At 41.6% G+C, this 113,139-nt stretch overlaps 1 protein-coding gene and 1 long non-coding RNA gene across 4 annotated transcripts; one reads left to right on the top strand and one right to left on the bottom strand.

Annotated features, from left to right (window-relative positions):
* Positions 1-34,845: 34,845 nt before the first annotated feature.
* HAPLN1 (hyaluronan and proteoglycan link protein 1) lies at positions 34,846-106,024 on the bottom strand. Of its 3 annotated transcripts, none has more exons than XM_063129645.1 (5): positions 105,996-106,024; positions 60,822-60,947; positions 47,950-48,318; positions 38,632-38,934; positions 34,846-36,212 (listed from the first exon to the last, which is right to left on the bottom strand). In XM_063129645.1, exons 2-5 carry the CDS (start codon positions 60,919-60,921, stop codon positions 35,923-35,925), a joined length of 1,062 nt encoding a protein of 353 aa, XP_062985715.1. In that variant the 5' UTR covers positions 60,922-60,947; positions 105,996-106,024; the 3' UTR covers positions 34,846-35,922. The 3 variants fall into 3 exon arrangements, with proteins under 3 accessions (XP_062985715.1, XP_062985716.1, XP_062985714.1); XM_063129646.1 differs by lacking the exon at positions 105,996-106,024 and adding an exon at positions 105,557-105,612 and having other exon boundaries at positions 60,822-60,939; XM_063129644.1 differs by lacking the exon at positions 105,996-106,024 and adding an exon at positions 61,515-61,646.
* On the top strand, positions 60,415-69,568 carry LOC134400939 (uncharacterized). The gene is made up of 3 exons (XR_010025603.1): positions 60,415-60,434; positions 64,307-64,483; positions 68,578-69,568. It is a non-coding gene; the product is annotated as an uncharacterized LOC134400939 (long non-coding RNA).
* Positions 106,025-113,139: the final 7,115 nt, after the last annotated feature.

Here is a 113,139-nt window from a genome sequence, read left to right as displayed (position 1 = left end):
TTGACCAAAAGGGACTTTCCTGGAGGACTTTTTTTTTTCTAATGACAAGGAGGGCCTGTAGGAATAATTTTTAAAAGCGCTAATACAATAAATCTCAACCAGGGCCAGTTTTTTTTTTTTTTAAATGACTTTTACAACACTAACCATGGGTCTATGTTACAGCTCTCTGCATTTTAAGATGGCGATAGATAGACCTACCTTTTTTGTAAAAAAGACAAAAAGTTAAAAAAGTAAAATAAAATTAAAAAGTAAATAATTTTGTATATATAAATCTATATAACCATTTTTAATCCTTTTATAAAGTAATGAATGTTTGTGTATGAATGCTGCAGCTGTGAAGCGTACATAAATAAATGAAGTAAGCCATACTGATATAATTTATTGGATGTTCTTTTTGATCTTGAAATAGCTTGGTAACTTATTGAGTGCTACCAAGCTCACCTGATGCATTTGGAAGAACCAGAGTTGGCTTCAAACATTTTTGACTTGAGGAAGAAAAAATATAATAAATGGGATCATTTGTCTGTGGTTACATGAATGAGAGTTGTGACTTGTATACAATCAACATCTTTACCTGTGAATAATATTTATGTGCCCATAGGAATATTGTGGATTTTTCTTCATAGTAGCCACAATTGAGCGGGGTGGGGTGGGGTGGACAGATTGTTTTCTACTGTAATCAACTCTGAAACAGACTGGAGGGGTACAGTAGCAGCAGAAAGTGGTACTGCAAAAGGGCTGATGTGGATATCTGTCTCTGGACCCATCCTCTATGTGGATGGGTCCAGAGGCATATGGGATTGATCTAGGAACAGGTATCGTCCAATCCATCCCAAACCATCTTCTCTTACAATCCTCTGTTTGTTTTTAACATCACTGGGGAGAGAAGGAAAGATTTTAAATGTTCTGAGTATTGAATTTTAAAACAATATTATGAAGAAAAATATTCTAGTTGTATCAATGCATGCGACGTTTGGGAGGAAAGTAGAAGATAACAAGGGCTAGCTCATAGACTGAATCCTTCATAATTGAATCCTGGTATGTGTTTTTGTACGTGTCATAGCTTTAGTTGTGAACAGGCTCTGTTTGTACTCTTACATGCCAGGCACCGGGCCCTGGACTGGGGCAACGAGCTGATTTTACACAACTATTTTGTGTGGCAAGAATTTTGAATACAGCCTCAAGTGGTGTGAATTTGTATTTACTGAGTCAGGGTTAACTCTTATTATGGCAGGTGTCCCTTATGTAGTGTATAAATTTGTACCACCTGAAGCCTGATTCAGATGAATTAATTCACTCTGATTACTTATGATATTCTAAGAGTTAATAGATTTAATTATATGTGTAATTATGATAGATTCATATGATCTGTTTCCCCTCTGTGTGGTTTTTTGTTTTGTTTTTTGCAAACAAACATGGAATCTCCACAGATCTGGGTCATATAAAGTGGCTGCATCTATAAATTTGCTTCAAGTCTGTGATGCAAAAAGTCTGTTTTGCCGAAAGGCAGAGCCTAAGTAGATAATTGATGTCACGTTTCAATTGTCCCATTGTGAGATACCAGGATTCTTTCACTGTATTGTGTGGAAAATCTGAACTAGTAGTCTTCCATGTTAAAATATAATGGTGTTCAGTGGAAGTTGGAGAATATACATGCTCAGCAAAGATCTAGAATAAATATATACATGTCTCTACCTTGCCATTTTACTGCACGTTCACTAAATTGCAAAAATGGACCCAAAGTTTTCTAGGTTGAGACAGTTTGTAAAATGTGAAATCACAGAATTAGGCTGTGCCTGATCATTTTGGCCTGTCATGGTCTCTCATATGGGGCTACCACAGTTTTGATCTGTACATTTCCCTGCTTTCCTAGACACAGAGTACTTTTTCACTATTTATATTCTATTTTGTATAGTGTGTACTGTGAATGTTTTGTTTTTGTGAAAGAAAGTTTAGAAACATTGTTAACTTTTTATATATCGGCTTCTGGCTCACCAAAGAAACCTTGTGTTTGCTCTACTGTGACTGATTTGTCCTGTTTCTTGCATGTCTTAGTTTTACGTCTCTGTAATGTCAAGTTCTACTGATAAGTCAAGATAATGGAGAACAACAAATACTGAGAGATGCAAACAGTTTCATATTTTTTTTACATTTTTAAAAATAACTTTTTAACTGATTAACCAGGGTCAATTTTTGATAGACTTTTAATGGGAAATTGATTTGACCGTAGTCCATTAGATACAGATGAGTTATGAAATCTGTTTTATAATATACCATATATTATATAATAAATCTTGTGTAAACTGAGATTATTCTCAATAAACAGTATATACACATTGTTTTGTACAAAAATACACTAGCATAGGTTTTATCACTGTTTCTTACCATTTGTACTGAAATATACATTTCAAACTTTCTGATACCAGCTCATGGTCCACTCCTGTTATTTTCGTGTCTCGTTGACCAGGAGTCAAGTCAAGGTAAGTGAGAGAAAGGGAACCGAAGAATTGCTGAATAAAGACTCAAAGGTTTTGAAAATAGGGATACTCTTTACAAAATAGAAATGATCTATTTGTATCATATTAAAAATACAATAAAATCAATTGGCCTTGTGCTAAATGAGAAAGTGCATTTTCAGAAGCTTGACTGCCCTCTTTTGTAGCTGTTTTCTTTGTAAGGTCTGGAGCACTTTTCCAGATACATGACCCAAGTACATTTTACCATTTGCACAATAATCCTATGTTCCAATTCCCAAAGTCAGTTGCCTGAAGCAGAGGTTATAATCTGCACCATAGTTATTGGACCAAAGCCTTGTGGTAATACGTCCCGTTCCACATTCCTTTGCACATCCAGCTTCAAGGAAGATATTAGGGATTCATGATCATCCCTCTGCTCTCCCCAAAAAAGGCTAGATCTGTTTTGCACATTCCAAGTGTCCACACTCCAAGTGCACCCAGTCCAAGTGCAAAATATTACTGTGTTATGCACCTTCGGAGTGAGCATGTTCCTGCCTTCATTGTTGCCTGCTCTTTTCCTTCAAGACTCCAAACTTACCTAGCGTTGAAGAAGGGGGAGACTTCAGGAGTGGGTGCAGGACTCCAGTTCTATGATGAAGTGTCCTTTCCAATTTTCCCAAGAGACAGCCTAGAAGTCGCACATTGTGTCACGTTCTGCTGGATCCTTGTGCGGCTATACTTGACCCATATGTGCCTCATCCCCAAGGCTGTTGTCAATAACACAGTAGGTTAAAATTAAGCTCCAACTTACACCAGTGCAATCAATGCTCAAGTTCATTAAGAAAACCTCTGCATCCTCGATTTCCCCTCAAAACAGGCCATTGTTTATATCTCAACACTAATCCCCAACAACAAATTGCTAAAACTGAAGTCCACATTCCTCCACCAAGGGTGGACTACTCACATTTTATACCATCCTCCTGATCAGTACATGCACATCGTGTCACACTGTGCAGACACACACACACACACCAGTCAAGGAATCGATTTCTTGAACCATGAGCCTTATATTTGGAGCTAAGCTCTAGCCTAGTGAGCTGCACAGAGCTGTATGTTCAGTTTCCAAATCCTCTTCTGGTTCAGCAAGGACAGGGCATGTGCAACATTAGGTCCTGTGGTTTAGCAAACAGTAGAAAACATCTGGATTGGCCAGGTATAAATACTAGGAACGCGGCCTTCTGCCTTTTCCTGGTCAATGGAGCAGAGCCTCCAAGTTGGGGGCGATGAGTACAAAGACACTGAAATCATGAGTTTGGAGATGTGGTTTGGGCATTCTGAAAGAGAGAATGTGGGGACAAAGAGACTTCCCTGACTGTCTAATTAAGACCCAGTTTGTGCAGCATTAGTATCATGTGCAAGGCCCTGACTCATGGAAGTGTTCCATGTGCATCAGGTCATGTTCAATGCACTAAGCACATGTGCTGCTGGCCTATTTGCATAAAACTAGGGCTGTGCATGGACCCCCTGATCCTTTTCGCGGCCCGATCTGCAACTTCTGTATCTGGCCGATCTGCCCTGCCATGATCCGCCTGTGGCCTGATCTGCTTCGTTACAGAGCTCCAGATCTGAATCGGAGCTCTGTTTCCCCTATCCCACCCAAAGACTTACCTGTTTGCACCACCGTCACCACACAAACTGTGGCAGCGGGGCCAGGTAAGCCCCCCCTCGTGCACACCACTTACCTGGTCCATCGCGGCCCATCGCCACCTTCACTTCAGCCCACAGCTCAACCCGGAACTGTAGGCACCGCTTGGGGCCTACACTTCCAGATTGAGCCCGAGCTCAAGTGAAGCTGGCGACGGGCCGCAATGGAGCAGGTAAGATCTGCCTTCCCCCTGCCCCCTTACCTGGCTCTGCTGCCATCGCCGCACGGGTGGTGGTGGCAGCAGCAGGGCCAGGTAACCCCCCCCTCGCGCACACCACTTACCTGGTCCGTTGCGGCCTGTCACCAGCTCCACTTTAGCCCACGGCTCAACCCGGAACTATAGGCCTCGCTTGGGGCCTACACTTCCAGGTTGAGCTGCGAGCTCAAGAAGCCCGCGACGGACCAGGTAAGACCCCCTGCCCCCTTACCTTGCCCTGCCACTGTCACCGCACAGGTGGCGGCAGCGCCAGGTAAGGCCCCCTTACCTTTTTTTCAAAGCTCTGGATCGAGGCGAAGGATCCACCTTCATCTCGATCCACTCCGTGATGCTCCGCTGCCCCCCTGATCCTCTTCACCTCCGCCTTAAGGGGAGGCGAAGCACCCCGATCTGCTTCTGCTTCTCCGACCCAAAGAGAAGCGGAGCATAGCCCTACATGAAACGTTAGCTCACTGGTGATCGGTGCCCCAGGTGAGTGCGCTGAATGCCAGTGCTCCACATGAACAGGCCAGCGCACATGATGCGTACATTTAAGCATGAGATAATGGACATGGAATGCTTACAGACATAAGCTTTAGCCATAGTTCATGTCATCTATCAATCAGGTCTATGTGGAAAGAAGTGACGAGAAAGGAAAAGGCGAGCCTGGAATAATAAGGTATGTATATTGCAAGGGGTATTTCTTGCTTGTATTTTTTGCCATTAAACACGTCTACTCTAGGGATTTGGACAAATCCCAAATCCTGAACTAAACGTGATTCAGACAGATACTGAAAAGATTTAGTGGAATCTATGGGACCTAGGAGGGTACACCATTGGATGCTTGCTTGCAAAATACTGAATTTTCTGCCTCTGCCACTATATCCTCCACATCCATCATTTATCCCTGTCGTATTGTGATTTTGGTGCCAACTAATCAGAAAACAAAAGAGCCTTAAGCTGCTTTTCATTCATCGTAACTCGCCAATCCCTACACCTATTCTTCTGGATTTGTGCAGGTTTCTTGTCCCCATGATATATGCAGGCCCAACATAGCTTGCCACCTCAAGCGAGGCAGGAGTGCCATCTGCCTACCCGCTTCTTATTGCCAAGGCCATCACAGCCACCATAGTTGTGGCACCCAACCAACCAGCTTGGCTGGCTGCTCACTCCGCCTCATGCCCCAGGCCCAGGGCTCCTGCAAGAGGCCAGCAAAACTAGCATGAGAAGTCGGCTGGCCTCTCACGATAGTTTGGTCAGCCTCTTGCAGGAGTCCCATGGCTGAGGCACAAGGTGGGAACAGCAACCAGGCAGGCAGGAGCAAGTGGTCAGCTGAGCTGGCTGGCTGGCTGGCTGGCTGGCTGAGCAAGTGAGGAAGCAGCTAACTGACTGGCTGACCAAGCACATAGCATGGGCCGGCTATGGCCACCCACACTAAAAAAGTGACAAGCCCTCCTGGTAGGAGCAGTGGAGGAGAGCAGCATAATTTACCTCTCCTCCTGTTCAACCATCTGATGCAAGCCCATCAGCCAAGCTAAGGGTAAGGCCAGCCCTCTATATATGCCATTTTCATATCCCTTGCCAAAAATCCCCCCCAACCCCCCCAATTTAAACACTCCCCTTCCACAGAAATGCTACTCCGTTCTTCTAAAAATGTTGCAGATTTCTTAGGAGGACATCTATGTGGTATGGCTTTTTATAATCATTGCCTACCAAAAACACAGAAGGATAAATGCATCATTTCCCCCTTTTTTTCTTTTTGGAAACCTCCAAACTGTAAGGACTGCTCTTACACAAAGTTCCCTGCATGTATTTAGCTGAAACTTGTCCATCTTGCTCCCCTGAGAAGGGGCAACTATCCATGCAAATTTTATCCAATTCTGTCATGAAATCATCATCATCATCATCCAATAGACATGCACTCATTGCCAAATGCTTTCCAGGCTCAATTCAAGATGTTGGTTTTTAATAGGGATGTGCTTCGCTTCTCTTCGGTTCAGAGAAGCAGGAGCGAGGCGGCCTAATTCGCCTCCGGAAAAGGCGGAGGTGAAGAGAGTCAGGGGGGCTGCGGATCGAGGCGAAGAGGATCGCCTCAATCCGGAGCTTCGCCTGAAGGTAAGTGGGGGGGGGGGACTCATCTGGCGCTGCCGGTGCCGCCGTCCATGCAGCGGCGGCGGCCCAAGGTAAGGGAGCAGGGAAGAGGGACGCTTACCTTCCTCCATCGCGGGCTTCAATTGAGGCCCCGGTTGAAGGTGGAAGTGAAGGCCGAGGCCTCTTCCGGCTTCAACCGGGGCCTCAATTGAAGCCCGCGACGGAGGAAGTTAAGGGGGCAGGGGTAGGGGCGGGGGCCTGGCCTACCTGGCGCCGGCGCCGGTGCCATCCATGCAGCAACAGCGGTGGTGCCAGGTAAGGGCGCAGGGAGGAGGGACGCTTACCTTCCTCCATCGCGGGCTTCAATTGAGGCCCCGGTTGAAGGTGGAAGTGAAGGCCGAGGCCTCTTCCGGCTTCAACCGGGGCCTCAATTGAAGCCCGCGACAGAGGAAGTTAAGGGGGCGGGGGCAGGGGCCTGGCCTACCTGGCGCCACCGGCGCCGCCATCCATGCGGCGGCGGCGCTGGCGCCAGGTAAGGGAGCAGGGAGGAGGGACGCTTACCTTCCTCTGTCGCGGGCTTCAATTGAGGCCCCGGTTGAAGGCGGAAGTGAAGGCCGAGGCCACTCAATTTCCTAAATCTCTTACTTACTTTCACCTACGTTGATGCAACTGTAAGGCATTTGCTGGAGTTTCTGCTCCACACAGTGAACTAATTTCCTCTGCAATAGCCTATTGCCCACCAGTTAAAAAGCCAAGTGGATGTTTCTTCTTTTGGTTAAAGATATGCTTGAAAAATATCAGCACTGTTCAGAAATTCTTTGAATGCACATATTATTATTATTATTATTATTATTTATTTATATAGCACCATCAATGTACATGGTGCTGTACAGAGTAAAACAGTAAATAGCAAGACTCTGCCGCATAGGCTTACAATCTAATAAAATCATAGTAAAACAATAAGGAGGGGAAGAGAATGCCAACAGGTACAGGGAAGGGTAAGCAGGCACAGGGTAGGGAAAAACTAACAGTAGAAAGTAACAGTAGAAGTCTGCACAACATCAAGTTTTAAAAGCTTTAGGAAAAAGAAAAGTTTTTAGTTGAGCTTTAAAAGCTGCGGTTGAACTTGTAGTTCTCAAATGTTCTGGAAGAGCGTTCCAGGCGTAAGGGGCAGCAGACATAGAAGAGGGAGCAGGATTGTAACTTCTTGCTCGTTCTGGCCCTGATCTCTTCTCAAGTGTCCACATGCATTTTTGGTGTAATGTTTGAAAGAGTATATGGTCATTGAAATTGTACAAGTAATGGGCTCTGTCTCTGTAACTGAGGACTCTTCAATAGGCAGGGACCAGTCCAAAATTGCATGGACAGTCATAGATACTTTGTACACACAGAGGTACTTTCAGGCAAACATGTACAACACAGAGACATGTCATATTATTATTTATTATGTATTACATTTATATACTGCCTCATAGCTGAAGCTCTCTTAACTGTCCCACTGGAGTCAAAGTTAAGCTGTAGTTTGTTCAATATGTTGATCAAGATTTTAGAATTTATTTTCTCAGGATCCTTCAAAACTGAACTAAATTTAATGGTTGTATAAAATCAGATCAGGGCAAGCCAAGCTAGTCTTAATAATGTGATAGTCTATTAAAAATAAAAGTTGGTTTGTGAGATCCATTGTGTTGACATCGGATATGATGATGACATTCAAGATGCTGTCCGTAGGCCAACACACACCATCTGTACACATTGGCAGGAGTGATCCAAACTCTCTCCATTAATGGGCATTTTCATTTGCTTTTTCTACATTTATGTTTTAAATCATGGGAGAAATCCAACACCACCTCTTTGTTTAAATATACAGCCAGGAAAGATTTTATACACATAAGTATATCCATGAAAGATATAAATGCCAAGAATGCTGGGATTTGCCAAGTAGCACCTGGGTTCTCAGTATGCATAAATCTTTCTAGGAAGTGGGCAGATGCATAAGCCCTTATGTTTTGAGACTTGCAGGAAGAATGTTCCTTTGACTTATAAATATATGAGATCTGAAAGCTGTAGAAAACTCTTGCTTTTCCAGTAGCATGCAGTGAATTTCATTTGTTCTCTCTGCCCACCCCACTCTCTTATACACACAGGCCCTTTCTACACCTAAGGATTATCCCAGGCAAATGGAGGGATCATCCCTGCCTGATCGTGGGATCCCCTGTGTGTCATTTGGATGCACAGGGATGATCCCGGGATATAGGCATGGTGTAGACATGCCCACAGACATGCCAGAGCTCAGTTTTAGAGCACATTCATTGCATGCATCTGGTCCCTGGTTCAATTTCCCTGAAATACTGTAAAGAAAATTTAGACTATAGTAGATTTAATGTCCCACTGTCTGACTCAGTAAAAGAAAGTTTCATATATACAGAGAAAAGTCATACAACTAGGATAATCCTGTAGTCTGAATTCAGAGCTGGTGTCAAGGGTAGGCATGGTTGTGCATTTGTCAAGGGCCCATGTCCCAACAGGGACTCACTGATAAAAGGTCCCTGAGTTGCTCTTCCTCTTCACCTTTGCAACCTGCTTGCTTGCCTGCTTCTTGCTCTAGCTTTCTTACTGGGAGTTGTGCAATCACTGCGAATTGCATGCAAAGGACTAAGAAGTTTTCCACCTTATAATCTGCTTTGATTGTGAACTACTCCCATACATCCTGCCTTAATTGGGCTATAAAGCCAAAAGATTCGCTGTATTTAGCCCCTACTTTTTGAGCATATCTTCTGAGCCGCCACTGGGGCGCAGGAGCAGGATTTTAAAGAAATGCTTACATCTGCGGAAGCTTTAAAGATAAAGAAACCAAAACAGTAATAGATATTAGGGAGAGCTTTAAGCATAGCAAATGTGAATTGAATTCAGTCATCCATTGCTTTTTAATGATTTTTTTAACGCTTCCCCCCTTAAATTCACTTCCTGGTATGCAAAGGATCACTGTCGCCCAGTAGCAAAAACAACAACAAACACGAAAGCTTAGCGCTATGGGGATAATCTGAGGGAAGCAGGTACGTGGGATGAAGCTCTGGATCTCTGCCTGTCAAGCAAGCAAGTGGTAGCAATAAAGAGAAAGAGGAGGAGGAGGAGCCATAACTGCTGGTGACAATGGCAGTGAGAAGGAAGACTCGCACAGAGAGGGGCCCACTGAGGGTGTCTGGCCCAAGGGCACTCAAACACTTGGAGCTGGCATCGTCTAAAAGGAAAGGGAATTAGATAAAGATGTATTTTATTGTTGTAAGCCGCCTTGTGTGGGCTTCTGCCCTGAAGGTGGCCAAGAAGTGTTTTAAACAACTAACTAAATTAATAACTAGATGGCTGCTGGTCATAATAGCTATATAATCCCTCCAAGATAAGAAGCAGCATGCCTGTATACCAGTCCTGGGGAACAGCAATAGTAAATGGCTGTTGCCCTCATGTTCTGCTTGTAGGTTTCCCATGGACATCTAGTTAGCCATGGTGGGAAACAAACAAGATGATGGAATTTGGTATGACAACACAAGGCTCTTCTAATGTTCTAATGTTATATTCTTAATTTTGAGATTAACGATACATTCTAGAAATGCATGTGACAAAGCCCCAACAGGGTTTTGTTTTGTTTTTTAAAAAAGAAAAGCAGTCTTGAGGGGCTGCAGTGTTGAGCAAGGGAACAGCAATGGAGACAGTTGGTTAAACCTTTCTCCACCAGCCCTTTTGCCAACCAAAATCATCACCCACCAGTAGCTTAGAATCATAGAATCATAGAATAGCAGAGTTGGAAGGGACCTACAAGGCCATCGAGTCCAACCCCCTGCACAATGCAGGAATCCACCCTCTTGTGAAACACCTCTTCAGCTCTCCAAAGAGGAGAGGTAGGGTGTGGGGGGGATGGAGGTGATTTTGAAAGATAAAAAGGAACATAAGTAGGGCCATTCTAAATCAGACCCAGGGTCCATCTAGTCCAGCACTTGGTTTACACAGTGGCCAAACTGCTGTCAAGCTACAAGCATGATACAGGTTTAACAACACCCTGCCGCTCATGTTCCTCAGCAACCCATGTACATAGTCTTACTACCATAGAAATCTACCTTATACCAAGTCAGACTATATGTCCCTTGACTAATAGTGTTTCTCCAAGGAAAAGACAAGAGTCCTATCTAATGTGCCAGAGATGGAACCTGGGATGTTCTCCATGCAAAACATGTGCTCTGTCATTGAACTACAGCTCTTTTATGCTCCCCTCTACTCAAAATCACAGTCTTCAAAGGCTCTTTCAATTTTTTTAAAAAAAAACAACCCCCCAAAGCACCATCAAGGATTTATTACATTTATTACTTTACCCCTTAAGCTAAAATCCTCCAAATTCTATCATATAAACTGCTATAGCTTCATTTAAGAAGGCTGTGACTTTGTTTTTCACTCATAGTATAAAGTGTTGGGAAAATAAACTATAATATTTCTATACATACCCCTTTTTGTTTCAAAGTTAACTGCATTGCAATGTAGGAAAAAAGCCAAAATTAATAAGGAAGTTTTCAAAGAACTTGATGGCTCAGGATAGGTTTTTGGTTTATGGTGCCAAAGCCTCTTCCAAATGTCATCTCTTTGCATCCAAGAAAAAGAGTGAAAGCCAAAAAAAACAATGCAGCATATGGATGTCATTAGTGTTTAAAGAACTGGGATGTAGGAGTGATGCCTCAGACAAAACTCATTTGGACCAGCAGTAGAATAACAGCTATCAGAAGAATTGTCATAAAGGCCACCCCCTATCCAGGACTTGCCCATGAAGCAACCTTTATTTCTGTAGCCTGCAGGCACAAACAGAGAAATGTTTACTATCTCTTCCCCAACCCAGGGTTAGAAAAACAAAACATTGCTTCTTATACCTCTACTACAGCTGCTCTCTCTCTCTCTCTCTCTCTCTCTCTCTCTCTCTCTCTCTCTCTCTCTCTCAGTTTCTGCCTAAGTTGGGGGTGTGTGTGTGTGAATTCTCCAGGGTGCTAGTGAGATGTTTTATGGGAGTTTGAAGTGATCTCAGCAGTTTATTAGATGGAAAGGAGTGTTGCTCTTTTTGTGGTTGTGTATAGGAAGGAATTTTTTGCAAAAGCAGCTTGTCATACAGAATGAAGAAGCCTGCACCTGCAGAAATTGCACAGGTCTTAGAGGTATGATAACAATACTTTGCACCTGGGCATCAACCTAGATCCCATTTGGGCACGTTAGTGCAAAAATGGAAGAGCAAGAAGAAGCAGGCCCTTCCGGGGGCAGGGGGAGACAATATGATATTGCGCACACCAACTTCCCCTCTTCCCAGACCTGTACAGTAGTGCCCATATACACCCTGAAATTTTTGCTATACAGGAAACAATTGTATTAATGAGAACAAAGGGAACCCTAAAAATGTGGTCTCTGAAAGTCCTGTTTCCCATACTTATCTGCTTTTTAATTTTTTAAAATAAATTTCAACAAAACAAAACAAATAAAAGTGCAAGTGTAACTACTTTAAAGGCCTCAGTTTCAAGTATTACAACATTCTAAAAAAAAGGAAAAAGGAGTAAATTACACATAAACTTCAGTAAAGCTAGACCAAATATCCAAATATAAGTCTATTCATGAATGGAGCCTATATACCACTCATTCAAATGTTGTTAGTCTGGTTTGGTCTTCGATCCCTTGCATTATAGGTGGTGAGCTCTTATTTTTCAAATATTGTAGTATCAGTATTTTAGCAGTCAAGAGGGCACAGAAAATCCATTTATACTGACCCTGTGTTGCATTCCAAGAAGCAGGTACATAATTTAAGAAAGTGTGTACATCAGAAAATATTAAAGAGCTTTCCAATACAAAGTTTATATGTCTGATGACTTCCTCCCAGAAGGAAGGAACTACAGGGCATTTCTAAAACATGAATAAAAGAAGCATTAACTGTATGACATCTACAACAATTAGCCGAGTTAGACAAAGCTTTGTCAAAGAGATGTTGTGGCACCCAATAGACCTGAAACAAAAGGTTTTGCTGAAAGACATAACTGGAGGAACATAGACACATCAGATACCCACACCATTTTGATGGTCCATTGATTAGACAGAATAGGACATTCCAGTTCCCTGTTCCATTCCTGCTGAAGACCCCATGTATCATATTTATTCACTGATAATAAGTATTTATAAACATTAATCACAGGTCAATATACTTTTCTCCTAGGGTATCATGCACAATGTACCATGATGGTTAAGAGTGTGAGCTATGAGCCACCAAGGCCATCCTACAAATATCACCTCAGCCATGTATTCCAAGCAAGCCATTCTCTGTCAATTTCTCTATAATTTGAGGGTCTTCCCTCAGGCTTGCTTATAAAAAAACTGGCCACGCTTCCTTTTCAAAATATTCTGAAGTTATGTATGGAGAATGGAAAACAACTATATAAACAAGTAGGTGTGATAGCGGTGGTAGTTCTCATCATGGATTCTGTTCCTCCAAGGTATGCTGTTGTATTGAGCTATCCCAAATACATGCCGATCACTGTTCTGGTGAAAATGTAGATTTTAATTTTTTTATTTTTTTATTTGTAACAATTATTCTGTACTGCCGATTATAATAGAATCTCTCGGCGGATCTATGATGAAAGCACAGTGAAAGTACTGTTATTGCAGCGAGTTGATTTCCTATTGCATCTACATAGAGGGCTCATCTACACCAAGCAGGATATTCCACTATGAAAGCAGTATACAAAAGGCAGGAGCCACACTACTACTTTAGAGTGGTATTGCAGGAGTATGTGTCAATGGGCCCCAACAGTTGTCAGTGCACTTCAGTACCTCTATAAAGCAGTAGTGTGGCTCCTGCCTTTCATATACCGCTTTCATACCGCTTTCAGACTGCTTTCATAGTGGAATATCCTGCTTGGTGTAGATGAGCCCATAGTTTATCTCCCCACCCCCACCCCTTCTAGAAATGTGGTTTAGAATACATTACTTTTATTCCACAAACTGTAATTTGAACACACTACCACTAGATGTCAGACACAGGTGGCTTATTGCACCAGATCTATTAAGAGATCTACTTTGAGAAGGGCGAGTTTTGAACATTTTTTTTTTCTGCTGAATGGAGAATGGTAACATTTATCCATACTACTACTTGTCGGGTGGCATTTATCTCCCTTTAAAGTGCATGGAAAACCTTCCACTAGTTATCATGGAGCTGAATTGTAGCCCTAACACCCAAGGAATGCAATGAACAGAGTACTCCACTGAATTAGAAGCAGCCACAGCCAGACCCTCTCTTGGTACAAAAGGTTTCAAAATAATATTGGTAAAGGCTCTCGTTTGCAGCATGGAATCAGAAGGGAAACCGACAAGTTTACATTCGAATAGAAGAACCCCTCCTGGCTGATTTAAGAGGGGTAGGCGACCCCCACTTTGTTACACTGATAATAATATGGTAATGGAGGCAGGACTTTTTATTTTTCATTTTTCTTGCTTTGGCATGATAGAATCTCCATAGCCATCTCTAATTCCAGCGGTCAATGCTGAACATAACACATCATTTTCCAAAGTGAAATATGTCTTAGAACAACAACAGCTAAGTCAAAACTAATTTAGTGACTGGAATTAGAATTTATATGTATACAAATGAAAAGGACAAGTTCAAAATGTTTTAAGATTTTACTCTGACATGATTAATTTCATATTGTAATTAATATGAAAATGTGTTTAACCTATAAATTTGATTTTATGTGGATCTACGCAGTCTTGACATAAATATGTAAAAAAGAAGAAGAACATACTGCTCCATTACTGATGGCTATAACCTTTAGGAATAAGTCTTTATGCCTGAATATTAAAAGGTTATGTATAAATTATCTGATTGTGGAAAGTAGAGTGAGGCATTAATAGCCTTCGCCTGAGGGCACTGCAAAACAGTTTCTCTGTCAAGCAAACTTATTAAATAGCCTTTTAATCAAATCAATAATTCACAACTGCTGGATAATGTTACAAGGAGCTGGGAGCCAGACATGCTAAGAAAATGAATAATACCAAATGGTTAGTGTTGGGGGGCGGGGAGGGGAGCCGCGCTACATTACAGCTGGCGCTTCAGATATCACCTTAGAAAGCGAAATATCTTCCTGGGAAAGCTCCTTATTTTCATCCAGGTCCAGTCAAGGCCAGATTCTAAGAACATTAGCTTATTATATAATGATAATATAGATAGAATGCAGTATCTGACGACACAGCTGTAGCATGAGAAACTATTGGTACAATTCTATATATGTTTACTCAGAAGTAAATGCCACTGAATTCAATGGGGATTGTTTCCAGGCTTCATGGGATTGCAGCTTATGTTGTGAAATTTAGGCTAGATCTATACCAAGCAGGATATAGCACTATGAAAGGAGTATGAAAGCAGTATATAAGAGGCAGGAGAAGCCACACTACTGCTTTATAGTGGTATTGAAGTGCACTGACAACTGTTGGGGTGAATGACACATACCATATGCTGCTTTCATAGTGCTATATCCTGCTTGGTGTGGCTCCTGCCTCTTATATACTGCTTTCATACCACTTTCATAGTGCAATATCCTGCTTGGTGTAGATCTGGCCTAAGGTTATGTTCCTACCTCACATTTCCCTCAGTTACACTTTAGCTTTTTTTAGGCTTCAATTACGGTGTTCAGGAGAAATGGTTGCCTATTGTGAAACTAAACTTATATTTCTAAATTACATTTCCCTCAGTTACGCTTCAGCTTTTCGTTGGCCTTGGTTCTGGCATTGATGAAAAATGGTTGCCCTTGTTCTTACCTCAGGTTGAGGTTCTGAATATCTAGCTCTGATAACATGTGCCAGACTCTATAGGTTCAGAACTTAGTAAGAAGGAACACATGCCATACATTGGGTTCATAAGGGGAGAAAATGGGGCCTCCCTGTTCAGCTATAGGCAGGCAAAGTAGACACAGCTCAAACCTCTTAGGAGAAAAAAAGAAAACACTCTGGTGATGGATTTCTTTCTCCATTAACCAACAGGAAAACCTGTCACTGGTTTATAACATTTGAAATAGCTTATGACTACACAACTGCATGATCAATAGATATGTGGAAGGTGTTTTAGATGTCAAATTGGGCACTTCGCCCTACTTCCTTGACACAGGCATCTTCTTTAGCTGTTGAAGGGCAGTCTTGTGCAAGAGCTAAAAGCCCTGCATAGAACTAACCTGCCAGTATGTTATATATGTAATTTATGAGAAAATAAAGAATTGTAGACACATCAAGAAGTGTTTCCAGTGTAAAGTTTTATTTTCCCCTCCCTCACTTGCAGCATGTTCTGTATTTTCCGTTAGTTACAGAATTTTCCTCTCTATCCCAATCATTTTTGGATAGGCATACAAGTAAGGCAAGGAGACTCATTTAAGACAGCTTCCAGGGCTTGAAATCTTATCTTACTTTACTCTTCTGACTTATCCTAGTGAAGAGACATAGAAGTACATTGTGAAGACAAAGTAATTTTTGATTAATTGGTTTTGCTGTGTGGCCATGTACATGTGGTATAAACCCAGCTGCAAATCCCAGGCCAAACCAAGGTGATCACAGCCAAAAATGTCAAGGAAAGTGTTTCAGGTCTTCCCCCCCTCCCCCACCCACCGCAGCAGGTCTGAAATAGTCATAGAAAATTCCTCTTGAAGGTAACTGCAGAAATGTTCTCTGTAAATGTTTTATTTAAGGGTGTGGAGAGGGAATCACCTTCCTCACACACCCTAGAAATATGTTGGGGAAAGTGGTACGTTATTTTGGATGTTTTGCTTGAAAACTGAGGACAAAGACACACTGTAATTTTATTTTGCTTTTTGACTAAGTTGCTTGAATGGTTTTGCCAAGGACAAGCATTTGTAGTGTATTCATTTTGTGCAAGAAAGAATGTGCTTAGCTTTTCCCATTGAAATCAATGGGGCTTCAAAATGTTTAACTTTGCCTGAATCACACCCATTGAAAGAAAGGAAAAACAGACAGATAGAATCCTTCTTTTGGGTTCCCCCCCCCCACAAAAAAAAATTAAGCCTCTTTTAATCATATTGTGCTTGGTTGTTTGAATATAAGCTGCATCCAACAAGCATTTTACTGCACGCTCATTACTGGCCACTCTGAATTACTCACATGATGTTGTCTGCCTCTCACCCATCTTCCACCCCTTCTGGCCATTATTGCACCCCCAAAAAACCCCTCATTAAGTCCGGTTGCTGCTCTCTCCTACCGGACTAAACGGGGCTAATTACTTTCTGTTTTCAAGAAGCAATGTGAGAGTGGTGACAGAAGAAGCGATGGGAGCTGCACATCTGACTAGTTGTGATGGAGCTTTATGTTTGCCAAGTGTGGAGACTGTGGGCTCCATCACACCAGCGATTCATCGCATACTCTCCCCATGCCTGGTATGCAGTTTTGCAGCCCAATACCCACATGACGTTGTCCTGCACACATTTCAGCTCTCCTCCTCCATGTTTCATTTCTTCTTGGAGTGCAGAAAGTCTGGATTATTTTCCCTCCCTGCAAAATAAATGCTTTCCTCCCTCCCAAGTATTTCTGTGGTTGTGTTCTATCGACCTTCCCATTCTTTGTTGGGGGCGTGTGTGCCTCGCTAACAAAAGAGGAGGGTGGTGTGATTCTCCACTCAACCGTGAAGGGGGAGGGAGAGACGTCCCATTTAATCCTATGTTCTGAGTAGGCATGACCAGGGGTACATTTTCACCTTAAAAGAAATGTGGAAAATGCACCCTCCTTGCCCACAGTTACCTCATTTTTAAAGATAAAGAGATCAAAATTGCCACAGTGATAGCTCTTAAGTAGAGTTTTCAGCATGCCAACATTGAATGAGATCAGTCCGTCCCTTGATTTTTTAGGATTTTTAAAATCCCCATCCCTTCAACCCTTTTCCTGGTAGTCCGCAAGTGCAAACGGTTGATCCTTTGATCATGCTAAGCTGTGCATTTCCAAGTTTATAAAATAGTGATCTGCTGGTTTCCTTACTCAAGAGTAAATCCCATTGATTTCAACTGCATTTACATCCAATTCATATTAAAATCCCATGCATGTTTATCTTTGAATAAACCCCATTGAACAGAGACGGACTTACTAAAATGGGGTAAGAGTGCACTTTATGTAATCTTGGACAAATTCTAAGTCCAGCTTATGTCACGTGACTGTTGTGGAAAGATAAAATGGGACAAGCCCATATATGCCAGTATTTAACAACGCTAAGTTTGTTTTCTAACGGACCCCAGAACTGTTGTTTTTTAAATGGATACTGTTGTTTTTATACTGTTGTTTTTATGTTTCTGATGGTTTTAAAATTTTGTATACTTTTTAATGTTTACTTTTTTAACTTTTGTGAACCGCCCAGGGAGCTTCAGCTGTGGGGCGGTATATAAATGTAATAAAATAAATAAATAAATAAATTAATGAGCTACATGAAGGAAGTGTAGAATACAAATGTGATAAATCAAGTCCCTTTAAAAAGGAGTTGGAAGTCAGCTGTCACGTGCAGCTAACGGTCCCAGAAGTGGATGCAAAAGAAGAAAAGGAGCCTGTTCAGATGACATGCTAAGCCACGGTGGTTAAGCATTTTGAGCTAAACATTATGGCTTACCATGTTGTGTGAACCATGACTTAGCATTTAGTACAAACCATTCCTAACTGTGGTGGCTACATAACCATGGTTTAAACATGCTCACTAACATAGGGTGACCATATGAAAAGGAGGACAGGGCTCCTGTATCTTTAACAGTTGCATAGAAAAGGGAATTTCAGCAGGTGTCATTTATATATATGGAGAACCTGGTGAAATTCCCTCTTCATCACCACAGTTAAAGCTGCAGGAGCTATACTAGAGTGACCAGATTTAAAAGAGGGCAGGGCACCTGCAGCTTTAACTGTTGTGATGCAGAGGAAATTTCACCAGGTTCTCCATACATACAAATGAAACCTGCTGAAATTACCTTTTCAATACAACTGTTAAAGATACAGGAGCCCTGTCCTCCTTTTCATATGGTCACCCTACACTAACACTTTGCTGCAAAAGGGTTAGTGGCCTAACCACGGCTTATCGTGTTGTCTGAACATGCTCACTGAGTCCTGTGGGTGAAGTTGTACAACATACAGATAAGTTTTGTTTTGAAAGGCTGTAATTGCTGAATAGAACTGGACATGGAGTAATTGACTCTGGGACTATATGAAAAATGTGGCATCCTCTATGATGAGACAGCTATCTATTGTTTAAAGCCAAGCTGAAAAATATTGGGCTTTCTCAAATTGTTCAGAGAGCCTAAACTAATTCTGATAGGCATTATATTTAATAGCTTAGCACAAATACCTGTGGACATTTCAGAGAAGGATTCCTCGAGGGCTACATCTTGTACACTCCCCCGCCTCCCACAGAGAGAGGTAAAATTAATGAGGTTGGTTGTACAGTGTGGTCCCCCCTCCCACAGCATTCTTCCATCTCATGCCCTTTTAGAATACTTTAAAAAAGCAGAACACAGTTTTCCCTGACGACTCTAATGGAACACTTAAATAAAGGCAGGGCCATGATTGGAAACAATGACCTGTGTTGAGCATGCTGTGTGCCACAAGCATGAAATGGATAGGTAATGGGATATTCTGGTAACAAGATTCTTGGATGTCATTAAGATTTCTAGGGCACCAAAAGGATGTTTTGTTGGGTAAAGGATATCTGTAAAACATGTGAGGAGGATGAGGACGAGACTTAGAATGTAATTATGGAGAAATACAAAGCAATGTACTAAGTCTGGTGGAATGTAGAGTTAAGGGCAGAATTTCACAGGAATAATGTGTGTACTAGTCTCCATAGTCACTGAACTGGCATTGGTCTGAAGCACATTTTAATCATTTATAGGCCAATCTTACAGCCTTGTCTTATTCATCTTTACCCAGAAGTAAATATCACGGCATTCAATAGGGCTTATGCAAAGTCCTTTACTGCCCTTCTTTTCGTTTGACAACAAACACATCATGACTATGTGGGTTTCATTTTACCCATAGATAGGTCCGGCCTAAGACATTCCCCCCCCCCTCCACACCAAAGTTATTTTGAAGAAAATTCTACAAAGGGTTCTTTCTGAAAGTAAAAATACAATCTGAAATCTGCTGCCTGAGGAAGTTGTCTCAGTCTGCCTAATAGCAGGGCTGGCCCTGCACATGGGGAACTAAGGCAGAGAAATAGAGATTTGGCCATGCCCCTTTTGGAGTAATTTGGGCTTGATCTCCAGTCTCTCAGGAACATTGTGGTACTGTATTCACTAAACAACACAGCAATTCTGACTTACTGAACTTCAGAAAAAACTTGCGGTCTCAACCTATCTTGGACTTCAGCATTACCCAAGATCACTGAAACTCCTTGGGTGCAACTTCCTGGCACACCATATAAAGGAAGAAGGAATCTGCTAATCCATCAATTCCAATTAGAGTTTCCTGGATGTTCTTGATGCCTTGAGTGTTGTGCTTTCTACTGATCCTTGCAGTGCTCTGCTTTTGAAGCCTCTTTATTCTTCCTGTCTGCTTTTCCTGGCTCCAACTCCCTTCCCTTCAATCACCAGTTGATTGGTGACTTCCCAGCTTGTGCATGTGTTCCCCCCCCATTCTAAAGGGTAGAAATGCCTTTCCTGAGGCTTAAGAGCTTTAAGCAGCATTAGGAAGCATTTTGGGTCTGCCACCCATCAAGAGCAACTTTTCAGGGGGGTGCAAAAGCCTGCAGTCAGAAGGAGTGAAACCAAACACTTTGGATCCTAGCCTTGTCGAATAAAGATGATCAGATGACCATAATGGAAATACTATTTTAAAAGTTGGGCAGAAAGAAAGAAACAAATACAGTTAGGAGGGTCTAGACAGACGGCCCTAGCACTACCTATCCAAAGACAACAGGCAGCTATCCTTTCTTTCCCTTAGTGGGAAACTGGAGTGGGAATAGAGCTTCGGCTATTGGGCGGTATAAAAATGTAATAAGTAAATAAATAATAAATAAAACACAGAGGGCTGCAAATGGAAGATGACAACATCTGGACCCTCCCCCAATGAATTTCTGTGAATGAGGCAGGGCAGTACTAAAGGCCTCCTCTGGAAGCACCAGGAGACTTGCCAATAAAATGAGGAAAACAGAATTTCGGTTAATGATGTTGTTATTAGTTGAAACCCTGCTGAAAACTGTATTTTTCTTATCCAGCATTAGGAAGTCCTACATACATCGACAAGTGCTACGTAGTCTCATGATATTAGCATTTTAACCCAAACCAGCTGTATTCTCAGGCTATGTTAAGCTCCTCGATGGCAAAAAAGGAACTAGGTGCCTTGTGGCACCATAAAGACTAGCAGAGCAATTGTAGCATCAGCTTTTGTGCATTAACATCTGCTTCATCAGGTATATTCGTGTTGTTCTTTGTTTGGACATCAGAATGTAGTCTGGCTAAAGTAATTGCCTTTTTGCCAATGTGTGGAGAGGAATCCCATCATTTGTGTCATTTTCAAAGGAGCCACATTCTCTGGCAGAATGTCCGGTAAAAATAGTATTGGAAACCTGTTTCAGAAATTATGCAAAACCTATGGAATATTAAAGATATCCGGAGCACTTTTTTTATTCAATATCATTACATTGGGTTGGATACAGAGGAGAGGCTTTCCCACCCCCTCCTGGCTATCCCCAAAGCCCCGCCTCCAAAAGGGACATGGCTGAATGGAGTGACCAATGGCACAAGGTCCTGAGAAAGATGGTTTAGACCCTAGATTTAAAATAATAATAATAAAATTGTGGCACTTTCAGCAAACTTCCTCCTCCTGAATCTCTCTCGTCCCCCTCTTCCCTTGTGCCACAGCACAGCCCATCCAGTAGGGTCCTCTGACTCCCAGAAGATGCTTTGTGGGGGACTTGAGGGGTGCCAGAGAAAGGATGGAACAGGAAAGTCAGCTTCTGCCCACTCCCTTCTGTGGGTGGATCTCTGGGTCCAATCCATTATATGTAGGGTGACCATATGGAAAGAAGGTCAGGGCTCCTGTATCTTTAACAGTTGTAGAGAAAAGGGAATTTCAGCAGGTATTTATTTTATTATTATTATTATTATTATTATTATTATTATTATTTATTTATTTATTTATTTATATAGCACCATCAATGTACATGGTGCTGTACAGAGTAAAACAGTAAATAGCGAGACCCTGCCGCATAGGCTTACATTCTAATAAAACCATAATAAAACAATATGGAGGGGAAGAGAAAGCAGACAGGCACAGGGTAAACAGGCAATGGGTAGGGTAAAACTAACAGTATAAAGTCAGAACAAAATCAAGTTTTAAAAGCTTTAGGAAAAAGAAAAGTTTTTAGCTGAGCTTTAAGAGCTGCGGTTGAACTTGTAGTTCTCAAATGTTCTGGAAGAGCGTTCCAGGCATAAGGGGCAGCAGAAGAAAATGGACAAAGCCGAGCAAGGGAAGTGGAGACCCTTGGGCAGGCGAGAAACATGGCATCAGAGGAGCGAAGAGCACGAGCAGGGCAATAGTGTGAGATGAGAGAGGAGAGATAGGAAGGAGCTATTTATTTATTACACTTATATACCACCCCCAATAGCCAGAGCTCTCTGGGAGGTTTACAGAAATTCTAAAATTGAGATAAAAACAAGTATACAAAATTTAAAATTTTAAAACACAGAACATACACACATAAAGCATTAAAAACCATTAAAAAACAAAACATGTGGGTGATTAAGATATGCTGCCATATGCCTGGGCAAAGAGGAAAGTCTTAACCTGGCGCCAGAAAGATAGCAGTGTTAGTGCCAGGCGAGCCTCATCAAGGAGATCGTTCCATAGTCTGGGGGCCACCACCGAAAAGGGTATCACTTGTATGCATGCAGCACCTGGTGAAATTCCCTCTTCATCACAATTAAAGCTGCAGGAGTATAGCTAGAGAGACCAGATTCAAAAGAGGGCAGAGCTCCTAAAGCTTTAACTTGTGATGAAGAGAGAATTTCACCAGGTGCTGCATGCATATAAATAACACCTGCAGAAATTCCCTTTTCTCTACAACTGTTAAAGATACAGGAGACCTGTCCTCCTTTCCATATGGTCACCCTAATTATTATGAAGCTGCACTGAGAACACAATCAGTATGGGTGTGTAGTTTTGGATGCAGAATTTTCCACTGCATTGTTTAGAACATTGCCTTACATTGAATGAGTATATGCAAAAGGGGAAAAGTGGGCAGGGTTGAGATAGTTAAGCTAGTCACATCATCCTTGTGTCATTTATGGCATGTTTGAAATTGCATTGTTGAATCTAGATTTAGTCATACTTTGAGTAGAATCACTGAAATGACTAATTTAAGCCTTATTGATTTCAATGGATGTACTCTATGACTAAATCTGGATCGACTTTATTTCTCTTGCTGGTAAAACAAGTCAATCCCAGCTCTTCATCTCCAAGACAGAAAGTGGTGTCGAATGTGAAGACCGACAAATTATACTTTTATATTGGCAAAACTGGAAGACTGCCCTTAAAATATTATGAGCACTTGGCTGATATTCTGCATAATGAAAACATGACAAACCTTGGCACCTTCGTACGAGGGAGAAACACGCTGAAGATCTCTTTAGGCCTCTGTGCAAGCAGTTGAATGGAGCCTCTAAAGGAGAAAGATTAAGGAGGCAATGTTTATTGATCAGCTGAAACCTGATATCAATCAGATGAGATGAAACAAGCCCTAATGTTTATTAATACAGTTTGACTGTCTGTTGAATACAGGTGCTGATTGTTAATCTATGTTCCCTCACTGCTCCGGATTAGTTCTTGCTCAGTTTATAAGTGGTATTGTAACATACTCTTAATTGTCACTGAAGCTGGTGTTTTTAATACCGAAACATTTCACAATTTAAAATCTCTCTGTGTGTACACACACACATAATTTTTAAAAAACTATAAATTATTATTTTTGAAAACACACACACCTATAAATGTATAAACTGGATGTGCTACTTGTGGTCATTTTTTGTTTTGTTTTAGAATGCTGTATTATGTGCATCATATTTCCTACATACTAACTGATTCAGAGATATAAATTTGCCATTTTTTTAATGCTAGGAAAATAAAAAAAGAGTGTGAACTTCACATCAGTGACTCTGTGTGTCTGGGCCAGGTGCCAGCATCATTTAATTGACTAGCTGCCTGGCCTGTGTCTTAGATGCTCATTTATTTATTTCAGTTCACAATTAAAACCATAATACACAGAGGTCAAAATTTAAAACTATTTTTTTTTAAAAAAAGTGTCATATAAAACCAAAAAAAGTTATAATCAAGGGAAAGCTTGTCTAAAAATACTTTTTTTCAGGAAGCGTTTGAAAGACGTTATATTTTTCGCCTCCCGTACCGCATGCGGGAGAGTTTTCCAGAGGGTGGGTGCCACTACCGAGAAGGCCCGCTGTCAAGGTTCTTTATAACAACATTCTGTTCATCTTGGAATGACGAGGACTTTCTCTGATGTTCATAACTGTCATTGTTTTCATTTGATCCTTTCTTAAAGTATTGCCTAACTGTTAACCTTCTTATTGGTTCCAAGGTTATTATTCTGTGGAAACGATTATTCCTTATTCTGAAGAAACCATGTTTAGGACTGTTTAAATCCTACTTTTGTACAGATGCTATCCTGTTTGGTTTCACACCTCGACATGCAGTGGAGATGGCATTGCTTTCTACATTGCTGATATCATTTTAGGAATTGACAAAAGGTTGGATCCAGGATCTGTCTTCCTCACAAGGAAGAGAGCATCCACAAGAGGAAGGACTGCACTAGTAGAAGGTCCTTCCTCCTGGTTTTGGAGGGTCCCCCTCTCCCTCAACACAACACACCCTATTCAGTGGGGGAGGGGTGTCCTGAGGGGGAGGAGTGGGGGAGGAATGTCCTGTGCAGCATTTTCAGGGGACTGGAGGTGCTGCCGTGGGAAGGAAGGAAGGGAAAGTCCACTTCCACCAGCACAGTTGATCCAAGGATACTGAAATAAGTGGGGGAAACCCTTGAAGATGCTGGAGCTACATCTATGTTCTGGAGCTCCTTCGGTTTTGTTAGAAGTATGGGTGAAATTCCATTCTATTAAAATTGAATGGGAGTTGAAGAACCAACAACTTCAGTGAAACTGAGACTGTACCTTAATTAGGTAAGGTAGATCAGGTTCGGTCCTGTTGCACATTCTCACTCACAGATGATAATCTCAGAAAGGCCATTGCTTTTCCTACTTCACCAGACTTATATTGACAGTCATAGGCACATTACAAGGTCTTTTTATTTATTTTTTGAACACTGAAGTTTTGTGCTAAAGATATTTTTTGTTTAATGAAAAGTTTCTAGCTTGAAAATATTTATAAACTGTGAATCCATAAAAAATAAATAAAAATAAAATAAAATGCAGTGTGTGAAAGAAATGGAGTAAAGGAATAACCGAGGACTGCATTCTTCTGTGATGGTTTCTTCCTTCTGCAGCGACAAGTGGAAAATGAACAAACAAACAAAGCAGCCTGACTGGACCAGTTGCTAGAAAAACAAGGGAAAAGGCTGGTTTTGCCCCTGTAGGTGTTTTCAAGCTGTACACCTTAGGTAAAGAGATCATTTTGTTTTGTTTTCATTTTTGTATGGAGCCCTGACTTGGCCCTGCCAAAAATTACTGGACTGTTTACCTTCATTCTGCCACTAGTTCTGCTCTGGATTCTTCTCCCCAAACCACTACTTTATTCCCAAGAGTTGGCAATTCTATCTCCCTTCAGACTGATATAGATTTACAAATATCCCTCTAGAATAATAATAATAATAATAATAATAATAATAATAATAATAATAATAATAATTCTCCTCCTCCTCCTTTTATTTTTAGTAGGAAATTAGCTGATTAATAAATCTGTATTCACTTTGAAATGGAGGTTCATGGAAAATAGAAAATATTGTAGACAAACAAGGGTTAAGAATAGACTGGTTACAGTAATAACTAACACTCAGTAGAAAATGTAAGAGCCAGAAGCCTCCTTTGAAGCAGTTTAGTACAGTAAATATTGGCCTTTTCAGTAACAATGCACACTTTGTATTTTGTAGTTATTCATTATTTTATACTGTCCTTGAATCATATTCCAAGGGTGGTTTACAAGAAGAATAAAAAAATATAATGTAAATAAATGTAAAAAATGATGAAAGTCTCAAAATAATAAAAGGGCTATGCCTTGTCTCAGTCCCGAAGCCCAAACCTGAGTCAAAGTGGGCCGATTTGGCCCCGCCTCAGCCTGAATCTGCTTCAGTACGAGATTGGGCTGCCGTTTCGGGCTGCCAATTCTGGCTGTTGTAGTTTACAACACTAAATCTATGGCAGCTGAGAAGAGGCTGGGTGGCTCACTGGTGTGCATGGAGGCCTCAGGTAAGTGCCGCAGGTTGGCGGGGGAGGGGCAGGGGCTGGGAGGGAGCGGTGGGGAGCAGCTGGGAGTGGGGAGTCCAATGGACTCCTTGTCAGCCTCGTGCCTGAGAAACTGCAGCCGCCCTTGCCTTGGATTCGGAACCAAATCTGAAATGAGGCGGCCTGAGACCAAGGCACCCTGAGTCAAACCAGGACCAATTGGGAACCCCCAAATCAGCCTCTCAGTTGAATCAAGGGGGTGGGAGCTGTGCAGCTTAAAAGAGTCAGCAAGATTAAATTTGCACATTAAAAAGCTTGGCCTTTCAGCATTTGCCTGATGCTGAAAGGCCAATAAAGTAGGTGCTAGGTGAACCTCTCTGGAAAAAGTGTTCTAGAAGTGGGATACTATCATTGAGAAGACCCTCACCTCAGATAACAGGGGCGCCCTTAGGAGGCCTCCATTCCTCACCTTGGCCTGATCAACACCAAGCAGATTATTGCACTATGAAAGGGGTGTATAAAAGGCAGGAGACACACTACTGCTTCATAGCTGTATCGAAGTGCTGGGGCCCATTGACACATAGGGCCTTGCTAGACGAGGCCTTAGCGTGTCTTGAGACCCGGTTTCCCTGCTGTGCGTCGAGATGACGCACAGGGGAATCCGGGCCCAGGCCGCACTGAGGCCTCCTCCAACGCGCCATATTCAAAGTCGCTTATGGCGCGCCTTTTTCGCAGCCCCGGCCTCAGGCCGGAGCTGCGAAACGTCTAGGAAGGTCCACGGCTTTTTGCGGTTACTCGCTTACTCGTGAGTAGCCGCGAAAAGCCGCGGACCTGGCACAGCGCTCATATGAGCACTGTGCCCATCGGCCTGGGGGGGGGGAAGAGAGGGGCAGGGGGAAGAATGGCAAGGGGGGATGGCAAGGGGGAGGGCGGGTGAGAGAGCGCCGCACGCCACCGCCCGAGCAAGCAGGCGAGCGGCGCTTGCCCGGGCAAGGCCTGGCATGGGGCGGCATTGCTCGGGCAAGCGCCACTCGCCTGCTTGCTCGGGCGGCGGTGCGCGGCGCTCTCTCACCCGCCCTCCCCCCTTGCCATCCCCCCTTGCCATCCTTCCCCCCCCCCGTTTTAAAAAAAGGACTTACCAGTCCGCAGTCTTTGGGCCGCACGCGGCCCCTTTAAACTAAAAAAAAATAAAAAATGGCGGACGCTGCAGGGATCCGACATCCCTGCGCGTCCGGCGTCTGGAAGCTGCGGCGGCGAGCGCTAACGTCAGCGCGCTGCCGCCCCGCCTCCCTGCCGGTATTAACCGGCAGGTCTAGCAAAGCCCATACTATATACCACTTACATAGTGCTAGATCCTGCTTGGTTTAGATTAGACCCTAATCTTAATGTATCTGTAGGTTTATGTGAAGAAAGAGGTGGTCCTTCAAGTTCCTAAACTGTGAAGGGCCTTACAATTCAAAATCAGCACTTTGGGGATCTGAAAATGGACTAGGAGCAAGTGGAGTTGATACAGCACGGGTGTGATATGCTGCTAATGCCCAGGCCCAGTAATTTAGCAACTTCTTCTTTACACAGTACATAGTTAAATTATGGAACTCAGTACCACAAGATGTAGTGATGACCATCAATTTGGATGGCTTTAAAAAGAGGGTTGGAGAAGCCTGGCTACTAACCCTGATGGTAGTGTGCTATCTCTGGTATTTGAGGCAGAAGCCTGTGTGCACCAGTTTCTGGAGAACATGGGTGGGAGGGTGCTGTTGCACCATGCCCTGTGTTGTTGGTACCTGGTCAACAGCTGGTTGGCCACTGTGCTGGACTAGATGGACCATTGGTCTTATCCAGCATGGCTGTTTTTATGTTACTGTGTTCTTACATGCTGCACTACCTGTAGTATCCAAACAGTCTTTAAAGGCTGCCCCACATATAGTTCATTATATTAATCCAACTGCGAGGTTATTAGAGTATGGCTAATTGAGGCCTGGCTCTCTCTGACCAGGTAGGGTTGTGCAAGGAACCCAAGACAGCTTTCCTCTCCATTTTATCCTCACAACAGGTAGGTTAGGCTAAGAATTAGTGACTGGCCCAAAGTCACCCAGTGAGCTTCATGGCCACTTGGGACTAGAACCCAGATCTCTCAAGTCCCAGTCCAACACTCTAACTACTACACCACAAAATAATATTTGTTTTGACCCTAACTGTGCCACTGAAACTTTAAAGGCCTTGTCTCTTGTGCCCACTAGCCGAAAACAGCATAATTCAGGTCAGGAGACCAGATATTAACCAGAACGCGTAGGTAAGTATAGGTGAGCATCCAGAAGCAATGCTGGATCCAGCATTACTTCTAAATTGTGAGCCTGATCTTTAAGCGGGGGTGGGGTGGGGTGGACGACCCCATCCAGAAGGGGCAGTACTCTATTGCTGTATCAGCTTGCCCTCAAGTACTGCCATCTTGTTAGAAGTTTCCCCCCCCCACTCTCATCTAGATCATTATCAATCCCAGGCAGAAGCTCCATGGTAATATTTTAAATCCATATGTAGCACCTATGTCTTTGTTTGCTCTCTCTCTCTCTCTCTCTCTCTCTCTCTCTCTCTCAACTCTAGAATTGGCACAGGTCTCCTGATCTGGATTGGGTCCCTAGTGTGGGGCTTGTGGGATTACATGATGATGGAGTTTGTTAACCATCACAGCACTACTTAAGGGACATGTTCTTAAGTTAGCCCAAGTGGGTTAGGTTCACGATGAATTTTGCTCTGGATACTGGATGAGAATAATACAATCAGGCTATTCATACAACACGACCGCCCACCATGGGCTATGAAAGCCCTGCTCATTTGTTTTAATGTTGTGCAAACTCGATGAGTGTGCGTTATATGAGGGTCGCTCAACCTTCACATAACCTTCTGCTTGCTGGGTTCACACGACATGACAACAACAAAGTGGGAGTGGATATGCAGCCTGGTGCCCACAGCCCCAGTGGCTCATTATGTGTTAAATAACCAATGACGAGCTGCAGCGTGTCCTCCTAACCTGGTCACTATCACAGCTCAACCTGGCAAGTTGGAGGGTGAAGGAGTTATTCCATCCATCCATCCATCCATCCATCCATCCATCCATCCATCCAAGCCCAGTGGGACTGGTGAGAAAAGTCGGGCAGGAGGTGGATAGAAAAGGTACTCGCTTTTGTCTAGCTGCTACTTGGTTGGTCTCAAAGAGACAGGAGGAGGGACAGAGGAAGGGAGGAAATTACTGCATTCACTATTTTCCATTCAAAGTCCCAACTTTCACAACCTCCAAGCACATAATTAATTATGCACGCATCACCCTCAACTTGCACAGTTTGAGAATAGTTTTATTTTCTTTGTTTGTATAACACTCTTGACAAATCTGGGATTTGATATCTTGCTACATAATAAAATCCATCTTGTGAAAGGAATCATTCCCTGCCATGATTGCTTGTTTCTTTGTGGTATATAAACAAATAAATTAACAAATGTTGAAGAACAAATATTTGATCTGTATGACCTTTCCCAGTATAATCTACTTTTAGCAATTGCCAATGAATTTTTTTATTGTTGTTGTTGGGATGCTGTATATGAAGCATCCCAGTGAAGAACGATTCAATTAACAGGAGCCTCTATCAGTCTAAATGTCAATGACTCACACTTGCGATGTGATATTACAATATCTCAACTTTGAGTTCAACCCAGACTCTGTAATAGCCGGAGTGAATGTTCGGTAACGAAAATAAAGGTTGCATTAATAAATTGAAGCTTGCAAATTATAAACAAACCTTAACATGGGGGGCGTGTGCGCGTGCTTGTTCTTTGTTAGAAGAATCAATCAAATCTAACAGATGATTCAACTCCTTAAGAAAATGGAACATTTGACAAGGAATTGAAGTTCTTTTGGGATTTGCTACCACTTTTGGACATGTAAGCATCTTTATCAGTTGTATTTTAGCCCAAGCTCAGATATTTTCTTTGGTCTGGGAGAAGTGGGAAGGGTAAACATGTTATGCCCTTCTATCTGCAAGGTTGACATTCTTGTATATTACTCCTTATGAAATTGACAGGTTGGCCAAAAAGTTCCAGGTTCCAGGGTCAGCCTTGCACCTAAGAGAGGTAGTAACAATAGGCAGGAGAAAGTAAAGAACAACTGAAAGATCTGAATAACAGAGGCACACAGATAATGGTGCCAGGCTCCAAAGCTTGCACCTGTTTCTGGATGTGAAGATTAGGAGTGGCATCAGACAAATACTTTATTTCACGCTCATTACTGCTCACTCATGGTTTCCCCCGCGTCCTTTAGATGATGCCATTGACCTCTCTCTCCCCCCACTCCTTCTGCTCGTTTTTCCATCACACACACACACACACACACACACACACACACACACACACAGAGAACCAGAAAAATCCAACTTATTTTTTTAATGAAATTTGCTGCCATTTCAATAATTTGCTGCCATTGCAATAAAAAATGCCCACTGAATGGGCCATGTGGTCATTGCTGCTTCCTCTTTCTCTCCCCTTGTAGAGATTGCCACTATTGTGGGACAGCAGCAGGAGGCCATAGCAACGGTAGGGAAGCACAACCCCCCCCCCCCCCCGGTCTGATGACAACCTCACATTATGTTTAGGACTCTTTCCCGCCCATGCCCCAACACCCTTGTGATTCTGGGTGTCATCGATATTAGTTTTCTTGGTGCTGAAAAAGATGAATAGTTGGGAATATATTAACTTTTATTCCTTACCTTACTCATAGGTCCTCGTGAAGGACAAGAGACACATATAAATAGTGCTTGCCCGTAAAGAAAGAGGCTCTCATTTTGAAAAGATCAACATGATTTAATTGTTGCCATTTGGGGACATTAAAATTCATATACATTGGGAAACACAAGAAAATGACAGTGTATTAATTCTTATTATGGTAGAGAGGTTTTCCCCCTTTCTTTCTTTCCTTCCTTCTTTCTTGAAGAACGATAGCTCTGACATAAACAAGTTCTGAAGCATTCCCTTAAGACACTGTCCAACCATCATTTCTTTACAAGTTCCAGTAATGATGTAAAGCTTATTATTATTATTCATATTAGTAACTGTATAAAATAAATATTACTTCTGCTTACTTTGTGTTCATTTTCTTTGTAATCATACTTTTTATTCTTTTTTCACCTAGCTACTTGCAATGTAAGAAGTTGCTTTCTGCAACCATATATATCAATGCTATTACATCTCTGGGATCTGAGGCAACTCGAATATTTATGAGAACATGAATAATACATCCTGTCTTACATAATGTGATCTTTTTTGTAGCAAAGAAACCTCAGTGGTGGTGATATTTGGAATGGGTGTGAAGTTGGAAATCCTCCGAAACCAACTAATTAACTGTATCTAAAAGGCAGAGCTCAAACAAAATGGACCACATTATTTTGGAATGGCTTACTCTTCTCTTGTCTCATAGTCCCTTTCCCATATAAAACTGGAAGACTTGATCTTCACATTTCTGTAACGATGCAGTATTGGTTTGTTTGAAGGTCCCCTCAAACAGTTTGATGTACCTTAATATAGTTGGTCAAGGGTCAATTACAGCAAAAAGCCATTTTTATGATCTTATACTGGAGTAGCCCTGAGTGTGTTCTAGAAGCTGTCTGGCTAGCTTTAGGATTTGGGAGCTTGTATGATGATACAGGTTTAAGAATGGCTGATTAGCTCCTACATGCTGCAGACATTAGCCAGACTCAAATTTCAGAGAGTCAATGTTTTTCAAAGTGTCATGTATCTCAATATTGGAAGAACTGGTTCAGATCAGACAATCCAGTGCTATAAAATAATTGTTTTGTGAGAGAAGCTGACCAAGGAAATCCATATTAATATTAACTTGGACTCAAGTTAAAGGAAGCCAGATTCCAGCTGGACATCAGGAAAAACTTCCTGACTGTTAGAGCAGTGCGACAATGGAATCAGTTATCTAGGGAGGTTGTGGGCTCTCCCACACTAAAGGCCTTCAAGAGGCAGCTGGACAAGCATCTGTCAGGGATGCTTTAGGGTGGATTCCTGCATTGAGCAGGGGGTTGGACTCAATGGCCTTGTAGGCCCCTTCCAACTCTGCTATTTTATGATTCTATGATTCTATGATCCTCAAGAGTCTAGGGCCATAGCTAGACCTAAGGTTTATCCCTGGATCATCCAGGGGTCAAACCTGTTCATCTAAGTGACACACAGGGAATCCAGTGCTCAGGCAGGGGCGATCCCTGGATGATCCCAGGATAAACCTTAGGTCTAGCTGTGGCCTAGGTAAATGTAAAAACACAACCCTGCTCAGGATTGCACCATGCTAGAATTCAGATAGGGGATCAATGTTTGAAATATGTGGGTTAGAAATATCCCATTAGAAATATGTTTGTTAGGAAACAATCACTTCAGAAAGAAGGCGATGCTAGAATTCTTTCTCTGACAATGATAGCTTTCCATGGGCAGGGAACTACAGGCATGGCAGAGTAGCCAAACGTAGAATCACCATCTGCATTCTAAAGTGGTACAATCCAGGAGATATGAATTTATGAGATGGTGCTCAGCATCTGCGTGTGCACACAGGAGCAGCAACAGAAAGCTGTCTCTTCAGTTTCACACTTACAAGACTGCATAATGTGATTTGCATTCTGTAAACTTGTAAAATAGAAATAGCCCCTAGGCACATGGGAGGGAAGGTCCTCTTTGTGCAAAATATTTGTTTTAAAACCCTATATCCACATTCATTTTCATTAAAAGTGTTTGTTAGATGCAGAGCCTTCATTTGACTGAAGTGTGTTGAAGAATCCAATGATATCCGCCTCTTAACCTTAGTTAAGCAGAGCATCCAGTTAATGCATCCAGTGCCTTAACTAAAAGGAAAATTAATGCAAGTGCACTTACAATCATATTATTAAATAAAAGGAATGCTGTTTAGGTGATTTGTTTTTCTAATGTGTTTCTGAACAGAGAATTTTCAAACGCATTAAGGTTACAATCCTATATACCCACTTATCTGGGAGTAAGCTCCACTGAATTCAGTGAGACTTACTTTCAAATAAATGTGCAAAGGATTCCAGAGTGTAAAACTGCAATGTTTTCTTTTAGCTACAAAGCAACAACAATGGTGTTTTTATGTGTACTATCATTAGTGTGCATGGCTTACCTGCAAAATTAAAACACACACACACCATGAACAAATGGAATAGAAAACGGTCAAGATCAAGATCTAAAGTCATCTTTACAAAGTACTAAAATCCATATTACAAGAATGGTGAGCCTGCTGTGCCACCCCTTTCCCTGAGCCCCTCCTGGAATGATGTGAGGAGCTGCAGTGGGGCATGGAAATTGGGAGGATTCAGTGGGATTGCTTTGTGCAAGCCTTTCTGCTAGCATAAGACATCTCTGAATCCAAACTCATAAACTCTTCTCCCACCAATCCTTATAGCTTGTTCCTGAAAAGGAAAATACATTCAACTGGATGTAAAACAGATATTTTAAAAGGTGTTTAGCTCCTTTTCCTGCTATCTCTCTACTTTCCCTTCCTGCATCTATTTTGATGTTGTCTCTCCTCTGCTCCCTCCCTCCCTAAACATCTTAGCCCAGCCAACAGACATACTAGGCAAACAAAGTTCTAAGCACAAACAAGTGACTAAACCACAGCTGTTTGGATACAACATCCATTCAACCCTGTTTTCCCCATACTCTTCCACTCAAGAAATCCTAGGGATGCTTATGAAATTTTCCTCAGACGCTAGGATTCCAAATCAGCTGATCTTGATTACAGCGTTTCACCAATGCATTAGTAATCCACCATTTTTCCAATATGATTTCCATGCGTCATTCATGACTCTGCACATGTGCAGTTTTCTGCACATGGCTATCTTTCCCTGTCTTAAAGGTAATCAATGAACACTAGCATATGCCCATTAATTAAAGCCACATAAAAAGGAATCACATTAAAGTTCCTTTTTTTCATTGTTTTTTAATCAGCACATGCCATTTTCTTTGCCTCCCCTCCCCCTTGATATATATATATATATATATATATATATATATATATATATATATATATATCCTAAAATTGCTCAGGGCTGTTGAAATGGGTTTCTACCATTACTTAGCATTTTGGGGCTTCTACCAATAGTGTAGCTAGTGTGTGTCTGTGTGTGCGCGCCGTTAGTGGTGGTGGTGAAGCGCTTCTCAGTCCTGTGCCAATATGTCTGGCTCCTTCAGTACTTTTCTGTGAAAGCAGTCAAGACTACTGTCAGTTGGCTATATGTCTCCTAAATATTCAGATAACATGCTATGAGTACCATAGCTCAAAAGTAATATTATAAACCCTTCGTACATGGCAAATAAGGAACTGTGCTCCAGAAAGAAAGATGAAGCCGATGTAACTATTGAAAATAGGATTTAGTGATCCCAGTCTAGGTAAGGGTAAGTCATGATTAAGACTGCAATCTTACACCTACTTACCCAGAAGTAAGTCCCATTGAATTGCATTGTAAGTCACACTGAAACAAATGGACTCAAGTTAATCATAACTAACTTCTTCCATTAGTTTCAGCAGGACTTAGTTATGGCTAATATTTGTTGGATCAGCGCCTCAACTCCATTCAATATATTGTATATGTTTCTTTTTATTTTCAGTTAGGGATATCATGTAACAGGTAATGCTTCCTATACAGAACTGTGAGGAAATGTCCCATAATCCCAATAGTAAGCAATCAAGGAATCACAATTAAGAATGTTGGTGCAGTTGATCATATTTTCCTGATGCAGCAGTCACTTCTGGACATGGGAACTCCAATATGCACAAAGAACTCCTTTGGTCACAAGGACTTCCTCATTCACTTCAGTGGAGGGACAGCTTCTCAAGCACAAAGGAATGTGTGCATAGAGCTGCTGTCCCCATTAAAATGAATTGGGAAACTCACGCAAGAGATTCATGTGCAGAGACATTGAATACAGAGATATTTCCCCCTTCCCTAATTGGTATCTGAGGGTATTATTTTTTAATCGTATATTTCAAGATACAGATATCAATCTCTCACATGTGTAACTAAGAAAGAAATATTAAATATTTAAATGTTTCATTTATAAAGACAATAATATTTTAAAAGCTATCATGAAATCAAGCTGCTATATTTAATACATTTTTGTGTGTGTTTCTGTCCAGCAGTTCAAATATATATAACTGCCCTGAGTAGGTGCTAAATGCTGCTTAGCAAAATGGCCTTTAGAATTTAAAATAAAACAAAGAACACCTCCATAAAGCTACTCAGAGTAATGTAATACATCTCAGGCATATTTAGTTTGTATTAAGAAGAAAGTAGAGTCCACTCTTTAATTATTCATACACACATTTCTACTGCATACATAATAAAACCAGGAATGATGTTCAGAAGATTTAACTGTGCTTGTTGGAATGTTTATGGGATTATTGAGCAGATTTTGCTAAAAGGCATGATTTTAAATAGTGAAACAATTCTCACGTTGCCAACTTCATAAAACACTCTTTTAAGTTGTGTTCACATCTTTGTTTTTAACTGCTCAGAAAAAAACATGGAATGGCAGTTAAGAAAAGATCAATGTAGTACAGACCAGCAGATCTCAGTCATTATTCCCTGGTCTGTTTTAAAGTGATGCAAATATGTAAACTTTATCCTTGGAAATGTTTCTGCTTTGAGTAGCCTTACATTCCTTAATTTAGTCCTAGCAATTATCAAGCTATTGCATGCCCCATTCAGAAAAAAAATATGCTTTGTCGGAATGATATAGTTTAAACAGTTGCACTTCAAGCACTTCCTTACCTAGAGCTTCCTTTAAATTATATTAATTTAAAATATCTATTGAATGATGGGTTTTTAAAAAAATAACCAAAACAAATTAATGGGTTGGGTCTATGAAAATGATTCTTTACAGTAAGTACAAAAGATTCATCACAGTTTTGGTAACTTGCATGAGTTCATATTGAAACAAAATCCTTCACATGTTCTTGATGGATCGGACATTGTTGTGCTCTAGGTACATTCACTGGTATGACCTGAAGCAGTAGACACCATAGAGCTTGTGCTTTTTGTCTGGAAAGCCCACAAAGCGTACTGCTGCTTCAGTAGGACTGCAGCGTTTCCTTGGCTTCGAGATAGGGTACCGGACACTGCCATCAGCCAGCCAGCCGGCATCACAGCGGTCGTATCCTAGGAGTTTCCAGGCTGCAAATATTTGGCCTACTTTAGCAATCTGTGCACCATCGTTGAGACAGGCTTGCACTGCTTCATCATAGGTCAGCTTGGTTGGGTGTATTAGGTAGTAAAAACGGCCTAATGAAAGCAGAGGAAATAATATAAAATGCATGAAAGATGAGCAAGATACAAACCAAATGCCCCTCACCCCAATCATTAAGGGATCCCTGATGTACAATCATAAAGTTAAAATTCCAGCTCTCCCTTTAGAAAAAATATTTACTATATTTTTGACAATCACGGTCACTGTATAATTATTTTGCCTAAGGTATGCAAACACAGGGGTCTGCAGCGAGGATGGGGGAATGAGGCAAGAATGAAATCTACCTCCTTCTGTTCCTCCAGAGGGGAACCACCACTGCATCTTGCTCCTTTCTGAGAACAGAAAGAGTTCTCTATTCACAGAAAGGCAAGTCTGGATCTAACCTCAATCTTGCAGTTCAAGTCTTTTGTGAAGATTTGCCCCTAATATGTTGTGGTATTCTTGCCCCTAACCCCATATATGTGCAAGCAAATGTGGCTACTCAGTAGTGAGATGGAATGAAAATGCTGTCTTCCCAAGCTTAGAAGTACTGCTACCTTTTGTAGGTGTTCATGTGGTCCAAACAGCCATGGGTCTCACTGCTTGCTGTATTACTCTTTAGCACCAAATAGTCTGGAGAGTGTGTAATTATTATTATTATTTAAATGCTAAGCTAGCATTTTCTTCTATTACATAATAGATGTGTGTGAACATACACTGCACATTTTTTAAATATATTTTTTATTATTATTTTAGATATAACAGAAAATAAATCAGTTCCCTAACAATTGGGGTTTAAACAGCTGTTACAGAAAACTTGGTTAATACAATTTTTTTGGGGGGGGGACAATATAAAAGAAATACACTGCTCATGAGAGAAACCAGGTTTTACAGGGTGGACTGAATTTTCACGATAATTAGTCTCAGGCTGGCTAGCCCTTTTTGGATCTCATGCTATTTATTTATATCCTTTCCACAGATTGCACAAAACTTCTTAAATGGCATAGGATTTATTTGAATAAATTGTTCCTCATGGAACAATTTAGCTCGATCCAGTAAACATTTGCACAATATTTTAAAACCTATTTGTTTTGAAAGGAAAATCCAAGACTGCCCAGAGCAAAAGAAATGTTTACGCTTTGCATGTTTTAAGGCAAATAAATTTCATTGTGAATAATACCCAGAGTGTGTGTAAGCAGAGAATGGGAGCATGTCTTAGCCTGTGGGCTACAGGCCAAGCATCTGCTCTCCCACATGAATACAAGTTAAGACACATGGGGAGGCTGACATCTGAGCCAGAGTCCAAGTTGTTGCTGAAGAGGGACGTCTGTTGTGTGATGCCCCCCCTTCTGATTTGTAGAGAGCAGTGATTTCCAGGCATTAGAGCTGTTCAGTTAATTTATCAGATGGTGCTTGAGGTATTATTTCATTCTAGCATTGAGCAAAAATGCAACTTCCTTGCTCTTTCATGGCCCCATTCACACCCTACTCCAGAATTTTGAGCCAAAAGTTTGCATTGGGATAAACTTTCTACTCTGCTCAGTTGCGATTAGGATGACCATGGGTCCTCTTTTACTGAAGACAGTCCTCTACTCGGAGGGCTACCAGAGGACTGTATTTGAAACTGCCTTGTATGAGGTCACACTGTTTTTTTCATTTAGCCCAGTATTGTCTACCCTGATTGGCAGCAGTTCTTGAGAGCCAGAGGCAGAGGTCTTTCCTTTCACCTACTCCCTGCTCCTTTTAACTAGAGATGCCAGGGATTGAACCTGGGACCTTTGGCATGCAAAACACGTGCTCTGACACTGAGCTACGATCCCTTCCCAAATAAGTAATAAGTGACACTATATTGTGATTCCCAATTTGCCATTGTCCTCCTATTCCCCAAAGTCAATTTGGTTGACTTTAAAAGGGAGGATACGTCTATCAATGATAAACGTTTGTCAATGATAAACGTTTATCAATGATACGTTTACCAAATATCTGGAGGATACGTTTATCAATGACTACTAGCCAGTGTGGTGTAGTGGCTAAAGTGCAGGACTGGGAGTTGGGAGATCTGAGTTCTAGTCCCCACTCAGCCATAGAAACCCACTGAGTGACTTTGGGCCAGTCACAGACTCTCAGCCCAGCCTAACTCACAGGGTTGATGCTGTGAGGATAAAATGGAGGGGATGAGGATCATGTACACCGCGTTGGGTTTCTTGGAGGAAAAAAAGGTGAGATAAAAGTGCAATAAATAAATAAATAAAAAAACCAGTCCTAATGTTTATATGCTGATGAATCTGAGGCAGTATGCCTATGTACATGAGTTGCTGGGGAACATGGGCTAGGCAGGTATTGTTGCACTCATGTTCTGCTTGTGGGTTTCCTGTAGACAGCTGGACTAGATAGACCCTTGGTCAGATCCAGCATGGCTCTGCTTATGTTTCCCCCCCTACAGACCCTTTTAAAAAGAGAGGAAGTGTTTCTTACCATTAAAATGGGATGTAAAACAGAAGACATCATATCTGCTTTGATCTTTATTGGAGAAGCCATAATTTCGGATTCCAGGCACCATGTTCTTTCCACCACAGGGCTCCCTGGGATTTGTGATGGGATATTGGACTGACCCATCGCTGAGCCAGCCTGCATTGCACCAGTCTAGACCTAGCCTCCACGCTTCGTACAGCTGGTCAAACGAAGCTATTACTGCATCCTGGTCCAGGCAGGCTTGCTGAGCCTCAAAGAAGTTTAAATTGTAGCGACCCAGTCGGGGAAAGTAAGGGAAGACAATGCCTAAAATAGAGAATGCAAGCAAAGGCTATTGATTATTTAAATACATTTTCAAAAAATGTGTGTGCATGCACATGCATGTAGTTGGAAGAGAGGGAAAGAACATTTAATGGCAGTGGAAAGAGAGAGGTTATATGTAATGCCAAAATAGCAACCTGTTAAATTTTATATCTGGAGTAGAGACAGTCAGTTGTTTAGTCTGAGAGTTTCGCCTGACTGTCTCCTGAGACAGCAGCCTTCTCTAACAGATAGAATCACACCCTTTCCCCTTGGAATGCCCTAAATCCTGCATGCTATTCTCAAGTGTGGGATTTCAACAATTAGAAACATTGCCGTCATTGTTTGGTTCTGTTCCCTACAGTACAAGCACACCCTTGCAAAGTTCAGAGAAGAGCAAGAAAACAGATTAGGAAATGGACTGATTTAGACACGACACATTTTGACAACCGCACAAGGTTGTTCTTTAGTGTAAGTCATAATGATAGTTATCAAGTAAAACATCTACTCTTACTCTTTTTTCACCACTTCCATTGTCTGGGCCAGAGTGAAAGGCAGGTGAACACACAGGCTACAATGGTGTGGAAAGGAGGGGCAAGTCCAAGGGGCTCTTGTCAGTGGGCCTCTGCTGACGTGTGGGCGAACCATGCCTATCCTTGACGCCCACCCAAGCACCAATTCTTATTTTGCAGTGCAACAGAGCATTGTATGTGGAGGAAAATCTAGCACATACCTACTTAATGAATATTTATAAGTATTTAGAATAATCTAAACCTTAGTTTCTCCAATGTAAGGAGTTAAATATATATTTCCAACTAAAACTATGCCCCAATTCTAAACTGTACAGCAGGAACATTTACATAGCAACTGTTAAAAAATTCTAGTTACATTATTTAAAGAACAGCAATACATAGTTCTTATCCAAGGCTAAAAGCCAAACTGGCGTGTTTCCCAAGCAAACAGGTTTTCTGTGGAAGATACCTTCCTCCACTTCCTTTTTCAAACTGAAAATTGAGTATCACCTAAATAAGAGCTTGTGCACTGGACTCAACCATTTAAAATAAAAACCTACCAGTTAACATGAGAATGCTGACATTAAACCATGCATATTTATTACCTGTGCATCTTCTAAAATGGAACATGTAGCAGGGTTGCAAAAGTACAGGGAAATGGCATTATTGCACCATCCCAGATTTGGCAGGATCCAGAAATATAATCTGCTTTGGTTGCATTTTGGAATTTTATGGCTAAAGTAAAATTATGATGGATGACAGACATAGCAAATTGTCTGACTTGGCTATTGATCTACACCACCTCCTGAGCTGGCACAGATGAATTCCTTCCCATTGATTTCAATGAAAGGGAATTTAAGGGAATTTAAAAAAATTAAAAAATGAGGAGAAAGTAAGTGAAATTCCCACTCCTCCCTTTCTTCTGCACTATTAGACTCATGTCAATAGGGCTTTCAAATCATTGGAGGCTTCAAGAGTGAAGCTCTCTGCTAGGGTATGGAACCATCAATGCTCTCTGCTGCAGGAGCTTGGATTGCCTAAAAGTCTTCATATTAGAAAAGGAGAAGCTATGTTGGAAAACTATTACAGTCTGGGTGCCAGGTTTGAGAGGCAAGTTTCAATGGAACTCAGTGAAATTTAGGGCCAAACCAGCTCTGACATTAGATGTATTTTTGCCTTTAATGGTCACATTTTTAAAATGCAAAAAACAGCTATTGAGGGTGATGGTGGTGGTAACCATTATCAGGATCACAGCAGGCAGAAAGGGGAACTTGAACCCTTTCTTCCACTACTTCTGGAAATACTATTTGCATACTGGTGGTATTGGCAGCAATGGGGGAATTTCCTCCCAATGCAAATAGCAGCTTGAATGGAGCAATTTTAATCAGAACTACAGCAGCAAAGGAAAGGTGTGATCTGCTAGGTGACTACTGCTAGGTGTGATCTAGCATTATTGCCCCACCCTGCAGTTGCTACTATTTGCATGTTAAAACACACACACACACACACTAAATGCAAAGATGCCAATGCCTAGTTTGGGCCTTCCGTCCAGGTAAACATGCATAGTTTTTTTTTTTTTTAGTCTTAGCTAACTTTTTTACAGGTCACTTTCAGAACAAATGAGGAAGCTGTAACACTTAATTTCAGCTAGAGCTAGTTAATAGCTGCTCCGAAACCAAGTTCTACAAGTTTCTAGCTTTTGCAATGCAAACTCGGAAAATATATCCAATTTGAAGTTTGCTACAAGTCAGTGCTAGAACACTGACCCAAATCATACTGTACTCTCACAAAAACTTGCATTTTCTAGCAAATTCATACTTCATGGTCAAATTATGCCTCCCTTCCACCCCATGTTAAGGTGACATTACAACAATTGGAGATACTGCATATTATAGTAATGACATCAGTATTCCAATTAACCCTATGCTAAAATGGTTTAGTTCAGCAGGTGCTTATTAAGAAAGTAAGTTGGTTATTACCTTCAAAGCCCTACATGGTTTGGGTTCACGTTACCTACGGGATTACCTTCCCCCGTACAATCCGCCCCACACACTCAGGTCCTCTGGGAAGAATTTACTCCAGTCAGCCAAAACTAGGCTGACAACTGTTACCCAGAGGACCTTCTCTTCTACCGCTCCCAGATGGTAGACTGGCTTGCCAAGAGAGATTGGTCAACTTAATAGTCTTTCCTAGTTTAAGAAAGCCATAAATACTGGTCTCTTTCAGCAGGCCTACCCAGATGAATTTTAAGATGTCTGATTGTTATTTTAATATTGTATCAGTTTTATGTTTTTTTAATCAGATTTATGCACTTTATGGTATTTTGGTATTTACTGTTGTTCCCCGCCTTGATCCAAAGGGAAAGGCAGGTAAGACATAAATAATAATAATAATAATAATAATAATAATAATAATAATGGGTAGAAATGTACAAATTAGAAAGAATATGTATAGCTCATAAAATGTAAATGTTTTCTCTACTGTCGCTGGTCACCTGATATATTTCGTCATCCAGTATATTGTGCAAGCTGGTGCTGCATCATTAACATGGTGCTGATGTTAATGATGAGACATTCTGTATTGTTTTTATAAGCTGAAGCCCTGTGACAGAGAAGTGCTGTTAATTACAACTGGAGAGCAATATTGAACATCTGCTTTTCACTATAGAATGAATATTGGCCTAACTCAGCCAAGCTCTTGGCTCATAAATATTCATGTGCCCCATCCAAAGCATTGCCAAGATCTGAAGAGTGAGGAACAACAGTCAACAGAAAAGGTTATTTTTCTTGTAGTCGTGTTATTCCATCTTTATTCGAGCTTCAAGTTATGAGCTGCATGCATTGACATCCATTCCCATTTTCCAGCAGCATAATGGCAGAAGAGAGCTCAGAGCTCAGGATATGATATTCATAAAGAGACATTAGATTACCATCTCCCCCTAAACATCTTCTGAATATAGATATTTTTCCATATTGATGGCTGTATTTTGAGGAGCCTGGAGGGCCAAAGAACAATGGGTTGGATCCCTGCCTTCTCCTCCCCACAGCAGTTCTCCCAGGCCACTGAAATTGCTACACGGAAGGACAGGGGAGATGAACTCTGCTGAATAGGATGAGCTGGGGTGGGAGGGGCAGATGTACTTTCTGCGAGCAGAGCTCTAACATCAAGAGAAGGCGGGTCCTGGATCCAACCCAGTATGTTTGATAGATGCATTTTTCCAATGACCAATTTTGCCTTTTATGGTGGCCAAGATTCAGATTTTAACTGTGGCATTTGCAAAGAGTACCAGAGTTTCTGAGTTAACACTGTAGTCAATTATTAATTTTAAGAGGAACAGTTCTGTATTTACAGAAAGATTTAAATTTCCTGTACCATACCTCTATGTGAAAAAAGAGGCTAGCCTCAGCCAGAGTAAAGAAATTGGCTTCCTTCAGTGCTAGTCTAAACAACAAAGTCAGGCTTCTTACAGCCAGAGTCAACATGGGATACAGTAGAACACGCTGTATACTCCACCATAGCGTAACTATCTTAACCTGGCATGAATATTTGCCCTAACAAGCATTTTTCCAACTGATGTTACTGTAATTCTGGCAAACAAAATTATCTCATTTCTTCAGAATGTCTCACTCTCCCCTATTATATGCAGTGCTCCAGCTACTTCCATGAACCAAGGTTAGGAACATAGGAAGCTGCCTTACACTGAATCAGACCATCTAGCTCAACTTATACTGAATGGCAGCAGTTCTCCGTGGTTTTAGGCAGGGATCTTTCCCAGCCTTGCCAGGAAATGCCAGGGATTCAACCTGGGACCTTCTGAATTCAAAACATGCACTCTACCACTGAGCTGTAGCCTTTTCCCATTGTCCGATCTTGTCCATAAAGGTTGTTCATTGAGCTCTGTATTGTCTACTCTGGCTTATACCAGCTCCCCAAGGCCTCCAGCTTTGCTGCTACCTGATCCTCTTAACTAAAGTTTCCAAGCAGTGGAAGCTAGTGGCTCCAATTTTAGTGGGGCTATGAATCCATTCTGGGTTTCAGTCAGAACTAGACAGAACTCTAATGGAGCTATCTAAGGTGCTGACCCTATAGGGTTCACCAGCCTATTCTGTTTGGTTCATCTTTGCTAAGAACATACACAACTGAAAAGGAGGGAAAGAATTTGAGATATTTTTAAAAAATGTGGGAAGAAGCAAATGGACAGCCTTCTCTATCCAGGCCGAAGACCTTAAGTGCCTGGCTTTGGGTTTGAATCCCTGTGTATTCAGCCATGTTTGTGGTACTGAATTAGGCTTGCACTTGCCACCTCTTTATTTCTGATAAGCTCCTTATCTCTAACAGCTACCTGGCAGGCAGTTACAACATGCTCCTCTCCATGCTAGGAATAGATGTACCTATTGAATTGCAGATGGTGAAATAAAGTATGTTTAGTTCATTGTTTGATAAAAACTTACATAATGTTCAAATTTATTGATAAATAAGAAGGAAAGGACTTGACATTTAAACACACACACACACACACACACACACACACACACACACGTGGGAGAAAGTGAAACTAGATTGAACCTGGGACCTTCTGCATGCTAAGCCAGTGTGGTGTAACGGCTAAGGTGTTGGACTGGGAGTCGGGATATCCGGGTTCTACTCCCCATTCAGCCATGGTAACCCACTGGGTGACTTTGGGCCAGTCACAGACTCTCAGACCAACCCATCTCACAGGGCTGTTGTGAGGATAAAATGGAGAGGAGGAGAATTATGTATGCCGCCTATGGTGCTGCTGTCTGTGTTCTACCTTCCCAATACAAACCTTTTGGTATTATGTTCAAGAACCTCTATCACAAATCCCATAGCAGGCATGGTGTTAATGTTCTAAAAGACAGGTAGTGGCTTGTTCTGAAGGGATTGTTTTCATTTTGTAAGTATAAACGTTCATAAGCATGGTGAGAAACTTAAAAAAATACTGAGCAACAAATATAAAAAAGGAGGACAAGCATAATGTGCCAAACTGGCTATATTTCAAGGTATTTGATTATTATTTTGACTTATTTGTTGCTATTTTAATCTCAAACACTGTGACTTAGGCAGAGTAAAAGCAGTGAGAAATATGTGTGAAGGACAGAAAAGAATAAAGATGTCTAAAAGCATGAGATAAAAGGTAATACAGTCATTTTATCAAATGTAACCTGTTGGCAAAAAGTAAAACTCATAATTCTCTGCAGCAAATGATTGAGTGAAGAGCCTTATGTGAGAAATCAAGGAACTCATCTCTGAGAATTGGGTTTCCCCTCACCCAAATGTTATCTAACTATAGGACATACTACTTCATCCATCACATATTTAAATAATAGAATTCCCTACCATAAATTGGTTGATAGTCACCAAGTTACATGTCTTACCTACATGACACCAACACTGAGATATCAGTTACTAGATGGAGCAAATATAACCAGTGACAATGCTGTAAATCAAGGCAGTAGTCCCTAGATACTAGTCTTAAAGAACAGTCCTTGGCAGATCGACAAAAACATTTCATTTTAGGAATGGCCAAAGCTGGACAGGACAGTTAATCATTCCTATGTGAGTTCACTGTCTAGATAATACAAATGTTTATAACAGAAGCCATCTTTATTGTAGTGAAAGGATAGCACTTTCCTAGCACCAACATCTGATTCCTGTGTTTTCAGCCTTTCTTCAACCTATCCGTTTCTTCATCCTAGGGATGCGCAACATTACAAATTCTATTCCGTTTAAGCATGACAGGGATTCCGCAGCATTTCTGTTCTCGTAACTGGATGCAGACTGCAGTGGATTTTTTTTACACATTTTTGGGGGCAAATCTTGAAATTTGCGCAAATGGTGTCATTATTTATTTATTTTTTAACAAATGATGATCTTGCACAGGTGTACAGAACTGCAAGTCCATCTGTCTGCTGTGTAGCCTTGCAGAGGCGTATTCCCTTCTATCATTGTCTCTCCACACACTATTTCATTTAGTCCAGGAGAGCCATATTCTGTACATGTCAAAGAACTTGTCAATTTCATCTTCAACTTTGCCCCTTCCCCAACAAGGGATGGTAGGATGGAAATTGACAGATTCTTTAACAACTGTGGAATAAAGCTCTGCTGGGCTAAATGAAGCAGTGTGTGGAGAGGACAGGGGGGATATGCCTTTATGGAGCTAGATAGCAAACAGGCGAAATTGCGACTGTGTGCACTTGTGCAAGATCACCAATGAAAAAGAAATTTTAAAATTATGAAACCATTTGTGCGCATTTCAAGATCTCCATACCCCCACAAATATGCAAATTGCTACCATTAAAAACAAAACAAATACAAAATAGTTACAGAGCAGGGTGACACTAACAGGTGAAAATGGAACAAAATCTGCAGGACTGAATTGGACAAATCCATCAGGTTCCCCCGCCCCTGTGCAAACAGAATTCTCAAACATCCCTACTCCATCCTGTTCCAGCTGGCAGCATCCCAATCCTATGATGCTGTGGCACATCCATTGTTTGGTACCATCCATTTAGTAAGTTTAGCACAGAAGTCTTCCTTTCTTTCTCACTTGTTATATGATCCCATACTACATGAGGAAAGCAGTGCAGTGTTGCATCATCATTCTTGACTCTCAGATGAAAACAAACAAAAAACAAAACATACAATATGATGTGTAGGAAGGAGGAATGTATTGGAATAACAACACAGAATTACAGCAGCAGTGGCTGTTAACTCAGCCTTTGTACTGGGTTTGATTTGAATGGATACGGGGCTGGGATTGGATTCAAAGTGCAAGAAGCATGCTTTTCTTATAGGATCAGAAAAGAGCAGTGGGGCTCTTTCCTGATCCTATAAATTGCTTCTTTGGTGTTGTTGCTCAATGTATTTTAAGTGTAGGTGGCAGCTGAGGGATCTTCTTTCTATTTTTGTTTTTCTGCAGCCCAAGAGCTCTTCCTGAATGCCTAAGAGTCTAGTGGGAGTTCAGGAAGAGGTGCTAGGGTGGATAAGCCTCTCTGCAAGTGCACAGGGCATTTTTTTAAAAAAAATTGAAAGAAAGGAGACCCCTCAATTACCTCCTAAACTTAAAAAGGTAGTTGGAAACTCTGTCCACCTTCCCGCGAAAGAGGCAGAAAAAACAATGCCTCCTTTTCAAGGAGAGAATAAATTTCTGAAAATAGAGGACAGGGTTTGGCACAGCACTACTGAAAGCCTAGACATATGCTGCCAGTCACTGCAGACAATACTGAGCTGCAGTCTATGGTCATTTGCTACAGTGTTCTTCTTTGCATCCAGGCCTCTATGTTTCGCCCTAGTTGTGTATCTACTCATAAAATAATATATACTTTTCCACGTAAGCATAATTAATTTTACCTGCTACTTGTGTTTCATGAAAAAAATGCATTACTTTGATTACAATGTAATCACCAGGCCATGCTTCTACCGCGACTCTAGAGCCGTATTAATCTCGCTCCAGAGAAAGAAGTTCGGGTAAGTCCCTGACTCCCCCCACCCCCCGGCAGCTTCACTGGAAAGCACTGAGGTGTGTGTATGGTGGGTGCTGCATTGTATAATTGACATACCCAACTCATAGATAAATGAAAATATGGCTACTGCACTGATGTATAACTAACATACAATGATGGAATTGAAAGAAAAATGTGCCACAATGTGCACGTATAAAAAACTTGCAGCTGCTTCTTTTCCCCCTTGTGTTTTTGTGGTTTCTAATTCCCTAAAACCGGGGTGGGAAACATGTAGTAGTCTTAAGATGGACTGCAACTCCCATCACCTCTAGTCAGCACAGCCCATGGTGAGGAATAATGGGAGCTGTAGTCCAACAATAGCCAAAAATCCATATGTTTCCCCATCCCTGCCTTATAGTAGATAATTTCAAAGCTAAAAGAGTCACTTGACCTTCATTTCACCTCAAATTTAATGGGGCAGAGTGGGAAAAGGGATTTCTGGGGAAGCTAATTCAAAGCTAACATTTTAGCAGAGGAAAGAAAAACATAACTTAAGACCGCAATCATATATTCACTTATCTGGGAGTGAATCCCATTGACCTCAAAAGAGCATACTACTGAGTAGCCATGTATAGGGTTGTACTGTTAGTATGACAAACATATAACAGTACATGGTTAGAAAACACTAAGACAAATAATGTTGTGGCACTTGAGAAATGTTTTGGGTTATTCTGGAATGCGTATTTAGTTAATGGCCCTATTTCAAGTGCATCTCATGAAGTAATCAGCTTCCCACTTGAACCATTTAATGAAGGTGACATCGCATTCTTTCACTTATCCAAGAGAAGATTCAAGTCCAGCTCAGCTGCAACAGAGTAGAAGAAAGATTCTTAACGTAAGAAAATGAGAAATTGTTTAATATGCCCCAGTCTTTCTCTGAAATAGTTAAAGTTGTGAAGTAATATATGTCATATTAAAATCATTTCCCCACTGCTCATGTAGCAATGATTATATTAAACTATTTCCATCATGCCAGGACTGCTTACCTTCTAAATCTAGAGATACAACAGCTGTGTCATCTTCTAAACCTTCTATCACTTCACATTTGTATTTCCCATAATCCTCCAGCATTATATTTGTGATTACAAGAGAAGCATCATTTTCAGAGCTTTTTTCCAGGAAGATCCGTCCTTGGTAATTTCCATAGCTCTTTTTGTGGTATCCCATTTCAACATAGACATCCACTTCCTTGAGGTAATCTGAGGTGAGTTTGGTCCACTTGACCCGAATTTTATGGGATCCTGAGTCAGATGATGCATGATCACGGTAAAATTTACATGGCAGTGTAATATTGCCGCCTCGACGTGAGAAGACTTTTGTCTGTTCTGCTTTCACAAGAAGGCGAGGTCCATTTTCTGATCACATAATGGGGAGAAAAGAAACACTGTTTAGCATGAAATGCTGTCCTACATTCACAGATGAAAATAGAGAGACTGCAGTGCATGGGTGGGTGAATCTTGGGACAGAGTTGGGCAGCCTAGCAGTATGTCCAACTGGACAATGGTCCGGCTAACACAATCCAGTCTCTAATGTACCACAAAGAGAAAATGGGAACTAAAAGTGTAAACAGTTGGCTCCAGATGATTAAATCAGTGAGGCAAAAAAAGAAAAGAAAAAGCGTATAGCAAGCCAAGTACATAAAATGCACAAAAATGTGCACTATAGTATATTGCATTTATACCCTTTAGAGAAGGGGCATTGAAGCAAGGACTGAACTCAATTTTGGAGAAGCTCTCAGGGGCTCTATTCCAGCAGTTGGTGAGGCAAAAAGGGCAGGGCTAACATACCAGCATATTTTAAGTTAAAGCTCTTACTGTCCCTAACTAGACCCGGCCGGATAAGCCGGCAGGGAGGTGGGGCGACGGCGCGCTAACTTTAGCGCGCGCCGCCCAGCCTCCTAGACAGCCGACGCACAGGAACTACGGAAGCCCTGCAGTGTCGGCCATTTTAAAAATTTTTTTAAAGGGGCCACGTGCGGCCCGAAGACTCCGGAGAAGGTAAGGTTTTTTTTAAATTTTTTTTAGCCCCCCACCCTTTTTTAAAGTAAGCCCCTGCCCCCTCTTTCCCTGCCCTCCCTCCCTCCCCATCCCATCCCCTGTGCCGCCCTCCGCCCTCCCTCGTCGTCCCGTGCCACCCTTCACCATACCTCGTCGTCCCGTGCCACCATGCGCCATACCTCGTCGTCCCATGCCACCCTTCGCCATACCTCCCCATCCCATCTCGCCCTCCCTCGTCGTCCCGTGCCGCCCTGCGCCCTCCCTCGTCGTCCCGTGCCACCCTTCGCTATACCTCGTTGTCCCGTGTTGCCCTCCCTCGTCGTCCCGTGTCGCCCTGCGCCCTCCCCCTCTCCTGCTGGTCCGGCCTTCCCCCCATCTCCCCCCCTGGATTCCCCCGGCCTGATGGGCACAGCGCTGAGCGCTGTGCCCAGTCCGTGGCTTTTCCTGGCTACTCGCGAGTAAGCGAGTAGCCGCAAAAAGCCACGGACCCTGCTAGACGTTATGCAGCCCCGGCCTCAGGCCGGGGCTGCGGAAAAGGTGCACCATAAGCGAATTCACTTATGGTGCGTTAAGGCAGGCTTCAGTGCGGCCTGGGCCCGGATTCCCCTGTGGGTCATCTGGACGCACAACAGGGAAACTGGGTCTCAAAGCGCGCTAAGGCCTCGTCTAGCAAGGCCCTAAGCCTTAGGAGAGATGCTTTAAAGAAATAAAGAGAGAAATAGCACAAAAGCTGAGAAACAACCGAATGATTGGCAGTTGGGAGATGGGGTTGGGCTAGAGGAAGGGGTGTGGCTATTTGAGTCCCTAGATGGGCTAGATTTAGCCTGCAAGTCTGTTCAAGACATCTGCTTTAGACATTCATACCATTTTCTAGATGAAGAAACTGAAGCAAAGCAATAAGGGACTACTCCAAGATCATTCTGTGATTCAATTGCTCTTCCGTTGATGATATATAACTAACTAACAATGACAGAATTGAAAAAGAAATGTGCACTTACAAATAACTTGAATTCTTAATCATAAATAACATAAATAATAGAGTGCCTTTGAGAACATCTCACTATTGGTCAAAAAAGACCTATCCAAGGTTTTCTGCTGAGAAATTATTCTTTTCTCTGTACAAATGACAGCCTTTAATTAAGGGGTCTTTACAAGTGTAGATAATACAACCTGTCCAAAAGAATTTGTCCTTTCCATGTGGTCGCAAGCAGCAGTAGATCACTATTGAAACATTTGGAATCTGGGACACAGAGTTCTACATTTACATTGTCATATATAGTTAGCAACGTCATGGTGGGGGGAGTCTACAGGCAATTTATGGAATTCTCATGCTTTTTTTTAATGCTTACTTATATTTAGAGTATAATGAAATTATACAATCACAGCAGGCTCTAAACATTTCACTGCCTGAGTTGGAGAAGCAAATGGTGCCCTCCTCCCACTCGCCTAGTCAACGTACACAGGATAGTATCCAATTGGACACTACCACTAACATAAATTATGTTGCGCTACTGTAATAGATCTCTAGCGTAATACCAGTAGTGTTAGCTGGCACAACAGGTTTTCTAGGGAATCCATCACACCAGCTGATGCTATTGGTATTGCATTAGAGGTCTCTCATGCTACTGCAAAGCAATTTATGTGAATGCTAGTGTCTGATTGGATACTGCCCAAAGTAGCCAATGCCAGTCAAAGCCAGCCTGGCACCTGAGGCAGAAAGCTCCACAAGTGTCTTTCCTACTTCCTTGTGGTAAAAATTCAATAATAATGAATCAAACACTAGGAAAGCAATCCTAACCACCAGATCACATGGAGAGGAGCTCTGGCAGTGTGGACATACACCCATGGACATTTCTGTGGATGTAGGTATACCACCAGTGGTGTGTGTGCATGAAATCAATGTGGGTGGGATTGGTTTAAAGACGATCCATTGGAAAATCACCACCTTGCTTCCTACCTTGGCCAGAGCAAGCTTTGGAAGTGGTGGATCATTTACCACTTCACTCCCCCTCATTCTTACTTAGGATGGTTGGTAACAACTTGCTGTCCTTTCATGGGCAAGCTCAGGTGGCCAGCTCAGTCTGCCAAATGGTAGGGCCAGCTCTTCCTGACCATTTGACCATCTAAATTTGGCTTTTGACAGAATGAATTAAAAACAATGTGAGGCTTGATTTTTCATCTGAGTTTAATGGCTCTAATCCAGTGGTACAACCTTGAGTGTAGAAACAGGGCTTCCTCCACTGCCAGATATGAAAGGGGAAAGAGACCTCTGTGCTCATGGAGCTACATCTGACATAAGCGGTAATAGGATTGCAATTTCTCAATTTGATATAGTAATTGCATTATACTGTATTATTACATAGTAACATTATATTTTAATCTAGTATTTCCGATTGAAGGCTTTGCCATAACAATTTCATTGCCTGTAGCAGGACTACAAAGAATTTAGCAATTATAATATTACAAATAGTGTAAACTTATTAGCACTATCCATTGTTTTGAACAAATGCTTAGAAGGCTTTTCTATATGTTATTTTAACAGCCTGATCTAAACGATGTTTACTTGGAAGTGAGTCATTCTTAATTAGGGGAAGGATTCATGCAGAAAGTTCCAGGTTCAAATCTTGATATTTCTAGGTTGGTTGGGAAAGATTTTTGCTTGAAACTCTGGAGAGTTACTACTAATCAGATGACACTGAGCAAGATGGATCAATGATGTGAATCAGTGACCTGATTTTCATGACAGGATAAACCACAGTGGGTATTGCTGTGATGACCGAACCCAGTATGTGTGAACCCAGTATGAAGACCCATGGACTCGCCAGGTGTGCTGCCTCCCTGGAGCACAGATTAGAGATGTGACTGAAGGGTTACCGAAGCTCATAAAGCCCACAGACACATACCCCTTTCTTCTCATCATGAGGTTTTTTTATATACACAAGCAACCTTGATAACCAGTTTTCAGGGTGACTTGTTGTGATGTCCGAACCCAGCAGGACAACTTTTGGAAGAAAAAGTGAGAGGACTTGAGCGGCGAGTGTCCACCCTCCAAGGAATAAGAGAAGACGAGGAGTTCTTAGACTGAACGGTGGAACTGCAACAGAAACAAGAAGCACATGAGATTGAAGAGCAACAGCCAGATGAAGGAGAACTGGAGTATGCTGAGGGGAGGAAAGCCAATGAAGAGGAAACTCCCTGGAAAAGAGTGACAGTCAGGAGCAGAAGAATTAGAAGGCATTCTGCACCGGTGGAACCATGAGAGTTAAGCAACTGCTTTCAGCTACTGGAGGATGAGACTGAAGGACAGTTTGCAGAGAAAGAAGTACAGGAGACACCATGCAACAATGAACAAGAGGCAGAAGGTAGGTCAACCAAGAAGAAGAGAAGAGTAGTCATTGTGGGAGACTCCCTGCTGCGTGGGATTGAAACCCAAGTATGTCATGAAGACCCATGGACTCGCCAGGTGTGCTGCCTCCCTGGAGCACAGATTAGAGATGTGACTGAAGGGTTACCGAAGCTCATAAAGCCCACAGACACATACCCCTTTCTTCTCATCCATGTGGGAACAAATGATGTCGCCATGCAGAGCTACGAAGAAATCATTTCAGACTTTGAAGCTCTGGGAAGGAAACTGAAGAACTTTGGGGCCCAGGTAGTTTTCTCATCCATCTTCCCGGTTCTTGGAAGAGGATTAGAAAGGGAAAGAAAAATACTCCGGAGGAATGACTGGCTACGAAGGTGGTGCCGATGTGAGAGTTTTGGATTCTGGGACCACGGGCTATGCTACTTAGAACATGGACTGCTGGCAAGGGATGGGTTGCACCTCACAAGGGCTGGAAAGAATGTGTTCGGCCACAGCATGAAGAATTTGATCAGGAGGGCTTTAAACTGAATCTTATGGGGGTGGGAGACGTAAACTTCGAGGCAACAATGGATGAAGGCCAATGCACCACAGTACAGAGAACAGCTCCAATAGTGCCCCAAAATAGTGTCCACAACAATCTAGGAACAAAGCCAGACTATAAAACACATGGTCTTTGATGTCTATATACTAATGCCCAGAGCATGGGAAACAAACAGAATTAACTTGAACTCTTATTACATGAAGGCAAATACGACTTGATAGGTATAACTGAAACTTGGTGGGATGACTCCCATGACTGGAATATAGCAATTGAAGGATATAACTTGTTCAAAAAGAACAGAAGAAATAGAAAGGGAGGTGGAGTTGCACTATATGTTTAAAATACCTATCCCTGCACAGAAATACAGGCGGATCAGACTGGGAGCCCCATCGAGAGCATCTGGATTAAAATAAATGGGGCAAGGAATAAAAAGAACATGATAATCGGAGTCTACTACCGACCACCCAATCAAGGAGAAGACGAGGATGAAACGTTTGAGAAACAAATTGCCAGTGTTTCAAGGAAGTGTGATGTAGTAGTGATGGGGGACTTCAATTACCCTGATATCTGTTGGGAGACAAATACTGCAAAAGCGGCCCTTCCAAGAAATTCCTGACACGTATGGGTGATAACTTTCTCCTACGGAAAGTGGAGGAACTAGAGGATCGGCAGTCCTTGACTTGATATTGACCAATAGGGATGACTTAGTGGATAAAGTGGCAGTTATGGGAACTCTGGGGGAAAGTGACCACGTCATACTTGAATTCTTGATTATGAAGGAGACAAAATTTGAGTGTAGCCATACATGTACTCTGGATTTTAGGAAAGCTGATTTTAATAAACTCAGAACTATGATAAGTAAGATCCCATGGCAAGTGAGCCTAATGAGAAAAGGAGTGCAGGATGGGTGGGAGTATTTAAAAAAGGAAATTTTAAAGGCACAGTTACAAACAATTCCAACAAGGAGAAAAGATAGAAGACAACAGAGGAAACCAATGTGGCTCCACAAAAACAAAACAAAAAGGGATACATATAAGAAGTGGAAGGAAGGCCAGGCTACAAAAGAAGAGTACAGACAGGTGGCACAGAAGTGCCGAAATGGCATCAGGAAGGCTAAAGCTGAGAATGAGCTGAGATTAGAGAGCGATGCTAAAAGAAATAAAAAGGTTTTCTTCAGATACGTGAGTAGTAAAAGACAGAGGGAAAAAATGGTGGTTCAACTGCTTAATGAGGATGGCAAATTGATAACAGATGACAAAGAAAAGGCTGAAGTGCTCAATTCCTACTTTGCCTCAGTCTTCTCCCAAAAGCGGGTCTATGACCCCCCTGGAGAAAGTGAAGCAGAAGTTGAGGGGGCAGGATTGCAGTTTGAGATTGATAAACAAATGGTCAAAAAACACCTAATTTCCTTAAATGAGTTCAAATCTCCAGGGCCCGATGAACTGCATCCTAGAGTAATGAAGGAGCTAGCGGAAGAACTCTCAGAACCTTTGTCTATTACCTTTGCAAAATCATGGAAGATGGGTGAGGTGCCGGACGACTGGAGGAGGGCTAACGTTGTCCCTATCTTCAAAAAGGGCAAAAAGGAGGAACCTGGGAACTACAGACCAGTCAGTCTGACATCCATCCCTGGGAAAATTCTGGAGCAGATTATAAAGAAGTCAATCTGTAAACACCTTGAAATCAATGCAGTGATTACTAGAAGCCAACATGGATTTGTCAGGAACAAATCCTGACAGACTAATTTGATCTCATTTTTTGATCGGGTAACCTCCCTTGTGGACTGTGGGAATGCAGTGGACGTCTTATATCTTGACTTCAGCAAAACTTTCGACAAAATGCCCCATGATATTCTGATTAACAAACTAGCTAAAAGTGGGCTAGATGGAACAACTATTAGGTGGATTTACAGTTGGCTACAGAATCAGATTGAAAGAGTACTTATCAATGGAACCTTCTCAAACTGGGGAGAGGCAACGAGTGGGGTACCGCAGGGCTCAGTCCTGGGCCCAGTGCTCTTCAACATTTTTATTACTGATTTGGATGAGGAGGTGCAGGGAACGCTTACCAAATTTGCAGATGACACAAAATTGGGTGGGATAGCTAATACCCTGGAAGACAGAAACAAACTTCAAAGTGATCTTGATAGGCTGGAGTGCTGGGCTGAAAACAACAGAATGACATTTAATAGGGATAAATGCCAGTTCTACATTTAGGAAATAGAAACCAAATGTACAGTTACAAGATGGGGGATACTTGGCTCAGCAATACTACAAACGAGAAGGATCTTGGAATTGTTGTAGATCGCAGGCTGAATATGAGCCAACAGTGCGATATGGCTGCAAGAAAGGCAAATGCTATTTTGGGCTGCATTAATAGAAGTATAGCTTCCAAATCACGTGAGGTACTGGTTCCTCTCTATTCGGCCCTGGTTAGGCCTCATCTAGAGTATTGCGTCCAGTTCTGGGCTCCACAATTCAAGAAGGATGCAGACAAGCTGGAGTGTGTTCAGAGGAGGGCATCCAGGATGATCAGGGGTCTGGAAACAAAGCCCTATGAAGAGAGACTGAAAGAACTGGGCATGTTTAGCCAGGAGAAGAGAAGATTGAGGGAAGACATGGTAGCACTCTTCAAATACTTAAAAGGTTGTCACACAGAGCAGGGTCAGGATCTCTTCTCAATCCTCCCAGATTGCAGGACACGGAATAATGGGCTCAAGTTACAGGAAGCCAGATTCCGGCTGGACATCAGGAAAAACTTCCTGACTGTTAGAGCAGTACGACAATGGAATCAGTTACCTAGGGAGGTTGTGGGCTCTCCCACACTAGAGGCCTTCAAGAGGCAGCTGGACAACCATCTGTCAGGGATGCTTTAGGGTGGATTCCTGCATTGAGCAGGGGGTTGGACTCGATGGCCTTGTAGGCCCCTTCCAACTCTGCTTTCTATGATTCTATGAACTTCATCATGGGTTGTTGAGAACAACTAGAGAGCCTCATGGCAACAGTGAAACCTGCCTACTCCTTGCTATATCGCTAGTGCTACCACAATCCTCCTTCATCCCTTGTCAATGCCCTGCTCCCATGCTCCTAAAAAATGTGAAGAAAGGACATTGGAGTGTCTCAAATGCACTCACAACCTTCCCCCCATCTTGCACAAGTGCACACATTTGGAAATCTGAAGCTATGACATTTGCATAATTTCCCCCTCTGCTTTTCTGCTCTACCATGAATTTTTCTGTATATTATTATTTTCCAATCACACTGCTCTGTCTTGAAATTTGCATATCTTTATCAATCCCCCTTATTCCCTGCTCCGCTTTGAAATTGGATTATCTTTACCGATCCCTGACACTGCTCTGAAAACCACATGTACAGTATATCTAACAGCTAATGGAGACTAGTAGATGGAAGAGAACTGGGGGAGCCAAAAGTGGGTGGCAATGCAGGAAAAGGCGGGTGTAATTACTTTGGTAGTACACAATGCAACCTTAAAAAGGAAAAGGAAAGGTAGTCACTAGCAAGTGGTGGATGAAATTGACACGGTCATTGACAAGAGGAGGATATCAGTAAGCTGAGCTAAAGAACAGACACTTGGACTGAGTTTCATATACAATTTTCTATTATCATTAGAGATACTGAGGAATACAAGGCAGCGAATCACTCAACATCCACATGTTGCAAGAAAGAGTGACCTTATTGCAGCCTGAACATGATAAAATGGATTTTATTTTGTTAAGATTTATTTCCTCACACATGTGGCTTTCACACGCTCCACCTAGAAATTGACTTCAATTGATTCAGTTGATGGAAAAGTTCCCTCAGTTTGGACCGTTTGTGTGTGTGTTATCTACAGCTGAGAGATTCTCAAAAGTACTCTATATTCAGTGATGGGAATTATGCAGGGCAGTTTCACAAGGAAGCAGTAAGGAAAGGGGTCTTAATAGGAATAAGGTGGAGGTAATCAATGTATGTGCATGGACACCACTTTGGTCATGGACACATCCAACAACTTCCTACAGATATCTGGTGGCCAAGAGCACTTCAAAGTGAAGCACAAGCCTCCAGCTACCTGCCACCTTTACCCCTGAATTGCCTCCAGGACCCACATGGATTCAGAAGTTAAGATGGTGGGTTTCTGGAGGGGAAAAAGGAACAGATCCCATTGATGCCTGGTAGGAGGTTTGGGGATGGCACTGGGTAAACCAGAGGAGAGATGGTAATCACTTGATGGAGCAGGAGCAGGAATCAAGGAGTGAGGTTGAAGCTATAGGAAGAAGGAACCTGGGCTGGGAGGACAACTTGACATGGGGAGGAAGAAACAGGGGCAAAGGAGACTGTGAGGGCTGCAAAGACGAATGTATGTGAAGGGATTAGAAAAAGCGCGCGAGAGAAAAGAGAGACTGGATGAATAGATCTCATGTGCTGAGATTTGGGGTGAGAGAAAGTTGGGGCTTCTGAATGAGAGAGAGAACTGTGGGTTCAGTAGTGGGTTTGTGTTTGGGGACTCAGACTCCACCTCTGTCTTGTATTCAGGTTCTTGGGCCTCACCAGTCTGCCTTCCTCTGAAATGCATGTTTTGTGAGTGGTGGCAACTGCCCTTTTGTGATCACACTTACAAAACTTCCTCAAAATTCCAGATGTGCTCATTGACCCCCAAAAAGGTTGGAGTTCCCTGGAAAGGGATGAAAAGCAGCATGATGTATATATGAGAATCAGACTACAAAGGGTTCAGATAGGTTTCTAAATGTTCATTGTACCAATGGAAGGTAGTGGAAGTCTTAATTTCTTAAATTAGCTTTTTTGGGGGGTGGCACATATTTAATTATATATTACCCTCCTTACAAATACCTTTTGGTTAATGAAAATTTTAAAACCAAGTGATAGGCAGCTTTAGTAACTTGCGACAAGAACTTTGACAAATTAAAAACTTCAGGGATTGCTGCATTGCATCAAAACCATTTCAAGAGATAACTATGTTCTACATATATAAAAGAGACAGCTGATATAAACAATCTGTAGTCATTAAAATCATATTATATATGATTTATATATAAAAAGTTTCCCAAATACTGCTAGATATTTGGTGGGAAACAGAAATGGAAAAGCCCTGACCATAAATAATGCATGTCCTCTAACTTAATTGCAATTTTTGTTATGACCCAGATTTTCAGATAGGGACCTCCCTGGGCCATCTGGACCTGCTCCATGTTGGCAGAAATCCAGTTAAAGGAGGATGTCTTCGGGCATTCAGAGGGCATATCTTCATATTTTATTTAGAGTAGTAAGCTTACTCATAATCAAGTCCCACTATATTCAAAGTGATCTTATTCCCAGGTAGGTAGGTGTGCACAGGATTCCAGCATTAAACTGGTTTAAGTCCTTTTTTCCATGGAGCCTTCGAAACTGCAGTACAAAATTCTCTGCACCCTCATCAAACTGCAGTTGCCAAAATTCTTTGTGTGAAGGCATGACAGCTAAACTGGTGGCATAAAACTTATAGTTTAGATATGTCTTGTATCATTATTGTTTGGGCCATAATAAATCAGCCAACGTTTCTCTTCATTATTTATTTTGGCTTCAGAGCTTAAATCAGTAATGTTGGCTCATTTTGAACACTAAGCTGAATGCCCCATGTCCATATTAGAATTTTTAAAGAATGTTTATTTTAAGATTGTACTCTATGCTGCGGCTGTTACATTGCTCTCTGGTGAATCCTGAAATAATTCTTATTCCTCTGCAACAAAACATTGTATCACTCAGATGTATAGCTATAACATTTTAAACTGATTAGAAGTAAATTATAGTCCTTGAACATGAGCCACCTTTCATCTACTGTATTGACCTCTCTAGTGTTTGTTTATTTATTTATTTATTTCATTTCTATACCGCCCAATAGCCGAAGCTCTGTGGGTGGTTCACAAGGGATTACATTTTCTTAACTATAAGTGCATGGGCTGAAATGGTTGCTAAGTATCAAGAGAAGGCTCTGTCTGTCGGAGTCCTACTACTAAACTAAAATCTAACTTCCTGTAAGCCCTTTAGACATAGTCCTGCCCTGTAGGGCAGCAGGGAACATTTGAACTCTTATATGCAAGCCCTTAAGGGAAGAGTGTTGTCATGTCCAGTCACAGCCTTCTCTTTTCCAGGATAAACATAGCCAGTTCTTTCAACAATTCCTAATAGGACTTTCCCATCCACCCCTGCCCATATCCCCATTTTTCATTGCCCTCCTATGAACCTTTGTCTTTTATTTATTTATTTATTTATTTATTTTACTAATAATTTGAAGGCACTGTGCAGCTATTCCCCTTTTTTCTTCCTAACATGTGAGACCAAAAGGTGGAAGCAGTGGGAAAACATGGGAGGGTTACAAGTGAAAGACGAAGACATCTGGACCCCCACCTCACCCTTATAATTCTGTGAACGAGGCAAGGTAATGGCATAAATGGTCTGGAAGTGACCTAATTGGAGTTTCTGCTAGAGTTTAGTGCTGGTTTGTGCCCTGGGTTGCTTGAAAGGACATTGCAATCTAAAATGCAACTACTTCTGTACCATTTAATAAAAATAGTTGGGTAGAGTAACCTTTTAAAAGGCAACGTCCTCCACACTGCCTTTATCAATGCATCAGAACATGAATAGCAACTACTTTTCTTCTTGGTCCTGAGACAAAGTAAAATATTCCAGGTAGTTTACATTCCACCTAAATATCAATGTATTACAAAGCGGTAAAGATACTTTATGGTTAAGGTTAATATGGAATTAAAGTGCTGGTGTTTGAAAAGGCACCCTCTTCTGTTAAATCCCTTTCCCTGGGTTCTTTGAGGGAAGGTCGTGGGTTAAGTACAAAGTAAGGCCATGTTCTGATCAATAAGTAACACATTTTCCCTGACAAATTCAAACTCCCCTGAGATACTTTAAAAAAGCGTACATACATTAAATATTCGGGTATTTTCCCTCCCATCAAATGCTGGTATAGAAGTGCTAAAGTTACAGTCCAAATTACTGTTATCAACTACACAATAGTTCCAATGGCCAGAGCTGAATTCTTAGGAACAGTGTTTTACAAAGTCCTTCTGTTTTTAGCCTGAATGTTAACATCCCCTTTAAACCACACAGCTTGCATTCTTGTGCAACTTCTTTTTTGACCTTGAAATCAGGGTCTGGTACCTGGAGACTCAATCCCCACTGAGAGACCTGCAAACGCTAAGTGCAGCATATGTTTGTAGAAAGTGCAGATACCATTCAGGAACCTCCAAACTTGATAAGGCACCTACAGACTGCATAATTTCAGTAGTCAACATTTAATGTATACAAGTGAGAGAAGCAAAATGTCTTTTATCCTGCCTGTCACTTTTGCATAAATAAACGTTTTGGCTTGCTTCATACAGGATGACCCTCAACTGCTGTAGCTGGAACTGAAAAAAACAGCTGCATTGCACTGCAGCCTCAAAGCATCATACAGCCAACCATAAGCTTTAGGATTCAAATGGATATACACGGTTATGCAGAGCGGGAACATAGTGTTTTATACAAATGAAAAGGTATGTGGAAAAGGCATCTCTTTAGTGAGGTAAGCTACTTTTTATATTGTTCAAGTTGCCCACTGATCTCTCCTTTTTTCCAGAACTATGTCTTAATAATAAGTCTATGACATAGAGGTCTTATATGATATATTTTAGATCATATTTGTTCTGCAGTAAGGATTTTACATCTCAGCCAACTGCTTACTTGCTGCTTTCATATGCATGCACTTTAATTTTAGCAAAACCTGTTTCATCTGAGAAATCATTGCAGGGTTGCATATTGAATAACTGCAATTCAAATCTAAAAGCAGTGCAAGTTTCATTGTTCACAGCATAATAATCCAACTCAATAGCAAAGACAGCTAATACACATATAGCACATCTTAACGTTTCAGTAAAGCATCACAACTGTTGTTTAAATTGATTTTACTTACCATGGATGTGGATAATTCTGTCATGCTCCAGAGTGAAGTTGGCAGCATGATGGTCAGCCCAGCAGAAAGAAATCAGCACCAGGAAAAGTAGACTCTTCATCTTTTATAGCTCAAGACTCTTCTTCACTGTGAGAGCAGCACATATAAAAGAAGCTGATGAAATTTGGAAATCTTAACAGTGATGCACTGCACAACTTGTTACAGCCCCATCATTCTCTCGTGGCTCTAGGAAGATTTAACCCACTCTGCTTGAAAACTTAGAGCAGCAAGTGACTTTAAAGAAAAATCTTGCAAAAGATTGTCCTCCTTACCAGGGAGATAGCTGCATAGGCTATTAACTGACACTTAATCAGTTGAGATAGCTGATTGAAAAACTCTGTCCATTAAAAGTATAAGAATGGAAACATGAAATTATCCTCTCCCAATTGTAAAATATAAATAAGATAAGACTGTGATTCTTAAATCTTACGTGGATTTTGGTTTGTTGGTCTGCTTAGTGCTATGAATTTATTCTATTTATCTCCATTAAACAAATATGTACTATATTTCAGATATAGTATGTATTGTAATGCATCTAATACAGCTTTTTTTTTGCATCCTAGTTAATTTAGCATTGGAGTGTACTGTCTTGATCTAATCTAAGGAGCATACTGGCTGAACACTAAAGGCATACTTTATTTCAGTTACACTTACCATTTTAGAATCTAGTCTACAGTGAAATGTTGAAAACCATGCACAAAGTAGGTTAGAGTTGCATGTGCTACCACTGCAGTTGCCCTGATTGATTTTCATTCATTTCTATCTAGAATGCTGACGCACTAAATTGTGTGCCAGGTAGGGTCTCTGCAGTCAGCAGAGCTGCTGAGTGCTGCAGGGGAAATCTCTGCCAGCCTCAGAGTAGTAATTAAGCAAACGACGACCAGAATAGATAAGAAGGCACAAAATGCAAGCGCTCTGATACACAAGTTTGTACTGTCATGTTCTTTAAATGAATCATTTTCATAGCTCGGCATTCTCATTCGCTCTTTCTTTCTCTCTCTCTTTTTAAAAATGTGCATGGAAATATTTTTGTGTGTGACCAGAACACTCTGCAAATAAGAAAGAATAGTGCTGAAACAGACAATGCACTTTACCTTCTCTTTTTTGTTTGCGTTGGAACTTAGGGTCAATCTGAAGCAAAAGTACAGTTTAAAATCCCTCTAAAGAAGTCAAGATTTGGACCTAGTTCTGACTGTACAGTGTCTTCCTTAGGCCCCAGTGGTTTTGCAGTCTAATCTATGAGCTGCTGCTTCTTGCAAATATAAGTTTAGGAGCGGGTACAAAGGCTGTTCCAACAGGACACCATGGCATCCTGAATGGCATCCTGAGCCAATCCATGATGTTCCCCTGCAGCAGAAGCATGTCAGCAGGACTGTTTCACTGGTAATAACCACTATAATTCATGCCAGGAGGCAATGATGGAGGTAGGAATTAGGGCAATTCATCATTATTTTAGAACTAGCTTTGTCAATATAAGACTACCTACTAAATAGGCAGGCAGTGTAGTGGAATGGATTATAACCAGCTTGCTAAAGCATAAGTGCCCTGATCCAATGGGATGTATATAGAGTAGCTGCACTAGCCAGGTAATCAGTAATCAGTGATGGTATTAATCAACAATCCTGGGAAAGGAAGAGAAAGGGAAATCAAACAGTTTATTTGTACTATTACATATCTTTTAACAAGAGCTACCCATGCACAGCTCCATCAGCTAGATAGGGCCTAGAACAGTGGTTCTCAACCTTCCTAATGCCGCAACCCTTTAATACAGTTCCTCATGTTGTGGTGACCCCCAACCATAAAATTATTTTCGTTCTTCTCTACACGATCCATTGTCATGGGATAGTTTGCTAATGAAAATAAAATATATAACAATAGCTTTAATAATACAAAAGATGATACATGACATAGTTCAGTCAATACAGTTTCCTAAGACTATCGGAAATATGTGTTTTCCAATGGTCTTAGGCGACCCCTGTGAAAGGGTCGTTCGACCCCCAAAGGGGTCCCGACCCACAGGTTGAGAACCGCTGGCCTAGAATATTATGTGTAGCATTCTTTGTCCAGACAGAAGCTTATAGATATACCCCCTAGCTGGACTGCGCTAATGATCCTTTGGTAGAAATATCTACATCGGGGTGGGCAAAAGGTAGATCTCAAGATATCTTGGACTTTAACTCCCAGAGGACCCTGCCAACATGGCCAGCAGTCAAAAATTATTATTATTATTATTTATTTATATAGCACCATCAATGTACATGGCAGTTAACATCAAAAACATCTGGAGATGTATCTGAGGAACCAAGCCACTGATCGCAGTTCCAAACAGGTCAGCTAAACATGAATTGCTTTTTTCATTGAGGGGGGTATTAGAATTTCATTTCAGTCCACAAAACAACCAAACTCGCCCAATTCACAGCCCCAAATCAGAATGCATTATTTTGGGGGGAAATTGCACATTCCCGAATTTGTGACTGCAGTTGAAAAATACGTATTCGTGGGTGTTTTTTAAAATTTATTTAAAGAAATGTTCACTTTGAAATGTGTTTTTTAAAAAATGTATTTCCATATCTTGGGCCATGGCTAGACCAGGCCTATATCCCGGGATCATCCCTGTGCATCCAAATGACACACAGGGGCTCCCGGGAGCAGGCAGGAACGACCCCTCCATTTGCCTGGGATAATCCTTAGGTCTAGCTAAGGCCTTAGTCAATGGGGAAAATTTTCCCATGCAAATGAACAACAACAAAAAATGTGTCACAAACAAAAACAGGAGTTAGCTGAACTGAGCTTTCAAGTGAACTTCAGAGCATTCTGATGAGCTCAGATATTCCTGGTTGTCCCATCCCTCATATGTATATATTGGAGTTGTGTGCAAGTGGACTTTCCAAATTCTCCACTGTATGTGTGGGCAAAGAGATTGGGGGGACAATTTCACTGAATTTCTCCAGGGGGAGGAGGATTCTTCAACAATTTCTCACAGGTAGGCATCACTATTGGCACCTGTTGTAGAACAGCTTCTTTCTATTTCCCCTAAGGGTTTTTGGGTTATTTTGCATTGCTACTGCAAGTGGCAACAGCATCAAATGTGTTGGCAGCCTGGCCCCCATTTTGCACACACACACCCCACAATGCCCCATATAGCTAGCATCACTTCAGGGCACTGAGAGTAGGGAATACAGCCACCACAAAAAATAATTGTGAAGAAAATGTGGAGAAAATTATGAAAAGTGTCCTCTTATTTCTAGGAGGTAAGAAAAATCTCAGGAATTTCATGAAAGTTTTCTTTCTCCATGAAAGAGAATTCCATTTTTCTACCTCATTCCCAGGGCAGTTTATTATTTATTTGGAATGTGTGTTGGAGGTGTTTCTGACTTTAACTAATCACCGTGAGGTGGCTGAGGGTACTGTCTGTATTTTTCTTTCTATTATACATCTCTCCACAGCTTTACAGTCTCCCAGGTTGCCTGCACTTCCTGATCTGAAAACACCACATGGGAGAAATAAATTTATGATGTCTTCACCTGTGTAGGAAGTGTGGGAAGCCAAGGAGGCTACAGGCTGTCAGAGAGATGGCTGTACAATGAAATACACACACACTCCTCAGCCATCTCATAAGGAAGGTAAGCACTAGAACCCTGAACCAAACCCATGAAAACTTTCTCTAAAATCCCTTCTCCTTTGAATTTCTTTTGGAAAGCATTTCCCCCCTATCAAATTGAATGAGAATGATTGAAAAATATGTGGGAGCTATTTTTGGCACAGCACTATGTGTATGTGTGTGTATGTATAAACTTCTATTGATCTACTTCTGAATGTCAATGCAGAACAATGCTTAAGACTTTGGTTCTGTTTAAGGGTCCTAAAATTATCACTAGATAAATTCCACCCACCTACCCACCCACTCTTTAGCGCAGTATCTATCCTGTCCTCCCCATTTCTATGAGAAGAATAGAAATAATTCTCTCAAGATTGAATTAATCAACACCAGTTTATCTTAGGTGGTGAAGGTCATATTTATTTTTCCCATTCTTAACTGATTGCTAGCTTAGGGAATTGAAACAGAACAGAGAAAACATGTGTGGTGGCATACACTGCAAAGTACCCCTTTATTTGAATACAAAAGTTCTGACTCACTATCCTGTTTAGGAAAAGTTTGCTTTATAAATTCAGATATTGGCTGCAATTGGTTTTGCTTTGCCAACAGACACAGTATTTGAAAGACTTCTCAGTTTCCATTACAGCCACTGATTTTTATGCCAGCAATGGACACAGAGGCTCTGACACACAGTGAAAGCATTGGCTTCATGGACTTAATGAGACATGCTGAGCTGGATAGCTTTGTGACACCATATGTTTGTTTACAACGGGACCATTCCTGTTTGAATAGTGGGCAAGAGCTGTAGTGCTGTACAAAAGCTGTCCCTTTATTTCTGCATACTTCACCATGTTCTCAAAAATCCATGGAAAGTTTGCAGAGCATCTTCTATGTCCTTGTTTTTCAAAACAACTTCTGCACATGAAGGCCTTCTTTTTCTTCCCCCCTCCACAAAAAGCAGTTGCACAAATTGATGTGCTGCTGTGTGCAAACTGTTATTTACATGCAACCTAGTACCCTCCAGATATCTTGGACTTCAACTCCCATCAGATCCAGCCAACATGGGCAATGGTGTGGAAGGCTGGAAGCTGCAGTCCAAAACACCAGGTTGGGTAAGTCTAGTTTAGAGATATAAAGAAACAAGCAGCTACCACTATTTAAACAACTTGAAGACCCCTCTTGTAATTGCTTCACTGATCCTTGCCTTTATATGAAGAATGTTGTTTCTATGTACTGTGGTAAAGTATAATCACACCATTACTGTGGATCTCGAGGAAACTACGCACACACATACACACTGTCTTTACAAGGGTAATGTTAGTGGTTTTGTAATTCTTTTAAAGTTTTGGATGTATAGAGCTGGAGTGGGCAACCCATGACCTGTGGCCTGCACATGGCTCCCAGAAGCTCTGCCAGGTTCCACCCAAGAATTTCCTGCCCAAACAAGAAGTGGCCGAGACTCTGGGCTCAAGGAGGAAAAGAAAAATCCTTTGAAAGTCTCCCTGCCTGCAGTGTTCCACTGATCTCTGGGGAGATGGGGTACAGATAAATGTCAGCTGAGCAGAGGAGGGGTGGGGACAAGATGACATTTAATCCTGTCTGCCACCTGTGATCTTCATGAAGATACAACCCCTTCCCCATTTGATATTAAGCTTAGGAAAAGGGTTATTAGCAGTGGGGGTAATTTTCATCCAGATTTGGGGAGGAGGGAAGTGTAAGTGTGCCCCCCACAATCTCGATGATTGGGTAGTGAGGGGAAGTGTGGGGAGCAGAGAGGGACCCTGCCCCCACCCACCCACTCTTGCCCATGTGGCTCCCAACAGACTGCAGTCCTCAGGGGGTTAACAGGATGTGCTCCTGGTGGGGTTAAGAATAGGTAACAATCCTCTCAGGTAGTGTTTTACCATGCAATTTATACATGTCTTCTCAAAAGCTTATTATGGGATATAATATACCCAATTCATTTCCGATTTATCGTCTCGCACTGTCTTGTTCCAAAGGAAAGCGCTATAACAGTTGATCTGGAACATGCTTTATCAGATCATGTTTTATCAGATAATTGTTGCCACTGGAACAAGGCAGTGCAAGATTTATGTTGACCTGAGAAGTACTAGAAGTTGAAATTCAATGGCTGTACTACACACCATAAGTTTGCAATTTTCTGAGCACCAGTTTGTTTCTTCTTTCAGCTTAACCTTGACCAAACCATTTGGCAAATCTGTTTTTTCAATTTCCTTGCCGTTGGTGGAATTATTATGTCTTTTTTTGCATGGCAATTTGAAACTGAAGGTCAACTAAGGACCATAGTTAGCAACCACCGTATCAGAGCAAAATTTCCATTTATAATCAACTTAATGGTTACTATTAAATCATTAATTATAGGTCAGCAGTCTTATACTGCATTTGATTTGTTAGTCAATTTGTTGTTGCATCAATTTTTCTCTTTTACAGAAATAAGGATGAATTTTTAAAGAACACCTTGTGAATTCTCTGCATGCATATTTCATAGGGCACCACAATGGAAGGAAATCCATTTTTCTTGTGATGAGGAAGCAATTAATATTGGCGGCTTGGATTTTCATTTGATGGCCTATAATCCCACAACATGACTGCTTTGGGATTTGACTATTTAATTATTGCATGCAATGCAATACTCTACTGTCCTGTAAATTTTAGCTATGGGGGAAATAGCAGCCCAGTATCTAGAAAGAATATAATACTGGCACTGGTATACTCTCTGGTCCTATTCAACTGCGGCATTTTGCAAACAGACGATAATGCCTGGAGTTATTCCATGGTTGTGTATACTTAAAAACACTTTGTGTGAATCTGAGTAAAAGCTCTAGGACAAGCTGTGGTTGGATCAACAGATAGATACAGTTAATAGGATCATTCAAGAACATGTTGCATGGAAAATCTATTTGCATGAAATTTAAATTAGTGTTTAGTCTTCTTACCCAAACTGATTTCTCTAGAAGCCATTTCATGAAAGCAAACTGTTCTATCAGAACTGTTTCTTACTTTTGTCATGGATGCCCAGAGGAGAAACAGTAATGCTTGGTTGTGTTTTCATTTAATATTTTTGTAGCAGTGATTTGTAGCAGTGATTTGATAACTCTTATGAACCCTGGGCAATTATTTTCAGTGATCTCAGCAAAAGGAGCTCTCAGTGGTATCAGAGAGCTCCCCTCCCTTCATTTAAAAGACAAACAAACAAACAGATTTTATACACCACTCATTGCAGCAACTTACAGCTGGCCACCAAACTTATTTCCCTACAATGCTCCCAGCTCCAACACTACATCTGGGGAGGCATCATGAAGAATCAATATGGCATACAGCCAGAGGTGCCATGACAAGAAGAACTCTACTTCCGCCACTACCAGCACCAAAAATGGGGTGGAGGGGCTAGGGCAAAAAATAGGGAAGCGGACTATAGCACTTATTCTGTCTAAGACCCCGCCCTGCTCAAAGCTATAGCCAACCTTGGTTTACACTGTGATGGGAATAGAAATGGGTGTTACATATGCGCCATAGCCAAGGCAAAGCCAAAACAGAAGAGAAATCAGCAGTTTGGGAAAAGATTACAAAATGTTCAATGTTTTTGGTTCAAGAATTTAAGACAAAGTTTTTGCAAATTGCACTTATAGATATTTCTTATTTAATAATGCAAACTCCTCCATGTAGAATGAAATACAATGACAATGAGAATCACAATAGAAATGATAAAGAAATGCTTTGATATTTATACTCAATTCTGATAATTGACTTATTTCTAGCAGAGATGGAAATTGTTAATTCTTTTCTCTGGAGTGAATTTTGAAATAGCCAGCCCTAATGTTGAATATAGCATAGCTCTTTATCTGTTTATTTTTGTATTTATACTCTTCTTTTGGTCCTTTTACAAGGCTTACTAATATTTGTAAACATAACCTCCGCAAGATTACCATAGTATCTAATATTATTGTCTATATGTCTTTAAAAGTGCCTCTATTATTCATTCTACTATTGAGGCCTGCATTTTGTGCTCAGATATAAATACCCTTAGCATCAAATAGAGTGAATTGATATTTTCTTTCAAATAAGACTAAAACCATTCCTCTAATTCTTGTTCTTCAGAGAAAGAAGACCCACATCCCTACTAGTCAAGGCATTCAAGACATTTTAAGAAGCTACTGCACACAATCTATTTTAATAAGACATTAATCACGTGCATGGAGGGGAATCTTTGTGATTGGATCTCATCTCTTTTGTGTGAAGTTGGAGACGGAGAAGGGAAGGGACTCTTGCGTCTGTGCCATCATTCTCACTGCCTCAAACATCCACTGGGCCCCCTTTACAAGTCTAAGACTGCACACATGGGGAAGGAAGTAGGTGGGGAGACAGTCACCCCACCTCAGAAGACCACAGAGATTTCACAGGAAGGGCAATACAGCCTGAAGCTATGGACATTTTCCGCAGTCGTCTTTTGTGTGGTGCAAGCTCCGAAGAAAGCAAAGGCAGAAGACCATAATGTGGCTCCTCTGGAGCTGCTTCATCAGAAACAGGGAGAAAACCACAAGGAGATTTGGTGTTAATCGGAACCGTAGCAATGGGAAAGGTGCATTGCACACTTTGATTTATTTATCTTAAAACACTTCTATACCATCTTTCATCACAAGAAACTCTGGGACATAAGTAGCTAATCATCCTGGAAGTCAGAATTAGCCAGAGAAATTTGTGTCATTGACTCTAATGCTTAAGCCAAGGTAACAGATAGTAAATGCCTGTAAGAACCTAGAGAGGCCTGAGCTGTTGTTGAAAACCATGCTCTCAATACATTTCTCCATCTACTGCAAGACTGGCCACCAAACAATGTTCTTAAGGATGCTGAAGGCTGTTTTTTGAACAATAATCCTTCTTGAAGAATAGCTGATCCCATCTCAGTGATTGCCAGTAATGATTCTTTGTAGGCAACAAAAGCAATACCAACTCAGCAAAGACATCTCTGCATCAAATTGAATTATACGGAGCCAGATACTTTAGTGTTCTTGTAAAGCTTCTATCCTTGCTCTTGCATAGTTGGCCAACTTAGCATAGCTAGTTCCACTCCAAATTTATTTTAGAATACTAAAAAATAATTGTTGCAATGCAAGAAGCTGTGTGAGTGAACACAAGACAGGTCAGATGCAAAATAATACCCTTCACAGCCACTAGATAAGATAGTACTGATAACAGAGCCTACGTTATACCCACAGTATAGGCACAGGAGACTCTGCAGCTTTGGCTTTGCCCATTAATTAGTTTCATTTGTTAACCTGGAAGAATCTTATTAAAAAATTGACATTTAGGCCTTGTCAGCCAAATACCCCTGACAAGATATAGCTAACGTAGCAGCAAAAAATCAGTATGAATCTTCAGCAAAATTTAGAAACATGATGAATTTTTCAGCACCATGTGTCTATTTAATTGCTCGTTGGTTGTTTTGAAACACACAGGTTAGTCATCCTATTCTGGCATTCAAAAGGTATTTGAAATGCTGGAAAGCAAAGCTAAGCACAGAAAAAAATCTATGTTCCAATTCAGTACAACAGCAGCACTGAAAACAAGTAGAACACAGTTTTAGAAAAGCTTTGAACACTATGCTGTCTTTACATGTTACTTTAATGTTTTCCTGAACCACTGCCTGAGCTATTTGGGCTCAATGAAAAAAGGATCAAATTCACAGTGGCTGTGTTCTGTTGCTTTTTAAAAGAGTGAGCTTACTCATGTAATAACATCAGTCGTTTGGCAACCTACTTTTGAACATCTTGCCTCCTACTCTCAGGAGCCAGAGCTGGCCCTGTCATTAGATGCAGTGAGATGGCCACCTTAGGCAGCTGACTTTGGATGTCATGAAAAGGCAGAAAACTAGTATTTATTTTTATTACATTTTTTAATCACATGGAGAGGCGCTTGTGCATTTTTTTTGACTCGGATGCCCCAATAACTTGATCAACCTTGGGTGTTATGCACCATGACTTGTGGGATGAGTGGGGGCACCAGAAAAATGCTTCGAGCCAGTCCCTGTTTAGACAGGTGCAATGCTCATATAAGAACATACAGATACAGTTCTCCTTGGAGTATGTTCTGCCAGCCACTGTTGTCCAAGATATTGCAACAACTCCATTGGACAGTTTTTCATCTTCAAGGACGTTCTGGGCTCATGTCTCTATAGTTCAGTTACCACTTGCAAAACATCTCTGGATGCTTGGGATGTCTCAAATAAAACTTTGATTAAAAGTCTTATAAATAACCACTTAATGCCAGGCTCCTACAAAAGCTGGGTCCTTATAGAACCAAAAAAGACTTTTGGAAAAAGAATTCTGGTATTCTTCCCTCTCACCAAACTTGAGAGGGAAGTTACAACAACAACAAATGTGTGAGGGGAAAAAAACCCCTTATCTACTAGAGGATAACTCTGTGGAATATAATTGCATGACTTTGACAAAGCTACAATTATATAGGTTTGAAATCTAGTCTATTATAACTGAAGCCATTTTCTAACTTTCACTATTCAGTGTTCTAACTTTAAGTATTAGAGTGGTTTCTTTTCTTCCTGACACTCAGTAATATTAAGTAATATTTTTAGTTTGCCCAATAATAAAAGACTCTTTGTGTGCAGAGGGATAAATGGAAAAGATAGCTAATAATGCATTTTAACAGAAAAAACAGTACATTGCTTTACCATGGTGGACCAATTGAAGAGGACTGGTACATCACCAAACTTTTTAAAAAGTAGAACTGCATGGTTCTAATCTGCACAAGGTTTGGCAGCCTTGGGTTTTTCATCTGGATCTCTACCAAAATCCACTTCCCTTTCAATAATTCCTTTTGGGATGCAAAGCAAGCTGTGGCAGCTCCAGAAGCATCCCCCACTCCCACTTTTTCCAATGTTCCTCATGTAAATAGGTCTACAACCTTAGTCCTGTTCAGGTGTACAAAGCATGTTCAGTGAATGCATGTAAGGGGGCACCATCAAAGCAGCAGGCTCACTACTATGACTTATGCATGTTCCTTTACAATGGCTGAAAGGACCCCCGTGCATACAGTCATACATGTGACTACCTCGTCCAGACATTCTAGTGAATGCACATAGGACACAGCCTGCTTTCCCCACTCCATGCCAACCCCACCCATATGATCATTGCATGCATCTGGAATGCTATTGTAAGATATGGCGACATAAATAGGTTTCTTCAAACATGAGGGAGTTCCTATTGCGATGATGAACATTGTGTAGGAATCATAGAATAGTAGAGTTGGAAGGGGCCTATAAGGTCATCAAGTCCAAACCCCTGCTGAAAGCAGAGTATAATTTACACCAAATAGGATCACTGTTTGCTATGGGAATTATATACTCAGTGAGAATTCTGTTCAACTATAGGGCTGTTCAGAAGACACCTTAAACCCTGCTGGTTAAGGCTTTTGGTGAAGCATCAGGGTTTAAACTGTCTTGTGCAGTGCCTTTTGCTGAACCCTGCTCACTCACTAACCACAGTTGGACCATCTGCAGCAGGGTTTAAACCATTTTAACCATGGCTTAAAATGTTGTGTGTGACAGCACAGCTTGTGGTTAGTGCTAACCTCAGAGAACCACAGTTTTGCCAACCATAGAGCCTGAAGTGTCTTCTGAAAAGCCCTGTACTGAAGTTTATAGGAGGTCTCATGGTAGCTGATGCTACAGAAATTACTTTTTAAACATTGATGTGACCAACATGGAAAAAGATTATTAGTGCTGTCCAGTTACTACCAGCAGGGTGTTGCTGCATACGTAGATTCTAAAAACATTTTGCTTGCAGAGCCTTGTCCAGAATATGAGACAAACCAGTTAAAGACACATCAGGATGCCTCATCTGGCAAAGATTACCAGAGAACAGTGGATCTGTTTTGCACTGTGGAAAACTCCCTTCTGTGGTTTGCTCCCCTTGGAAAACACATTGTACATGTAGCAAATGGCACCAGCATGAGAGAATTTACGAAGCCCAAGGTTTGTGTCATCCCCAGGTAAATAATTTAGTCACATGAAGTTCCACTGTGAAAAAATAAATGAGAATGTTCCTGTCTGGGTCTGCCAGATAGAAACGCACTTAAAAGAAGGAAAAATGCATCTGTTTGTGTGTGTGGGGTGTGTGTGTGTGCGTGTGTGTGTGTGTGTGTGTGTGTGTGTGTGTGAGAGAGAGAGAGAGAGAGAGAGAGAGAGAGAGAGAGAGAGAGAGAGAGAGAGAAGTAAAAACTTCAATGTTCGTCATCTGTAAAGTAGTTCCCTTTGACCAGGTCTTTGCGCAGCTCTGCTAGATAATTTTTAGAGCTGTGCTGGAATCCCTGATCTTACTCAGATGTAGATTTAGAGCTGCATTAGAATCCCAGATCTAACTCATATGTAGATTTGAATACACAGGTTATCCCAGCCTTGAGATGCAGTAAGTAACTGCCTCCACTCTCTTAACCAGCATTTTACATCTAGCTCCTCCTCTTCCCCACAACCATTATTTTTACTTGGTTCAGGTTACTGCAGTTTGAGTTCTAATAATAAACTAGGTAGATGCTCCCACATGCTTGAAGCTTGTTCACTTCTAAAGGGTGCTAAAGTGTTTTCATTTTCATTTTCTTAGATTTGCTTTAAAATGTTAGCAACATTGATACTGAAAAGTATTTGGGAATTTAACTATATATAACTGCTTACTTTCTTATCTCTATTAACCATTCTTTATTTATCTGAGGAAAAAACTTTTCTTGTAAACTCTGTTCATGATGGTTGCAAATTAACTTTGCCAACTAGGTAAATGCATTATCTAAAAAAATAATGTACAATCTTATTTGAGATACCTTATAAAACTCTGACTGCAATGAATTCTTATCATGTTAAATGTGTGCTTGATCTACAGGTATGATAATAAGCACACAAAACCAAAACAAAACTAAACACTTTCACAGCCTACATGGCAGCTTGCTAAACTCAACAGGGAAGATTAGGATATATTCCAAATAATGAAGTATTTATTAGTTGGTTTGTGACAGATCTGCACATACTATCTCAGTTCTTATATGTATATTCTATATTTTCAGTCTAGATAACAGCTTCTGATGATAGCAAACAAAATAAACTTCACTGAAAGCAAAACAGTGTTCTTTGTTTCTTTCTCTCTTCTAGAAGCAACCACAAATTCTTTTGGCTCCCACACTGCATCTGGAAAGGCATTTGGTAATAACTATCCTGTTACCAAATACAATGACACTGTGCAGACATTTGGAAGCCATGGATAAGGATAATGGAGAAGGAAACAGGATCCCAGATTCCAATCTCCACCTGAAGGTCTCAATAACATCTATGCCAGTGGTGGGCAACAAAGTGCCCAAACATGCTTTTAATTACAATTTCCATAACCACTTGCTATGGTATGGGAGTTGTAGTCTATCTGGAGGGGATCAGGTTGTCCATCCCTGACCTATACACATACAAGTTTATGTACACAGGCTACACTTGTTCAGATCTTTGGCATGCATGCATGCATGCAACACACATATACACACAGAATATCTGAAAGGGCTAATCTTTACTAGTATGTGAGTAGTGTTGTTATATATTTTTGGTCACTAGCTACTAGATCGTGCTGTAGTATAACACAATTGTGGAAGTTACATGCAGCTGTTGCAGCACTTCATCAAAAAATGCTGGACTTACTCCAATCTTAAAAACACAGGATAAAGGTGTTAAAGGTTAAAGGATAAAGGATAAAGCACATTAGAGTCCCTGGAGTTTGACAATGTTGTGTAAAGGACCCGCAACCCTCTGTGAATGACCATTCACAAGTACATGAGAAAAGCCTCAGGTAGAGATGCCCTATCTCAATATGCTTTATGTTCATTCACATTTAAACGTTGGTCGGTATCCAATGCTGTCACAGTGCTAACACTAATGACATTGCACTAGCATAAACCGATGTGAACACAAACTCATTAGCAATTGCTAGGCAAAGCGGAAATGGCGATATGCCACTTAATTTTGACAACATGGTTTGTCACTGAATTTTAGTAGTGTAGTTTGCTGCCAAAATTTCGCTACAAATCACCGCTTTTACTCTTCACCTAGCAAACACTAATGACATCACACTAGTGTTGGCTTATGTTAGTGCTGTGACAGCATTGGATACTGCCCATTATTACCTACTTGAATGGAGTTATACGAAAAAAAATAATAATGAAATATTTTTGGTCTACCTAAGATTTCCTCCACCAGCAAATGATTCCTGAGGTTGGGATGTACTAACTGCTGAGCCAATGCAATATTGTTCTAATTCTTTGTGCTGGCATAGCAAAAAGATATGCTAGCACTAATGTGTAACTTTGCTAAAGACTAAGCAACTCATGCAAATCTTCATCAACCGTTAATAGAATAATTGTTTCACAACCCTGGTGTATACGTATTAAAGCACACTTGAGGGAAAGTGCTGACCTATCAGATTCAAGCTGTCATATCTTTACAAGATATAAATGAAATGCAAGCATCTTGTTCAGCCTAATGGTTTTGCTCCCATGTGTAAGCAAGTGGCTGGTAGAACTGAAATTGCTTCAATAATTGTCCTCAAAACATTAACAAATTATGCTTATACTTACAGTCTATTCATAACCTGCTGTGCAGTATTCAGTCTAATGGATTACTACCATTCTCAGACTGCAATGGAGTTAAAATGGAGCCACTGTTTTTTTCCCCTTTTCTTTTTCTTACTAGTGCCACAGGACACAAACCAGGATTTCTGTAGATCAGGTAGCCACTTCATGTGTCACTAGGCCCTTGTCTTTACGGCAGTACTTTGGCGCTGTGAGGCACCTTGCACCCGCACTTGTGTTCCTTCCTGGCATCTGCACGGGAAGGAAGGCAAGTGTGAATTTTCTGGCCCCGTGACTCTGGAAAAGTAAAAAAAAAACACACACATCTGGAGGTGGGTGGAGAGGAGAGGAATAGGGCCGTTCCTCCCCCCTTTTAACTTTATAATCTGTATCTGCTGAGCTCCGCAGATACAAATAATAAAAATAAAAATGGGGGAAGGAACGAGGCAGCCAGAGGAGGACACGAGAGGGACTGGGCAAACCATGCCTCCTCCCTCTGGCTGCCCGTTCCTCCCCACCCACCCCCATTTCTTTTTCTTTTTATTATCTGTATCTGCAGAGCTCCACAGATATAATTACATTTTTAAAAAGGGGGGGGGAAGGAACAGCCCGTTCCTCTCTTCTCCTCAGTTGTTGTTGTTTTTTACTTTTACAGGCCTGGGGCCACCCATGGCGACCAATCAGGGGGCAGCATGGGCTCCACTGCCAAAAAGTTGGGTTAAGTGCCTGACTTTTTCGGAGCAGGGTTTGCCCCCGGATGGCTTTGCAACAGCGGCTGCATCATGTAGATGACGTGCTGCTACTGCAAAGCAACCCCGGGGCAAACCCTTTGTGTAGATGTACCCCAGAGCTGTTGGTCAAAAGAAGGATCTACAATAGGGCTGGAAATAAGGTATATTGGGATCTACTGATAGATCTCTGGGTGATTTGCGGTAGACCTGCAAGATTTCTGACTCCCTACGATTTAACAATAGCAACAACAACTCCCTTCCCTTTTTTGTTCTGCATGGCTTTTTAAACTAATTAGTCTGTTTTTAAGATTCTCTTCTGTCCTAATTTCTGCAGTGGGTGATGTTTTCAAATTGTTTTGAAACTGTTTAAGTTTTAATTGTGAGTTGCCTTGGGGGTCCCTATTTGGGCCAAAAGTCAACTCATACATTTGTAAAATAAGTAACAAATAAAAAGAGGGCCAGCCTAATAGCTTTGGATACCCATCCAACCCTGGCCTGAGTTCCTGCCAAACTTTGTGAACGATAACCTCTGCCACGTAGGTTCAAAGAGATTTGAAGGTAACATTGTCCAAAAGAATAAAAACTAAAAATATCCCAATTATAATAAAGAGAATTTCCACAGAAATATATTGCATATACACTGGTGCTAAACAGGTCTTTCCCACAGAAAACATGCAATGCTGGGCAAGCAAGATCTCTGCATATATATTAGGGGTGTGCAAAGTGGGTCTTCTCTGTCTCCAAATTCGATCTGGAGCGCTGTAGAGCTGATTCTCTTTCTCAATTTTGGAGCAGCTCCCCTCTCTCCGCCTCATTGAATTACCCATCGAAGAACCATTCAGTATTCGGGTAACCAGTATTAATAGAAATTCTTACAGCTCCCTCATTTTTAGAGATAAAATTTGGCACAGTGATAGCAATTAAGGAGGGCTTTAGCCCTGGCAAGACTGAGTCAGATTGGTTCATGCTTTGATTTTTTTAGGAATGGAAATTAACAAAAATGCTTACATCTGTGTAATATTTATAGATAAAGAGATGAAACATGGCAATGTGATAGCTCTTAAGGAGGGCTTTAGCTATGCCGTGTTTGAATCAGTTCCATTCATGCCTTGATTTTTTCAGCTTTTTTTTTTTTTAAAAAAAAAATCCCCACTCCAGCCTTCTCCAACCTGGTGCCCTCCAGATCTATTGGACGGATCCCCCATCCTCTGTACTGGAAGCCCAGCCACTGAAATAAAGAGCCTGCCTGTGCCTGACTCAGGTGTGGAAACTTTCTCACTCACCATGCCAGCTAGCCAGCCAAGCAGCACTTTCACACTGTGGAAATGTGGATGATTGACTTCTATGAGTCCGAGCAGAAATGTGTTCTCCCTCCCACCCACCCCGGTCAGCATCGGCAGCCAGTTAGGGTTTCCCACTCCCCCAAACACTGTGATTGGAGAAGAACATGGTCAGGGACAGCGCTGTGGCTATTCCTAATCAGTTAGCCACAGAAGTCAATATCAAAGCTACCCCTCACCCCACTCAGCATCTTCCAAATATGGATATATTTAATTTAGACACACACACAGAGAGAGAGAGAGAGAGAGAGAGAGAGAGAGAGTGAGAGAGAGAGAGAGAGAGAGAGAGAGAGAGAGAGAGAGAGAGAGAGAGAGAACAGGATAATTCTGGAGACTTTAGAAGCTCTGATTGGGCACGTCTCCGCTCTGATATTAATCAATGGGTTTGGAAGTGGCCAATCTCTGCTCTGGAAGATTGAATGCTCCGAGGATGTTCGCAGTTACCAGATAATTCCGGGACGGAGTGCACACCCCTAATACATATGTATATGTTATCCACATAAGCAAGAATTACCAGTGTAAAAACAGTATACACACACAAGAAAAAAACCCATGTTTGCTATGTAATGCTGCCCTGACTTCATCTGCCCCCAGACTACAACTGTCTCAGAACTGACCAGAAAATTCTGTATTATTGCTCACAAAATTCCATGAGGGAGAAGTCTGTGCTCTACTGAATATTCACTGTGGGAAAAGATGCTACAATGTCATTACACACACAAACACCCACACCCACACACCCCTATTGTGCCATCCTAATTATCTTTCACTTTGAGCATGAGATTAACAAGCATGTTTTTCTTATGCAGGGATCCTGTATCACTGCGCATAAAAACTGTTGCATCTGAGAATGTGAAACAAAACAAAAAATTGGATCCAAATTGATAATATGTCTGGGCATGTTTAAGTCCCATTGAAACCTAATGCAAATGTCACATGAGCAGACTTACCCATCCTCTTCTCTCCCCTGCAGCCCATCACACCAAACCCAAATCTGTTCTGGAGAGACTCACAATCCTTCAGAACAAATTTGGGGGCCTCTGGTGCATTGCAGGGGGTAGGGGAATTCTGTTCTGCCAGTGGTCTTCCTTCTACTGGCAGAACTACACCATTAGATACAATCCAATGAGTTCTTTTTTTTTAAGCACAAAAGCATTCTAAATACAGAACATTACTTTGATAATTAGTGCAGTACAACATGTTGACTTCAAATTCACCAAATGAATTTTATAAAAAGAGAAGAAATTATACTATGGTTTTTGAAGCTAGAACATCCAAATGTATCCATCAAATCATACTCTGAACATTCACTGCTGATTCATTTCAGCAACAGCTGCAGCTCTACTCAAATACATGTCACCAAAGGTTTTCCTCCAACTGCTTACTTTTTTTTTGTCCATATAATTTTTAATTTTTCTCTGGCTACCCAGTGAATCCATGACTGAGATATTGATATCAGTTATACCACACATGTCTTGGAGCAAAATCCATCTGTCAAATACTGCACAGATAAATGCTATTAACGTATTTGTCTATCCTGACCAACATATCACCTGCAGCTGTGACCGACATTGACTTTTCAAAGGAACAAAAGCAAAAGAAAAGCTAATGTAAGGGGGGGCAGAATCCCACAACCATGTAACTTAAGCATCACACACGCACACACAGCAATTCATAATAGACTTCCAATTTGCCACTCATTTGCTCACCTGTCAGAGTGAGCAATTGCCTCCAAGTGAGTACATAAGTAGCGAACTGTTAATGGACCTATGTGTTTGTATTGCAATGCTACCCAAGAAGTCTATCCTGGCCATTTAATGTCAGGTCTGCTGGAGACATGAACCACCCTTCTTCTTGGTGCAGTTCTCAAGCTGTAAAATCAACACAAGTCTATGTCAACTTTGTGCACGCTGTTCTCTCGGGCTAATAACTCCAACTCGGGCTAATGAGTCCAACTTTGGTCCAATGCAGACAGATGGAATCTGTAAATGCACAGAAGATGGTGCAGGATCATGCCCACTGTCCTTGTTCTCAGCTTCTATGCACAAGATGTATGTGCATAGGGAACCTTCCCATGTGATCAGAACCAGGCAAAAGTCAAGGTCCCTGATGGTGCATATAGAGTCTAAAGGCACACATTGGCATGCAGTATAATTAAAATGGAGAAAGGCTAAAGGTGAGCAGGACATGGGAAATGTTGCCTACTTCTCAGACACATTTTTGCATGTGCTTATTTAATATGTAGATAATATGCTTCTTTGAAAAACATTGTCCTGAAGGAAATGCTAACCCCAATTTCTGCTGTAAATATATTGTGATGATTGTGTGTGTTGCCTTGCAAGAATAGAAGCTTTCCTCTAGTGAAAAGCCACCACTGGATACATCATAGAATAGAAGCACTTTCCTGTAGTGCAAAGCTGTCAGGAGAGAGAGATGCCCATGTAATAGATCACACAAGAAGGCATATTTTCCAGAGAACTTATCAGAGAGATTGTTGAAACAAAAGAAAGTGTCCTGGCTCAAAGCAAGTGGTTCCCAACAGATGGTTTTTAGGGATGGATTCCAAAAATCCATTGGAATGCCTTGAGTAATAATGGCTGCAGTTTATAAACTGGTTAAAACAGTATATTTGTATTTAATCCAGATCAGACTGATTAGAATCAAGATGGCTAACCGTGTTTAAGTATGCCTGTTAGAGTACTATTTTATATATTGTGTTGGGTCCAGTGCATGAAGGGGGCAATGTATAATTATGTATAATGATGATGACGACAATGATGATGCAGATGTTCTAGGGTTCAATCCTTGGTTTCTCCAGTTAAACAATACTCAGCTAGTAGAACTGGGAAAGACCTATGCATGTACCAGCTGTATGTGCATAGCTCTGCTTGTGTGAACAGGGCTCTTGAACAGGCTATAGTATGACAATTTGGCATTTTTCAATGATATGAATTACATGCATTTTTAAAATATTTGTATGCCACATTGATTACATTTTAGAAAGGTTGAATATTAATTCCAGATAGATAAGCAAATAAGCAAAGCTTAATGTCTAATATCCAAGAACTGTCAAGTGACCAACAGACAGGGTCTGATGTAGCTTCTTTCTTCCACAACCACAATTAATATTGATTGCACTGAAGAACAATGAGTTTCTTTTTCAACACAATCAGGCATTAACTGCCATATTATGTTTGCTGAGGGTTGTTATATCCCTAACCTCAGATACAGAAATTGTAGTTAACTGAGCCCATTGCAACCTGTTTCTCTGCCCCTTTTCCATCGCATCTGCTATCTAGATTCAAAGCACGGACATAAAATATAGCAGGATGACAAAGCAACCATAAGAGATGGGTGGGAAGAGCTGGTGTGGTTAACTGTACCACGTTAATTTCTTGATGGTAATGGCATCCTGTCATTTTTCTTTTCCTTCCAGCTTGTTCTTGTTGACAGAACAGATATTTATGTGTGTGTTTTTCCGACTGCAGTGAAACAGTGTAGCAGTCTAGCAGAATCCCATTTATTATTTCTTCTACCTAATATCATGCAGGTTCCTCTGCATCTTCACTCTAATTTTGCTTTAACCTTGCTTGTTGTATCAAATGCAGCAAGGTGGCTAAGAAGATTAGCACAAGGTGATAACACTAGCTCACCCAGGTGTGTCCTAAATGTAAAGAAGAGATTAACTCTATGGGTTTTCACTACAGGGGAAGCAGGGAAAGATCTGCAGTAGGAAAGAGCTATTACTGCCTCACCTTGAACAAAAATTGCTCAGAAAAGGAACAGAGACTGCAGTGCAGCTTTGCACCATTCTTTATGAATGGCAATGCCTAAGGGTACAGTTTGCAATGTGTGTCCATACTGAAGTGGATAATGCCAATATTAATTTACAGAACAAATGGCTACCCAATATGCTGAGGATCACAAGAACACACACAGAGTATCAAACTGGGAAAATCCTCGCTCATATGACCTGCACACACATTTTTAGTCCTCCCCTGCCCCGCCCATCAAATGATCCATAAATGACAAATGGCAGACACAGTTGTTTTAAGCAACAACAGACTTCAAACCTCGTTTACCTCTGCCAACTTTTCTATTTATATCTCCTAAATGAGGTTTAGTGAGAAAAAATATTTTGAGAGAGAGAGAGAACACCAAGTGTTCCTTTCCATGATGAGACCCAATTTTCAGATAACCGATCCTATTTATAGAAACTCCATCATAGGATTTACTTCCACAATTCTCAGTTTGGCATATATTTTTAAACCAGGAAACAGTTTTTGCAGTTCCTCATTTTTGTTAAATAATTGTTTGCTATTCCTCTAGCCAGGGATGAATTCAGAATAACTACTCCTTCCTGATTTCCATTCATTAAACTTTGCTCATTTCTCCTCCATATGAGGATCCTCCCCACCAATCACAGCCATCATCATGCCGATAACTTATGTTCCTCTATAGGTTCTCTCTTCCTTCCTTTTTGTCAAACCCAGTCAGGGCCAGTCTTAGGGCATGTCTACACGAGGAGTTATCCCAGGGATCGCCCAGGGATCATCCCTTTGCGACCACATGATGTCCAGAGGATCATAAGGGCAGGCAGGGATGATCCCTTTCTTTCCCTGGGATAACCGGGATAACTGTAATCCCGACTTTTCCTGCGGTCTCGGGATTGTCTCGAGACCACGGGATGTGTGGGCAGCCATCCCGGTTTAGTCCCGGCTCCTTGCGAGTAAATGCGAGGAGCTAGGTACTGGGCATGGGGCACGGAGCACTTCAGGAGCTCTGTGCCCATCAGGGTTGGAAGGGGGGAGCGAGGTCTTTTAAAAAACAACAACTCACCTTTTTGATGGAGTGCTCATGTGCCCATCTTCAATAATAATAATAATAATAATAATAATAATAATAATAATAATAATAATAATAATTTTTAAAAAACTGAAATGGCTGGCACAATGTCCTCTTCCTCCCAGGGCATTGCGCGCCATGTGTGGACTGAGGGGGAGGATCTCGCGATCATCATATCACAAGATCCTCCCCCTCCCCTCCCTAGGTCTAGTCATGCCCATAGGAGTGGGCAAGCTGGGTCCTTGCTCTAGGCACTCCTGATCTGAAGGAGATGCTGAGCTAAGCTCGGTAGACTGACTGCTGTGAGCAAAAGCCAGAAAATTAGTAATTGGTAGGGATGCAATCCTATGCAAATTTAGAAAGAAAAAGGTTGCACGCTGGGAGTTACAGGATTTTCTTTTCTTTCCAAACATTTATATGTTTTCACCTTAAGTGTCTCTAACCTTTCCCCTAAAGTTATTCTGGTTGTTGGAGTATAAACTATGGAAGTGAACTTCCAACTATTAACTTTAAAATATGTTTTCTTTTCAATTTCCAGTTTGATGACTTTTGTACTTGAAAAAAAATCAGCCCAACCCAGCTTTACTTTTCTAGATTTTACAATTTTGCACAAACCACAGAACTTGGCAGCAATGCAAAACTGATGGGAGGGGGTGGCAAAGGGACCTCTTTCCCAGGGTCCTATTTTTGTTTGGGCCAGCCCTGGTCTACAGTATGGCTGTAGTTCATTAATGAGTTATAGTGCAAGATATTACGGCCAGATCTACACCAAGCAGGATATGACACTATGAAAACAGTTTTAAAATTGTTTATTTATTTATTTATTTATTTAAAACATTTATATCCCACCCTATATTATTAAGATCTCAGAGCGGTATACATATAAAAGCATACAGTATAAAACAATAAATATGCACAGTTAAAAACAAATTAAACCATGAACCAAGTTAAAACAATATATAATTTAAAAGCAGTAAAAGCAGTTAAAATTGTTAAAACAATGTGCCAGTAACCATTAAAGGCTTTGTTAAAAAGCCATGTTTTTACTTGGCGTCGAAATGAAATCAGTGTTGGCGCCAGTGGGGCCTCCAAGGGGAAGGCATTCCACAGTCTGGGTGCCACCACAGAGAAAGCCCTCTCCCTTGTCCCAGCATAGCATATATGTTGCATTGGTGGGATGCGGAGAAGGGCCTGGGGCCCAACAGTTGTCACTACTGTTATAAACCTAGCTACAGTTATCCATGCTCTGATAACCTCTCGTTTGGATTACTGCAATGTGTTATACTTGGGGCTGCCTTTGAAAACGGTCCAGAAACTTCAACTGGTACAAAACAGGGCAGCACGGTGACTAACAGGGACTGGCCGACGAGATCATATCATGCCAGTCCTTTTCTAGCTTCATTGGCTGTCAGTCCAGGACCAGGTCTGATTCAAAGTGCTGATATTAATATTTAAAGCCCTAAACGGCTTGGGGCCAGGCTATCTGAAGGAATGCCTCCTCCCATATGTACCTGCCCGGATCCTAAGGTCATCCTCAGGGGTCTTTCACCATGAGCCCCTGCCAAAGGAAGTGAGGCAGGGGGCTACCAGGAGGAGGGCCTTCTCTGCTGTGGCACCCCGGCTGTGAAATGGGCTCCCTAAGGAGGTTCGCTTGGCACCTACATTATAGTACTACATATATATATATATATATATATATATATATATATATATATATATACACACACACATACACACACACACACACACATTAGACACCAGGTGAATACCGTTTTATTTTCTCAGTATTTTAACAGTCTATAAATTAATTTTAACTTGGTGTTTTAAATTTGAATTTTAAATTTGCATTTTTGCATTGCTGCTGTTTTTATCTGGTTGAGCTTTTATATTGTATTTTATTTTATGGTTGTATTATACTGTTGTTTTATACTTTGAATGTTTTTAATTTTTGTGAACCGCCCAGAGAGCTCTGGCTATTGGGCGGTATAGAAATGCAATAAATAAATAAACTGTTTTAAAGCAGTATTGTAGATCCTGCTGTAGTTTATTCAGGTGTTGGACACAGGAATAAAGAAGAGATTACTCCTGAGGGTTTCTGCTACAGTTGCACTGAGGTATCACCCAGACAAATAGCTGCATTCCCACTTGTAAAGGTTCATGCATATTTGTTGTACACAACCAACTTCTAAACTGCAGCTTTGAGCTGCAGTCCTTTAATATATTCATACTATTTATTCATTTTAAAAATATATATACAATGCTTTTCTTCCCTGGTTAAAAACAAAATAAAAAACTCCTTAAAAAAATGCAGACTCAATAAAAAAAATAAGTAAGGCTATATTGCAGCAAAAATATACTTAATTAAAATGATGTAATTAAAATGAATTAATAAAGAATAAATTAATAAAACAATAAACTAATAAAATGAGTTAACCCTTGCTTAAATCCTTTGATATGGGTAGCAATTAGAAGCTAACTACATGTTACATACATATGCATGTTACAGAGCCTTGATGCTGTTTGTATTGGAGCACCTCATTTGTTACACTAGCAGAAGCATGGCCTCCCTGCTTGCCATGCTGGGCTAGCTACTGATATTTTACTCATTGGGTGCCTCGGCTATTGCTGCTCTACCATGTAATGAACATGCAATGATTTCAAAAGTGCATACCTGCAGTTTCGCAAATGGACTCGCACACTCCTTGGCAATGCAGAGTCCCTCTTGCTATTTGCTGCTGCTGCAATTTCTGCTCTGAGAATCTTTAATCCCAGTAGCAGAGGGTCAGCGGGGCAGAAAAGGAACTGTATTTTGGGCTATTAGTACCATTGCCTGATAAGAAATGTGTGTTAGCAATTAAATGGAAATCTGTACTTAAAGGATATCATGACCTTTCTGGTCCTTAACTTATCTATTCCATGCAGCTGTATCTTTGACTTCTTCCTGTGTCATCTGTATTTCAGGAAGAAGAAAGGAGGTGCCTGTGCCAGAAACATTCCAATCAGGCTCATTCAAATCATTATTTTGAGCTGAGCAGTCACGCCAAGTAGTCCAAGCATATTTACAGTCGCTTTGAAGTTAAAGATTATCACCAGCTGCCCTTGTAAAAAGGGATGCTGCTTTGCAAGGGAACAACACTGAAGACTGAAGCCAAAACCCACCAATCAAAAGCTGCTGGCCAGGCATTAGGCAGAAAATGCTCACTTCACCACATCTTTTCTTTCCATTTCATTGGTGCTTGATTCAAGCATAAAGTTGGCAATGGTTGCTCCTGAAACCGAAGACTCCCATGCATTGCTTAGTACTGCTTTTCTCCCATTTCTTTTTTTCTCTTTTGTTCAGTGTGACATGTCAATCAGCTCCATCCGATGAGCGTTTTATTGCACGCTCATTACTGGGCACTCACAGATTTATTTTGCAGGTCCCTCACATGACGTCATCTGCCTCTCTCACACCTTCTGGCCTTCCTTGCGCCGCAAGAAAAACAGAAAAAGTCCGGTTGCTGCTCTCTCCTGCTGTGTGTGGGAGAAGCAGCGTGATTACAACGCCCGACTGAATGGGGCTCATGCTCTTTGTTTACTTCCTGTTTTCAAACAGGAAGTTACTGAGCAATGACAGAGAAGTGACGGTAGCCAGCGTTTCTTCCTAGGTGTGATGGAGCTCATAATCACCAATAGGATTTCTGCAAAGCAGAATCTTTTACCCAATATTAATGGGAACAAAGACAGCATATGCCAGATGCATTCTTTTTATTCTCTGGGCATGTCTACACCAGCCCTATATCCCAGGATTGTTCCTGTGTATCCAAATGCCACACAGGGAATCCCGGGAGCAGACAGGGGCAATACCTCCATTTTCCTGGGATAAGCCTTAGGTGTAGAAAGGGCCGCTGAAAACTGTGCTCCCTGTGCATCCTTACTCTCTGAGCCTGGGGACTACTGGCAGTGTTCAGCATGGGTTGAAGACATCATTACCAGCACCCAAGAGAAGTGCAGACCAGTCATCCTCACTGCATGGAGTGTACACCTTTCCTCCCTAATAGTAATCAAGCAAAAACAGCAGTGATTCAACACTTTACCCTACATGCACCACCATGGGTCCTAGCTTGGACTCTTGCTATTTCCCCTTGAAACACCCTTCTGAAAAAACAACAACTACCTATATCTATCATTCTAACAGACCAGAAAAAAAAGCCACCATGATGGGCTCAGTTTATTTATTTATTTATTTATTTATTACATTTTTATACCGCCCAATAGCCGAAGCTCTCTGGGCGGTTCACAAAAATTAAAACCACAGTAAAACACCCAACAGGTTAAAACACAATTATGAAATACAATATAAAAAGCGCAACCAGGATAAAACCACACAGCAAAGTTGATATAAGATTAAAATACAGAGTTAAAACAGTAAAATTTAAATTTAAGTTAAAATTAAGTGTTAAAATACTGAGTGAATAAAAAGGTCTTCAGCTGGCGACGAAAGCAGTACAGTGTAGGCGCCAGGCGGACCTCTCTGGGGAGCTCGTTCCACAACCGGGGTGCCACAGCGGAGAAAGCCCTCCTCCTAGTAGCCACCTGCCTCACCTCCTTTGGCAGGGGCTCAAGGAGAAGGGCCCCTGTAGATGATCTTAAGGTCCGGGTAGGTACATATGGGAGGAGGCGTTCCTTCAGATAACCTGGCCCCAAACCGTTTAGGGCTTTAAATGTCAATACCAGCACTTTGAATTGGGCCCGGACCTGGACTGGCAGCCAATGAAGTTGTAAAAGGACTGGCGTAATGTGATCTCGCCGGCCAGTCCCTGTTAATAACCTTGCTGCCCTGTTTTGCACCAGTTGAAGTTTCCGGACCGTTTTCAAAGGCAGCCCCACGTATAACGCATTGCAGTAATCCAAACGAGAGGTTATCAGAGCATGGATAACTGTAGCTAAGCTATCTCTGTCCAGATAAGGGCGCAGCTGGTATATCAGCCTGAGCTGATAAAAGGTGCTCTTTGCCACTGAGTTCACCTGTGCCTCAAGTGACAGTTCTGGATCCAAGAGCACCCCCAAACTACGGACCCGATCCTTTAGGGGGAGTGCAACCCCGTCCAGGACAGGGCAAACATCACCTCGCCGGACAGAAGAACCACCCGCTAACAGTACCTCCGTCTTGTCTGGATTGAGTTTGCTTTAGATAGCATTTCTCCAAGTGTTAGAGTTATTTCTCCCTTGATAGCAGGAAACCATTATCCTGTGTCAATGTTCAATTCAGCTGACATTATCTCCTAATTACCTCCAGTTTTTTTGTTGACAGAGATTCTTTTTTAAGGATTGTAAACTCAGGCTGTTTATCAGTCTGTTTCCTAAGGCGCAATATAACAATGACGATTTGGACAAAGAAAATAATAGAATCACTTAAATTGTTACATCTAAGAGCTAGAAAGCAATCCTAAGAGACTGTTACATGATCAATGGATCTCAATAATGTTGGCAATATTGTTGATTCAGAACTGTATCATGGCTTTGTATTGATTAAAAGATAATGAGCGAAGTTGACTGTGTGACTCTTGCACTGGGGTGCAGAACCTCTTTCAACCCGTGGACAGAATTCCATTTGAGAGAAGTTCTCAGGAGCTAGAGGTGGGTGGAGCCAAAGCCAAAAAAAGGGACAAAAAACCACAAACCTATCTTAGCTTAAAGCTCTTACTGCCCGTGACTGAACCTTGGTGAAGGCATTTCACCATATTAGAATAAGGGGGGGGGGGTTTTCACAAAAAATGGGAAGCCATCAAATGGTGGTTAGTGAGGAATGGGTGGAGACAGGGGAAGGGGGCATGGCATTCTGGGGAAACCTGGAGAGCTTTACTGGGACCCCTAGAGGACTGGATTTGGGCCCCAAGCCTGAAGCCCCCTGAGTACTGGATTTGCACCCCAGGGTTCTGTTCCCTTACGCTAGGGCTGTGGTTCTCAACCACAGATGTTGGTCTACCATGGCTATTTTCCCCAGCCAGCATAGTCAATGATCAGGAATGATGAGAGTTGTAGTCCAGCAACATGTGGAGACCCCATGTTGGGAACCACTGTTCTAGGGTAACTAATTTGAATTTATTAGACTACATGTCAGAAGGAACCTTCACAGGCCTAAGATATTACAGCTGCAATTCTGCTATTTTTGTATTCTCAAAACAAAGCTCCATTTATTAGCAAGCAGGCTCTATGGGTGGAAACCTTATTGCCCTGTTTATCAATGGAAACGAATCATACAAATAGCAAGCAAGGACCCTGGCTCAGTAAACATTGCCAAAGCGATGTACAAGGAAATCACACATTGCCAGATCTTAACTGTTGTGGGAAGTTTATAAGGGGATGTTCCTTAACAAACATTCTAGCACATGTCAAAACAAATAACTGATGTGTCATAAACAACATTTACAAGAAAGTAAAAACAAATTCATAATTGAAAGTGGAGCGTGAAATGTCAATAGCCCATTCCAAGTCTTCACCATAACGAAACCTCAAGTACAAATCCCCATTAGACCAAATTACTTTGAAGCTGCTTTATGCTCATTTCATGTAAATATTTTTTTTAAAAAAGTCAACATGAGTTGACTTTTTCCAGTGGATATATTTATGACAAATTGTTTTGCAAATAGTTCAAGTATCCAGATCATGTCATGATACATCCTCAAAACCTTTTAAAATAAGAAGGAACCAGAATGTGTTGAGACATTCATAAGACGGGTTAAACACATACAAGGAGCTCAGCTTGTTCACTCTTTCTTATTTGGATCCAGTTCATGCACACATTCACTATTGTATTGGTCTAACCAGTGTCTGATCTACCTGGCTCATGTATAAAATTCAATAAGGAAATCCTAGAGCAGGTATAGGCAACTTTGGGGAGTCTGGAAACAATTTCCAGTCCCATCCCACCCCATATGCTGTGCTACTGCAGCCACTGAACCCATCAAAAATAATATATAGGGTAGTTTATTGCTTAAATTCAGCAGGAAATCACTATGGAGCCCTAAGGTAGGCCAAAATTAGCTAGAAAACAATTTATTTCTGGCCTTTCTGTGGAAATGTAGCAGTTTGACACTGAATTTTAGCAGCAAATCTGCTGCTGCACTGAATTTGTTGGTGCAGTAGCAAAGGCTGAAGCACATGCTACCCACTCCTCTACTACAGTCTAGGCTGGTGGTCTTCAACTGGTTTTGACCTGAGAACCACCTCGGACTCCCAACTTGCAACATGAGAAACACTTTCACAATTTCACAATTACACAACCTGGCAGAAACATGCTCAGAAGATCATGATCAATTCCGAATTTAACAGAGAATTTATAATGAGTTGGTCCAGGCTCATTGAAAAGGTGAGCATTACAAACAGGCGATGCTCAACAAGCAAGCAGATTGCTTACCAAATTCACTAGTGTCAATAATTATACTCATTAACCTGGGAGTACGCCCCAGTGAACTCAACAGGACTTCTTTCTGAGTAGACATGCATAGGACTGCACTGTTAAAGTTGTCAATGTTAGAAGAAAATTCTTTAAAGTAAGTACTACTTAACTGATTATTATTTCTTTTTTTTTAAAAAAAAAAAAACAACCCACCATATTCACTCTCACACTGTAAATTAGGTGTAGCATGCCTTTCTGATGAGGACCAGCGTTCACAATGTCTAACCAGATATGAAAACTGGACACAGATTGTGCATTGACTGCAGCTCCCTAGTTCTTTATACCTTGTCAGTCTGATACTTGGTTCAGAACAAATCACTTACTTTCCAGAAGGAAAAGATTGTAGTCATCTTAATAAAAGGTGTATCTGATAGAAAAGTGAAACCAATTTTAATTTCGACTGTTTAAGAATTAAAATACATCAAAGTAAACATTTCAAGCATCTCCAAGTAGTACGACAAATTAACATTGTGACCTAAATTGATGGAGATATTGAAATTTTCATTTTCTAAACTGCACAGTTATTGTGCTGAAAGCATCAACTTCTTTATTGTATGGGGCAATACAAGAGCAAGCCACTGGGTGGCAGCACAAAACACACACACTATTACATTTAAATTAATAATGTGGCTTTAAAGTTGCAGAGAAAGGAACAATTTGAATTTAGTTACATAGCCATTCCTTTACTGTTTCTGCTGTGATACATTTAAGAAGTTTAAGGTGAATATTACAATAGGTCATGCAAAGAAAAATATATGACTTTGTTGTCATTAATGTAAGTGCCTGTTTATTAATTTAATTAATTTATTTGATTTGTACCCTGCCTTTCTACCAAAACAAGCACCCAAGGCAGCTTGAAATCACTAATAATATTTGATAAAAACAACAATAAGCAAATACACTAAAACACATTTAAAAATAATTAAAGACACAACAGTAACAGAATAAAAAACAAACGAACATCCAGCTCTTCAGACCTGCTTACACACCAAATAAAGCAAAATAAAGTGGTCTTTGCCTGCCAGGGGAAAGACAGCACAGAGGAGTAATTCTAGCCTCCCTTGGTAGGGAGTTCCACGGCCAGGCAGCAGCCACTGAAAAGGCCCTCTTTCACATTGCCACCCAATGCACCTCTGAAGCATAAGCGTGTGCAGCACATTTCCTCAGTCATAAAGGACATTGTTTTTATTCATTTATTTATTAAACACTGTAGGCACTGATGCCCTACTCCACAGCTAGAGGGCAGTTGGAGGACTGTTCCCACTGTGTTTGGATCCTCCTATGGATCCCTACTCAATCGCCCCTTCAATTTGGCGCTTATTGCTTGAGACATTAGGGTGTGTCTGGGCACACCCAGCACACCCCTTGTGCACACCTATGCTCTGAAGGCAGTGGTCTTGAAAGAAGGCGTGGCCCTGAAGATCTTAAGAAATGGACAGGCTCGTCTAAGAGAAGGCAGTCTTTTAGGTAGCCCGGTTCCAACCCTTTTAGGACTTTATATGTAGATCATAACCAGCATGGAAACAGACTGGTAGTCAGTAAAGCTGTGGTAACAAGGAAGTCATGTGCTACCTGTAACCAGCCCCAGTCAACAATCTGGCTGCAGTATTCCACTTCAACTGAAGTTTCTGAAAATTTTCAAAGGCAGCCCCACATAGAGTGCAATACAGTAGTCCAACCAGGTTGTAACTAAGGCATGTGTGACTGTGGCCAGATCAGACACTTCTAGGTAGCTTCAGCTGTGCAAATACACTCCTAGCCACTGGAGAAACCTGGACATTTCCTTGCAGCCAACTGATGAGTACATTGCACAAATACATTGTGTACATGGGAAGTGCACATGGAACTCTCATTATATGTGATGGCCAGACAAATTATTTATTTATTTTATGTATTGATTTGGTTTATGCCTTGCTTTTCCACCAAAAAAATGGCACTCAAGTTGACTAACAGTAATAAAACGAAGATTCGAATAAATTTAGGTTGCAATCCTATAACCACTTACTAAGCCCCAATGAACTCAGTGGTACTTACTTATGAGTAGCATATTGCATTGCACTGTTAGTCAATACCTGATAGAATGCCTCTCCCAACATGAACCTACCCATACACTACGCTCAACTTCTAAGGTCCTCCTCCTGGTGCCTATTCTGAGGGAAGCTCGGATAATGGCAACATGGGGGAGGGCCTTTTCAGTGGTGCCCCCCCCCAAATTATGGAACAATCTCCCCGATCGTTCGGGGAGCCAACCCGATGTTGGCTCACCTGGCGCCAACATTGTTATCTTTTCGGCGCCAGGTGAAGACTTTTTTCTTATCCCAGGCATTTAACAGCATATGTTGAGTTTTTAACTGACCTAAAATAGTTGTTTTAAATGGATATTAACTAATCTGTTTTTATACTTTTTATGGTTTTAAATTTTGTATATCGGTTTTTAACGTTCAGTGTTTTAATCTTTGTAAACCACCCAGAGAACTTCGGCTATGGGGCAGTATATAAATGTAATAATAATAATAACAACAACAACAACAACAACAACAACACAATTTAAAAACACACACAATGAAATAAAAATAGCAGCCAACGCAATCCAACAGCACCTACTTCAGCAAAAGACTGGTTTGAATCGCAAAAGGCCTGCTTGAATAAAAATCATAGAACCATAGAACAGTTGAACTGGAAGGGGGCTATGAGGCCATTGAGTTGTTGATTTCAGTTTGGCTCATGCACAATAACTGTGCAGTTTAGAAAATGAAAATTTTAATATCTCCATCAATTTAGGACACAATGTTAATTTGTCCTACTTGGAGATACTTGAAATGTTTACTTCTATGTATTTTAATACTTAAAATAAACAGTCAAAATTAAAATTGGTTTCAATTTTCTGTCAGATATATTTTTTATTAAGATAACTGCAATCTTTTTCTTCTGGAAAGTAGATGACTTGACAAGGTATAAAGAACTAGGGGGCTACAGTCAATGCACCTACTGTATATAGTTTGCATATCTGGTTAGATATTGTGAACACTGGTCCTCATCAGAAAGACATGCTACACCTAATTTACAGTGTGAGAGTGAATATGTTTTTTTAAGAAATTATAATCAGTTAACTGGTACTTATTTTCAAGAATTTTCTTCTAAAATTTACAACTTTAGCAGTGCAATCCTATGCACACTTACTCAGAAACAAGTCTCGTTGAGTTCACTGGGGCTTACTTCTAGGTAAGTGGGTATCATTAGTGATGCCAGTAAATTTTGTAAGTCACCTGCTTGCTTGTTGAACATCACCTGTTTCTGTCTGCCAGTGAATGAAGAACAGAGAGAGAACCAAACTTAGCCTCCCTTGGTAGGATGTTCTTTTAGCACTGCATCCATCCATCAGGGAAAGAATAGGGTATTTTAAAATATTATGGAATACATTCCTCTATTTATATGTGCCTGCTGGAGAAGTTGAACATGGTCTTTTTTTCTTTTTATTTAGTTACTGATTTTTTAAAATCCATTCAGTATTGTTCTGAAAACTACTTCTTTCTAATTTTTATCTTTGTCTACCGACAGACTGAATTTATGCCCTTCACCTATTATAAAAGCTACACTCTTCTCCAATCTATTAAAACAAGTTCTGGCAAACAATACGTACATTTATATTTAACTCCCAAGAATAGTAATACAAAATCTGGTCCAGTGATTTGCATTATTATTCATGAGGCTGGTGTTTTAATGAATAGGTTTGCATTGTGATGTGAGCTTTTCGGAAATGAGCTTCAAAACAGTAACAGTTGGTACCAGCCTCTAGTCATGCAAACAATGAGGTACCAGTTGTGAATCAATGGGAACCTATTGCCAGTGTGCAAAGAACCATAAGTCAGCAGTAGTGTACAGCCTTAAACAACAGGCTGTCAATCAGGGAGAACAGCAAAAACAAGCTCCATGTTCAAAACGGTTTGTTTGTAGCTACAGGCCATATGCATTATATATCAGCATACATGTACATATGCATATGGTAGAATGGGTATGTATATAAGACAAGGGGCATAATCAGACAATATAAATGAAAGAAAACATCAGCTGGGCAAGGTAGATCTTGGATATCGAAGTGGTAGATTGTATGCAAAAGGTTGAAGGGCTGAGAAAAATACCTCCCTGAAGCCCTGCTTGGCTGCTGCCAGTCAGTATAGGCAATACTGAGCTAGATGGACCAAAGGTCTGATTCAGTATAAAGCAGCTTCCTATGTTCCTATGAGACAATCACAATTCTCTTTTATTGCAAAGCCTTTCTTATTTTGCATCGCCTAGAGAGAATTTTCTGTATATTACAACTGCCAAGCAAAGGCCATGTAAAACAGCCTTTCTGTGGTGGTCTTTCTATATGGAATACATTATCCATAGTGTGAGTTTCCAGCAGATCACCCACTGCATGTAAAGTTCCCCTGTTCCTAATGAACATTTCTAGCAAATACATAAAACTCTCCATGTGTTCTGCATAGTGACAGAAACTACCCATTAACAAGGGTGGGCAACTTGTGGTCCTCCAGATGTTTGGACCTGCAGATCTCTTCACCATTGATCATGCTGCCTATGGCTGATGTGAGTTGTAGGGCAAAACATCTGGAGGACCACAAGTTGCACACCCCTGCATTAGAGCTGCTGTGTAGAATATGTTTCAAGAGACTTCCATGTGGTGGTTGTAACTTGTAGACTGATTTGGCTGCAGAGCAGTTGTAACTATAGACTCTATAGTAAAGATTTTGTTACCATACTTGACACATCATGTTTGATATTGTGAAATATGACCACAGGAAGTTAACATACTAGAAGTGTAGGATAGCCTATGCTCTCCAGATGTGTTGGACTACAGCTCCTACCAGCCCAGCCAACATGGTCAATGGCTATCCTGCTAAGGATGATGGGGATTACTAAATCAATAAATAAATCACTAAATAATTCTCTATCCCTCCCCCATTTTAGCATTTATTTCCCACTACTCAAAGCTTTGCTAAACACATCTCTTTATCTATCAAGTCTCCATTGCCCATATGGTGCTCAGTAAACCTTTAAAATAATTAGAAGATATTATTAATGGAATGCTGTGGCAAGATAATAATCTTTTGCTACAAGATTAAATTACAAGATGATATTTATTTTCTAAGCAGGAAGCAAGTATCTGGTAACAGTCTTCTGGGCCAATAATTTTGTTTCTGTTACACAGGGCCTCGTGATTAATGACGTGGATTCTGTCGTTATATCTGCTATAGATGTAACGGTTCAGTATGCATTTAATGCAATGCTTTATGCTAGCCCAGGATTTTTGGACGCTGCAAAAGATTTCCATTCCACCAGGTTGGAAACTCAAGTACAGCATCCTGAGACTTTCACTTGTGAAACCAGAACACTTGTTTCCACCCAGGAAGTCTGAAAGCATAGATGCTTGTGCTATCACCTGCTGAGGCATTTTATCAAGCACAGTTTCAATTTGCAAACTGCACCTTCCTCATGAGAGAGGGAATTCTTGCTCACTTTACCCATTAGCTCATACATCACACCACCAGCTTATTAAAGTAATATTTCACATAACTCTGTTAAAACAAAATGTTTTCCACACACTCAGAAGGGTTTCGGATGGACCATTCATATTGCCATTTTTACATGTTTGGTTTCAGTGCATTCGTTCATGTTCAGGATTTCCACTCTGTTGTACTAATTAAAGGGAAACAACATGTTCAGGATCCAAGTGAAGGAGACAAGGAAGCTTTCTACATAGGGCTTCATTTATTTTTCAACATTATTTTCTTCTCAGTGGAGCCAGAGTAATTTATGTCTAAAAAGCCATGTACTTTGAGCACAGAGAGTATCACTGAACTGTGGTGCTGGAAAAGACATCCATAGGTCTAGCCGTGCTCCTGGTGTAAAGCAGATTGCCTATATATCAATATTGGTAGTGTTTGCTAGTAATGAGAGGACAAGGGAGACCAACATGGCTTGAAGACTTCCAGCGAGGTACAACAGTCATTGTACCTGAAAGCCATTCAGGTATTTCAAGAGTGGTAGCATCTTTTTTCAGTCACCTCTTTTTCAGGCTAAACATAACCATTTCCTCCATTCTTTCCTATAGAACCCTAAGGGCCAAATTGAATTTTGGAGTAGTTGTAATGGGCCACATTCCAGTGGTGGATGGGGCAGAAGGCAAAGGGCCAAAGGCCAAAGGGGCAGAATGTTGCCATGAAGCACCCAGATAGTGGGCCTTCTCTGTAGCGGCACCCACCATTTGGAAAAACCTTCCCTCATGTAGCTTGGGAGGCGGAAAATGTGGCATCTTTTAAACACCTCTTAAAGACACACTTGTTCATCCAGGCTTTCCCTGGGCTGTAAGTAAATTAATTAGGCTACTCTGAGGGAATCTACACGTTGTTGTGAGGGCGCTTGCATGCGCCCCCAGTGCGCCCCCAAAACGACTGTGTAGATCGTGCCCCTGAAGAGACGGAGGAAGAGGTGGAGGAGGCGGCGGCTGGGGAATCCGGCCGTGTCTTGCCGCCAGCACCGCCCACCTCCCCGCCGGCCTCCTGCTGCCGGCGGAAGAGCCAGCTGGGTCGGAGAGCTTCTTCCGCTCTCCGCCCGCCTTCTTCCGCCGAGCTCTCCGACCCGGCTGGCGGGGAGGTGGGCGGCGGCAAGGACGCGGCCGGATTCCCCAGCCTCCTCCTCCGCCGTCTCTTCAGGGGCTTTGGGGGCGCACTGGGGGCGCATGCAGGCGCCCTCACAACGACGTGTAGATTCCCTCTCTATCTTACTGCTCCTTTATAGTAGTTGGAAGTGTTTTAAGGCTGTGTTTTAATAATGTATTTGAATGAGAGATACTATTATATTCAATGGTATATAAATGTTACAAATAAAAAAATCTAAAAGGGCAGGGTAAAAACATAGCAACACAAGAGCCTAAAACTCTTACTGCCAGTAACTAAGGGCTTGTCTACACATAAGCATGTGGAGAGAGGGGGGAAGATCATAGACTTACCTGCTTCCGCATTCTTCCCCCAGCATCCAAACAGCAGTGCAACGTCCCAGAAGTAAGGAGGGATGTCATGGCTGCCTTTTTTTTTTTTTTTTTGCCAGAAGAGGAGCCATGCACGAGCATGGGGCAAAACAAAGAAGTCTTTTTAAAAAAACGCGCCCCAACCCCCTCATAATCTTGGGGATGGCGAAATTGCTGCCCACCCACCCACAGCTCCGTACCCGTTCAGGTCCTGGGAGCACACAGCACACCAGCTGCAGCTCAGAATGGTCCTGGGACTGTGGAAAAAAATGGATCACTGGGCAACCAGCTATCCTAGAAAAATGGAGGAGTCGTCCCTGCCTGCCCCCGGGATCCCCTGTGCATCATTTGGGCCGTTTCTACACCTGCCTTTTTTCCTGGGATCATCTTGGGATCATCCCTGTGCATGCAAATGACAGGGGATCCCGGAGGAGGCAGGAACAACCCCTCCATTTTCCTGCGATAATCCTTAGGTGTAGAAAGGGCCTTGGATGCACAGGGATGATCCAAGGATGACCCTGGGGAAAAGGCATGGTGTAGACATGCCCTCTGTCTTCTAGAGGCATTTCAACCTTTTAAAAAAGGGGTGAAACTGCACAAAAGTCAGGAAATCACCTATCAGTTGGTAGTGGGGCCATGGAAAGAAGGCATGCCCACCTGGGGACTCAAAGGGCTGGATTGGGACCCCAGGAGGGCTGGATTTGGCCCCAGGCCTGAGGTTTCATATACCTGATACAGGCAATGACCATTTTCAGACTCTTGACTATCTTCATTGCCCATCTTTGAACCCATTTCAATTTGTCTTTATCTAATTGAGCTTCAGTATCCATAACTCAAAAGGGCAAGTTTAGAAATGTATGCCCAATATACATGAGGTGGAGAATTGGTTTGAAGGCAAGTTAGTCAGCCCAGGATATGAAAAGAGAGAAGGGGATATAGTTGAACAAGATGCTGTGGCTCGTGAAGAGCTGTGGCACCCACAGCCACCATGTTGCATATTCAACCCGACTTGGGTGTTGCCATATCATGCAAACTCACCGAGAGAGTTATGCAAGAGTTAAACAACCCAATCTGTTTTAGGGGCTATACAGGGGTTGTTTATTCCTCACATAACCCACGCTTGCAGGATTTGCATGACACAACAAACCCTGAGCAGTGGTTGCATATCCAAAGTGTTAGCTGCAACTGCCACAGCCTCACCATGGTTAAATAACCCACAGTGGGCTGTCATGTCGTGCAAACAGCCCCATTATGGCAGTTGAAGGAATGAAGAAACAGGAGCCTCATCAGCGAAGGGGCAAGAAAAGAAGAAGAAAAAAGGAAGTGGAGTGGAGATAAGAAGAGTAAAAAGGATAGGATGGTTTGGGAAATTACATGAACTTGATTAAGCTTTTTTTCTGCTAAGGTAGAATGGAAACAAAACCAATTATTTTAACTGGCATTGCTTTCATTTTTATGATGTTGTTTTGAAACTACTATTAGCATTAGCCATGAACATTGGCATTTTAGAAAGCTATGTCTGAAACCTTTCAGAAGCAGCAAAAAAGAAGAAGAAGAAAAGGAATTAATTTCCTGGTTTATCCAATTAATGTTAAACTGATTTTTAGTGAGAACACTATTTCTTGAGGGAATAAAGGTGCAATCCTATGCATGTTTAGATTGGGGAATGCGGGGAGTTGCATGACTTTTTTCTGTCTAAATATGCATGAAATTGTGTCCTAAGGCTAGCAAGTGACTGTTAATAACTTGTTAGAATTAACATAGCATGCAGGATTGGCAAAGGGTATGTGGAATATTTTTGGGAGGTAAAAATTATATGTTTATGGTAGCAAAATACTGTCACATCCACTAGGTGGCACATGGTGACCATGGTTAAGACATTATACCTCCACAAAACCTCTCATTCATGGTATAAATAAAGACCAGCATTATTAATTTATAACATTGCATCCACTCTGCCCCCAATATTTGTTTAGCCAGCTGTTTCCTCTAATCCTGCTTAAGCACCATTGATTAAAATCCCAAATACATCCATAGGTGGTGTTTCTTTTTTACCCCAAAGAACATTTTGTTACCTACAAATTACAAACTGCCTTTTCAAGTACATGACTGTAGCTGAACTGCTAACTGTGGAGCCAGAATGTCTAATAATTCCTTAGAAGTGACAAGAGAAGTTTTGAGCTGAAAATTGTTCAATTAAACATCTTCCAAAAATAAAAATGGATTATTGATAAACTGTATTTCTGACTTTAAAGTGTAAAATAAACAAAATGTGAAATCATTTTTAGTGTATCAGGGTATTTTGATTTTTACTTCAGTGGAATGGCAAGTATTATTTCAGCTCTGAACTTTCAGTTCTTCCCATGACTTGCAGGCTGATTCTGAACAATGTTTAGGACTTAATCCTAACTATAGCTGCAAGAAGATTGAACTCATGTGACTTACTGCTCTGTAAACATGTTTATGACTGGGCTGTAACAAAAGCCAAATATTAACATTATTACCTTGTTTTTATATAATGAATCATTGATAGCATCTATGGTGGGAATTATCATTAATCCCACCATAGATATAGAGAAAGAGAAAAATACTCAACTAGAGACTTGCTTGTGACATTTTGTTCCACGTTCTTCCTACCCAACACAATCATGCAAATCAGAGAAGGATTAAATTGTCATGTTCAGAAAGCTATAGGTGCTCAATCAAAGTACGACACACAGGAAGGCTCACAAACTTTGACAAACTTAGATTAACCAATAGTCTAGTCAAACTAGGAGCAGAATACTTTCTATATAGCAACGTGTGAAATAGGTCTCAAACAGTAACAGCCTATCCTAAAGTGTGAATTTTAGCAGAGCAAAAGGTATATTTTGCAGTCTGATATGGAGAAGGACAAGCCCAGATTCCACCATCCACGCTCCTTTTTCTGGTGCTGTCTAAGCGATGTCTCATACATACATATATATATATACACACACACACACTGAAACAAAGAGTTCATAGACACGTCTTGTGATCATTCAGGAAGTATGGAACAATCACAGTTCTTCCAATGGAGGGAGAAAACTTGTGAATGCATGACATTCTTTATGTTCTCGTGCCTAGCAAGGGAGAAGCTCCACAAACACATGCAGTGACTATTTTCAACACAGTTTGCAAATGTGTCTGCTGTTTTTTGACAGGTCTATTAGAAAAACACTATTTAATTGTTTTACTGTTTACACTGTTTAAATTTTTCTATGTGAAAAACGTAGACTAGTTTTATTATGCTGTATTTTGTATTTTTATCAGTTGTTTTGAAACACCCAGAGAGTTTTGGCTATGGGGCAGTATAGAAATGAAATAAAGAAAATAATAAATAAATAAAACTGATGATATGTACAGTAGCTACTGGCTTCTATCACTGCAGCAAGAGACATCTGAGCATACATTCCCATGTTATGATTGATAAAATTTCCCATCCTGTATTTTATTTATCCATATCCATTAAAGGGCACAGGAAGCCACAAACCCCCTTACCAGGGTTAGATCTACACTACTGCTTTATAGCAGTACTGAAGTGCACTGATAATTGTTGGATCACCTTACACGTTCTATATACTGCTTTCCTAGTGTTCATTTCTGCTTTTTATTCCATATCATTCAAAATACCGCAGCAAACGTCATTGTGTGCCTGTCCTAAGAGATATAAAAGTGCAAGAGGCATATAGTGTTACCTTGATGGGATTGTAATGATATGACACAAGGTGTCATATGACACAAGGTGGGTTGTTGATCCCTATGTGAATCAACACAAAGATCACCTCCCCAGAGATCTCCACATGTTGCAGATCGTTCAGAAGGGAGGGCTGCTTTGCTAAGCACAGGACTCCAAATCCACCCATGCAAAAGCACAGAGGAGGGATGCAGTTGCTCTCTGTATAGCTGCAATGAAGTGCCTCCTATCCCATCATGCTTCCGGACTCCAATCATGGCCAGCCCCAACTTAAATCCCAGCCCTCCTGGATCCATGCAACTGTTCCTCCTCCTTGTGTTCCTCTCCATGCCTGTTAAGAACCTTCTACCAAAAAAAGATGATGGCCCTCCTTCACTTTCAGTGGACACCTTCTACTTGTTTTGGCTATTCTTTCCAAGCAGCATACACATACTTCCAAATCCACTACATCTTCCTTGTCATATCTACTTCACATCTCACTGTTCTCAGCTGGTGGTGTTGTCAAAAAGGATGGGGTGTAATGTTCTCGAGCAGAGATGTGGCCTGATGTACAGTTATATGGCTCATATTCAGGATGGTCCTCACTGTAACTGATATTGGGGTGTGTGGTAGCTTGGAAGGCACCCTATTTTAACAGTGCTAAGTGAGTGACAGGGATACCCAGCTCCTCTGAGGGTTTTGCACATGATAAGGAAAGGGGGGAGTCACTAGTGATAGCAGGAATCTGCTAATAGCATCTGATTATTAAGCCATGCTTAGGATGACCATAAGTCCTCTACAGAGGATATTCTTGTACCTGAAAGGCTACCAGAGAACCATCCGCTGTCTAGTCCAATTCTGGTTAAAAGCTAAAGAACCATTAAGGACTGTTGCCCATTCACAGTTAACACTTGAACCACAGACTGAACAAACAGGCACATAGGTCTCCTGGTCACAGTCTTCCACATTATGGTGAGATGTAGGCCCTTTAAGGGTTATCCTGGGAAAATGGAGGGATCATCCCTGCCTGCTCCCAGGATCCCCTGTGTGTCACTTGGATGCACAGCGACGATCTAGGGGGGGAAAGGCAGGTGTAGAAAGGTCTGTAATGTATTTCTATTTACATTTTAAGAATCAGTTCCAAATTTGCAGCTGTACATATAAATTAGCATATGCAAATTGTATACAAACCACTGCCCTCTTTTGCCCTCTTTTCTGAGTGATGCTTAAGTGGCTACCCTAGCTATGGAACTCTAAGGAAGCCCACCGACCGAATGGCAGCATTGCCACTTTGACTCTCTTTTGGTTCAGGGTCCAGCCAATGTGGGCTGGCCCTGCAGCAACAGAGTGAGACTTAAAGAGCAATTCCATGGCCCCTAGACAGCATCTGGGAGGTGGGGGGGGGCATGGGATTGTTCATTTTCCTGGCTACAAAGTTGGATCCCTGGCTCTGACCTCATAGCTGGGAAACTACTCACTGCCCCTTCCCTCTCCCTTGTAGGCGGCATGGAAAGAACACTCGGTAAACAGAGTGCAGAGATGGGGGAAAGGGGGCATTCCCAGGGGTGGGGAGGGGAGGAGAAAGGGGCAGCTGCTTTACGCTGAATCCTATGGCTGCCCCACCCCAGTCTCCTTCCCTCCCCCTCTGAAGGGCTGCTGCTAGTAGCAGAAATGCAGATTAACAGGAGCATGGAGATTCAAGTCATGTGCTCTGACCGCCCTGCATTGGACACTCAGCAGCCTCTGAGTATGGAGGTTGCTGACTATCGACATAAGACTGAGCCCTCAAATATTTACACCCCACTCTTGTCGCAGCGCTCAGTTCACCTTCTCCACTCTTCCTACATCAGTTGCCCAAGTGCCTTCAAAATGCTGGTGTCAGTCCTATCAGCATTTCAAAAGTAAAGCTCTACAGAAACTCTGCAATTGATGAAAGCGTGACCTGAATTATGACCAACCTAATAAAACTGCAAAGGGAGCTGGAAATCTTCTTGTGGATTTCTATTTTTTGGAACTATTCCTGCCTATATTAATTCATATTAACTATAGCATATTTGTTAAGGTAGAATCGGTCACAGTAAATTAATTCCATTACATGTTATATAATGACATTATTCTTTATATGAATTATCTTCTCACTAACTTCTGGATCTTTTTTCATCATTTTATTTTTCATTGAATCACAACATAGCCACATGCCAACTAAAGCTTTCCATTACAACAGACGTGTTTTTCTCTTTAAAAACACAAACATTAGAACTTCATATTCAATCCAAACTCCTTGAGCATAAAGACTCATTAGTAAGACAGCCTATTGGCACAAATGTGCCACAGAGCAGAAGTTCCTTTATTGCACTACTGAAGGTTTTAACACTGACTTCTTTGAAGAAGGCACATATTCAGTACTAAGTTTAGGCTTATTGTTTTATTTTGCAAGGCATGTCAGTTTAAGAGTATGCAGTTTAATAGATCACGCTTATTAAACTAAAGAGAGATGGGCCATTTAATGTTGGCTAAATATCTACCTCAACTAACAATTCAATGCTTAGCCATGTTCCCCTCTTATGCTTATTTCATCATGAGCCTGATGTGAAATCACTGTTTGAATGTTGCTATGGGATGGGGTGGGTGTGGGGTGGGAATTTAACTTTGTGTCCTACCTTAGCACCTTTGGAAAGAAAGGTGTTGAAGTAGAAACACTCCCAGATATTATTTAAACATTGGTTAAGTTCCATACTCTGCCTCTGCCTCCCTCCTACTATCTCTTTGGATCAGTGCTGTAAAAGTAACTACTATTTTTGAAAGTCATTGTGGCTCAACACATTCCGGGTACTTCCAAACAGATGGCTCCTGGTGCTACCAGTCAAAAGGTACTAGGCAGCTATTCTGCCTTCCCGCCCTTAGCCAATTTTCTGTAGTAAGAAAAAAGATGGAAGAAGTTGCAGGAAAACATCAGAGGGTTACAGATGGAAGACGACACCATCTACAATTCCATGTATGAGGCAGAATGATTGCACAATAAAAGTCTTGTCTGGAAGCACCATCAGTGAACAAGAAGACCCCTCGTACCTGCTCGCTATGTCACTTTGGACAAGTGAATGACAATTGAGGGATATATATTTTTCTCTTTAGCAAGATAAAGACTGTAAAGCACTTTGCAAAAGTTAATACAGTGTGCTAAACAGACTTAATATCATTAACTGTGATGAGACTAGAATTGGCTTAAAGCCAGGTGGCTCAAGTTTAGCAGCTTATTGTATCAGCCTGTAACTTTCTCAACATGCAAAAACCTTGGCTTTGCAGAACGTAATTATCAAAAGGGCATAATAATACCAATTCCTTCATCTTCCAGGAATGTGCATTACAAAACATACTGCATCACATCATATACATTTTTTCATGGAAGAATTACTGAAAGTCTCATTTTGTCACCACCGCCTTCTTACTTTTACACTCAGTGAAAGTGCTTAAAAACTGAACATATTAAACTCATAGTTAATAGTTTTCTGTTAAGTTTTTGTCAAAAATGGTAATGCATGTGTTTTATGTAAATCATTTTTTCAAGTTGTTTTTAGAATTAAGAAAACTCTGTGTGTGTGTGTGTGTGTGTGTGTGTGTGTATGTGTGTGTGTGCGTGACATCCCATGCTTGCCCTTCCACTTTGAAAATTCCTAGCAGCAATATAAGGATTTTCCAGATATTCTAAAAACATAAAGCCAAATACATAGTAATCTCATTTATACATTGCCTCTGCAATATAAAAATGAAAGAGCTAACTGAACCTTACCCAAGCCTAGTAAAAGTGTTGGTTTTGAAATATTATTTAGGATTATCATTTTCTACCTAACTGAACTAGAAAAGAAGACAAGCAATGAACTCTTTTTAGAACTCTGAGATAATACTGCTGTGGACTATTACTGAGACAATATTCTGATCATTTGCAGAATATATCAGGAACATTTTCCCCTTTTAAACTGTGATCATAAAGAACTCAGTGATGGCAAATATGCAAACACGTAGCCAGGAACAGCAAGCACTTGAGGCTATGCTCTTTCTATGCCTTGTGGGCAAGTACTGATGTTACAAATATCCTTCAAGTTCAAACTCTGCAAACTTCTTCATGCTCTTTCCTTTCCTTTCTGCATGTCCGGATAGTGCTGAAACATGTATCCCTTTCCATTCCCATTAAACGCTGCCAGCTATAGGGGGGCTAAACCACCTTGTTGACCAGGAAAACTAGGGGCTTGCAGTCTTTTCACTGTTCCTGCTTCCCTCAAAAGGATCATCATTCAGGATAATTTAAGACAGATTAGTTACTTCTTCAACAGAACAGCTCTTGCAGTTCAAGAGTTGCAAAAGAATAGATGCCCTTGCCCTTCACCAAACTTTCAATACATCTCTATATGTGAAGTAAGGACTGGTGAAAAAGAAATGGGAAGAGAATCATGAGGCGGTGGTTCTGAATTTTAGTAGGTGTAACTTTCCGAATGTCCCTACAGGCATTTGCAAGTTTCACTGCTCCTTCCAATCTGTTTCTCCTTCCTTACAAATCCACTGCAAGCTGTCTTTGGTTTCTTTACATTAGCCTTCCCAACCTGGTGCCCTCGCGGACTACAACACCCATCATCCACAGACAGCCTGCCATGGGGGAGGGATGCCAGCTGTGGATTATGGAGTTGCAGTCCAACATATCTGAATGGAACCAGATTGGGGAAGGCTGTCCTAGCCGAACTGAGATGCTCAAAACTATTTTCCTCCTTACTTTAGGGGGCTTAGAATGAAGATGGTTTTGGGCGGTACTATTGCAGTAAAGGTGACAAATCCATTTCATAAATGAAATAACGAAGTAAGTAACTGAGAGACAATCCCGAGAAGGGGCAGTGGCAGGGCTGGAAGTTAATCACACTTGGCCCGAGTATCCCCTTTTCATCTCCAAACTCCATCTGAGATTACAAAAGCGATGTGATGCATTCATATGCAGAGTTGCCAAGAGCTGAACCTTTTCCCAGCACAGAGGTGCCGTGATAGGGGAGGAAAAAGACAGAGGAACTCTACCAGAAAGAGAGAAAGAAAAAAGAGGGGGAGGCAGCACCCCATAGTGCTCCATTAGTTACACGAGCGCTCTCCAACCTGGTGCCTTCCAGAGGAGTTTGACGCTGGCTCCCAGGGCGCTGGCGTCCAACACACCTGGAAGGCACCAGGTCGGGGAAGGCTGAATTACACCAACTGAGAAAAGTCCATGTCAAGTCGCCCCGCACAGCAAATTCGAGCCTTCCCACAGAATCTGGCGCCTTTCAGATTATTGTCTATTGGTCGAGAGCAGCTCGATGGGACTCCTTCCCTCCGCCCCTTCTCTCCCCCCCCCCTTTCCTTTCTTTCCCCCCTTTTTACCTTTCTCACAGCTCCAAAGCGAAGATGCCTCCCCGCACCAACGCCTAAAAAGTCCCTCGACTGAAGCGCGTGGGGCCCCTGGCGCGCCGGCGCTCGCCTCGAGGTGATGTTGCGCGCGCGGGACTCACTTCTGGCCGGGCGCGCCTGCCTGAAGAAGGCGAAAGCCCCGCTCCGAGGGAGACGGAGGGAGGGAGGGACGGACGGACGGACGGAGGGAGGGAGAAGGCGCGAGAGGGAAAGAGCAAGAGCCCCTCGCGGTCCACGTCAGAAGCCGCGGCCGTTTCCAAGAGCGCGAGCTCCGTTCAAAGCCCAGGAATGAAGGGGTGGGAACGTAAACAGCCAGACGCCACGCGCCCTCGCTCTCTCCCTCTCTCTCACGCCCAGTGCGCGACGCGAGAGCGGCTCAGTCTGTCTCGCAGCGGCCGTCGTCTCGTCTTACCTCAGGCTCCGGGTCTTCCTTAGGTGCCCTGCCCTCTTGGCTCGGCCCCTTAAGAACACCCCTCACGCCACCCGGCCGCCCACGCCCCGGCTTTGCCCACCACCACCAAGTGGAACAAGTCCTTGTCAGAGTTTCCCTGGGCAGGGCGCGCGGCCGGGCGCGAGTGACGGGCACCTTGAGGAACGTGATCCTCCCCGGCTCCGGCCGCCCTGACCGCCTCCTCCTCCAACTGGCGCCCACCCCTTTCCTCCTCTTCTTGGGACGGTGTGTGGAAAGAAATCCAGCGAAGAGAAGGGCGGCCGACTAACCGGATCTAACTGAACCCTGTTCTATTTCCCACCGAGCCTCAATTCACTCCCTCCGAATCAGATTTGATAGAACTGGGCACTGTATCAGGGGTGCACGGCCCCTTTGGCCCCAAGTTGTGCACCCATGCGTCAAGTTTGGGAATGAAACTAGTGATGAGCCTGAAATCACATAACTATTCCCCCACCCCAAAACTATGTTTAACTAATAATGAATGAATTAGGGAGGAAGGGAGAATGACACAATGTAAAATCTGATAAAATCAAATGTCTTGAAGGCCTTAAACAGGTATTTGAGGGGGGAAATGACACTTTTATTTTTTAAGGAAAAGGAGCCCAGATGAGAGGTAATCAAACAGTAAATAACCATCTTCCCTCTATTCACCTGCCCTAAGTCCCCTGGAAACCACGGTACTACCATGCCTCCGCCTGTGAACTCTGCTGCTTCTTGTGGGGATGCGAGGCAATGAGGGCGGGGAGAAAACACAGAAAAGTGGAAGCAAGACAAGACTGGAATTATAAATTATTCCTATCTCTTGCTCATCCTCTGTAGGCAGGGTGGCAAGGAGGACTGGGCCCACGGTACCATCACGACTAGTTGCCTGCTTGGACTACCTTCTGTTGCTTGTGGCAATTGATGCAGAACAGCAGATTCATCATTCAAAGAGCACCCACTTCATCTTCTCACTCACCTCCTCTGAGTAGCATTGTGGTATGGATTAGGCCTAACTACCCCAATCCTCTGCACTACGCATTGAGAAGTGTGAATGAATTGGCAAAGCTTGTGGCTGTTGCCTCCTTTTCCTTGCTCACCTTTCTGGATGGCTGCAACTAGTTCTTCCTGTGGCATTGCCCAAAGAAACAGGATGCACAAGCAGGTAGAGCATTCTAGAAGGAGAAGAAAGGTAAAAACAAAGAGAGCATCAACCATCACTTGCCAAATCCTTCTAGTCACTACTTCCTCACACTCATTATCTCTGGGTGCTTTCAGATGGAGGGCTCTGAATGAGAAGGCATTTGGAGCCCTCTGCCTCTTTCTCCTTAATAAATTGCCTTGCAGTAAGAGAAAAGATGGGAAAAGTACTGGGAAGACATGGGAGGATTACAAACGGCTTCCTCTGGACACCCCATACATTTCTGTGAATGAGGCAGGCCAATCTAATACAATTATTAGATTGTAAGCCTATGCAGCAGAGTCTTGCTATTTACTGTTTTACTCTGTACAGCACCATGTACATTGATGGTGCTATATAAATAATAATAATAATAATAATAATAATAATAATAATAATAATAATAATGGCACTGTAAAAGCCTTGTCTTGGAGGACCTTCTCTCTGGGTGGCATGAATGGAGATGGGTGGATGGAGAAGCATTCAACAAGAGAAGGCAGTGACTGCTCCTACCTCCTTTATCTTTCACACTGAACACACCAGCATGGTGGAGTGCGTCTGTGGTGCTCTCAAGAGAGACTGTGCAGTCATCTCTGCCCATTCACACACCCTTCCTCCCTCCCGCTCTCTGGATTGTACAGCATTCAGGGTTGACCATGGAAGGAGCATCCACTTTCTCACCAAAATTCTTCCTTTGGGCAGCACAGTGGTGGGGATTCTTCCCACAGAACCAAATTCTCCCTGCAATGTCATCCAGAAAGGGAGGAATGTACAAGAAGATGCAGACACCACATGGTTTCCTCAGCCTTCTCTTTCTCAGTAGGAAGGATTGGTCTTTGTCTCTCATTGCTCACCTACACCCCCTCCCTCTGCAATGTCTACTTGCTTGCACATCCTGTCTTTGCAGCAGGAAGGATTGGGCTTAGAGAGGAGGTGGTGGCCTGCTCATTCTCCTTCTGCTTACTCACAACACTTTCACTGGGTGGTTTATAGGAGAGAGAGTCAGGATGCAAAAGGTGCCTCCTTGGAAGAAAAGCCACAATTTCTGCCTGCATACTCATCTTCTTTCACTGGGTGATAAAGAGATCTGGGAGGACCAGAGGGAGAGTACAGATGAATAAATGAGGGATGGGATAGCTTCTCCTTCAATGACCATCCCTCTGTACTGCACCACCCAGGGAGAAAGGGCAAGCAAATAGATAAAGCTGTCTGTTTGTGCTCTCTCACTCTCGCTAGACAGCATTGTGGGCACAATCCTCCCTGCCATAGTTGCCCAGGATGAACAAAGTAGAGGCAATAGTAGACACAACACCTTCGCTTGCTTGCACACTTCCTTGCCCACCCCTAGAAGTGGCAAATCTCAGAGAAATATGTACCAATGGGGGGGGGGTGAGCTATGAGCTTTGCTGGAGAGGGTGAGAAATCCCTCCCCTCTTTTCTTTTCTATCCTCTACTGAAGGGGCAGAGGAAAAGAGAGATTGCTGTTTATCATTAACTGACTGCCTCTCCTCACTCTATGGGTTGCATTCCTTTCAAAATTAAAATGGCACTATGAAGTACCCTTTTTCAAAGAAGTGTTTAATCACATCACACATAGTTAGTGTATATGATTAGTAGAGCCAGCGTGGTGTAGTGGCCAAAGTGTTGGACTGGGAGTCAGGAGATCTGGGTTCTAGTCCCCACTTGGCCATGGAAACCCACTGGGTGACTTTGGGGCAGTCACAGACTTTCAGCCCAACCTACCTCACAGGGTTGTTGTTGTGAGAATAAAATGGAGAGGAGGAGGATTATGAATGCCACTTTGGGTTCCTTGGAGGAAAAAAGGCGGTATATAAATGTAATAATAATAATAATAATAATAATAAGAAGAAGAAGAAGAAGAAGAAGAAGAAGAAGAAGAAGAAGAAGAAGAAGAAGAAGAAGAAGCTAGGATTTGCATTGCCTGCTTTCCCCCCATCCTCAAAACTTGGCAGTTTAGGGAAACCCCGTGTCATCCTGTCAGAGGGAGAAAAAAATAGTCAATCTTCTGTTGCACTGGTAGAAAAAGTGATGCTTTCTGATAGCCTTGTGGATATGAGATACTTTGATCATGTCCCATTTTGAAATGTTTTTGGTTAAGCTATCAGCTTTTGAAAAGCTAATCCTCATGCCACTGAGAAGAGGATCTTCAAAGTGTAGAAATTGAGGACACAGGTGGGTGTGGATGGGTGTGGAGACAGGGAAGAGGATGAGTCTTCACCCCATTCCCCATCAAGACCCAACAACTATAGTTTAAATGATGATACCAAATGTTCATGCTTTCATAGGTATATTGCAAGCCCTTGCCGTTTGAGGTTCACCTTTCTATTTGTTTTTATTTATTTATTTATTACATTTCTATTCCATCCAATAGCCAAAGCTCTCTGGGAAGTTCACAACAATTAAACTCTCTACAAATTTGCTGTTGTACTCTAGCTCCAAACCATTATTTCTTTGTAGAAAAAATATGGCACTATATTGGAACATGCTATTTATAATACATACGGTCCTGTCTGGATATAAATATGCAATGCTCTTGATTGGGCAGAAATATGAAGTTTCCTGCCAGATCCAACAGCAACATTTTGGCCACAAACATCTAGTTCATTGAACAAAAAGAGTACTTAGTAAGCTACAGGTATATCTTGACAGTGTGCTTGAAATGTCCATATATAGGTACAGTAGTTCTGCTGCCTCACACCCCAATGTCAAACATTCTAGGAACATTCCAAAACTGTTAGTTGAAACAAAGTTCCACTGAAAGAAATAGAATAGGACCTGGGCTGTTTTCAGATGAAACTTTTATCGTGCCATCACCCTTTCTCATTCATGGAATTTTACACGGAGTCCAGGTGCCATCTTCCACTCATAACTTTCTCATGTTCTCCCACTACTTCTTCAGCCGTTTCCCCACCTTACAGCAGAAAATCTATTGGCAGGGGGTGGGGGTGGAAGAGACAGAATAGTTGTACAATGTCTTCATGGCAAAACCACCCAGATAAATCTGGGGATCCGGGGCAATTGAAATCTTTTTGTGGGGTGGGGGAGGCTGTTTCTCACTCTCTCACACACCAAATGCTTGTCACTCCTTCCCCACTATGTAGGACACAGGGCAAAATGCCCCCTTTTGCCCCCGCCCCAGGCAGCCTTCTGATTGGTAATGCTAGGAGACCAAGGGCCAGCAGATTCTGGCGAAATGCACCACTTTCACCAACAGATCAAACTCATGTAAATTTCTTCTCCTGTTTTACAGCAGAGGCTGGATTTGCTTAGTGCTGACTGGATAGCATTTGTATCTTTCACAAAGCCACATTGCCATCTGTTCAGAGTAGGACAATGCACACTGCTGATTGGCTGGACCTTGGGCCATCTTCCCCTCTCTTCCCTAGAGAAGCTTTAATTATTATTATTATTGTTTAAATATCAAACATTTGAGTAGGTAAACATGCAGGACCCACTAAAGTTTAGGAGGTGGGGTAGAAGGAAGAGACAGCATTGGATCTATGGATTCTATTTGTATCATTACAAGAGCAAAGGGATAGCACAAAACCTGCATCTACTCCTGTTTGAAGGTACACATGTATGCAGCTTAATTTAAGTCCTCATTGATTTCAGTTGGATGGGCCAAAGAGGTTTTAGTAGTGCTGTGCTGAAAATCCCTCCCACATTTTTTTCTGTCCATTCTCATTCAATTTGATTGATATATATATATATATATATATATATATATATATATAAAGTTGCTTTCGAAAAGAAATTCAAAGGAGAAATTTTGGAGAGAAGTTCTCATGCATTTGGTTCAGGAGTCTTGTGCTTACCTCACTTATGAGGTGTCTGAGGAGTGTGTGTGAATGCCCTGTCTTTCATTGTACAATCTTCTCTCTAGGACCTTTTAGCTTCCTCAGCTTCTCACACTTCAATTAATTTTATATAGTACCCACCTTCCCTCTCTTGACCCACAATGTCTGGAATGAAGATACCTGCTAGATATGGGACATTGTGGAGAATATAAAATGGTGGTGGTGGGGAGGCTGCTAATGCAGTTATTGTTGTTGTGGCTTTCCTCCTCCACTCCTTCACCCCCACCCCCCACAAAAGCCTTATGAAAGAAGAAGTAAGATGTGCTACAACCCCTGCCAGCTGTGAGAAACTGTTGGAGAATCTCTCTCCCCCGCCCACCCCCGAGAAATTCGGTGAAATTGTCCACCCAATTTTTCCATCCACAAATAGGATGGAGAATTATGAGAGGCCATTTGTGCACAGCTCTAGTTTTAAATTTACATTTTATCTTAAAATGTAAACTATAAATGCAACAAACATGTTTGAAAAAAATGCATCATACATGAATCAGGAAGTTCAATTTGGTTGCAGTTTCTCATCAAGTGCACACTTAGTAGCAAACCTAGTTTTGCTGCTTGCAATGTGTGAAATAAACTATAGACTTGACCAACATTTTTGAACTGTGCCCACTATTTCGAAATCAATCACACTGAACTCAGTAGGTTTTCTTCCCAAATTATAAATGGTCAAGGTGTCAGCCACATTCTTTGCTTGAAGTATTACTTTACCTATCTACAGTACATCAGGTAGATTTATCTGCATTCAGTAAGTATTCAGATTTTAAAGAACAAACACCTCTAAATTGTATTGAACATTGAAATGTGTCCAGAGATATTTTCATGCATTGCAGTAAGAACACCTTTGATTGAATCTTTCTCTCGTTGACATGCAAATGTATATATGAAATAGAAAGCAGAAACATGTAATTTCTAAACTGAATTCATATGCTGTCCAAAGCAGGGTTTACTCTCAAACTGTAACTGTGGGAAACAAACAAAATCAGTTTATGCACTGTGTGTGAATGGCCAGAAGAATCCATGTTTCCCCACCTGGACCTGGACCATTTCAATCATAAATAAAGTTAAAACCACAAACAGTATACAACAGGATCATTTTGGGAGCTGCCCTATTTTAAAATATGTTTCTTAAAATAATAGCAGTGTGAGACAGAAGTCATTTCATATTACTATCTTTATCTCTTGAGACAAATACAGTTCAATCCACATAGGTTAATCTAATTAAATACTGATTATATTAAAGAGCCAGAGTAGATTTTCTTTTTAAGAAGATAGTGGTCAGCAGTTTAAATTTCTGGTTTCTGGATTAATCATTGTCATCCTCTATCCATCAGAGAAATGCATAAATTGGTGCTTGAACCTTTTTGCACTATACCTGTAATGATAACACCTAAAAGTCCCTTATCAGTGCTGATAGCTTAACGGTCAATCTGCATAAAATAAATGGAAGACATATCTTAATCTTTGGTGTGGAGGCCATAATCATGACAATACATGCATCAATGTGTGCGGGACTAGGAAGGAGAGTTGAGGTGGCAGACAGGAAGAATAACTCAAAGACACAGAGGGAAGGCAGCATTAACAGTACAGAGGCTGAGCAGGATGGACCCAGGAGAAAGCCTAGCTGTATAAGAGAGCAATCCTGTGGTCCCTGTAAGAGTATCCCAGGGGCCATAGGATTAGTTGGAAAAGAAGGCTGGAAGAGCTTCAGAAGGGGAGCCACAGATTTGAGACCCTCCCCTTCATACCATGCACTCCAAGATGGGACAGTGATCTCAGAAGAGGAGGAAAAGGTGTTCTGGTGGGTGGGGAGGATGTGACTTACTCTGAGGCTACTCCAGCCTCCTTCCCTCCTCTGATGAAGTATCCTCGCTAGACAGGCTGAAAAGCCTGCCCAGCAAAAAATGCTAAAGATGGAGGACAGGGAGGAAAGGATTGCTCCTCCCCTCCTGCTGGCTTCAGCCTGGCAGGGCATAGGAGTCATAGAGCATCATCACACCGGGTGGGTGTCGTGTCTCCTTACGGTCACTTCTCTGCACTTCCTTATTCTTCCCAGAGGGGAAAGAGGAAG

This window comes from Elgaria multicarinata, chromosome 6 (genome assembly GCF_023053635.1).
Source record: "Elgaria multicarinata webbii isolate HBS135686 ecotype San Diego chromosome 6, rElgMul1.1.pri, whole genome shotgun sequence".
Taxonomy (NCBI): Eukaryota; Metazoa; Chordata; class Lepidosauria; order Squamata; family Anguidae; genus Elgaria; species Elgaria multicarinata.
The sequence above is the reverse complement of the archived record's forward strand: the minus strand, read 5'-3'. Positions and strand labels throughout refer to the sequence as shown.

Bases quoted from the DNA above. Each gene is read 5' to 3' on its own strand.
- HAPLN1 (XM_063129645.1), bottom strand. From the start codon at position 60,921: ATGAAGAGTCTACTTTTCCTGGTGCTGATTTCTTTCTGCTGGGCTGAC. The intron at 48,319-60,821 runs GTAAGTAAAATC...TTATGTGATCAG, and splicing joins CAGAATTATCCACATCCATG to AAAATGGACCTCGCCTTCTT. The intron at 38,935-47,949 runs GTAAGCAGTCCT...TCTCTATTTTAG, and splicing joins TGTATCTCTAGATTTAGAAG to GCATTGTCTTCCCTTACTTT.